This window comes from Papaver somniferum, chromosome 11 (assembly GCF_003573695.1).
Source record: "Papaver somniferum cultivar HN1 chromosome 11, ASM357369v1, whole genome shotgun sequence".
In the NCBI taxonomy this organism is placed as follows: domain Eukaryota; kingdom Viridiplantae; phylum Streptophyta; class Magnoliopsida; order Ranunculales; family Papaveraceae; genus Papaver; species Papaver somniferum.
In genome coordinates this window covers 43,627,596-43,771,774 of record NC_039368.1, presented here as the reverse complement: position 1 = coordinate 43,771,774, position 144,179 = coordinate 43,627,596, and the positions used below count along the sequence as shown (strand labels likewise).

Sequence of the window (144,179 nt, the reverse complement as noted above, 5' to 3'; positions counted from 1 at the left end):
CATGTGGCATGGTTGGCATGACTTGGCGCGGAGATGTGGCTGGCACGACATTCCATTGGCACATGTGGCATGGTTATCATGCTTTAGCGCGGATATGTGGCACGGCATTCCATTGGCACATGCGGCATGGTTGGCATGCCTTGGCGCGGAGATGTGGCACGACATGCCATTGCCACATGCAGCATGGTTGGCACGCCTTGGCGCGGAGATATGGCTGGCACGGCATGCCATTGGCACATGTGGCATGGTTGGCATGCCTTGGCGCGGAGATGTGGTACGGCATGCCATTGGCACATGCGGCATGGTTGGCATGCCTTGGCGCGGAGATGTGGCTGGCACGGCATGCCATTGGCACATGCGGCATGGTTGGCATGCCTTGGCGTGGAAAGGTTGCATGGCATGCCATTGGCACATCTGGTGCGGCTGGCATGGTTGGCATGCCTTGGGTGCGAACTTGGACGGTTGAGATCTGCATCTCAGATGAAAGGGTAGTCGTTTATTGTTGCAACCCTCCGTTTTGGCACCCAGCGGCATGTGGTAGGGACGGCATGGCTTTGGCATAGTTTAGGCGCGGCCAAAATTAGGGTTTGGTACAAACCGTGATGTTTGACCTTGGGACGGAAGTTGCCATGCGTTAGGTGGAAAGCTTGGACGGCTGAGATCTGCATCTCAGATGGAAGGGTACCCGTTGATTGTTGCAACCCTTCGTTTGGCAGACAGCGTCATGCATGGCTTTGGCATGTGTTAGGCGCGTCCAAAATTAGGGTTTGCATAAACCATGATGTTTGGCTTTGGGCCGAAAGTTGCCATGCGTTAGGAGGCGAACTTGTGTGGTTGAGATTTGCATCTCAGAAGGAAGGTCAGCCGTCGATTGTTGCAACCCTTCGTTTGGCAGCCAACGGTATGGTTTAGGGCCGGCATGGTTTTGACATAGTTTAGGCGCGCCAAAATTAGGGTTTGGTACAAACCGTGATGTTTTGCCTTGGGTCGGAAGTTTCCATGCGTTAGGTGGCGAACTTGGACGGCAGAGATCTGCATCCCAGATGGAAGGGTAGCTGTTGATTGTTGCAACCCTTCGTTTGGCAGCCAGCGTCGTGCACGGCTTTGGCATGTGTTAGGCGCGGCCAAAATTTGGGTTTGCATAAACCGTGGTGTTTGGCTTTGGACCGCAAGTTTCCTTGTGTTAGGAGGCGAACTTGTGTGGTTGAGATTTGCATCTCAGAAGGAAGGGCAGCCATTGATTGTTACAACCCTTCGTTTGGCAGCCAACGACATGGTTTAGGGCCGGCATGCCTTGGCGCGGAGGCGTGGATGACATGGTGGTGCGGCTGGCATGGTTGGCATGCCTTGGCGCGGAGACGTGGCTGGCCTGGTTTGCCATTGGCACGGTGGTGCAGCTGGCATGGTTGGCATGCCTTGGCGCGGAGACGTGGCTTGCATGGTTTTCCATTGGCACGATGGTGACGCTGGCATGGTTGGCATGCCTTGGCGCGGAGACGTGGATGGCATGGTTTTCCATTGGCATGGTGGCGCGAGAATTAGGGTTTGGTATGTACGAAGATGATGTCAGTCAATACTAAGGGTTCTGCCGCGGAACATGACACATGTATATATATATATATATATAAAAAGGTACCATGGTAATTCTTACGTAGGCATGTTGAATGATTCAATAAATGTGCTAGTGATCGTCGTAGTGACGTCATGTCAGATGTAAGGTTTTACGATTTTAACCCTAAGCTAAAAATCACCATCAACATTAAGTCCACTGCTTAGCTCGGAACAGGAGCATTGTTGCGAGGTAAGCATAAGATGGTGGGGGGAAAGGACAAAACCTAAATGGCAAGTCATGAAAAGATGATCGGGAAGATCCGGCTAACCTTTTTCGGAGGCAAGGAAAATATGCGATCCCTATGTTAGCGTCCTTGCATGAATCTGGCTTGGTGGGGAGTCTCTTGCATTGCTTGGTGCGAAGTGAGCTGCTGGCGTTGCTTGGATTGGAATAGGAGCCATAGGTATTGTGTGGCTTGGAATGGAGCCGCAGGCGTTGTATTGGATCGGAATGGAGCCGCAGGCATTGTATTGGCTTGGAATGGAGCCGCTTGCGTTGCGCGGCTTGAAGTGAAGCTATCTTGAGATCCTCGGAAGGATGACGACTGGCTTCATTTCCGTGGAAGGATGACGACCGGCTTCAGTTCCGTGGAAGGATGACGACCGGCTTCAGTTCCGTGGAATGATGGCAACTTTGTCTAAATTAGGGTTTGGCATGCCGAAACCCTAATTAGCGCCCTTTACTAGAATCGTTGTAGAATTCTCGTACGGACTCGGATTTTGACGGTCCGCCCCTCCATTATAAACGGAAAAGAATTTTCTATCTCTCGTATAGGTAATATTTAGGTTTTGAGCTCGTTCAGGAGGTGAAAACAGCTCGGCAGTAAAATTCAGGAGGAATATTGCGGGCCCGAGGTGGCATAGTCGTGCCCAGTCACCTATTACCGTTCATGGAGCAAGAAAGAATCTTCATTATGTTCAAACTCTAGAAACTCCATCCGCATGAAAAGAGGTATCGACCCTCTTCTGTTGCTCGTCTGGATCTGTGCTTTCGTCTGCAGTGTCTCTCCAGTGGATACCAAAATTTACCCAAAATTCACTGCATTCTTGGGATGGATGGATGGATGAAATATATGCTCGGCAACGATCATGTCAGGGCTAATTTTGGAGATTGTTGTTGCGTTGTCGGTCCATCCTTGACTTTAGGTTGTTCAGTGTCTAGACCTTCTGATTGCGATGATTGATATGTTGTGGATTATTGTATGGTAGAAATATTCCAAAGACGCTGGATGAAATAGATGAGTTGGGAGACATTTTGTTGCCGATGTGCTTCTATCAAGTCTTCAAGTACTTTGTTCCAAGAGACATCCTTCGAACCAGCTTCTGAATCTTGGACTATCGTGTGGAATGGGATGCGGTGAGCAGTCCCCAGTTATATTTTTGTTAGATCCGATGGCATGGACGAATATATGAATGTATCTTTGTGGCGTGCTTTTGGATTTTTCAATGCACATGTATGGCTTCATGTTAACAAATTCTCGCGGCTCGTAAAACTTCGGCAGTGATGATGTTGAAATCAGAAATAACCAGGTTGAGGGGAGTGAAAGCGTCTCATGCTGGTAGTCCCATGTGTAGCCTACTTTCATCGCATCGCCTTGAATCCATGTCCACGGGATTTGATACAAGCTTATTGTACTCTTCTGGATGTGACGTTGGGATGCACATGGACGAAATATTTTGGATAGCGAAGAGGCAGGAATAAGAGAGTTATGTTTTTTATCGTGGCTCCCACTGTTTCTTCAAGAAAATATTTTGGCCGCGTCTAGGAGTTATCTCATGATTCTTTGATGGTCGTCGGGATGGACTGCGATGAGCAGTCCCCAATCGCATTTTTCTTTAGTTTCTGAAGTTGTTTTCCTATGAGCAGGCTTGGGATCCTCCACGACCTCGTAAAGTGTTGGAAGCGTCTTCTAGACAGAGAGGTGATGATATTCTTGCGCTACACCCTTGAAGAGTAGATGACCTTGTTGTGGTTATGTCCTTTTGGTTGACTGCGTCTTATGAGATTTGACAGTGAAAGGATTCCGTGTAGATCCTCTGTCCCCAAGTATGGTTTACATGTTTCCATTTTTTATAGTCAGTGGGTTGACCATGATAAAGACATCACCATCGTGCATTCGTACTGGTGATTTTGTTACTTCTTCCACATGAAACTAAAATACGGAGGAGTACGGGTTACCTTTGTAGTGATTTCTGCTGCGGTGAAGCTCTGACTGGTATCAAAAAAATAAGCGACAACAGTTCTTGGTGGCAGATGTAATCAAAAGAGACTACATTGTCGTGGGAACAAAGTAGGTTGGCTAGAATTTTATGGGCATCCATGGAAGTAAAAGGATTGGTTGGTTGCGTAAGCGAGCAAACTGTCCATGGTCACGAGTTTTGGCGTGATGGATCAAAAGGTGGCCATGACTATGAAGATTGGATGGATGTGATCATGATCCTTGACATGGGGAGTGTGGTGACACGACCCTTTGCAGGAAGGAGTGGTTTTGAAGCGGCTTCGGCTCTTGGAGAGGACGTTGAAACTTAAGGAGCCAAATGTTGTTTCGGATCCTGGAGCATCTTATGGAGATATCACTGAAGCGGAGCGGCTGCTGGAGCAAACGTTGAAGTGGAGCGGCTGCTGAAGCGAACATTGAAGCGGAGCCGCTGTTGGAGAACGTTGAAGCGGAGCCACTTTTGGAGAGAACGTCGAAACGGCGCCTTGAAACTCTCAGAGCCTTGTAGTTACAATGTTGAATCCGGAGACTGTGTCACTTAGCGTTCTGTCAAACTAGACATCCCTCAAGTGAACAATGGTTAGGAGTCCTCAGTTCCATCTATCGATCGTGCTTTCCAGGAGAGGTTGAGGTTTGGGAACGGCTTCTCTGGCTGGAAACAGCTGCTCTCTGGATGCAGTGCGTTTGAGGAATGCAAATATGTCTTGACGCTACGCCTTGAAGAAATATAGAATCTCACATAACTTTTTGATCATAGACTGCACGATTTTGTGGGCGAGGTCCCCAGAAACCATGCATCTCCTGACGGAAAGAGGGTCTCTGTGAATTCAGGAGGGTTGCTGATTTCCTTTGCTTCGATTTTGTAGAAGTCGTTCCTGATCTTTACGTGTGATGAAATTGGATTGCTGATTCCATTCTACTCAGGGTTCAAGAGCAACGCGAGCCCCTTCATCTATAAACGCACGTCCTTCTGAAGTGCCTGCGACGAATGTTAAAAGTATTCCTTGTCAGCTCCCTCTTATGGTGGCCGCTCCGTCAGTGTCTTGAGGGAATAGGTTTCTCTTTCAGGGTTATAAACACGTTTGTCTGAGCCTTACGAGAACCTTTTGTCTTTCCATCAAATCAACAGTGGTAAAAGGATGTCGTCTTCTTCTGTCCCTTCCAGTATCTTGCCCTCATGGTGGAGTAGAAGCATCTCTGGTGACGATTGGAGCTGTCATACTTGAAGAAACGTTGGGATGGCGGAAGCGGCTCTGGTTCTGGTGATCGTAGGTGTATCGTGCAGAGATGGAGTGCTTTTGATCACGTAGTGTTGGAGCCATGGCGCTGTTTCGAAGGGTGAGGATGATGCTGCTTTAGCTAGTTGTGGAGCGAAGAAGATGGTGCTGGAAGGGTGCAAGTTCTTAGCATTGGAAAGGATGCAAGCTGCTGGCGCTGGAAAGATGCAAGCTGTTAGCGCTGGAAGGATGCAAGTTGTTAGCGCTGGAAGGATGCAAGCTGCTGGTGCTGGAAGGATGCAAGTTGTTAGGCGCTGGCTTGGCGTGGGCACTGGCTTGGATTTGGTATGGCGTGGACTGTTGGCTGGGCATGGTGCGGACGGTTGGCTTGGCACGACGCTGGCTTGGCGTGGCGTGGATTGTTGGCTTGGCACGGCGCTGGCTTGGCACGACGTAGACTGTTGGGCACTGTGAGGCTTGTTCTTGCGGCCCCAGTTGTCTCTTTTCATACGTAGCTCAAATAGGAAATCCTTTCCTTATTCAAATTCCAAAAGTGTTATGCCTATAAAAGGGGTTGGCTCTCCTTTTTTTTTTTTTTGAAAGGCAAACAAAGTGTTTGGTTTATGATTTTATTTGAATTGATAGATAACTGTTATCTACGAGGATTTTGGATTATTCTTTTGGAATGAATTTTTTTAGAATAATGTTGTTTTGGTTATGACTGTAAGTAGCATAAGTACCCCGGGAAATCTATGGAATTGTGAATGTTGTGCGACAGTATAAAGCATGAAATGAAACATGGGAACAATATAGCTATCGGTTTTTATCATCTCTGTGAAGATTTGAAGTAGTAGACCATGTATTTTACCTAACAAAACTTACTCGGTTTTTTGGATCTCTTCACGGAACTGGATCTCCCGGGTGCAAGTCCGAGTTTTGTGGGAAGCGCCGCCGTGATCGCGAGAAGTCCCCAGTCACTCCTTGTCGCGTGATAGCTGATAATTGAGCCATTGATTCCCGAACGGATTTTTTTTGCTTCTACCATCTTGAGATCGGCGTTTGAAAGATGAAATCAGGAATTGAAAGTTGATACTGTAACCGAGAGATTAATCTTCCACCGTGGTCGCCAATTATTTGAGGGTGAAAACAATCTCTGCTGGTTCCGGTAATTTTGTGTATTGTGGGTGAGAAATGAGTCTTAACCCTAAACAATGTACTGCAAGGGAGTACTTTAGATTCGATAGATCAATCTGTACATGTTTGAGGGTGAAAACGTTTTCTGCTGATTTCGGTAATTTCGGGCGTGTGGGTGAGAAAAGAGTCTAAACCCTAAACAATGTACTACAAGGGATTACTTTAGATTCGAGAGATCAATCTGTACATATCCGGCCTAAACCAAGAAATGGTCGTTCCAGACTTTCTTCGGTCACAAAGAGGAGGAGAAGGGTTGGTTTTGGGGAGGGAAGCGAAGAGAGTGTTGAGACCAGAATAGTTGTTTCGTGACTTGTATCAGAAAGTGGGAAGCTAACAGATGGGAAAGCTAGCAAAAGTTTTCTAAGTGTTGTATGCTCCTGACCAGAACTTGTTGTTCGGTGGAAATGGGTAATGCCTAATTATACAAGTCGAAGTGAAACGTACTCTGGTCTCATTAAGAAATGGAAAACGGTTGAGTAAATGAGAGGAGGTGGTAACCGCTAAAAGAAAGCGTTTCACCATTACTCCCTGTATTTACTAACCGCCTCATCCTTATGACACTTTTTTATAACGAGCATAGTGTACGCCGCACGCTGTAAACCGCCAAACCAACACCCAATGAGCATCCCCCAGTTTGTGACATGTGTTGATGTCTCGAGTGTTTTCGTGGAAAACATGTAGCATGTTGTTGTTGTCTGTCAAGTTGAGCTTGGGATACTTGCCGACTCGGTGGTGACCTTCAACAGTCGAGATTTTACATCTTAAGAGGAAGGTAGCCGTTGATTATTGCAATCTTTTGTTTGGTAGCCAGTGGCATGAAAGTATGATCAGTATGGCTTTAATGTGTCCCAGTTTAGGCGCGGACAAAAGTTAGGGTTTTGGCTTTGTTTAGGCGCGACCAACCTAGGGCCAAAGATTGCCATGCATTAGCTGGTAACCTTGGACAGCTAAGATCTGCATCTTAAATGAAAAAGTGGCGGTTGATTGTTGCAGGCCTTCGTTTTGGTAGCCGCATAGGGAAGGTCGGCATGGTATGGCGCAGCAAGGTGATTGGCATGCCATTTGGCACATGTGGCATGGCATGCCTTGGCGCGGTTTGGCGTGGCCAAAACTAGGGTTTTGGGCCAAAGGTTACCATGCGTTGTTTGGCGACCCTGGACGACTAGGTTTTGCATCTAGGATGGAAGAGTGGCCGTTGATCGTCGCACGCCTTCGTTTTGCTATCCGCATGGGGAAGGCCGGCATGGTGGTTGGCATGCCATTGGCACTTGTGGCATGGCATGCCTTGGCGCGGTTTGGCGTGGCCAAAACTAGGGTTTTGGGCCAAAGGTTACCATGCGTTGTTTGGCGACCTTGGACGGCCAGGATTTGCATCCAGGATGGAAGGGTGGCCGTTGATGTTCTCACGCCTTCGTTTTGGTAGCCGCATAGGGAAGGCCGGCATGGTATGGTGCGGCAAGGTGGTTGGCATGACATTGTCACATGTGGCATGGCATGTCTTGGCGCGGTTTGGCGTGGCCAAAACTAGGGTTTTGGGCCAAAGATTACCATGCGTTGTTTGGCGACCTTGGACGGCTAGGATTTGCATCTAGGATGGAAGGGTGGTCGTTGATCGTCGCACGCCTTCGTTTTGGTAGCCGCATAGGGAAGGCCGGCATGTTGTGGCGCAACAAGGTGGTTGGCATGCCATTGGCGCGGTTTGGCATGGCCAAAACTAGGGTTTTGGGCCAAAGGTTACCATGCATTGTTTGGCGACCTTGGACGACTAGGATTTGTATCCAGGATGGAAGGGTAGCCGTTGATTGCCGCACGCCTTCGTTTTGGTAGCCGCATGGGGAAGGCCGGTTGGATTGGCATGGTGGGGCCAAGGGTTTGGCGTGCCATTGGCGCATGGTGCGGCTAGCATGGTTGGGGCCAAGGTAAGGCGCGATTGGATTTGAATGGTGGGGCCAAGGGTTTGGCATGCCATTGGCGCATGGTGCGGCTAGCATGGTTGGGGCCAAGGCAAGGTGTGGTTGGCTTGGCATGGTGGGGCCAAGGGTTTTGCATGGTGCGGCTAGCATGGTTGGAATGCCTTGGCGCGGAGATGTGGCTAGCATGGTTTTCTATTGGCTCAGTGGTGCGGCTGGCATGGTTGGCATGCCTTGGCGTGGAGATTGGATGGCATGGTTTGTCATTGGCACAGTGGTGCGGCTGGCATGGTTGGCATGCCTTGGCGTGGAGATGTGGTTGGCATGGTTGGCATGCCTTGGTGCAGAGATGTGGCTGGCATGGTTGGCATGCCTTGGCGCGGAGATGTGGCTGGCATGGTTTTCCATTGGCACAGTGGTACGGATGGCATGGTTGGCATGCCTTGGCGCAGATATGTGGCTGGCATAGTTTGCCATTGGCATAGTGGTGCGGCTGGCATACCTTGGCGCGGTAGCATGAGAATTAGGGTTTGGCATAGATGATGTCGGTCAATGTTAAGGGTTCTGCTGTGGAACATGACACATAAAAAAAGAAAGTACCCTGGTAATTCTTACGTAGGCATGCTGATCGATTCAATAAATGTGCTAATGGTCATAATGATGTCATGTCAGTTGTACGGTTTTATGATTTTAACCCTAAGCTAAAAACCACCATCAACAGTACAAATCCGGCCTAAACCAAGAAATGGCCGTTCCAGACTTGCTTCGGTCACAAAGTGAAGGAGAAGGGTTGGTTTTGGGGAGGGAAGCGAAGAGAGTGTTGAGACCAGAGTAGTTGATTCTAGAAGAGTAGTTGTTTGACTTGTATCAGAAAATGAAAGCTAACAGATGGGAAAGCTAAGAAGTGATTTATGAGTGTTGTATGCTCCTGACCAAAACTTGTTGTTTGGTGGAAATAGGTGAGACCTATTTATACATGTCGCAACGAAACGTACCCTGCCTCGTAAAAATTGGAAACCGTTTGAGTAAATGGAAGGAAACGGTAATGGGTAACGCCTGGAATTGATATTCCATAATGAAGGAAACGTTTCAGCATTACTCCTTGTATTTACTAACTGCCCCATTCTTATGACACAATCTTGTAACGGGCATAATGTACGCCGCACGCTGTAAACCGCTAAACCAATACCCTAACGAGCATCCCCTAGTTTGTGACATGTGTTGATGTCTCGAGTGTTTTCGTGGAAAACATGTAGCATGTTGCTGCTATTTGGCAAGTTGAGATTGGGAGACTTGCCGGCTCGGTGGTGACCCTCGACGGTCGAGATTTTGCATCTTGAGAGGAAGGGTACCCGTTATTATTGCAACCCTTCCTTTGGTAGCCAGCGACATGAAATCATGGCATGGCTTTGACATGGTTAGGCGTGGCTAAGCTAGGATTTTGGCCTAGTTTGGGCGCGGCCAAAATTAGAGCTTGGCATTGGGCCAAAGGTTGCCACGCGTTAGCTGGTGACCTTGGACGGCTAAGATCTGCATATTATATGGAAGGGTGTCCATTGATTGTTGCAACCCTTCGTTTTGGCAGCCAACGATATGAAGGAAAGGCTGGCATGGTATTGACACAGCGGTGCGGCTGGCATGGTTGGCATGCCTTGGCGCGGAGATGTGGCTGGCATGGCATGCCATTGGCACATGTGGCATGGTTGGCATACCTTGGCGCGGAGATGTGGCTGGCACGACATGCCATTGGCACATGTGGCATGGTTAGCATGCCTTGGCGCGGAGATGTGGCACGGCACGCCATTGGCATATGCGGCATGGTTGGCATGCCTTGGCACGGAGATTTGGCACGGCATATCATTGGCACATGCAGCATGGTTGGCATGCCTTGGCACGGAGATATGGCTGGCACGGCATGCCATTGGCACATGCGGCATGGTTGGCATGCCTTGGTGCGAATATGTGGCACAATATGCCATTGGCACAGGTGGAATGGTTGGCATGCCTTGGCGCGGAGATGTGGCTGGCACGGCATGCCATTGGAACATGCGACATGGTTGGGATGCCTTGGCGTGGAAAGGTTGCACGGCAAGCAATTGGCACATGTGGTGCGGCTGGCATGGTTGGCATGCCTTGGGTGGCGAACTTGGACGATTGAGATCTGCATCTCAGATGAAAGGGTAGTTGTTGATTGTTGCAACCCTCCGTTTTGGCAGCCAGCGGCATGTGGTAGGGACGGCATGGCTTTGGCATAGTTTAGGCGCGGCCAAAATTAGGGTTTGGTACAAACCGTGATGTTTGGCCTTGGTCCGGAATTTTCCATGCGTTAGGTGGAAAGCTTGGACGGCTGAGATCTGCATCTCAGATGGAAGGGTACCCGTTGATTGTTGCAACCCTTCGTTTGGCAGACAGCGTCGTGCATGGCTTTGGCATGTGTTAGGCGCGGCCAAAATTAGGGTTTGCATAAACCATGATGTTTGGCTTTGGGAAGAAAGTTTCCATGCGTTAGGAGGCGAACTTGTGTGGTTGAGATTTGCATCTCAGAAGGAAGGTCAGCCATTGATTGTTGCAACCCTTCGTTTGGCAGCCAGTGACATGGGTTAAAGCCGACACGGCTCTGACATAGTTTAGGCGCGGCCAAAATTAGGGTTTGGTACAAACCGTGATGTTTTTCCTTGGGCCGGAAGTTTCCATGCGTTAGGTGGCAAACTTGGACGGCTGAGATCTGCATCCCAGATGGAAGGCAAGTCGTTGATTGTTGCAACCCTTCGTTTGGCAGCCAACATCGTGCATGGCTTTGGCATGTGTTAGGGTGGCAAAAATTAGGGTTTGCATAAACCGCGATGTTTGGCTTTGGGCCGCAAGTTGCCATACGTTAGGAGGCAAACTTGTGTAGTTGAGATTTGCATCTCAGAAGGAAGGGCAGCCGTTGATTGTTGCAACCCTTCGTTTGGCAGCCAGCGGCATGGTTTAGGGTCGGCATGCCTTGGCGCGGAGGCGTGGATGGCATGGTGGTGTGACTGGCATGGTTGGCATGCCTTGGCGCGGAGACGTGGCTGGCATGGTTTTCCATTGGCATGGTGGTGCGGCTGGCATAGTTGGCATGCCTTGGAGCGGAGACGTGGCTGGCATGGTTTGCCATTGGCACGGTGGTGCGGCTGGCATGGTTGGCATGCCTTGGCTCGGAGACATGGCTGGCATGGTTTTCCATTGGCAGGTTGTGCGGCTGGGATGGTTGGAATGCCTTGGCGCGGAGACGTGGCTTTCATGGTTTTCCATTGTCACGATGGTGCGGCTGGCATGGTTGGCATGCCTTGGCGCGGAGACGTGACTGGCATGGTTTGCCATTGGCACGGTGGTGCGGATGGCATGGTTGGCATGCCTTGGCGCGGAGACGTGGCTGGCATGGTTTTCCATTGGAAGGTGGTGCGGCTGGCATGGTTGGCATGCCTTGGAGCGGAGACGTGGCTGGCATGGTTTTTCATTGGCACGGTGGTGCGGATGGCATGGTTGGCATGCCTTGGCGCGGAGACGTGGCTGGCATGGTTGGCATGCCTTGGCGCAGAGACGTGGCTGGCATGGTTTTCCATTGGCACGGTGGTGTGGCTGGCATGGTTGGAATGCCTTGGCGCGGAGACGTGGCTGGCATGGTTTGCCATTGGCAGGTGGTGCGGCTGGCATGGTTGGCATGCCTTGGCGCAGAGACGTGGCTGACATGGTTTTCCATTGGCACGGTGGTGCGGATGGCATGGTTGGAATGCCTTGGCGCGGAGACGTGGCTGGCATGGTTTTCCATTGGCACGGTGGTGCGGCTGGCATGGTTGGCATGCCTTGGCGCAGAGACGTGGATGGCATGGTTTTCATTGGCACGGTGGTGCGGCTGGAATGATTGGCATGCCTTGGCGTGGAGACTTGGCTAGCATGGTTTTCCATTGGCACGGTGGTGCGGCTGGCATGGTTGGCATGCCTTGGCGCGGAGACGTGTTTGACATGGCTTGCCATTGGAACGGTGGTGCGGCTGGCATGGTTTGAATGCCTTGGCGCGGAGACGTGACTGGCATGGTTTGCCATTGGCACGGTGGCGCGAAAATTAGGGTTTGGTATGTATGAAGATGACGTCGGTCAACACTAAGGGTTCTGCCGCGGAACATGACACATGTATACATATATATATATAAAAAAGGTACCATGGTAATTCTTATGTAGGCATGTTGAATGATTCAATAAATGTCCTAGTGGTCGTCGTAGTGACGTCATGTCAGATGTAAGGTTTTACGATTTTAACCCTAAGCTAAAAACCACCATCAACATTAAGTCCCCTGCTTAGCTCGGAACATGAGCATTGTTGCGAGGTAAGCATAAGATGGTGACGGGCAAGGACAAAACCGAAATGGCAAGTCATGAAAAGATAGTCGGGAAGATCCGGCTAACCTTTTTCGGTGGCAAGGAAAATATACAATCCCTATGTTGGAGGCCTTGCGTGAATCTAGCTTGGTGGGGAGTCGCTTGCATTGCTTGGTGCGAAGTGAGCTGCTGGCGTTGCTTGGCTTGGAATGAGAGCCATAGGTATTGTGCGGCTTGGAATGGAGCCGCATGCGTTGTATTAGCTCGGAATGGAGCCATAGTTATTGTGCATCTTAGAATGGAGCCGCAGGCGTTGTATTTGATCGGAATGGAGCCGTAGGCATTGGATTGGCTCGGAATGGAGCCGCAGGCAATGTATTGGCTTGGAATGGAGCCGCTTGCGTTGCGCGGCTTGGAGTGGAGCTATCTTGAGTTCCTCGGAAGGATGATGACTGGATTTAGTTCCGTGGAAGGATGACGACCGGCTTCAGTTCCGTGGAATGATGGCAACTTTGTCTAAATTAGGGTTTGGCATGTCGAAACCCTAATTAGCGCCCTTTACTAGAATCGTTGTAGAATTCTCGTAAGGACTCGGATTTTGACGGTACGCTCCTCCATTCTGAACGGAAAAGAATTTCCTACCTCTCTAATAGGTAATATTTAGGTTTTGAGCTCGTTCAGGAGGTGAAAACAGCTCGGCAGTAAAATTCAGGAGGAATATTGCGGGCCCGAGGTGGCATAGTCGTGCCCAGTCACCTATTACCGTTCATGGAGCAAGAAAGAATCTTCATTATTTTCAAACTCTAGAAACTCCATCCGCATGAAAAGAGGTATCGACCCTCTTCTGTTGCTCGTCTGGATCTGTGCTTTCGTCTGCAGTGTCTCTCCAGTGGATTTCAAAATTTACCCAAAATTCACTACATTCTTGGGATGGATGGATGAAATATATGCTCGGCAACGATCATGTCATGGCTAATCTTGGAGATTGTTGTTGCGTTGCCGGTCCATCCTTGACTTTAGGTTGTTTAGTGTCTGGACCTTCTGATTGCAATGATTGATATGTTGTGGATGATTATATGGTAGAAATCTTCCTAAGACACATGATGAAATAGATGAGTTGGAAGACATTTTGTTGCCGATGTGCTGCTATCAAGTCTTCAAGGACTTTGTTCCAAGAGACATCCTTCGAACCAGCTTCTGAATCTTGGACTATCGTATGGAATGGGATGCGGTGAGCAGTCCCCAGTTATATTTCTGGTAGATCCGATGGCATGGCCGAATATATGAATGTATCTTTGTGGCGTGCTTTTGGAGTTTTCGATGCACATGTACGGCTTCATGTTGAGAAATTCTCGCGGCTCGTAAAACTTCGGCAGTGATGATGTTGAAATCAGAAATAACCAGGTTGAGGGGAGTGAAAGCGTCTCATGCTGGTAGTCCCCATGTGTAGCTTACTTTCATCGTATCGCCTTGAATCCATGTCCACGGGATTTGATACAAGCTTATTGTACTCTTCTGGATGTGACGTTGGGATGCACATGGAGGAAATATTCTGAATAGCGAAGAGGCAGGAATGAGAGAGTTATGTTGTTTATCTTGGCTCCCTTTGTTTCTTCAAAAAAAATTTCAGCCGCGTTTCTGGAGTTATCTCATGAGTCTTTGATGGTCGTCGGGATGGACTGCGATGAGCAGTCCCCAGTCGCATTTTTCTTTAGTTTGTGAAGTTGTTTTCCTCTGAGCAGGCTTGGGATCCACCGCGGCCTCGTAAATTGTTGGAAGCGTCTTCTAGACAGAGAGGTGATGATATTCTTGCGCTACACCCTTGAAGAGTAGATGACCTTGTTGTGGTTATAACCTTTTGGTTGACTGCGTCTTATGAGCTTTGACAGTGAAAGGTTTCCGTGTGGATCCTTAGTCCTCAAGTATGGTTTACATGTTTCCATCTTGTATGGTCAGTGGGTTGACCATGATAAAGACATCACCATCGTGCGTTCGTACTGGTGATTTTGTTACTTCTTCCACATGAAACTAAAATATGGAGGAGTATAGGTTACCTCTGTAGTGATTGATACTGCGGTGAAGCTCTGGCTGGTATCAAAAAATAAGCGGCAACAGTTCTTGGTAGCAGATGTAATCTGAAGAGACTACATTATCGTGGGAACAAAGTAGGTTGGATAGAATTGTATAGGCATCCATGGAAGTAAAAGGATTGGCTGGGTGCGTAAGAGAGCAAACTGTCCATGGTCACGATTTTTGGCGGGATGAATCAAAAGGTGGCCATGACTACGAATATTGGTTGGATGCGATCATGATCCTTGACATGGGGAGTGTGGTGACACGACCCTTTGCAGGAAGGAGTGGTGTTGAAGCGGTTTCATCTCTTGGAGAGGACGTTGAAAATTAAGGAGACAAATGATGTTTCGGATCCTGGAGCAGCTTATGGAGATATCGCTGAAGCGGAGCGGCTGCTGGAGCGAACGTTGAAGTGGAGCGGCTGCTGAAGCGAACGTTGAAGCGGAGCTTCTGCTGGAGAAGGTTGAAGCAGAGCCACTTATGGAGAGAACATCGAAACGGCGCCTTGAAACTCTCAGAGCCTTGACGGTTACAATGTTGAAGCCGGAGACTGCGTCACTCAGCGTTCTGTCAAACTAGACATCCCTCAAGTGAACAGTGGTTAGGAGTCCCAGTTCCATCTATCGATCGTGCTTTCCAGGAGAGGTTGGGGTTTTGGAACGGCTTCTCTGGATGGAAACAGCTGCTTTCCTGATGCAGTGTGGTTGAGGGATGCAAATATGTCTTGACGCTACGCCTTGGAGAAATATAGAATCTCACATAACTGTTTCATCATAGACTGCACGATTTTATAGGCGAGGTCCCCAGAAACCATGCATCTCCTGATGGGAAGAGGGTTTTTGTGAATTCAGGATGGTTGCTGATTTCCTTTGCCTCGATTTTATAGAAGTCGTTCCTGATATTTACGTGTGATGAAATTGGATTACTGATTCCCTTATACTGAGCATTAAAGAGCAACGCGATCCCCTTCATCTATAAACGCACGTCCTGTTGAAGTGCATGCGCCGAATGTTAAAATTAATCCTTATCAGCTCCCTCTTGGGTTGACGTGACTCTTATGGTGGCCGATCAGTCAGTGTCTTGAGGAAATATGTATCTCTTTCCGAGTTATAAACACGTCTGTCTGAGCCTTACGAGAACCTTTTGTCTTTCCATGAAATCAACAGCGGTAAAAGGAGGTCGGCTTCTTCCGTCTCTTCCAGTATCTTGCCATATGGTGGAGTAACAGCGTATCTAGTGACGGTTGGAGCTGTCATACTTGAAGAAACGTTGGGGTGGCGAAAGCGACTCTGGTTCTGGTGATCGTAGGTGTATCGTGCAGAGATGGCGCGGTTTTGATCATGGAGTGTTGGAGCCATGGAGCTCTTTAGAAGGGTGAGGATGGCACTGCTTTGGCTGGTTGTGGAGCGGAGAAGATGGCGCTGGAAGGGTGCAAGTTGTTAGTGCTGGAAAGAATGCAAGCTGCTGGCGCTGGAAAGATGCAAGCTGTTAGCGCTGGAAGAATGCAAGTTGTTAGCGCTGGAAGGATGAAAGATGTTAGCGCTGGAAGGATGCAAGTTGTTAGCATTGGATCGTCTTGGAATGGGCGCTGGCTTGGCATGGGCGCATGCTTGGATTTGGTATGGCACGGACTGTTGGGCACCGTGATGCTTGTTCTTGCGGGTCCAGTTATCTCTTTACATGCGTAGCTCAAATAGGAAATCCTTTCCTTATTCAAATTCCAAAAGTGTTATGCCTATAAAAGGGGTTGTCTCTCCTCTCTTTTTTTTTGAAAGGCAAACAAAGTGCCTGGTTTATGGTTTTATTTGAATTAATAGATAAATGTTATCTACGAGGGTTTTGGATTATTCTTTTGGAATGAATTGTTTTAGAATAATGTTGTTTTGGTTACGACTGTAAGTAGCATAGTACCCCGGAAAAGCTATGGAATTGTGAATGTTGTGCGATAGTAAAAAGAATGAAATGAAACATGGGAACAATATGGCTATCGTTTTTTATCATCTCTGTGAATATTTGAAGTAGTAGACCATGTATTTTTCCTAACAAGACTTACTCGGTTTTTTGGATCTCCTGACAGAACTGGATCTCCCGGGTGCAAGTCCGAGTTTTGTGGGAAGCGCCGCCGTGATCGCGAGAAGTCCCCAGTCACTCCTTGTCTTGTGATAGCTGATAATTGAGCCATTGATTCCCGAGCGGATTTTTTTTGCTTCTACGATCTTGGGATCGGCGTTTGAAATATGAAATCAGGAATTGAAAGTTGATATTGTAACCGAGAGATTAATCTCCCACTGTGGTCGCCAATTATTTGAGGGTGAAAACAGTTTCTGCTGGTTTCTGTAATTTCGTGTGTTGTGGGTGAGAAACGAGTCTTAACCCTAAACAATGTACTGCAAGGGAGTACTTTAGATTCGAGAGATCAATCTGTACAAATCCGGCCTAAACCAAGAAATGGCCGTTCCAGATTTTCTTCAGAAACAAAGTGAAGGAGAAGGGTTGGTTTTGGGGAGGGAAGCGAAGAGAGTGCTGAGACCAGAGTAGTTGATTCTGGAAGAGTAGTTCTTTGACTTGTATCAGAAAGTGAAAGCTAACAGATGGAAAAGCTAACAAGTGATTTCTGAATGTTGTATGCTCCTGACCAAAACTTGTTGTTTGGTGGAAATAGGTGAGACCTATTTATACAAGTCGCAACGATACGTACCTTAGTCTCGTAAGAATTGGACAGTTTGAGTAAATGGAAGGAAACGGTAATGGGTAACGCCTGAAATTGATATTCCATAACGAAGGAAACGTTTCACCATTACTCCTTGTATTTACTAACCGCCTCATTCTTATGACACTTTCTTGTAACGGGCGTAATGTACGCCGCACGCTGTAAACCGCCAAACCAATACCCTGATGAGCATCCCCCAGTTTGTGACATGTGTTGATGTCTCGAGTGTTTTCGTGGAAAACATGTAGCATGTTTTTGCTGTTTGGAAAGTTGAGCTTGGGAGACTTGTTGGCTCGGTGGTGACCCTCGATGGTCGAGATTTTGCATCTTGAGAGAAAGGGTAGCCGTTGATTATTGCAACCCTTCCTTTGGTAGCCAGCGACATGAAAGCATGGCATGGATTTGACATGGTTAGGCGTGGCCAAGCTAAGATTTTGGCACAGTTTAGGCGCGGCCAAGAACTAGGGTTTTGGCATAGTTTGGGCGCGACCAAAATTAGAGCTTGGTGTTGGGACAAAGGTTGCCACGCGTTAGCTGGTGACCTTGGACGGCTAAGATCTGCATCTTAGATGGAAGGATGGTCGTTGATTGTTGCAACCCTTCGTTTTGGCAGCCAACGACTTTAAGGAAAGGCTGGCATGGTTTTGGCACAACGGTGCGGCTGGCATGGTTGGCATGCCTTGGCGCGGAGATGTGGCTTGCACGGCATGCCATTGGCACATGTGGCATGGTTGGAATGCCTTGGCGCGGATATGTGGATGGCATGGAATGCCATTGGCACGTGTGGCATGGTTAGCATGCCTTGGCGCGGAGATGTGGCACGGCATGTTATTGGCACATGCGGCATGGTTGGCATGCCTTGGCGCGGAGATGTGGCACGACATTCCATTGGCACATGCGGCATGGTTGGCATGCCTTGGCGCGGAGATGTGGCACGACATGCCATTGGCACATGCGGCATGGTTGGCATGCCTTGGCGTGGAAAGGTTGCACGGCATGCCATTGGCACATATGGTGCGGCTGGCATGGTTGGCATGCCTTGGGTGGCGAACTTGGACGGTTGAGATCTGCATCTCAGATGAAAAGGTAGTTGTTGATTGTTGCAACCCTCTGTTTTGGAAGCCAGCGGCATGTGGTAGGGCCGGCATGGCTTTAACATAGTTTAGGCGCGGCCAAAATTAGGGTTTGGTACAAACCGTGATGTTTGGACTTGGTTCGTAAGTTGTCATGCGTTAGGTGACGAGCTTGGACGGCTGAGATCTGCATCTCAGATGGAAGGGTAGTCGTTTCAACCCTTCGTTTGGCATCCAGCGTCGTGCATGGCTTTGGCATGTGTTAGGCGCGGTCAAAATTAGGGTTTGCATAAACCATGATGTTTAGCTTTGGGCCGCAAGTTGCCATGCGTTAGGTTGATAACTTGTGTGGTTGAGATTTACATCTCAGAAGGAAGGGCAGTCGTTGATTGTTGCAACCTTTCGTTTGGCAGCCAGCGACATGGGTTAGGGCCGACATGGCTCTGACATAGTTTAGGCGCGACCAAAATTAGGGTTTGGTACAAACCGTGATGTTTGGACTTGGTCCGGAAGTTGCCATTCGTTAGGTGGCGAACTTGAACGGCTGAGATCTGCATCCCGGATGGAAGGGTACCCGTTGATTGTTGCAACCCTTCGTTTGGCACGTGCATGGATTTGGCATGTGTTAGGCGTGGCCAAATTTAGGGTTTGCATACTCCATGATGTTTGGCTTTGGGCCGCAAGTTGCCATGCATTAGGAGGCGAACTTGTGTGGTTGAGATTTTCATCTCAGAAGGAAGGGCATCCGTTGATTGTTGCAACCCTTCGTTTGGCAGCCAGTGGCATGGTTTAGGGCTAGCATGCCTTGGTGCGGAGGCGTGGCTGACATGGTTTGCCATTGGCACGGTGGTGCGGCTAGCATGGTTGGCATGCCTTGGCGCGGAGACGTGGCTGGCCTGGTTTGCCATTGGCACGGTGGTGCGGCTGGCATGGTTGGCATGCCTTGGCGTGGAGACGTGGCTGGCATGGTGGTGCGGCTGCCATGGTTGGCATGCCTTGGCGCGGAGACGTGGCTGGCATGGTTTGCCATTGGCGCGAGAATTAGGGTTTGGTATGTACGAAGATGATGTCGGTCAATACTAAGGGTTCTGCCGCGAACATGACACATGTATATATATTAAAAAAAAGGGTACACTGGTAATTCTTATGTAGGCATGTTGAATGATTCAATAAATGCGCTAGCGGTCGTCGTAGTGACGTCATGTCAGATGTAAGGTTTTACGATTTTAACCCTAAGCTAAAAACCACCATTAACAACAATCTAATCTATACTGTAACCTGATGAAGGTAGAGTCAATTCATTTGTGGCATGAACGGTTTGGTCACATCAAATACCGAATGCTGGGTAAGCTCATAAATCGTGAACTTCTCAGAGGCGTTGAAAAATAAATACTAAAGTAGAAGGTGTATGTGGAGCTTGTCAAAAGAGTAAGCATGGAAAAATTCCTCACAAAATTTTTCGAGATATATCCACCCGTGCTCCTCTCGATCTTATTCATATGGATCTTTTTAGTCCTATCCAACAAGCAACTATTGGTGAAAAGAAATATGCTTTAGTAATCGTAGATGATTATACCCGGTTAAACTTCTAAATTTTACTTTATTTACTTTGTTTATTATTGTTGAACGTACAATATTGATAGTCGTTAATAATCTCTAATAATTTTGCAGTTGGTTTTGGTCATATTTCTGATGTCAATTTCCCAATTTAAAAGAGGAGCCTCTGCCAGATCATGGCTGGCGGGTAAGTTATATGATGAAAGTCAATGAGAGAAAGGAAAAGTTAAACAAAATGATATCAATTCTCATTCACTAGTAAATGTGCATTTCCAAATAGAAAATTTCTCGTTCAATCAAGTAGTATGGAGTGCATGGGAAAACTAAGGCCGAGGTAATACGTGCAAAACAAATTTCATAAACACGTAGTGTCTTTTATGATCCAATTAGAAACAACGGCTTGTACCTGGGGGAACGATGTCTCAAACAAGTTTCTGGAATTACAGTTATACCAGTCAATCCACCTGATTTAACAGTAGACGTCACCACCAACTACTTGTACAACAACACCTACCATAATTCTTTGCATTTCTGGGAAGTACAAGATTCTGAGTATAAGGAGTGGTGGAGTCTTTAATCAGTTGGGAAGTACTCAAGTATAATTAAACATGAAGGAAATATATATGTGTATGGTTCGCAAGATCCCGAAGCTTATGTGCGTCATTCAGCACCGCCTAGGCAATCTACATATACACCTGAGTTGGTGTCGATCGAACGTCATCGCTTCCTAGATTCATCAAAAATTACTTCTGCTCGATATGTGGTGCAAATGGTAGGGTGAAGATGAGATCTATTGGAAGCGAGTGTTTGGATCAGGTAGAAAAACCCAATTATAATATTAATTAGGGTACACCTGTGAGTATTACTTGTCTTATTAATACTTTTAATTTATATTTCCGTGTGATTTCTTTTGGTGTTGTCAAAATTAAAAATTAGTTTTATTTCGGTGTTTACAGGAGATGTGGTGTCAAGCACTTGAGAAAGAGTGATGAGAAAGTAAGGCTAAAGAATGAAGTCAGGATTATTTTCAAGTAATTTTATGAAACTGACCCAAAGTCTCCTGCTTCAAGAATGAAGTCAGGATTTTTTTGGTAATAAGGACAAATATGTAAAGTAAAAGGTAAAATCATTGTGAAAATTAGCGTTCGAATGACGAATTAGTGACATGTTTATTAAATAGTTGTATAAAATCCACAATAACATTGTCCTTGTGAAATACCAAAAGCAAAATTTTAAAAATTAAACCTCGAGATGCTTATATCTACTGTCAATAATTCCTACAAACAATTGAAATGTGTCGTCATCCATAGATCCTTGGACTTGCTTATGAATAGGTTTAGGTTCTTGTAAGGCTTAGTCCTATGGGTGCTATTCTAACATCTAGATTAGCAGTCCACGTCCGCCAGGACTACTTCTAAGTCCTATGGGAGTGCTAATCTAGCAGCTAGATTAGCATCCTACGTTAGCTGGGACCACTTCCCAGCGCTGTTTGGTTCAGCGCAACCAATTTCAGCCGTCAGATCAATTTTTGTGATTTTGTGATCCGTGTGATTTTTGTGAGCGCTGAACCGTTCAGTGTAAATGTGATTTTTCGTTGCTACTTCACCTGCGATCACATGCTAGGAGAGAGAACTAGTGTAACCTTTTAGGCCACACTTTTTTTTTGAATTACAACACTTACTGCTAATCTAGCAGCTCAATCTAGCCTATAGGACTTAGTCTAAACCTAATCTAGATAATTTTTCAATGATGAAATTCCGCCCTCTCTGCATATGCATAAAAATCACAGACTTCCCTCCATTAAATTACTCTTTATCCTTTGTCAAATCAATTAGTTTTTCTGTTACATTGTGACATATATATTATGTGTCCAACCTTAGTCTTGTTAGTAGTATATTGTATCTCTAAAAAACTATTTGTAACCCTTAAGTTGTTTTAGCTCTTATTAATGATAATCTATATATGGTATGAAAAATTGGAAAATTCCCCCATATAGTTAATGTTAATATCACTTGAAGTACCTTCGATATGTATTTATTATATCATGGTTCTCAATTGAGGATACTTCTGATAAAAGTTATAGTTAAGAGTGTCAATATTCAGTTCAAAGTTGTTTACTCTTATCCTTGGAAACTCTAATTTCATCAAAACTATCGAATACCTCGTGAAAGCAAAATTGATGTGCTAAAATTTGTAACAATATTTTTCTAGAAATGAATAAATTAAAATAAAATAAAATAAAGTAGACTAGTCAATTAATTACATAATATACTATAAAAGCTTACTTGCACTTGTTACTACGTGAGAGCTTGCTCGATGAGAATTTGAATGGAAATTCTGAAATTATAAGAATATGATAAATAAAAAAGACATTTATTTGCAGAGAAAAAAATTACATCGTGCGGCGTTGTGTTTATGATTCATGAGATACAATTTCTTATTTAGGTTAATATTAACGCACATAGTATAGTTACATCAAGATATAATACATTTTCGAGCTCTATATATCATGATTTTTGCTTAAATTGTTTTATATATTAACACTAGTATAATACTTGTCTTGCTAACCATAAACATAAAACTTAGTTGCAGGGAAAAATAAAAAAGAAACCAATTTTGAAAAATTCAAGAAATTCTAAAACCTTGTAAGTCCAAAACTTAAAAGCACTATCCTTTAATTATAATCTCAGTAGCATACAATGCCCTAATTTAGATGATAATAGCATGAAAAGAAAAAACAGTTTTGGGATGAAGTTAGAAGAATAACTCGAACTACTAACTTATCATCGGTGTTTGGACTGATTATTTTAACAAATTACGGAAAATCACATGGAATTATGGAGTTACTATCACTCCTCAAGGAAGATCACATGCTTCTCAAATTTCCTTTTCATTCAATTTTATCACTTTATTCATCAATCAACTTCCTGTCACTTTGAGAATCACATGGGTTCTCAAATATCAAGTTTATGAGAGTTATGTTTGTGAGTGGAGCCAAAGAAAATTCTTGGACACTTTTTTTAAAATCTTAAAGTTTATGTATCTTTATAGAAAGAAATAGAAATTAACTCGTGTCGTTACATAATTTTTATTTTAATATACATTTTATGATGTTTGGATATTAGATTCAATAGTTATTATTTATCAAAAGTGAAGAAAAATCGATTTATATTTCCGGTCTTCAGTCTACAAATCCTTTCTCATGTACCCACATTTTATTTATTTCTAATATGTTTGATACTTTCACATCTTTCCAAGTCTGTTGAAGTTGTATCATCAAGCTGCGAATGTATCATACTTAATTTTCACACTCTCTTTCCAAAAAAAAAAAACATTATGTGTTTTATAGTTTACAAAGGTATCTCATGGATAATTTAAAATGATAACGCCCTTCTAAATTTCTCTTGTTTAAGTGACGTGCAAAACCAAAACATTGAACTATTTTAGTTATTAAAAAATTACGTTTTCTAAGTTCATTCATCCGGGATAGTTGGGTATGCATTAATAATGTCCATATCCTTGTTGACTTTTTTCCATTTAAGAATAGTCCAAAAAGATTAAAACCCGGTATGGACTAAATAATAAATATCACATTATATGATCTTACAAATTCAAACAATAAATGCTAATTTAAGGTTTCTAATTTACTTAGTTAAGCCGTTATATTATATAATGTTAAACCATTTCAGATGGCAATCTATAATATTCACATAAGATGTATTTCCAGTACTTCAAAACTCATAGACATTCTACGTTCTTGACCTTGCAAATGTGAGGTTATTCGCTGCATAAAAATGATGAAACCATGGTTAGCTAGTCCGTCAAATGGTTAACAACTTAAACTGATAATAGTAGAATCTGTTATCCATCATTGAATAAAAATGACGCTAAAACATTTAGTAAGGAATATTTTTGTGTGAAATGCCTTATAGAATCTCTTAGATGCAATAATTCTTACAATCAAACTTTGGTAGCTTTTAATTCCTGTTGATTATAATATTATGACTCATCAACTGACATAATTTTTGCGCCTGTTACCGGAAATTTTAAAATCATATAAGCGTATCCAATAAAACCTCTTAGTAAGGTAGGAAAAGAGTCTTTACGACAAAATTATAGCGGTAAAAATGTGCTCATTATCAATATCTTCTTTGCTCTGTCTTATAGCAGTAAACATGTGCGCAAAAGAAACATCTTTTCTGACATTTATAATAGTGCTATTTGAAAACCACGGTATCGTTGTCACTGTTTCACAAAAGACTAAAATTCTAAAAATCCACAACAACAAAGTTGAGATAAAATATTTAGCAATGCGATCAAAGTTTGAGAATATAACGAATAAAGCGTAACTCATTCAAAGATAACAATTGGTAAGAGGACAAAGACTAAGAATAAGAAGGTTAGCTTGTGATTTTTGTGGTGAAATGAAATTAAACAGAAAGATAAACTATGAGCCATAGATTATATCAGGGTGGTTGTTTGACAAAGCCATGTAACTTAGCAGGTGAGTATAAAATTGAACTATTTAAGCATATAAAATATACAGAGCCGAATGAAGAAAGGGATGTTTCTAAGCACAAGAATATGGTGTCTGTTTAAGTCAATGCTTTGACTTGACCGAAACGGGTACTCAATATCCATTTCTAGAGTATAAATATCCAGGAGACGCACGTATATCCAACTTCTCCTTTTTCACTCTATTTATTTCTCTTGAAACCCTCTCAAACTCTTTCTTTCCCTTTCGATTTTCATGGTGATTTTTTGTGATTTCCGGGTTGAAATTAAAAGGGTTTGATCCATACTCAAACGTGATTCCATTGTATTTATCGATTTCGAATTACATCCACAAATTCATCAAAGACAAGTCATTCCAAATTTAGGGTTTCAAGTTAACTTTTTTTTTTTTTTGATTTTCATGAAATTGTAGATATTTTAGGTTACTTGGGTATGTTGCATGACATGGATGTACCTAAGAAACCTTGAAACATTGTTTTGTGATGGATTTTTTTGATTTAAATTGATTATTGATTGAACCAATATGTTGTATGAGATTGATGAAGATAAAAAACGTTGAAACATTTTGTGTGGTGGATTTTGTGATTAAAATTGATTGTTGCTTTGAACCAATATGTTTTATTTTTATTGTTGGTTGAACCAATGTTTTGGAATGTAATCTTATGTATATGAGTGTTGTAAGATTATATATATTCCGAAAACTTTGAACATGTTATGTGACAAGCAAATCCGGTTTCTTTGAAGGATAATCCTGAGCATAAGGTGAAATACCCCAAGGGAAACAGTAGGAATAAACCAATGAGACATTGAGGTAGTATAAGTTGTGTTTATGAGTTGTATGGCTTTATTTGAAAATTTCCACATGCTAGAGAAATTGTGGACAATTGTGGGTTTGGATCAATCTTTAGAACACAATATCCAGAATTACAATACGTGTGTCTCACTAGTGGTATATTCAAGAGGAGGAGGCATACCACCTATACATTTCACTTTCCTAGTCTTGAAATCGGGTTTACCCCATTAAACTTCCCATAGATAACGGGAATTCACATTGGCCAAGGAGACCCCATGTGTTCACCAGATACATTGAATGATGTCGAATTGCACGAACTTGGGCCCGCAACCATTGATTATATTCTCCCAAATGTTGGTGCGGTTGTAATAGGTAGAAAAAATAAGGAAGGAGGGGGATCACGGGTAAAAGGAGCAATAAAGATAGATCGAAGACAAACTAGAGTTGAGAAAAGAACTTGTGAAACTACCAAGGGATCACGATTAGTGTGATCAAATTGTTTCTTGATCATATAGCCGACCAAGAAAAAAATATTGTGTTTTAGAAATAAATGGCAAGGTGGAACGATGTTGTTGAGGGATCTGAGTGTACTCCGTCATTATGATTTGGGTTCCGCCGATTATGGTCGTATAGTACGAGGCTTAGGTAAGGGAGTAACGAGCGACATGGCTGAGCTGCAGTACTTTGCGTATCTATTAATGGTAAAGTTTTCATACCAACTTGTAAATTTTACTTTCTTTACTTTGTTTTTTACTGTCGAACGTGTACAATACCGATAGTCGTTAATAATGTCTAATGATTTTGCAGCCTTGGTTTTGGTCATATTTCTGATGTCAATTTCCCAATTTAAAAGAGGAGCCTCTGTCAGATCCTGGCCGGCGGGTAAGTTATATGATGAAATCCAAAGAGAGAAAGGAAAAATTAAACAACATGATACCAGTTATCATTCACTTGTAAATGTGCATTGTAAAATGAACAATTTTTAGTTCAATCAAGTAGTATGGATTCCATGGAAAGGTAGTCAATGGAAAACTAAGGCCGAGGTAATATGTGCAAAACAAATTTCAGAAACACATAGTACCTTTTATGATCCATTTGGTAACAATTGCTTGTACCTGGGGGAACAATGTCTCAAACAAGTTTCTGGAATTACAGTTATACCATTCAATCCACCTGATTCAACGGTAGACATCACCACCAACTACTTGTACAACGACACTTGTCGTAATTTTTCTTGCATTTTTGGGAAGTACAATATTCTGAGTATAAGGAGTGGTGGAATATTTGGTAAGTTGGTAAGTACTCAAGTATAATTAAACATGAAGGAAATAGAGATGTGTATGGTTCACAAGATCCCGAAGCTTATGAGCGTCGGTAAGTACCGCCTAGGAAATCTACATATACACTGGAGTTAGTGCCAATCGAACGTCATGGCTTCCCAGATTCACCAACAATTCCTTATATTAGAGCACTGCTCGGTCGAACTCGCAAGCATTGCTATCTCAAGATTGTTTGTCAAGTTTAGTTGCCAAAACTATAAGTCTTGATTTATAGCCTACTTATAACTAAGTCTCGGACTAGGATAGTAAGTGTAGTTGAGCATTAGACTTCACGACGTTCATCGATTGAAGACGAATAACTACTAAGGGGAGCTTGTGGAACTTCATCAACAAAAGGTATGCGGAGACTTGAACTCATCTATCACTCAAAAGTCTATCTACTCTATCTCCTATTTAAGACAAAAGTCGTATAGCTATATAGACTTCGACTATACACATTTGATATTTCGAGCTGAGTTTAACTCGCTTATATATTTTTCGAAATATGTGTTGGTAAGCTTTCGCCTTAACCAAGTTCATCTTATATTCTTGACGAAAGTCAAAAGATGATCATGTGAAAATCGCCTGGTAACATCTTACATGATTTGTATGAGAGAGTCATTTGATGTAGACTTGGAATGTTTCGTATTGATCATTTGATCACTTGAAAATTTCTTTGAAGCTAATAGTTTGTGTGAGAAAACTATTGTCGTGTTCAATGTTTAAATGATTGAAATAGGAGTTTAGAACAATTAACCATGATTGGATATAGCACAATATGCGTACTTGTATGATAAACTGTCGCATGTTATTCCAAGTCTGGGAACCATAGTATGCATACCCGTATGCGTACTGATTGGTTAATAAAAGTCCAGGAACTTAGTACGCATACCCATATGTGTACTGGTGTAAGTTCAGTTCCGGGAAATTCAACTGAGTTTGGAGGTATGCGTACCCATTCGCATACTGGCGAACCCAAACTTAGTCCGTCCACTTAGGTATGCGCACCCATTTACATACTTGAGTAGGTTATGTTCTAAAATCGTTTTTTCATGAACTAATACATTTATATATTAAAGAATGTAATCTTTTGTAAACCATGGATATAATTTCCATGAATTGATTCAAGTGAATCAAAATCAATTTTGCTTCAATTGTGTCTTGTATACTTCTATGAGAATATAAACAATTGAACAACTCTAGAACTAGTTTCATTTGCGTCATTTGAACTAGTTATGGTTAATATGAATAAGGTTGATATGAAAGTGTTCATATGGCTAAATTTGGTTAACTATTGTTGAGCTAACAAGGTGCACACATTTAGGTACGTTACTCATATCTAAATGAAGACACTTTTCGTTTGTGTGTAACACTAAGTTCAATCTAACGGCTGAAAGATATTAGATTAAGTCTAATCAGGTTTTCATCTAACGAGGAATATTGAATGCTTTGTTACCAAGGTAGCATTGATTGCAAACCCTGATTTGAAGACTATATAAGGGAGAAATCTAGAAACTGGGAAACCTAATCCCCACACCTCCTGTGTGATACTAGTTGCGAATAGAGTCGATTCTCCTTTAACCTTAGGTTTTTCCAAAACCCTGTAGGTTAACAACTTGAAGACTTCGTTGGGATTGTGATGTAGTTGCGTGTTATGAGCTTGCTGTTTTCTATCGTATTGAGTACTATGTTCTCTGAGATTTGCTCGAGATTTAATCTCCGATAGGCAAGATAATAAGTAGTCACAAACATCTTCGTCTCATCATTTGTGATTCCACAATATCTTGTTTAGCTACCATACGATTAATATTATTGTGAGGTGATTCATATTACTAGGTTGTTCTTCGGGAATATAAGACCGGTGTATCAATTAGTTCCTATTCACCTTGATTTGTCAAAAGACGGAACAAAACTCATAGGTATTTCTGTGGGAGACAGATTTATCTATTTAATAGACTTTTCTGTGTGAGACAGATTGGTTTATCAAGTTTTCAACTTTGGGTCGTAGCAACTCTTAGTTGTGGGTGAAATAAGCTAAGAGAATCAAGTTCGCAGAGTCCTGTTGGGATTCAGAGGCATAAGGAACGTGACTGTACCTTTATCAGTGTGAGATTGGTTAGGGCTCAACTACATTCCAATCCGAAGTTAACTTGGAGTAGGCTAGTGTCTGTAGTGGCTTAATACAGTGTGGTGTTCGAATCTGGACTAGGTCCTGGGGTTTTTTATGCATTTACGGTTTCCTCGTTAACAAAATTTCTGGTGTCTGTGTTATTTCTTTTCCGCGTTATATTTGTTTATATAATTGAAATATCACGGGTCGTGCGTAATTTCAATCAATTGTGAATCCAACCTTTGGTTGTTGATTGAATCGATTGAAACTTGGATATTGGTTTTTGGTACTGTCTTAGTTGTTTCTTATATTAATCAAGCTCATGGATTTATATTTTTTTGATTTGCTGATTGCATTAAGAAACAAAGATATAGCTCATGGATATATTTCTTGATTGAGCTCGCTTTATTAGTTGGTGCTCTCAGAATTATATTGGAGTTTTTCCATACAGATTGCCTAAACGAAATATTGGGTGAGGTTGTTAGACCCCCCGCTTTTCACCTTCTGCTCGATATGCGGCGCAGATAGTAGGGTGAAAATGAGATATATTGGAAGCGAGTATTTGGATCAAGTAGAAAAACCCGTTATAATGTTAATTAGGGTACACATGTGAGTATTACTTGTCTTATTAATACTTTTAATTTATATATCCGTGAGATTTGTTTTGGTGTTGTCAAAATTAAAAACTAATTTTATTTTGGTGTTTACAGGAGATGCGGTTCCAAGCACTTGAGAAAGAGCGATGGGAAAATAAGGCTAAAGAAAAATTCTATTACGACTATAGAAAGGATTTTCTATACAAAACTCTGTTGCGGTGGTGATTATGCATATAGCCATTTCAAGGAGTATCGACCAGTATATACATGTGAGTTATCTGCATCAGGATACTCTCGCGATTCAGGTCCATCGTCGGACTCTTTTGTACCAAACTGTCAAGATGACATTGGCTATCATCCTCATAATGCATCTTGTTGAAGGGTGATTTCGGATTTAGGTTCTACCCGTTCTAGCTACACCAAGTGACCTCACTATACCAAGAATAGTAAGAGAGAGAGTTGTCCTTCCATTGTACCTTGTCCTTCTTTATATAGATTTTCCAAAAGCCCCTTCCTTTTATGACATCGTGCCATGTGTCCTAACCTTCTTTAATTACTCCTAATGCCACTCCTTCCTTAATATAACCTCTTTCTTATTTACTAATTCCTTTCTTATCCTTCCTTTAAATTGGTACTTTCTTGTTGGACTTGGGATTAGTCCCCAAGTCCCTACATTTCCTTCTTGACATAGCCATTCCTCCGGGGGTACCCCAAACCAGTTAAGGGGTATTATTTTTTCATGTATCAACATTAGTCCCCTGACTATTGGGTCAATTGTTAAATGAACCGATAGTCAAATCATTCTGCATTCCCGATCACCATGCATCGCAAGAGACGGGGCGGTTACTACATCATTTATGGTGACACTTCCTCTATATAAAGGTATAATTCCTCCTATCCGATCATTCGTTTCAAGCACCTTGTTTTCCATTTTTTTCTCTTTCCATCGGATATTCTACTTAGATGGCTCATTCCCTTCATGGGTACGTTTTGACCTTAGCACCTACCCCTGCACTGGTCTCAATGTTCAAGGATGCGGAACTGGAGCGCCTGTTGTTAGTGAAAGCCGAAGTTGAGACGCTTCGTGAACACAGGCTAGCAAACAGGGACTCCATGCGTTCCCAGTTCACGGAACGTCATGAAGTGCATCAAGCGGCTCAGAGGGCAGGACACATGACATCTGCCATTCATCACGCTTTAGATGTCGCTGTCACAGCTTGGTACGCTGCTAATTCTCTTCTCATGGAGTCCTCATTAATGACAACAACTATAGATCATGCCATTGCTAATTTTCGTTCGTATGCCCCTAATCAAGTGACTCCGCGGCTTCCTGGATACACTTTGTCCCTAGCGGCTGTCTTAGCGCTCGTGAACTTGCTCTATCCCAGAGATGAACTTGCGCGTTTACTAGCGTTAAGAGCAGAGGTGGAGGTGCTATGGACTCTCAGAAGGACTCGCTTAGACAAAGCACGTAGGGAGTGTGATGAACATGAAGGCACTCTTGCGCTCCCTCGTAGTGCAAGAGGTAAGGGTAAAGTCATGCGAGATACCCGTAGGTTGATAAGCGAGGCTAACTGGGAATTGTCTCAAGCCTCCGTTCAGTGTGATGAGGGGCGTCTGATGGCGGAAGCCGTGGATATGGACATTTCCCGTTGTCGCGAGTTGATATTCGGCTAATGTTGCGTGTCGTTTTGGGACGGCTTATCTTGCTGGTTACTTGTAGTTTATCATTGTTGTTACGCTTGCTGGTTTTTCTCTTTTGTGCACTTGTTTTGGGACTCTGCCTTTTGTGGATTTTCTTTTGATGTCAGTATTAATTGTTGCTTGTTGCTATGCTTTTCTTCCCTGTTGCTACTTTCCCTACCCCTTTTTGCCTTCCCTCTGGGAGGTGCCCCAGAGCTGCCTGTGGAGCATTGTCTCTCGTACTTCATTGTTAACGTGAATTGAAGCGTGTCACACCGTGTAAAGGAGGTGTAAATGGTGGCTGCATCGTGAATTACACCCTCTCTCTTTATATATAATTATTCTTCTTAGTTTGACCATTAATTTCTCTCTTTTTAACTTATTTTTCCCTTTCTCTTGGTCAACATATCGCCTTCATGACTAGTTCTCTTCATGGATATGTGTTATCCCTGGCACCCGTTCCTATGTTGGTCTCGTCGATGTTCAAACGATGTGAACTGAAGCGACTTCTGCTCGTGAAGGCTGAAATTGAGGAGCTTCGAAAGCAGAGAAAGGTGGATAGAGATGCCAAGCGTGTGAGATTTAGGTCACGGCACGAGGCATACCAGACTGTTCAACGATCTGAATCATCAGTCGAGTGCCATTAGAGATCCAGCACGCGTTGGACGAGGCTGTTACCGCTCGCGATGCGGCCAATCAATTGTTCGCAGATTCTTTGATGATGATGGCAACTATAGATCGCGCCGTTTTTGATTGCCATCTTTGGATTTTCAATCAGGAAGCTTCACCGCTTCTTGGGCATGTTCTGACTTTCGCGGTTGCGTCTACGCTCGTACCTCATGGCACGCTTATTGGTTCTAAAGTAAGAAGTGGGTTTGTTATAGACGCTTAGGCTAATTCGTCAAGATAAAGCACGTAAAGAGTACGATGAACATGAGGATACTCTCTTGCTTGATCGTGAAGATGGAGCTGAGGGTGAGGTTATTCAAGACATCTATCAGTTAGTTCATGAAGTTGATCAGGATCTTCGTTTGGCTACTTCCCAGTGTGATGACGGGCGTTTGATGGTGGAAGCTTTGGATGCGGATATTGCTCGTTATCGGGCATTAATGTCTGATTAGGTTGCGTATCCCTATGTGGAGGTTGTCTTTGTCTTGATGTATGGTTCTTCTGTTGCTCTTTTTGTGTATTTTTTATGAATCAGTGTGAATAAAGTTTTTTCTTAAATTGGAGTATTGTTCTCTTCCCCGTATTTTTCTTCTTTTTTTTTTGAACGTGCCTACTCCCTTTTTTTTTTTATTAGAGAGTGTTGGATGGGGTGGGCGGTGATAGAACGAACCTACTCCCTCCTCTTTTTTATTGAAAGGGTGTTGGGTGGGGTGGGCGTTAGTGAAACGCGCCTACTCCCCCCTTTTTTTTATATTGAACGGGTGTTGGATGGAATGGCCATTGATATAACGCGCCTACTCCCCTCTCTTTTTATCGAAGGGTGTTGGGTGGGGTGGGAGTCGATAGAATGAGCCTACTCCCCTCTCTTTTTATCAAAGGGTGTTGGGTGGTGGGCGTTGATAGAAAGTTCATATTCCCCTCTTCTTCTTTTTTTATCAAAGGGTGTTGGGTGGGGTGGGCGTTGATAGAACGCGCCTACTCCCCTCTCTTTTTTATCAAAGTGTGTTGGGTGAGGTATGCATTTATAGAACGCGCCTACTCCCTCTCCTTTTTTTTTGAAGGTGTTGCGTGGGGTGGGCGTTGATAGAACGCACCTACTCCCCTCTATTTTTATCAAAGGGTGTTGGGTCGGTGATCATTAGTGAAACGCGCCTTCCGCGACATCCTTTTCTTGGGTTTGTCCGCTATGCAAGTGCCTTTTGGCTTTCTTATGACCTTTTGTAGATTTGTCAGTCAATCAGGCGTCTTTATCTTTCTTGAGACCTTTTGTAGATGTAAGTCAATTGGGCACCTTTGGCTTTCCCAAGACCTTTTGTAGATGTCAGTTAATTAGGCGCCTTTGGCTTTCCTGAGACCTTTTGTAAATTTTTCAGTCGATCAGGCGCGTTTGGCTTTCTTGAGACCTTTTGTAGATTTGTCAGTCAATCAGGCGCCTTTAGCTTTCCTAAGACCTTTTGTAAATTTGTCAGTCAATCATGTGCCTTTGGCTTTCCTGAGACCTTTTGTAGATTTTTCAGTCGATCAGGTGCCTTTGGATTTCCTGAGACTTTTTGTAGATTTGTCAGTCGATCAGGCGCCTTTGACTTTCCTGAGACCTTTTGTAAATTTGTCAGTCGATCAGGCGCCTTTAGATTTCCTGATACCTTTTGTAGATTTGTCAGTCAATCAGGAAAGCCAAAGACGCCTTTGGCTTTCCTGAGACCGTTTGTAGATTTGTCAGTCGATCAGGCGCCTTTGGATTTCCTGAGACCTTTTTTAGATTTGTCAGTCAATCAGGCGTCTTTGGATTTCCTGAGACCTTTTGTAGATTTGTCAGTCGATCAGGCACCTTTGGCTTTCCTGAGACCTTTGGTAGATTTGTCAGTCGATCAGTCTCCTTTGGCTTTCCTGAGACCTTTTGTAGATTTGTCAGCCGATCAGGCACCTTTGGCTTTCCTGAGACCTTTTGTAGATTTGTCAGTCAATCCGGTGCCTTTGGTTTTCCTGAGACCTTTTGTATATTTGTCAGTCAATCGGGCATCTTTGGCTTCTCTGAGACCTTTTGTAGATACGTCAGTCAATCAGGCGCCTTTGGCTTTCCTGAGACCTTTTGTAGATTTTTCAGTCAATCAGGCGCCTTTGGATTTCCTGAGACTTTTTGTAGATTCACACCATTTTTGATAACTTACTTTTATTACTTAAGGCAGATATTTATATATTCAGTGACTTAGGCGTGAAGCTTTTTCAGCCATTTGTCGTTGATGGGCGATTTGACCTTGGTTCCATTCGTTCGCCTGAGCTTGTAGTATCCGCTGTCTGCTACCTTCCTTATCTTGAATGGGCCCTCCCAATTTGCTGCAAACTTACCGACACTTGCATTCCTATGCACATGAGGGGAAATTTTTATGACCAAGTCGTCCACTTTAAAGGTTCTCTCCTTCACGCTTTGGTTGTAGTAATTGGCAGTGCGCTTCCTGTAGGCTTCTGCAAATCGTTATACTCGTACTCTTCTTTTTTCTATTATGGATGGCCGTCGCCACTCTTACAGATGGGACTGCTATTTCTTCTGGTAGTATCGCATCTTCTCCATAGACTAGGGAGTATGGTGATGCTCCTGTAGAACTGCGCTTCGAGATTCTATATGCCCATAATGCCAATGGTAACTGCTCATGCCATTCTCTGTGATGATGCATGGTTCTGCTGATGATTCAGATGACTGTTTTGTTCGTTGTTTCAGCCTGACCGTTCCCCTGAGGGTAGTAGATAGTCAATGTGTGCAATCTTATGTTGTATTGGCCGAGCAGATCGATCACATCTTTGTTTACGAACGACCTAGAATTATCTTCTCTAATTATCATTGAAAAGACGAGGGTGCCCAAATATACCTCAATCTAAAACTTTTCATACCTATAAGTCCCTTCTCCGAAAGTGATTGTCTATAGACTGAGTCGATACTATGCAACTAATCGGTTCACACTTCGTGTGGTCGTCTATGGATACGAGATCGAGACAGTATAATAACGAAGTATGTTTACTTGATAAAAGAATTAACCAAGCACAATAGGATTCACTTATCAAGTAAATAGGAATTAACGTTTGTGTAATTTACTTTAATTATAATAAAACAATTATAATGCGGAAATATAAAGTAAATGACACAGCAAGATTTTGTTAACGAGGAAACCGCAAAAGCAGAAAAACCCCTGGACCTTGTCCAGAATTGAATACTCTCAGGATTAAGCCGCTACAAAAAATTAAACCTAACTTCATATAGTTAATAAAAACTATTGTTATCTTGCTTTATTGTGTGGTATCAATCGTTTAGGCTTACAAAATTTCGGTACAATTGATGTGTGTGTGATTCAATTGGTTCCGGTTAAGAAAAACTATTGTTATCTTGCTTTTGTATGGTATCAATTGTTTAGGCTTACAAAATTACGGTGCAATTGTGGTGCTTTTAATGTCAATGTTGTTTCAATTGCCTCTGGTTGAGGTGAATAATCATGCAAGTTGATTTATTTTGGTTTATATGAATTATTTGTGGCTTAACGAAATAATTTGTGTACGGGATGAGTTGTTTAATCCAATTCGATTCCGGATAAGAAACTAAGTTAATTCTGATCTTAGTTTGTCTTATCAAAGTGAGGTTTCAGTTATTCAAGTCTAATCGAATGCCTAAACAAGGAAATGCTAGTTAACTAACCTAGTGTTTGGCTTGTTTAAAATTGAAAGGTCTAAGTTTATGGATAATTAGAACCTGATGAGAAAAATGGAGTTTATCTTTATTTTGGTCTTATCGAATTAAGCGGTTGTTTTTGAACAATCGGTTTAGCAAAGGAACTAATGTGATTAGTTATTTTTGGTTTGCTAAACTAAATGGGAAAAATTGTTTCGAGCAATTGTTTCCTTGGTAACATATAAAAATAAGACTACTTGTAGTTTCGGTTTTGATAGTGGTTATCAGAACATGATGTGTGGAACCCTCGTGCCTAACTCTACAGGTTTGCAAGTCTATTCTGAGATTTGTAAGATTCTTTTCGTGTTGTCCTTTATTTTTTCGTTTCTTTGTCATTTTTGTGACAAAAAGGGGGAGAAATATATGGAGTAAACAGGTGGTGTTGGTATTGACTTTATATTGATTGGCATCGCTAGGGAAAAGAACATTGATACTTGAATGTTTTATCTAACGAAAGAGTGAAAGCACAGACTAAGGGGGAGTAACATGTCATATAGATTGGTATAACAAAGACGTGCGGATTTAATATCTACCTATATTCCTTAGGGGGAGTATTTGCTTTGTTATTATAATGTCAACAACGGCATTTTCAAGGATTGAATTAAGCAGTTTTACTGTGCTGTTGAATCGGGAATCAAGCGGAGTGTAATGAATTCTTGTAATTTGTTTATCCATATGATGTAAGAGTTTTATCACTAAAATTGACAAAGGGGGAGATTGTTAGAGCATTGCTCGGTTGAACCCACCAAGCGTTGGTATGTCAAGTTTGGTTGTCATATTTTAGTGAATCAAAACTCATGTTAAGAGTTGCTTGATTATGTACTAGAGTTAAACTTCGTATAGATTAGCTTGAAAGTATTAGGATGTGAGACATTACAAGTACTGCGAAGTCTTGAAGATGTGAAGAAGCAAGGATCTACAACGACAACAATCATCCTTCCACTTGAGGTTAGTGATATTTGACTTGAACTGTTTCATTCCCTAACGTATCTTTCAAGTCGTGCGTATTGAAAACATAATTGCGAAGCATATATGAAATCTAGATAGACATAGTATTAAGGAATACAATACGAGGTTTGTTGCTTAACCATTAAACTTTGTAGATAAGACATCGTCATAATCATTTGAATGTTATTGTGATTATGTATAGGTATGAGGTGAGGATTTCATCCTAGGGAACAATGTTTACATGTGTTCTAAGGAAGTAAGTTCATAAACTTGTTTGTGAACCGAAAAGGAAATTGCCATGAGTTATTGGTTTTTTTATTCATTGCATATCTTATGAACAACCAATATGTGCGATTGAGAATAACCGCCCACAACTTGTTGTGTTCTTGGTAGAACTATTCACAAAGTCCTGACTTATGTATTGGTATAACTTTTATTAGTAAAACCAATCTTAAGTAATCACCTGTGGTATTGATCATATTATGTCTTACCTTGGGGAAAGGGAACCGATCCTAGTAAGGGAAAGGGAACCGATCCTTGTAAAGGAAAGGGAATCGATCATAGTAAGGGAAAGGGAACCGATCCTTGAAAGGGGTGCAGTACATCAAGGGGAACCGATCCTTGTATGGGGTGCATCAAGGTTTATAGCAGAAAGAGGAACCGATCCTATGGACATGTGCAACACATATAAGTTAGATACCATATATATGTGGGGAACCATCTTAGTACCTAGTCAACCGAATCTTTGGGAAGTTAGTGTGACTATGCGTAGTACTTACATGAGGTAGAACCGAAACTTGTTTTGGTAGAACCGTTAAACCCATGATTGTGATTGAATGTTGGTTCGATCAATCACGTAGTTCTTAAGATGAACCAATTCTAAACTTGTTTGTAAGTGTGGAAAATCGGTTTCAAGGTTGTAAGTGTGAAAGAGAACTTACAAAGTAAAGGTGTCAACAAACTTTGAACATGTGATGTGAATGTTTATTTCTATAATTGTTCAAAGATATTCCTTAACGGATAAGGGAAGAGAATCTCAGGATCGAAACATAAGTAAGTTAAGAATCTTTTAATTAAGGTTATTAATTTTATTTTGTAGGAAAATTACAGAATTAGTAATGTGCATTTACTAATTAGATTTTCCGAGAGATTTCGATTGTTATTTTTGGACAGAGCATTTCCAGGAATTATGGAAACCGAATTTGTGCTTTAATGAATATTTTTGAGAATATTTTCGGTTTTGGAAATTCCTTGGTACCCAAAATTCCTTGTCTATGAATACTTGAAGTTTGCATTTCTAGCAAACTGATCCTTCGTGACAGTAAACTTCATCGGTTGAGTTGTTACTGGTGTAACCGCCTATTCGGAGAGGAGAGTAACCTAATTAGGAGAAATCTCTGACGGCCGCTCAGTTTAAAGTCTTCTTTGGGATTGAGAAGCTCTACGAGTACTGATAGACGCATTTATGTGTCTATTTTGTTCTCAATATTTTGTATTGTTAGACTCGATTAAGTACTTATTGTGTTATTTTGTGATTTTGTAGATGTTTTTAGAGAAATAATCCCTTGCGGAGAAATGGGCTCAAAAAGTGGTGTTTTACACCACGGAGAAATGTACGGAAATACCCCGGAGGAACCCCGAAAAAAATGCGGAAAAAGTCCCAGAAAAATTACTAAAGGCACCCAAGTTTTGGATGTTTCCACCCCAATAATTTTATTTCAGCCCCAATTGCTATTGGCACCCCATCAGAGGATAGGGGGCAACCATCTTCAAAATTCAAATCATGCAAATTGGCGGGAAAAATTGCACACAGCGAACAGATTTTTGACTTGAATTCTTGGGCTGTTTTAACGAGATTCAATAGCTGGAAACCATTGGGTTAGTCTTGAATGGAGTTAACAGGCCGGGTACGTCTGTTTTGATCGATGAACTTGGGCTAGAATAGCCGGACTGAGCTAAACAGAGAGACGGGAATATGGGTTCTGTTTTGGCAGTTACGTAGGATAAAAGGAAAGATATGGGAGAAGATAACACTAGGTTTTGGTAGATATTCTCTCAGGATACTATACGACCATGTTGGGATAGTGTCGACATCTACAGACGCGTGCAAGGGAAGAAAATCGAAATAAAATACTCGAGAATATTTTCTTTCACTGCCGAGTGATGACAGGATTTTTGGAGTTATTGCGCATGATTTATTCGCCCTGTTGAGTATAAATAGGTTTCCCTGGTTGCTAAGAAGGGGGGTCGAGAGTTGGGAGGAGAAGAGAGGAAGCTGCAGAGGAAGAATCACGAATTCTCTCTACTGCTGCTGCTGTTCGTGATGAAGATGAAGAACATGAAGAACGGACCAGCAGTAGCAGTCGTTTATAAACAGTGAAACGACTCGCGAACGTGGGTCGTAGGTGTGGGTCTTAGAGATACAACAACAATAACACTTCTTCTGTGTCGTTCATTTTGGACGCTTTCTGTGGGTCGCACATCCACTGTTTTATTATTTCATCTCCATTTTCATCCTTGTAAAAACCCTTTGAGCAATAAATAAATACTTTGAGCGTGTTTTTATCATGATGAGCTAAACCCAACACTGGGACGACGGAGGAGGTCGATTTTCATCCATGTGGTAATTTCATTAATTCTTTTATTTACTTTTTGCACTAATTTTAATTGAATTAAGATTTTAAATTAATTACTTGTGATTTCATTTGATGGAGTATGCTTAGTCCTAGGGATTTTTGATATGCCATGCTTAAGAAATACAAGTAATATTTTATAAAATCTATCTTGGCAATAAACTAGAGTTAATATTTGTTTTGTTTTGAACTATAATCGCCTAGAATTAAATTCTGAACCACTTGAAAATGAAAAATGGTCGAATCTTTAGTCCCAGTACTCTTGCCCATATTGTTAATATTTTTTGTATATATTTTTATTTTTAAATCCTTACAAGTCCGAGCAACGAACTTTTACTACCACTTTCAAAACTATAACAAAATGGCGCCGCCGACGCGGACTTGTATATAGATTTATTTTTATTTTTTTTAGGTTTATTTTTTATTTTTTATTATTTGTTCCTTTTTACTTTGTCTTTTTTTCTTTGATTTACAGGTTCGAAGTGGAGCACTAAGGACTTGGAGAGGAAAAAGCTTAAAGCGAAAAGAGAAGAAAAAAGGACAATTTTAGGATTTAATTTTTAATTTTTTTAGAGTGTGTGAGGAAAACTGTAATTTTAATTTTTTTTTATTTATTTTGGACTTTGGACTTTAAACAATTGGACTTTATTTTTTTTAACCCTACGGAAGAGTATTATTAAAAAAAAAATTTTTATATAAACTGTGTGCAGGGAAGGACGACGATTACTATATCGTCTCGCCCCTCGGGTTCGTACATGACATAGGAGTCGTGGCCCGAGTCGACTTCATCGGTTCATCCCCCGTCTGGTACGGGTGGTAAGTCCATCGAAACACTCGCGAATCTCCTGTAAGCGAGTTACTGTATTCCTTAAGGTGGTTCATTGATTGAGGACGAATTTGGACTGTTTTTAAATTCCTAGTAAAGGGCAAGGCCTGGCCAATACAAGATAAGGGTTCGGATTTCATCACCGCTCCCTTCTTGCCCGCTTTAGGAAAACGAAACCTAACGCGAACCCAAGCTTAAAATTTGGAATAGAACGAGACCGATAGGGTAACGAGCTTAATAGGAAACTCGTTCGAAAAATATTGGTTGCTCTTTAAGCACACTTCAAAGTTCATGATGGTTTCTGTGAGTTGAATGCGTGACTGCGCCGCCTTGTGATAGCGGTGAGGCCTTGGGTATCAAAGCTCCACTGAGCTTCCCTCGCCTCAGTTCAACTTACTTTGACTCGGATTGATTCCAGAGGGGTTTTCTCAAATTGCAACGAATTCCTTTTCGAAAGATAGAAGCTGGTCTAGAAACAATCTAAGTGGAGCCATCATGCTTTTTGTTTGCTAGAAATCTTTAGGTTTGTTTTGGTGGAGTCGAGTCGGCCTTGTTTGTGGTTGTGTAGAATTCCCTTGCAATTAAGAATGTCGAACTGGTATGATAGAAGCCAATACAATGAGTATCGACCTGAATTTGAATATGGACATCATCCTTTTTATGACCATGTTGGGAATAGTGGTTGGGAACGCCATCCTTTGGAAGGATATGGGTCATACCCTGGTGAGCTCAATTACTATCCACACATGCATCAGTCTTACGAGCAAGAAGATTATAGTACTAGTTCTTCGTCTCTAGAGGATACAATCAAACTATTGAAAACTAGTCCCTATTATGATCCTTCTGAACCTGTTCTTCCTCTAGAAGAGTCTCTCAAACAATTAACTGAGAATACAAATAGGTTTTGTTAGAAATGAATAAACAAAATGCACCCATGAGTGAACCTTCTATACACGATACCATAAGGAATTCATGTGAGTCGGCCCAAAATTTTTTAGAGACCCAAATAGAACTTCTCTAAAAGATCTAAATTTCCAAAATAGTGTTTCCAATTTTACCCTTGATGTAAATAGTGAATATTTGCCTAATTTAGAGGACGAGGTTAGAATAAAAGACACTACTTATTTAGATAAGGTTCAATCATCTTCGTACTATGATGAAGGATAGCAGTAATGAAGAATCTGAAATATGTAGGCATAGTGATCAGGAGTCTAGTAATCCAATTGAGCTGTATAGTGATTATATTATTTCTAGTTCAAATCCAAATAATTTTTATGATTATTCACCTATTCAAAAGGACGAGGATTTGATTAGGGATACCACCGTTTTAGACGATGTAGATTTTCCTTTTGATTACGAAGCCGATAGTGGTTTAGAGGAACGGGTTCATTTCGAAAATACTGTTTTAGAGTCTAACGACTTAGAAACAATAGTCTTGGAAGAAGAAGATAGACCCGTAGAGATGAGTAAAGATGCACTACCTGATAATAACTTAGAAGAATCTCTTGAATATTTTAAGGACTCTGAAGATACGAAATTCAAGAAATAATTAGAGGTCTATCTAGAGACATGAAAACGAAACTCTAAGTTTGGGGGTGATTATCACTTCCCTAGTGCCTTACCTTTAACTCTCAGAAAGTCCCTACACTTAGGACTTGATATCTGTGCCTCGACCATTTTACAAGATTACCTTCATACTCGTTTTCCCGAGCCTAATGATGTCCATGAAGGAGTTCAGTCGTTAGAAACCCATCCTCTGGTTGATGTGGTTTGCCCAGGCTATGATCCCCAGATTGACTTTGTTTTCCCACCAAATAGTTTTCTTCCAACTGTGGGAACGTTTATATTCCAAATGTGTCGAATATTAAGTTGTGAGACTAGACCTAAATGCCTTAGGAAATTAGAATCGACACATTTGCTTAAGAATGACCACTACTCTCACTGTGGTCAATTATGTAAGTCAAACCTGATTGACTTAGAGGATCCTCAGTTATTTAGGTTATTATTATTTTGTGATTCTAAGTTCTTATTTGAGTTTTTCCAGACTCTAGGACCTAATAATTTGGATCCAACCTATGAGGAAATGCATCCGAGGAAAATATTTTATTTAGACCCTTTCATAGAACCTGAACCTGAACCACAATTAGATATAAATATCTTAATCAGGAAACTAGATAAGGGCATGCTATCTTGTTCACTTTCTTGGGTTATTGTAGTTTCCTTTGGTCAGCTCTATTTCGTTTTGAAGACCCACAGTTATTTCGACTGTTACTTTATGGTTCGAGTTGACTAATCCTTTCCTAAGTCTGGCTGAAGACTTTAAACTTAGCACTTCTTGGGAGGTAACCCAATCTCATGCAACATGGTAATATCTTTCCTTAACTCTTTTTCTTCAAGTGGTAACAGTTTCTCATTGTTCATGCTTTTAATTTTATCTTTAGAACATCGAGGACAATGTTAGATTTAAGTTTGGGGGTGGGGAAAACTTTTTAGTTGCACTTTTGAAACTTCTAGCGTCACATGGCATCCGGTTAGCTAAGTTTACATACTGTTTCTCACCGAAAAGATAGAAATTGGAATGCTAGAGATAACAACCTATTGAGACATTAGAGAAAAAACATTGAGATCCTTGAAATTCAGGAGAGAACTTGTTCCTTTTAGAGGGTAACCGTGATGGACCTAACCATCCATGATGGAAAGGCAAGTAGGTCAGAAGGAAATGCCAGAAAGACAGAGCAACCTCACAATGTAGTCTTAGTTACTGGATTACGACTCTCTCTCAGTAGAAACTTATCATCATCAACAAGCGGAGTGACATCAAAATTTATGAAAAATTGAAGACGTTTAAGGTTTAGAAGCAACAATAGAAAAGAATAATTCAAAAATCAAAGTTGAAGACTTAGTTACAAGAAGTTACAAGAGCAAATGATATAAGTTGTTGAAGTTCATGATACCAAGACATCACAAGTTGTGAAGATCCAAGTTCTAAAGTCCTTCTCTCATGGCCATGTAAATTTTTGTCTTGTAAAAAAAAAAAAAAAATGAAAAATGAAAAAAAAAAAAAAACATCATTACGTTCTTTTTGTTCAATAAGGCCATAGGGAAGAAGAAATTTATTAGTCAAGCAAGAAATCGAAGAGAAGAGTTAATTGTCAAGGTTCTATGAGGTTCAAGAGTTTATCATCAACAGTTGAAGACCGAAGAAGACGTTATTTCTACTGAGCACTGTGAGAGAGTCGAAGAAAGATGCATTTTGGTTGCTTTGTTAGTCTGCTTTCAATATGGCACAAGATCTTTCTAGCACTGGTTTAACTCATCACACGTAATTAGTCCAGCTGTGTAGCAGATGTCCCTCTCATCTTTATCTCTCTCCTAATCTTATCCAGCTCTAAAGCAGCGGACGCATCTTACAATGTTTATCTAGCTGTGTAGCGGATATCTCTTTATCTAGCAGTCGTGCGGATGTGTCTCCCCTTTTCTTCAGTCAGCTTTAGAGGTGACACCTTTAATTTCTCTGGCATTCTAGTTACTTGGAGATAGGTTGAGAATATGTATGTCCTCATAGCTCTTTGGATACTTGTGACCAATTAGAAGTCATGGTTTTTGTGGGTACACCTCTGTTAAACCCACCCGAGATTAACTCGGTTTTATTTTTTAGTTTTGCTCGAGGACTAGCAAATAATAAGTTTGGGGGTATTTGATAGACGCATTTATGTGTCTATTTTGTTCTCAATATTCTGTATTGTTAGACTCGATTAAGTACTTATTGTGTTATTTTGTGATTTTGTAGATGTTTTTAGAGAAATAAGCCCTTGCGGAGAAATGGGCTCAAAAAGTGGTGTTTTACACCCCGGATAAATGTACGGAAATACCCCGAAGGAACCCCGAAAAAATGCGAAAAAAGTCCCAGAAAAATTACTAAAGGCACCCAAGTTTTGGATGTTTCCACCCCAATAATTTTATTTCAGCCCCAATTGCTATTGGCACCCCATCAGAGGATAGGGGGCAACCATCTTCAAAATTCAAATCATGCAAATTGGCGGGAAAAAATGCACACAGCGAACAGATTTTTGACTTGAATTCTTGGGCTGTTTTGACGAGATTCAATAGCTGGAAACCATTGGGTTAGTCTTGAATGGAGTTAACAGGCCTGGTACGTCTGTTTTGATCGATGAACTTGGGCTAGAATAGCCGGACTGAGCTAAACAGAGAGACGAGAATATGGGTTCTGTTTTGGCAGTTACGTATGATAAAAGGAAAGATATGGGAGAAGATAACACTAGGTTTTGGTAGATATTCTCTCAGGATACTATACGACCATGTTGGGATAGTGTCGACATCTACAGACGCGTGCAAGGGAAGAAAATCGAAATAAAATACTCGAGAATATTTTCTTTCACTGCCGAGTGATGACAGGATTTTTGGAGTTATTGCGCATGATTTATTCGCCCTGTTGAGTATAAATAGGTTTCCCTGGTTGCTAAGAAGGGGGGTCGAGAGTTGGGAGGAGAAGAGAGGAAGCTGCAGAGGAAGAATCACGAATTCTCTCTGCTGCTGCTGTTCGTGATGAAGATGAAGAACATGAAGAACGGACCAGCAGTAGCAGTCGTTTATAAACAGTGAAACGACTCGCGAACGTGGGTCGTAGGTGTGGGTCTTAGAGATACAGCAACAATAGCACTTCTTCTGTGTCGTTCATTTTGGACGCTTTCTGTGGGTCGCACATCCACTATTTTATTATTTCATCTCCATTTTCATCCTTGTAAAAACCCTTTGAGCAATAAATAAATACTTTGAGCGTGTTTTTATCATGATGAGCTAAACTCAACACTGGGACGACGGAGGAGGTCGAGTTTCATCCATGTGGTAATTTCATTAATTCTTTTATTTACATTTTGCACTAATTTTAATTGAATTAATATTTTAAATTAATTACTTGTGATTTCATTTGATGGAGTATGCTTAGTCCTATGTATTTTTGATATGCCATGCTTAAGAAATACAAGTAATATTTTATAAAATCTATCTTGGCAATAAACTAGAGTTAATATTTGTTTTGTTTTGAACTATAATCGCCTAGAATTAAATTCTGAACCACTTGAAAATGAAAAATGGCCGAATCTTTAGTCCCAGTACTCTTGCCCATATTGTTAATATTTTTTATATATATTTTTAAATCCTTACAAGTCCGAGCAACGAAATTTTACTACCACTTTCAAAACTATAACAAGTATCGTTGGTGGGAAACTAGATAATTGCGGTTTATCTTGTGTTTTCGATTATTTTGATTGACTAACGATGGTTGAACTTTGATTGCACCTAGTTTGTTTATGATTGAGAATCTTCTCTTATGCTATAAGATTCACTCAAACTAGATCGAAGTTTCGACAGGGATCTTTAGACTGTTGCTAGTTCTAAAGACGATCTTGTGATAATCCATTGTTAACAGACTCCGTTCTGTGCGTGGTTGATCACAAGATCTTCAAGAGATTGTGTGTAGGTTTTTATTAAAGATTTAATAAGATTTGAAGACAAAGAAGATATTGAATATCTGACTTGGGTTTTACAATCCTTGATGTGCACAATACTTGTTTCGGTAAAAGAGGATCCAATTAATAATATGTTTATCCTTGTGGTAGATTGGATTGATTAATTGAGTAGATCAACATCAACAGGGTTCTTCGGATTAAATGTGTTGTTTGCTTAATCTTAATCGTTTACCTCTGGGTGATTGAACATAAGATAGATCTAGACCCGACGAAGGAGTTTATGTTGAGATAAACAGAAGAGCCTTTGTCCGACTCATATCACTTGGTTGAATAGAGTTGATACCAAACAGATTTCTTGTTCCTTTACTGTTTGGAATACGAACCAAAGAGATTGATCCAAGTACGTGACTTATTTATAAGTTGGAGGCGTGGGAATACAGACGGAACTAGGTGAACTATAGGTTTAGTTACTTGGTCTCAACTATATGAAGTTAGTGTAATTTTGTGTAGCGGCTTAATCCTGAGAGTATTCATTATGGACTAGGTCTCGGGGTTTTTCTAAATTTGCAGTTTTCCTCATCAACAAAATCTTGCTGTGTCATTTACTTTTATTTTCCGCATTATAATTGTTTTATTATAATTAAAGTAAATTACACAAACGTTATTTCCTATTTACTTGATAAGAAATCATATTGTGTTTGGTTAAGTCTGAACCTTTGTATCAAGTAAACATACTTCGTTGTTGTATTGTCTCGATCTCGTATCCATAGATGATCACACGAAGTGTGAACCGATTAGATGTATTATCTCGACTTAGTCCATAGACAATCACTTTCGGAGAAAGGACTTATAGGTAGGAAAAGTTTTAGCTTGAGGTACATTTGGGTACCCTCGCCTTTCTTCATATCGTGACCGTGCCTTCTTCTTCACCATTTAACTGCACCTTGCTTTCCAGGGTTTCTAGAGCGTCTGCGTGTCGGTTACCTCCTCTACCTGTATGGTCTAATATTGACCCCGTTTGGTTCATTAGCCTTTGGGCTTCTGCTCGATAGGGCGCCAAGTGCGATTCTTTGACGTGGAAGTCGTCGTTTACTTGGTATGTCACCAGTTTTGAGTCGCCCTTAACTTATACGCCTCCTAAATTGAGTTCCTTCGCCATCCTGAGTCCTAGAATTAGCGCTTCATATTCGGAAACATTGTTACTGCACGAGAAGTCTAACATGAACGAGTACGAGAGCAGATCGCCTCGTGGGGGTTCGAACACTACCCCTGCTCCTGAACTGTGCCGTATGATGATCCGTTAAAGAATATAGCCCAAGGATTGTCAACATCCACGGATGCTACTTCGCCAAGTATGTACTCATGCACTTCATCGTCTCCTTCTCCTGGGAACATGGATATTAGGTCGGCGATTGCTTGTCCTCTTACAGCGTTCGGTCGTTGATATTTGAGCTCGAATTCTGAAAAATACAACAGCCATCGAGCAGTTCTTCCTGTTAGCACAGGCTTGGAAGCCAGGTAGGCTATAGGGTTCACCGCGGCTACCACGATGGTCTCGTGCGTCAAGAGATAGGGGCGCAATTTCTGTGTTGTGTAGATGAAGGTTAAAAATGCTTGTTTTATGCGTGGATACCTTAATTTTGCATCTCGCAAGACTCGACTAACATGATAAATAGGTGATAATTCGTTCCCTCCCATATATTGCGCGAGGACTGCTCCTATCGCCGAGCTAGTGAACGCTGTATAGAGATAAATGGGGATTCCTTTTACCGGAGGTCTAAGGATCTTAGGGATGACCAGACACTGCTTTAATCTTTCGAATGCGCCGCACTGCTCCTCTCCCCACACAAAATCTACACCCTTCTTTATCAAAGGAAGGAACGCGGTCATTAATTGCGCTAGGCCAGGTACGAAGCGTCATATATATGATATCCTCCCTATGAAAGCTTAAATTCCTTCGCGTTTGCTGGGGGATCCATGGTTGTGATCTCCTCAACCTTGGTTGGGTCTACCTGAATTCCCTCATTAGTCACCATGAAGCCGAGGAATTTTTCTGACGTCACCCCGAAAACGAATTTGAGGGGATTCATTCTAAGCTTAAACTTCCTGCATCTTTCGAAGGTTGTCTTTAGATGAGAGATGTAATCTACGGCCGCTTGTGTTTTGACCACAATGTCGTCGACATAAACCTCCACCGTCTGGTGCAATAAATCATGAAATATGGACGTCATGGCGCGCTGGTATGTGGCGTCGGCGTTTTTCAGACCGAAGGGCATTACCACGTAGTATAAATTCCCGTATGGAGTTTGAAAAGCAGTCTTCTTTGCGTCAGCCTGAGCCCTTCTTATCTGGTTGTACCCACTTAAGCCATCCATGAAGGAGTAGCGTTGCTTGCCTCCTGTCGCGTCCATCATCATGTCGATATTAGGTAGGGGGAATTCGTCTTTTGGGCAAGCTCGGTTTAGGTCCCTATAATCCACGCAGCACCTGATCTTTACATTTTTCTTCACTACGGGTACAATGTTAGCTAGCCAATTCGGATGTTGGATAGGTTTGATGAACTTGTCCTTGAGCAACCGTTCTACCCCTTCTTTTATCGCAGGAGTCGTGGCTCTAGGGAACTCCATACTTCTTTGCTTTACAGGTTTGAACTCGGGTGACACTTCGAGGTTGTGGGACACAAGCTCGCTGTCTAGTCCTGGAATTGCGTCGTAATCAAATGCGAAGACATCTTTATAGTCTTTGAGTAGTGCGATCAACGCTTCCCTTTATTTTTCGTCTAGGCTTTTGCTTATCATGATGGGGTGCTTGTCCTCCTGTGTACCTATATTGATTTCCTATATACCATCTGCAGTGAGATCTCCAGGTACTCGCTCTCCCGTGGTCTTAGGGGTCTCTTCTGCGAGCTGATCTCGCAGTTCCTCATCATCAATTGTGTTATAAGGAAGCTCAGCTAATCCTTGCTCATTGTATTCAGAGGGAGTCTCCGTCTCTCTTATCGACACATCGGCGCAATCTTGCGCATCTGCGGATACTCCCTCGGTTAATTGCTACAAGCGATATACGTGTACTCCATCCGGTTTAGAGAAGTGCTGAAACCTGGGTTGCTTTTACTGCTTCCTTTTTCTGTCAGCGGGGAACACCATCCTTGATGGTATAAATACATACTTGGTCGGCTCTGGTTTTTCTTCCTCCCCCCATTTTTGGAGTGGAGTGAGTCGTACTTCGGGTAATTCAACCACCTCCTTTGGTTCATCGTAGAAGATGGCGTCTGCCATGTACGCTTCCCATGGATCGAAAGGGTTGCTTGTGGCTGGTATCCGGTACTGCTTTCCTCCCATATTGGTCTTAACACACTGGTGGTATGTCGACGCTACTACCTTGTGGTTGAGTAACCATCCTCGTCCTAGCAATACATGGAATGTGGTATCATCTTCCAGTACGTAGAATGGTGTGAGGTCTCGGATCGGTCCGATCTTCATGATTAAGTTGACGATCCCGATGGTCGTCTGGGTATGACCATCGAATCCCCTTATTGTAGTAGTTCGCATCCTGATCGCGGACCGATGTACCCCTAAGACGTCTAGCATTTGCATCGAGATCAGATTTAGGGACGCTCCCCCATCTACAAAGGCTCTCTTCAACGACTGCTTGTTGATGTATGCGGTTAAGTACAAAGGCCTAAGGTGTTCCCTTGGGTAGCATATGTCTTCATCGGTAAACACGATTGCTTCTTTGGGGAGAGAATCGTAAGGTTTTCCCGCCGTGATAGCTGATATAACCTTTGACGCCTCTTTGATCTGATAATTGATGAAACCGAGGGAATCAAAGAATTGCTGGGCCAATACTGTTTTTTCAAAATTGTTTGCTACTCCAACGGTGTTTGTGAATGCAGGGTTTTTCATCTCGACCTCGCAAGTATCTTCCTCATTGTCATCCCAGGGTTTTCAAACGTCGTCGCTTGGGTCATGAGTGAGCATCATGACTTGATGTTGGACCACCTTACCATTCTCGAGATTACCCATCTCAATCTCGCCTATCTCCAACTTCTTCTGGAACATTCTTCGGAGGTTGTAGCAATCAATAGTGGGATGTTGTATCCTTCGGTGGAAATGGCAGTATCTTGCATCGTTTTGGTCGATGGCGCTGAGGTACGTCTTTGTTGGAGGCAACTGGGTCTCTTTGTTCGCCACTCATTGTTCCAACAGACCCACAATCTGCTATTTACTGCAAGGCAAGGGCGGAGGGAGCACTTGTGTGCTCCAACCTTCTATGTTATTGTTCGGACGGATGTTCCTAGGCGCAGTTGATACTATATTAACTGCATTTCTCCAAATGTTGTCCGATTTATGCTCCTCAACACAGTCGGCGATCCTTGCTGCCGCTTCTTCCAGCTCGACAAACGTTGGAAAGAGCAAGTTAACCAAGCTTTTCTTGAACGACAAGGTCATTCCTCGTACACAGATCTCCACTAGCGCTTATTCCTTAACGTCTTCATGACAATCCAGAGTGAGCAGGCGAAACCTGGAAATATATTTTCCTATCTCCTCACCTGGGCGCTGATTGCACTTGCTCAGGTCTATAGTAGTAACCTTTCTTTTTGCTGAATAGATCTTTCTTAGGAAGAGAGTGGACATGGTCGCTCACGAGCTGATGTTTCCCGACTTTAGCTTGTCATACCAAGTAAATGTTGTATCAGTTAGCGACTTTGGGAATCCCTCAGACATAGCTTCCCATTAGCTGCGTGATCGTTCATAGTAGATAGGAATCGACTGAGGTGTTCTCGCGCATTTCCTTGGCCATTGTAGACCTTGAATTTTTGTGAAGTATAATCCTCCGGGTAATGGTATTTTGTGATTTCGGAGGAGTACGGGCTAGCTATGAAATCGTAGTTATCTTGCTTCACGACTCTGTAGTTCATTTCTATGTACTTGGCCATCGCTTCTTGCGTCATGGCTATGGGTTCTTCTTCCTTTTCTCCCGTATCCTCTGTTGCTCCTCCAGTATTCTGCTCGGCGTTGTCCGCTTTCAGGAGTTTTCTCAGTTCTTGCTCCCTACGGACGTGGTCCTATATCTCCTTTAGCATCTCTTTTAGAGAAGGCTGTGAAGGTGACGTGTTCTCGACTTTCTGCTGCTTATCCTTCTCACGTGGGGCATCTGGTTTCCTCGCCTGTGTGATTGGGTCTGATACTATCTCTACTCTCTCGCCTTTTGGGTTAACTGGCGGGATGTTAGGTTGGTTCTCACTCGCGCTCGGAATAGCGCCTCCTGAGTGTGTCATGATGAGCTAGGCACGAGCCTCCGAGTGTGGTCGCCAAATTTTGAAGGGTGATTTCGGATTTAGGTTCTACCCGTACTAGCTACACCAAGTGACCTTACTATACCAAGAATAGTAAGAGAGAGAGTTGTTATTCCCTTGTACCTTGTCCTTCTTTATATAGATTTTCCAAAAGCCCCTTCCTTTTATGACATTGTGTCATGTGTCCTAATAAACTTCTTTAATTACTCCTAATGCCACTCATTCCTTAATATAAACTCTTTCTTATTTACTAATTCCTTTCTTATCCTTCCTTTAAATGGGTACTTTCTTGTTGGACTTGGGCTTAGTCCCTAATTCCCTACATTTCCTTCTTGACATAGCCATCCCTCCCGGGGCACCCCAAACCCGTTAAGGGGTATTATTTTTCATGTATCAACACATATGAACAACCTAATCAGAGTAGGACAACATATGAAGATACTGGTCATGATAAATCGAGAAAAGATGCATGGTTGGACCATGAAACCGTACAATCGAGACGTTTTAACATATTGTTTTTCCTATTTCGTAACGACTTGTTTTATTCATAACGACTAATTTTTTTGTTTTATATATGACGGTTATTTTCGTTGTATGACGACTAGTTTTTTTGTTTTATATATGATGACTATTTTCATTGTATATCGGCTAGTTTATCGAATGTAAGATGCTCTTTTCGTTTCTCTTTATATTAGGAATCATTTTCCAAACCAGAATCACATCCATTCATTCAAAAAAATATGATGAGATTCATCAAAGAAGAAGATGTTGCACTTTTTCAAGCATGGATCTTAGTTTTTAACATCTAGTCACGCTGCCCATCAAGGTCTTAATTAGGTTAAGCGATAATTAAAAACTGCCGCAAATCATCTCAACCATCCAACTTGGATAGTTGATTTGACTGGCTTAGACTTAATTTGGGTCAACCAATGAGATTCCATGATGGATACTGGTCATCCCTCTCCTATAAGGACCGATCACCTCATTCCCCAAACTTTCCAGTACGGCCCCAACAATTGCTCAAAGAAAACTAGTCATGCTCCTTTCAAGACCGTGAAATCCGCGACTAACTCGAGCGGGATCTATACAACGATGCTTTACGTGCATCGATAATTTTTAAGCTGCTTGCTTAAAATCGATGCTTTACATACATCGATTACAAAGGATATTTTACGAATATCGATTTCATAAATAATTTAATTATTTATTTAACCTAAAAGCACCATATGTTATTTTTTTTAGCGCTGACTCACGGCAAGTCTCATTCATACGACTCGACTTGTCACTTATGACCACCTGTTGCCTAGGTTGCACATGATTGGTCGAAATAATTAGGTCTTGCAAACAAGACCCACTCAGCAACTACCATACATGATTTGTTCCATTCTTCATGATACTTGCTCCATATTTTCTACAAAAATACTCGAGACGTCAAACATGTCACAAAACTGGGGGATGTTCATCAATGTATTGGACTGGCGGTTTACAGCGTGTGGCGTGAAACACGCCCATTATGAGAAAGTGTCAGGAAACACGGACAATTGACAAAAGTAGATGAGTAGTAGATGTAAAACCGACCAGTCTGATCTTCACAATAAGGACATGGTTCTCACCATTTTTACACGATCTCCACCTCTCCACCACTCAACTACTTCCACTTCCTACGATATCAGGGTGTTCGATTATGACTTGATATAAATAGATTTTCAATCTATTCAATGAAACAATCAACGCAAGTATCCGGAGAACACAGAGAATTTAAGCTTACCATCTTTTGCAGCAAGTTTCATTTTCTAAGATAAGTCATAAACAACCACACCTTACAGAGTCTATCTCTATGATCTCAACACTTTCTCTGCTACCCTGCCTAAGATCAACCCTTCTCATTCGTTTTGTGACCGAAGCAAGACTGGAACGACCATTTATTGGTTTAGGCTAGAATTGTACAGATTGATCTCTCGAATCTAAAAGTACTCCTATGTAGTACATTTTTTTTAGGGTCTAGACTCGTTTCTCATCAACCTACCCACTTTTACTCTTTTCTCCATAATCAGTTTTTACCCTGATACATAAATATAACCTCGCATGTTATGTTTTCAATCTTAAATGACTTGAAAGAAATGATATGAATGGAAACAAGTCAAGTCAGTATCATTATCCCTCAAGTGGAAGGATGGTATCTTCATTGTAGCCGATACGTCTTCACGATCTTCGGGTCTTCAGAGTACTACTTGTATGTCTCAAAATTCCTAGACTTTCTAGTCTAATCTAAACGAAGTTGACTCTAGTACATTTAACCAATCTACTCTAATTGAGTTTTGATGCTAATATGACAACCAAACATGACATACCAACACTTGGTGGGTTCAACCGAGCAATGCTCTAACACTATTGATGTCCATAAACCCAAAATATATTTATACTTTGAAGACCATATACAACACAAAAGAAAAACTGAGAAGTGAAACATGAGAAGAAATTGACCAAATACAACAATTAATGTATTCAGGGAGAAACATAATTACATGGCTTTCAATTTCAAAAGGTGTCTTACCCGTAGATCGATTCACAGAGGCTTTGAAAGCAAACTCCATAGGAGTAAGAAAAATGTCCCAATTTTTTTCCTTATTACCAGCAATATTTTCTCTAATCAAATTACCCAAGGAACGGGTGATAATATATGTTTTTCCATCGGTTTGTGGGTGTGTATTAATACGATACCGTAACTTAGTGCCTAACCTCATCTAAAAGGATTTTCCATAAATAGCTTTAAAATTTGGTGTTCCTATCACAAGTTATAGATTTATGAACACCATGTAGACGAACCACTTTTTAGAAAAAAAAATAATCTACATTGGAAGCATATGTTGTCTTCTTACAAGTAACAAAATGGGTCATCTTGAAATAGTGATCAATGACTACCATCACAAAATCATCGCCTTTAGCAGTACGAGGTAATCCTAAAATGAATTCCATACTAACATTAACCCAATGAGCTTCAGGAACCGGTAGTAGAGCGTAGAGACCAGTATTTTTAATTGTACCTTTGGAACATTGGCAAACCATGTATTTTTGAATATTTTCTTTATACATCACGTTTCAATGAAGGAAAAAAATTGTTCTTCTACTAAAGCAATAGTTTTATCACTGTCAAAATGTCCACCAAGACTAATATCATGTAATTTTTCAATTAAATAAAGACGTAATGAACCTTAAGGAATATAAAGACGATTACCTTTAAAAAGAAATCCATCTTGAATAAGAAAATCATTTACTCCATTAGCTTTAGATCCACAATGTTCCGATTCATTTAAAATTATCATCATTAACATAAACGTATTTAATATAGTCAAAACCTACACTTTTATTGCTAAGAGTAACAGGAATGTGAGCACGCCTATTTAAAGCATTTACAACTTGGTTCAGCTTACCACTTTTTTGTTTTAGATTATATTGATTAGTTGTAGATAACTAACGATCATGCATTATATTCACCTTAATTAAAGTTTTTAAAAATTTCAAAGCTTGCTTATCAGTGTTAACCACGAATTCAATTTGAACAATATGTGGATGCCACTCTTTCAAAGCTTTACCTAGAGCTATCAATTCCAGTTCATATTGAGGCCATTTTCTTCTAGCATCAGAGTTATTTGCACTATGGTAAGCAACTGGATGACCATTTTGAGAGAAACAACACCAATTACCCACAACAAAAACATCACATTTCAAAAGGCTTGTCAAAATCCTTCATAGCAAAAACTGGTGTACTACACAATTTTTCCTTGAGAATGTTGAAACTCTTATCTGCATCTTCAGTCCAATTTTTTTTTTGTTCTTGAACAATTTGTGAGACCTGCATCTATAGTACTAAAATTCTTTAAAAAACGTCCATAGAAAGATGCCAATCCATGAAAGCTTCTTACATTCCTAATACATGTAAGTGTACGCCGTTATTTATTTTCTTTTACCTTTGAATTATCAACTGTAATACCAGAGTCAAATACTATGTATCCTAAGAAAGTGACTTTGTTTGAAATAAAATTACACCTTTTCAAATTCACATATAGCAAATTATCAGCAAGCACTTCGAACACTTGAGAAAGATGTACAAGATGTTCTTCTTTAGTGCGACTATAAATTAGAATGTCATCAAAATAAACAATAATAACCAAGGAAAGGTTTTAAAACACGATTCATGAGTCGCATGAAAGTGCTAGGTGCATTAGATAAACCAAACGACATTAAAATCCATTCATATAAATATTCACGTGCTTTAAAAGTTATTTTCCATTCATCTCATTATCTAATACGAATCTTATGATAACCACTGTACATACCAAGTTTAGTAAATACCTTTGAACCAACAAGCATATTAATCATATAACCAAATCTTGGAATTGGGAACCTGTATGAAATTATGATTCTACTTAAGGCTCGACAGTGAACACACATTCTTCACCCCCTATATTTCTTATCAACTAAAAAGGCTGGGCTTGCACAAGGGCTTTTGCTTACCCGAATCAGACATTTTGCTAATAAATCATCTATTTGACCTTGAATTTTTTTATGTTATATTGTACTCAAACAATAGTGAGCATGATTTCGAAAAGAAGCTCTTTGAATAAATTTAATTTAATATTGAAGATCATGTAAAGGAGGTAATGAATCAGGTAACTCATTAGGAAATAAAACATCATATTGGTCAAATAGAGGTTGTACCTGTTTAGGAATGTTTACCAAAGTTTTAAACACTTCATGATTATTTGATGTATGAGAATGCAATAATCTGACTATGGTAGCTATCAATACACCAGTCTTCCCTTTACTGTGCAATTTGAAAATGGCGGTAGACTTAGAAGGGCACAAAATTTCTTTTTACTATTCTTGCAGAAGGTGTATGTGTTCTCAAAAAAATTGTGAAAAACATGCATATCATATTGCCACGTTCTACCAAGAAGAAGATGTGTAGCAGTCATGTTTATCACATCATACATAACTGAGTCCTCTTATCTAGGAAAAGAAAACTTGACTAGACATTGATGAGTAATTTCTTGAGAAGAAAAACTATTAACTCATCTAGCTGAATAAGGATAAGGATGTGGTGTAACTTGTATGCCTAATTTTTGAACTACATTAGCAACGATATAATTATCCATGTTACCACTATTCATGATCATATCACATACTTTCCCTCCAGTTAAACACTTCGTCTTGAAAATACTACTTCTCTGAGAATAAGAAGGTTGAGAAAGTACTAGAGGACGAATCATTCACCGTAAACCTCATGTATTTCTTGATATTCTTCATTATTCCCATCTTACTTTGATTTCTTCAAGTCATGTGAAATCTTATCAACCAAATCATTGGATTTATTGTTAGAAGTTGTCGATGTTTTAGGAAGGTTCCAGAATTTTCTAGAACCATCTAGGTGTTTCCTTATTTTGGTATAGCTAGAGGTTTCCTGTTTTAGTTAAACTCAAGGATTCCATTCTTAGCTATGTTTAGATTTCCTAGTATAACTCATATACTTGGAAGACAAGTTTGTAACCTATATAAATAGGTGTACAAGTCCTAAGGAAATATACACAACACAATTTAGAGAAGAATTCTCATAACTAGAGAATTTTAGGGTTTAGAGCGTTTTGTTCTAGGGAATTATTTTGGTGTTTGTGAACAACAATCTGCTAGTCATAGTTGGGGTTTAATTCTCTGTAATTCGTTATAATAATAAGAGTTGATCGTAGTCGTTTGTGGACGTAGGAACATTGTCGAACCACGTTAAATCTTGTGTCTTTATTGTTTCGTTTAGTGCATCTTATTCTGTTTTTTCTTTAGTTCTACGTGATCCAAAGAACTAGTGTTTTGTGAGGTTAATTCTAAGGTTTTAATCCTAACATTCATGTGTATCATGTTGACCTTCACAAACTGAAATTTCGACATTCAGAAGAAGTATGTCCAGGTTGTTGGCATTTGTTGCATTTATCACCTTTAAATTTAACATAACGGTTATGAGATTTGGGTTAGGGAGGAAAACATGATTGTTTTTACTGGAAAAACGAGAATTAAAATTGTAGGTTGGTTGAGAATAAAAGGTTTGTGGTTGTAGCATAGTTTGAGCCTCAACATGACTAGGAAGAATATGAGAGTTATTCTTTGGAATGATGACCGTGATTTAGTAAAAGTGGGTGTTTGATGTTGTTTGCGAAAAGAATTATAAAAATTCATCTCCATGATAAGAACTGTTGTTATAATTAGTGACTGAAGCACAAGGTTTGTAATTACCTTTAAAACGACTACCTTGTCTAGTTTGTAAGCTCTTGGAGAACGAATAACACAATGTTCTAGTTTGAGAGCTTGTTGAACAACCTTCACTATAGTGTAAACAGATTGAGTCATGCTAGAAGCTGATTCCAATTCCTCCCAGTATCATATAGACAATTGTTCTTTTCATTCTAGATTGTTCACCAAATGGTAAAAGGAAGCAGCCCCCAAAGCTTATGCTTCATCTTCTTACCCGTCTTGTTTTGTCGTTCCCATAAAGTTGCCTTAAGAATCTTCCAAAGTCACTTCAAAACTATTGATTTTTTTGGAGAGCTTTTAACTATCAGCTGCATGATTATATTAAAAGCAATAAAAATTCTAAATAGATACACACAAACAAAACAAAATAACGAAATAACTGCGTTAAAAACCCGCTTTCACATCATTGCAAAAGCGATAATTTGGTGCTTCAGTGGAGTCAATGTAGGATTGTTTCGAAAGCAATCATTCGGTTACTACGAGCATCTCCAATGCTAGAGGTGCAGGTGATCCTATGTGGAGGTCTAAATATCACATTTTCTATGAAGATCATTCACATATGGACAAAGCAAATAAAGTTAATACCTTTCAACCAAAAAAATCATCTCCAATCCTCAAGGTTTTATCTAACAATTTTCAAATTAATATAGAGACAAATTGATGATGTGGACTTTGACCCAAGGTCATGGAGAAGGTCTTATTTAGACTTTCTCTTCCACCCCATATAATTATGTCACAATTTCCAAGGACCTTAACCCTTGTATTGGAGATGGAATTTTGGTAGATAAAAATCTTAAATCTTAGGTGACATGGTTTTTCATGACCTCCACCCCTTGCATTGGATATGCTCTACACAAGAGTTCAAAATGTACGAACACGAACGCAATTGTAAGTTGGAATCTTATTGAATTTGGCTTTGAGGACAACTCGGTCACATAATTCAAATATAATTCATTCCTTTCAAACCATTGAAATTTCCATTTTTTTTCTTCTAATGGTGGGTTTGTTTACAGAATTCAAGATTTCTAAGATTTATAATCCCATGGGATTATAAATTATGGGATTTCATGTAAATCCTTCGTGTGTTTGGTAACACATTTAAAATTATGAGTATTCATAGAATTATTATTTTTTTAAAGTCCATATATTTTTTGCTATTACCCTCGGAATGTTAAAATTGTATATATGCGAGATTTAAAGTTAAAAAAAGTGGGTCCATAAATTCTTTGATAAGTTTCCCAGCAAATCTTAGGGGAAGGGGTCGGACTTCATATGGAGGATTTGGTGGAAAACAAATTCCCATGAGAAACATGATTCCAGGAATTTAGGCAACCAAACATACCGAAGGAAATTTAATTCCACCAAATTCCATGGACCCACAAATCCCACCTTTAAAATTCTACGTCCAAACCCACCATAAGTTTTCCTCTTAGATATATCCGATAAAAACGGAACTTTCTGGAACCCTGTATTCTCGCAATTAATTCGATGTCAACCGTTGGATTGGAATCCTCTGCTTGGACTTCCACGTGGCGGATTTTCACTGAGAAGTAGTGCACATTCGGATATTACAGCTGTTATAGTGGAAAGCTAACCGTTTTGGGTAATGGAGCGCAGAGCATTACTAATTCTGTTACACTACCACTCACCTTTATAAACTCTTCTCTCAACTCTCACTCTTTCTTAACCCTACTCTCTGAACCGACATTGCATCTCACCATCTCCGTCTCTCTCTCTTTCTTTCTCTCCCTCTCCCAACTCTCGAGGTGAAACCCTAGATTGTAAGTTTCTTTAGTTGAAGAAGTTTCTCGTGTACGACTGGTTTCTTGAAGAACTTCAAGTCTGGTTCAATTAGAAAACTCAGGTACGAATTTACAAGAAATCTTTTATGTAATTTTTGGGTGTTTTTGATTCGTTTTTATCTTTCTTGGTTGCATTTTCTCTGGATTCTCAGTTACTGCTTTAAAGATTCTTAGTTACCACTTCAATTTTGTGTGTAATTCTAGGTCTCCGTTTGATTCTTCAAGTATTTGTAATTAACGGATTGCATTCTTGTTTTCTTGTTTGTTCTTGCAGTTTCTTGAATTACTGCCTCTGTAATTCTGAATGTTGAAGATGGCTAAACGTTATCTGTGGGTTTTACTTGCTACAATTCTCTTCTCGACAATTCTGATACTTCAAGCTTCTGCATTAACTGATCCATCTCACGGTAATTGATACTTTCATCTCCTATTTTCGTTTTATACTCTTCAATCTTTCATGCCTTTTTCAGATGTTTCTTTGTGATGAATTTTTTTGGAGGGGAAGATTCCTTTTCTTGTATGATGGTCAAAAAACAAGGTTCATGTAGCAATTTTTGGTTCATTAGTTTTCTTGGTGAAATTTGTGAGGAACATACAGTTTATATGCTTATAGTTGCTTAGAATTCATAGTGGAAGATTGGTTTGGGGTCTAACATAGCTTTAGCCAAAAACTGGCCCTATAATTTTGTTGAAGAAACTCACTGTTTTTAACTGCTTTTACAATTTTCAGTCACCATTCTCCAAGATCTGTATAAATCACTGAACCAACCACCACAGTTGAATGGATGGAAACTGAATGGAGGGGATCCCTGTGAGGAGTCATGGAAAGGGATCTCATGCTCTGGATCCTCCGTTATGTTCATGTAATGCTAACAACTCTTTCATTTTAATTGTATGCCCTTTCATAGCTTTTGGTATCTTTTTTTTTGTTTGAAACTAACATTTTCCTGGCTCTTTCATTTTAATTGTATGCCCCTGTAGCTTTTGGTATCTTTTTGGTTGAAAATAACATTTTCCTGGCTACTTTCAAGCAGTAAAATAAATGGACTAGAGCTAAATGGGAGTCTAGGAGGGAATCTCTTCAGCCTCTTTAATTTGAAGCAGTTGTGAGTAGTTTTCATAGAATATAAAATGATAGCTGTCTTTGAGTTATATTAACCTCCATGTAAGCTTACATATTTCTTTTATCTGGGTTTTTTCCTACAGGGATGTTAGCTTCAATCACATAGAGGGAGAAATTCCTTCATCTTTACCTCCAAATGCCACACATATGTAAGACTTTTTACCTCTCATTTCTTGCATATCCATCTTTTCTTCATAGTTGACTCATCTGTTTACTAAAATCGCAGAGACTTGTCGTTCAACAATTTCAATCAGAATATTCCTTTCTCCCTGACGTCAATGAAATATCTGCGGCATTTGTAAGTTGTTGACCTATCATTGCTTCAACATTTAAGTTTACCCATATGACAGTCCTAAATGCTGTTTCTGTGTGCAGGAATCTATCTCACAATTCCTTATCGGGGCCAGTAGGCAATGTGTTTATGGGTCTTCCGAATCTAAAACAAATGTACAGTCTCTTAACCTTGTCATTTTGGTGCTTATATGAAACTGAACAAAAGACCTGTGTGTGTGGTCCTAAATTTGTAGTGTTCTTTCTACAACAACATATTTGAGCTTAAGCTTAGTGATATACCCTTGACCCAAATTTTCACTGTGCTGTAATTACAGGGATCTATCATATAACAACTTCACTGGAGATCTCCCAAGCTCCTATGGAAGTTTGACGAATCTTACTGGATTGTAAGTAGCAAATAATCAAACTTAATTTAATTCACTTTTTTTTCAGATTGTCTTCGTTTTCCACTCTTATAAGAGAGTTCTTGTATGCTTGCAGATTCCTACAGAATAACCAATTCACAGGATCAGTAGTCTTTCTAGCTTATCTCCCACTCACTGATCTGTACGTGACAAGTTGCTATTACTTAATCTTTTACCTCTTCTTAAGCATTTTCTTTTCTTATAGCAATTTTAATTTAAAATTTTCATCTGTTGAATTTCAGCGACATTCGAAATAATCACTTCAGTGGTGTTATTCCTAAGCAATTTGAAAATATACCGAATTTATGGTAAGATTTATGAATTTTAAATTCTATTTCTTTTTGTGTGTCTTTTAGTACTCTAGAAAACAACATAGCATAGCTATATACAAACTTAGTATGTACTCAGTGCCCTTTATTTTTACCAGGATTAGCGAAAATGCATTCCAAATAGGAGCTGACTACCCTCCATGGAGCTTCCCAACTGACACTATCCCAACTGATCAGAATGTCGAGAACTTCCCAAAAGCTCAGTCAAATGCCATTGAGAACTATCCTGCTCCCAGAGAAGGTAAACAGAAGCAAAAAAAATTGACTCCTGGAGCAATAGCGTTTACAGTCGGTGGAGTAGCTCTAGTGGCAACCTGCGCAGCAGCCCTCCTTGCAATCCAAATCAAAAGGTCTCAGCTTCGCAAGCTTGAAAACTTGGAGAACAACCATAACGGATATCATACCCCAGTCAGTACAGCCACGGTAATAGGTGGGGTCTTACTTTCAGCTTTTATTCTTATGCATTTTTAATATTTTATACTTTCCTTGTCTACAACCCATGCATAATATAAATGAGTACAACTAGAAGTATATATAGATACACGAATAGAATGACGTGCACTATTCCTTAGAAAATCTTCAGTGTGTTTGACCTTGTCTCTGGATTTTCTAAGTTCATTATTCTTGTCTTGCTTGTCGTTAATCGTTTTTAGCTAGTCTTGTGATGGCTTGTACTATGCAACAAATAAAAAATATTAAATTTAGTGGTAATAGGATGGCCAATCTCTCTTTGATATCCAATAACTGTTGCTAGGCATAGTTGAGGATTTTGGAAACTCACCCTCACCCTGACCAGCAGGGAAGTTGGTTCACTTCACTGAGTTACCTTCTGCATTCCACTTCATCTATACTCGCTTAGTCTCTTCTTTATGCACTTCTATCCAGAATCTTCGTTTGCTGAATCAGAAGAGCACCTAAGCTTGATGATGGTTGCATCTCCTCCTGTTCCCCGTCTAAGGCGTGCGGCATCTGTTCATTTTAACCAGACAGAAGATTTTAACAGAAGAAGACAAAGCAGAAATCAACTAGTTGCGAAAACGTACACTTTGTCAGAGCTACAGTTGGCTGCAAACAGCTTCTGCAAAGATAATCTTCTTGGAGAGGGCTCCGTTGGTTCTGTCTACAAGGCCCAGTTCACTGATGGCCAGGTAAATTTTACAGATTTATAATATTTAGGATAAGGTGATACTCACAGGTTCTTATGGATTTACACAAATGATGAGACATCATTGCTGGTTTTCCACAGATTTTTGCTGCAAGGGTTGTTGATACAGTAGCATTATCTCTTCACGAGGAGGAACATTTCTTCAATATTATTCAGAATGTTGCCCGTCTTAGACACCCAAATATTGTAACACTCACTGGCTATTGTATTGAAAACGGGAAACATATTCTTGTTTATGAGTACGTCAAAAATTGGTCACTTGAGAATGAGCTTCACTACAATGACCAACATCGGCTTCCATGGCATGTTCGCTTGAATATTGCACTTGGTATTGCCCGTGCCCTGGAGTAAGTATTCCCTTCAGCTTGCTTGTTTCGATAAAGTAGTCTTTCCTCAAGTATTATGTTGTAGGTTTTGATGGTTTTTCCTTTGATGTGCTGGAACCAGTTACTTACACTCTACAAGTTCCCCTCCTGTTGCTCACAACAACTTGAAGGCTGCAAATGTCTTGCTTGATGATGAATTCATGCCTCGTCTATGTGACTCTGGTCTGGCTGTTTTAAAGCCCTTTACTGGCGATAATACTAAGCTTAAGGCAAGTACCTAATTTTTAGAAAATCCAAGTTTTCATACTTATTATTATGATAGATATGGCATTGATCAAGAATGTGTTTGCATCAAATATAGGCCTCTGAACTGGCAATTAGTTACTTGGGCTATAGTACTCCAGACAACGGTCCAGGGAGGGTGGATAACCCGAAGGGTGACATCTTTGCCTTTGGGGTGATTCTTTTGGAACTTCTGACCGGAAGGAAACCTTTTGACAGGTGAGGCCCAAGAACTTACTCCTTTCTTTTCTTCCTCTTTACATTTCCTTCTCGCCTTCTGTGGCATGACTGTGGGGTGTTTTGCTGTGTTTGTTATGATGTAGTACAAGAACAAAAAGGGAACAATATCTGGTGAGATGGGCATCGTATCGTATGCACAAGTATGAAGATTTGGTAGAGATGGTTGATTCCAGAATTGTCTGTGACTTGTCTTCTAAGGTTCTCTCTCAGTTTGCTGATATAGTCACTCTCTGTATTCAGGTACAGTTTATCAATTCCCGCAGATTTTTATACATAAACGTTAACATGAACATGATCTATAAGAGGAACTTCTTTGTGCTTTTTGTACATTCTAGAAGATATAAAACATCGTGCGAGAGCTTCCTTCTGTTTTTACTCTGATAAGAATTCGATTTGCTGAGAAAAATGACCCTGACCCTCCCAATTTATGATTCCATTGAGCTCCTCATGTCAATAATCTACGAGTCTTAGATGTCAGCTATGGTTTCTTTTCTGTTAATATATTCCTTTCTTGCTTGTATTTGGATGTCTTCTGTATGCGTGGTAATGACTGTGGCAACTTAAACATCACAGCCAGAAGCAGGGTTCAGGGCCACAATGTCAGAGATTGTAGAGAGTTTAGTTTGTTTGGTTGTAAGGAACTCGGATGATGCAGAGAGTGTTATTGCAGGAGGTGGTATTGGTAGCGTTAGTGGTAGTGTCGCTGGTGGTTATGATGGCGGTGGAGTGGATGACTATGCACTACCAGAGATATCCTACCACACCACTTACACGGGCTTCCTTTCTTCCCCTGTACCTAGCTATGTTTCCGCAGTTTGAGCTTTGGAAGTATCTAAATTGGGTGGAGGTTTAAAGTTTGTTTACTGTTGTGTCACATGCTACACCATTTTCTGTAGTTTAATTCATTCATCCATTACTTACTTTTTACGGTGCCTGTAAAACTTATATAATTCAACAATTTTGTTGAGTTATTTCATATGCAATCACTCTCTGATGATGCAACTGTATGAACCAACAAGTATCCAGTTTGTATATCTGTTGTTGATAATATGATCAAAAGATACAGGGTTATGTCTGTCCATCTATTTCTCCTTCTCTTAAAGTTTAGTTGGCACCATGTTCTCTGGCTTTTTCTATATGAAGTAATTCTCTTTTGATTTTCAACCTGACACGAAAAATGATCAGATAAGTGGAAATCCCAGAACTGGGATAATGAACCTCAGTTTGTAGTGGGTAAAATAAATGCGCAACTTAATGATAATTGTTTGGGGAAAGCCACTTTCTATAGGGAAAGTTGGTCTTGACTTACTTGACTGCGGAAAAACTGAACTTTCCCCTGTTGTATATTAAACTCACAAGTCGATGAGAATCATCAACCAATTTTTTCCACATGATTTTGTTATAGAATGTTGCCCTAATTCGAGATATTGATATTGATATCTTTAAGAAACTTAATATAGGAGCTCCACATTCCAATAGAAGGGATTCACGTAGATTCCTTTGATGCAATAGAAAATATCTTAGTTGCACTCCATCTAAAATAAAAATCTAAAAACTAAAATTAAAATCTAATTCTAATTGAAAAATCAGCTTTTCTTCTTCTTTTTCTTCTATACTTCCTCTCCTTCATCAACCGTGAATTCTTTCATTTCATCATCTTGGATTAATCCGTGATTCAAAAATTTTATAACCGTCAATTGGAATCTCTATAACCACAACCAACTAACAAGACATTATGATATTGGAATATTATGATTAGATTAGTTGAAATAGGAAAAAAAAAATTAGGGTTACAGATTCATTTACGGTTAGGTATTCTTAATTTCCTAACCGTAAATTTGTGATATGCAGTTATTACGGTTAGAAAACCGTAAATTTTAAAGAAAAAAAGTTGTACGTTTTTACGGTTGGGTTCGACTCCTGATCATAAGAAGTCTTGAATTAAAAGAAATTCAGAAATTATTATATTTTTTTAATTAATTTTCTGAAATATTTTATATATCAATTTTTTTTAATAGCAGGCAAGCGAGCAACAAGCTGCGCCGCAAGCCCTTTTTGAATTGTAAAGCTTATCCTTTTAAAAACAAACTCTCTCGAACCGGGGGTCATGACATTACTGTGCATGAATTTCTGGACTCTTTTGAGGAGTCCAACCGCATTAGGAGCCAAGAAACCAAAAGTATCAAAAGCAAAGGGGATAAAAGCGTGTCCATTATCGATACATGCTTTCTCATGCTTTGCTATCTTACCTAAGGCAACCCTCAGCGCTGCTTGGCCAACTGTAAAGGTACCATGTCCAATGCCTGCTAACGGAGAAACCCCCGCGAGGTCAACACATGCGTGTTTGCCATTAGCCCATCCAAAAATAAGTACGTCTGTTGGCCTGAGTGTGGATCTTCCCTCCAGTGGGTTTGTCAAAAAGTTGACAGCCGCTTCTTTCTTTGCTGAAATACCGGCTCGCCATAACACATCATATAAGGTATCTCTCACATGATCATGTCTATACTTAAAACCAAGATCTACCTTACAATGGACTGCATGTTCCCCATATGTGTCTAAGCATCCCGTGAACCAAGCAGGGTAGCGTGAATCAGAAGGGTATAAAGGGATCATTAACCTGTACTTAAGGATGGATCGGTACTCCACGGGTGACATCTTCTGTCCAAGGCCCTCAATTAGAATAGCTAGAAGGAAGTCTTGGGCATGCGCTGCTCGTAAGCAACTAAAGACAGCTTTCTGCCTGTCTGATAACTCGTAATCTCGATCCATGTCTTTAACCACTTTACCAAAAAGAGCACTCGCCAGGTTACTTTGTGCTTTAAGGGGGGCGGTGTCCTTACTAGTGAAGCTGCTAAAGTCATACTCAGGAAGAGTTGCCTGTAATTCCTCTAAAGCCTTATGAAAATTGTCATCCATGCCTTCCACTCCACCATCCCTCAATATGTGATCTTGTAAACCCCCAGGACTGCATACGCGATGCAAGAAAGGCATAATATGACGCCTCTTTAGCAGTGTATAAGCCAAGGCCTCCATATCTAATAGGTAGGGTGGATAACCTCCATTCATTTAAATTTTTTTTTAACTAACCGTAAATATTTTATTTACCTAACTAAACACGTTTTACTTAAGGAAAGGTGCAAAATATTTTGGTTACCTTATTTCTTAGCATTGGGTCATAAGTTCATATTAAAAATAAAAGTCTTCCTGATTTAGGGGAATATACAACTAATGAAATTAATGTTTGTAATTACGATTGTTTATTTTTACCAAACATGGTCGTAAATAAACCGATGGTTAGTTTTTTTTATTACCCAACCGTAACTGGGTTTTCTCCAATTTGGGATTTTTTTAGAATTTTTCCCAATTACGGCTAGGATTTTATCCCCATTTAGCCGTAACTTTGTGTTTATGGGTAAAAGCGACTCACAGGTTTTCTGGTAAAAAAATGGTGGAGGAGGCAAGTGCTCGTTGAAGCAGGTGCTCGAAGTGATGAATCGTTTGAACCTTTAAACAAATGTATTGTACGGAGTACTTTGAGTTCGAGAGACTAATCTGTAATACCCTGGCCTAACCCGAGACAATGGTCGTTCCAGGTTCAATACGATCACAAGAGGAGGAGAAGGGTCGGTCTGTAGGGAGGAAAGCTGAGATTGTGTGGAAATCAATGGAGATTGATGTAGGTGATGTGATGTGTTGAACTGTTATGAAGAGAATTCTCTGTGTAGACGAAAGAAATCCTCTGAAGGTGTTTGATAACTTGACTGTTCATAGGCTCAGAAACCTATTTCCAGTAGCACATCAATCTACTATAAATGGTGACAGTTGAAGGTAGTGGAAGAATGGGGAAGTGAGAGATCTTGCAAGAACCATTTTCACTTTACACGCAAGGATGGGTTGATCGACCATCCATTATTCCATTTACTACTTAACTGTCATCACGACTTACTACAACTCTCATCGTGGATGTACCTCACATCGCACGTGTTGTAGGCCGCCAGACCAAAACCCTAGTGACATCCCCCATGTGACGTGAATTGATGTCTCCTGTGTGAGTTGTCAATCTTTGACCTAAGATTATGAGTCTTATGAACTGAACCGACGAAGTTCAATATTATGATGGATGGGGCATGGAATGTTGAAACAACAACATGCTCTGCAGACCATGCATGTTGAATTAGGTCATTGATGACTATGTCATATCATTATGCTAGTTGAAATAGTAATGTTATTCAAATGACTTAGTGATGGTTTTATGAGACTGCTGGATCGATCATAAACCATTATGTTGGTGCACTGAGCACTTGTGAAAATAATCATCACTGAATGATCATTGAAGGTCTTTCTCGATCCATCTATCATTAGTCAGTCGAATGACGATGAGAGATTATAATATTAAAATAATGGTTGGCAAGCGAACCAAATATTGGTTAATGAACCAATAAACTACTGATAGCTGGATAAATATTAAATTCTCAAATATTGATAGCTGAATCAATATGAGAAATACTGCAACTCGAATATTGATGCTTGAATCAATATGAGGAACATTTATGCAATTAAATATTGATAGTTGAATCAATATTGGCTGTGACCTATTGCTAGATGGATCAATTAGGGTATTTCCAGATGGAGCATTGATAATTAGAGCAAGTATTGCTAGTCAGAGCAAATACAGCTGGATCCATGAATATGAATAATTGGTCGTAAGACCAAATAAAATATTCATTAATTAATATTGACAGAATTATATTTAATTAATTAATAAATATATTGCTGAATCAATGTTAAAATATTGTGTTTGAACATGTTCAAAATTATGCTAGACAGAGCATTCAGTTCAAAACCCTAATTATGATCAATTGATCATCGTATGAGAGTCAATCAATGGATGATCAGAGAGGGACCCGTATCTACTAGTTGGACCGACCATGTAGTACTTTGGATGCTAGACTGAGCATTTACCAAACTCCTTTGCAGGGCAGTTGGTGAAAAGATGATTAATTGTTGTTTAATCATTCTTAAATTGTGCTTGACTGGGCAATAGGTAGTAGAACCTAGTCATGGATAGATGATGGACCGACCAAGATGTGTAAAATCGTCCTTTGATGTTCGTGGGACCATATGATGGTGAGTGGATCATCATTCCCAGTTGCAGGAAGGAGTTTGAACCAAATATATACTCTGGATGTCAAAAATCATCAAGAGAGGTGGGCCGGCTTCTGCAAGCCAAAGGGATGGCCATGACCGGTCATGGTGGTGTGCCCATGTCGCCAAGCTCTTTGCGGACCAATCATGAGAATTTTGGTATTTTCTGATGGTCCATAAAGCATTATTTCATCCTTGTATGAAGAATTTGAGTTTGTATGAAACTCTTAATAATGGTGGAAGGACCATTATTAAAAATATTAAAATAAAATTATTTTTAATATTTCATGATGGTAGAAAGACAAGTCATGGTGGTTGCGAGACCACTTGCTTTGCTAACCATATGATCCATGGAGAAAGATTTGAAAAGATATGGAAATAGGAAGTTTTAATAGAAAGAGGAAGTCTTTGAAAGAGGAAATCCTAATAATAATAAAATAATAAAAAAATAAAATGGAGGGGACCGGCCATGACGGGCGGCCATGATGACGGGTCATGGTGGCCGGTCCCGCCAAAATCCTTTTTTTAATATTATTTTATCAATTTTCTCTCTCCTCATTTTATTCTTTGATCAAACTTTCATTTCCTTGTTCTTCTATGTTTTTGGATGCTCCTTTGAGCATTATTATTAAAGGAATCTGTGCCTTTTGCTCGGGGCTTACTCGGTGTGCCCCAAATGCCCGAAAGGTAAATATCTATTACTTTCCATGAAATTCAACCGAGAAAAGCTTATTTACTCAAGCTCAAAATGATCCAAAGTGGAGATTTGTTCTTGTTAATGAACATACAACACTTGTTGAAGCTGGAACATGGACTATTGTTGTTCCATCCCCTGGTCAGAATCTGGTAGGTTGCAAATGGGTTTTTAAAGTTAAGTACAACCCAAATGTACTATAGAGAGACGTAAATACAGACTAATGTCTAAGAGTTATCATTAGCAAGAAGGTCTTGACTATATAGAGACGTTTAGTCATATTTCCAAACTAACAACAATCAGGTTGGTGTTATCTCTTCCAGTTCATTATGACTGGATTGTGAAGCAACTAGATATGAGCAATGCCTTTTTACATGGGGATTTGCAAGAATCTGTTTTCATGCAACAATCACTTGGTTTTGTTGATAAGTATAAACCAAATGATGTTTGTAAGCTTCATAAGTCCATTTATGGACTCAAGCAGGTTCCTAAAGTATGGTATGAGAAACTCATGGATGCTCTTCTTGCTATTGGTTTCACTCAATCACTTGCTAATACTACTCTCTTTAATCACACACAAAAATCTCATACAACCATTTCTCTAGTGTATGTTGATGATATCTTACTTACAGGTTCATCTCAAGATTCTTGTGACTATGTTATTGCTCAACTCTGTCTCTCTTTTCCACTTAAGGATCTTGGTCCCTTACATTACTTCTTGGGTATTCAAGTGAAGAAAAATTACTCTGCAATGCACTTGTCTCAGTCCAGGTATATTTTTGATCTTCTGAAAATATCTATTTAAGATATCTGAAGTGTACTTTGGGTTATGGTATTGTTCATGAAAAATGGTTAACCACTTTATCTTCCTTTTCTGACTCTGATTGGGCTAGAAATCCTGATGATAAACACGCTACAAGTGGGTTTTGCATCTTCTTTGGGACAAATCCAATCTCTTTGACCTCTAAGAAACAACTAAATTTTGATAGAAGTTCAACATAAACAGAATATATATAGATCCTTTTCTCATACAATAATGGAAGCTATTTGTGTTTGTTCTCTGCTCAAATACCTTGGAATATTTCTATCATCTTCTTCTTCCATTGGCGGTGATAACAAGGGTTTTTGGCATTGGCTTCTAATCCTGTTCTTCGCTCAAGAATAAAGCATGTGGTGACAAATTTTCACTTTATAAGAGAACTTATTTAGTCTAAAGTGTTGAAAGTCTATTATATCTCCACTGATCAACAAGTTGCTGATGTTTTCACTAAGGGTTTGAACACTTCAAGATTTGATCTTTTGCGCAACAAATTGAGGGGGGATGATAATTGTCAATCACATATTGTTGTGGCTTCTCTCAACCTAACATGATGTGCCTTCATAATTCTTTATAATAACAGTTTTATATAATAGTTAATCATTTCCGTTATTCGTTTTCCGTTCTCAGTACCAGTCGGCTTTACCGCCTGACTTTGTCGGTCTGCCATTTCATATTTTATAAGGGTTGTACTCTCTTTTGTGATTCAATTAATATTTCTGTTTCTTTCACTCACTAAAATTACAAAAACAATGATTAACATTCTGTTTTTTGTTATATCAAATACTCCCTCCGTCCTAAATTATTAGTCCGCTTTCACTTAGTCAAGATATTAAGGAGACCGGAGGAGTGTATAGAACTACCCCTATTAAATGCTATGTTATTACCAAAATTAAAAAGAGTTCATGGATTATAGAATATGTAAGAAAAATACATATTTGATAATTTTATTATTTATAGAAATGTTTAAATTGAAGATAAAAATAAAAATCTTTACGGATTGATTTGTTTCCTATTGAGATAGATATCATTTAAGAATTTAGATTGGTTATATTTAAAAATAATTTTTTAATTATAAAAAATTGTAGGGTATATGACAGATGAGAATAGAATAGCAGACAAAAATTTTAGTACAAAGGGAGTAATTGGTTATCGGTACATTAACAAAATTGAAAGGTAACTAGAAAATTTAATTCGTTTAGTCGCTAGGAAATTAACTTCCGTGGAAAGAAAAGGTCAAACCTAGGTCAGTCCAATAACAATGGTAAAGAATCTACCAAAATAAAAGTTATACTTAGAATACGTTCCGTCGTTGTGACAGTAAAAAATGAAATCCAAATTAAAATTTTCATTATATATAAAACTAAATTAATAGGAAAAATCTAAATCAAACCAAACGAAACAAATACCTCAGTTTCAAGTTAATCACTTTTTCACTTTAGACCTGACATGTTCTTGATCAAAATCGTTTCGACCTGACTTTTTCACCTTTTCATGTTCTCTTCAATGTCTATGCTTTATAAATTGAAATCGTTCGTAAACGTTTTCTTTTTTTCTTTTTAGTGAGAGTGAAAAAAATGAAATTTTATAATGATTTTTCTTATGCATCTTTTTACATATGAAGAGGTAATTTTGTCATTATGAAAATGTTTGAAGCCTTTATTATAGAAAGCTATTATTGGGGCGTCACATTCTAATAGAGGGGCTTCACTTGGATATTTAGTGACCAAAAATCTGGTTATGGGGTACTTTCGGTTCAACACCACTTGTATAAATTAACCTTCAATAAAAATTAAAACTTAAAAACAGAAAACCTAATATATTCTTCACACTTTCAACCCTTTTGACTCCTGCTCTTCTTCTTCTCCTCTTTCTCTTCCTCTTCTTCACATTAACTTTTAATTTGAACTCATTTCATCGTTTCGATTAATCGGCGATTCAAAAAACTGAACATCATTGGATTGAAATATCTATGAAAGATGAGGAAGAAGCAAATTTATTGCAGTGATGGTAATCAACATCTCAATCAACCACCTGACCAACAACTTCGTCCTCAACAACCGATTCAAGCAACTGAAGAGTCAAAATTTCAAACTCCTCAACAACAACCCATGGTGTATGTTAGTTATTAATCGACAAACCCATCTTTTTTTTCTCGTTTTGTGATTAAAATAGGTTAGATCGAATGAAATCAGAGTAAAATTAGGGTTTCAGTTGTATTTCTAAAAGTGTTACGGCTAGATTTGCTACTGGATTTTCGAACCGTAAGTATAGTTTATGAAGATATTACGGTTAGGTTTGGATGAATTCAAACCGTAAAATTTGATTTACATGTTGTATTACGACTAGTTTAATTGACTGAATTTGCAAACCGTAATTAGTTACTGTTTGGTTATCTATAGAATAATCTAACCGTAATTTTTCCTGTATCTTTTTAGAAAATTTCATATCTGATTACGGCTAGGAAAATGCATTATAGTTTTCCAACCGTACCTTGTTACTGCTGGGTTAAATTTTTTAGCGAATCGTAATTTTTTTACGGTCTGTTTCTTTATAGGCTAACCTAGACGTAAATGTTCCTGAACACTATTTTTTTTCTATTTGATTGACTTATGAATCCATCGCCGGTTCTATAAGTTCTATTTCTTGTAATTTGCAGGAATCCTGATATAGTAAAGGCTAAAAAGAAGAGAGGAAATGATTTAACGCCAAAAGATACTCCTACACCTCGCCATGAAATTCATTGTGTGGTAGATTATAGAGGTCTCCACAAGGATGCTAATAAGAAGAAGGATATGATTGAAGGAAGTATCTCAAGATGTCCTGAAGCACCTCAAGAGGAAGATAATGTTTTCCAATACATGGAAAATGATCTACAAATTCAAAGGGAACAATTTGAACTACCGGTGATATCGGAAGGTACACTTGTGATTAGGGATGCACCATATGAGGAAGAATCTGATGATGAAGAAGAGATTGAAGAAGAAGAAGAATTTGTTGTTCAAAGCAAAGGGAAAGAAGTTGTTGTTGCTTCGCTTGAAGCTACACCTCAATCTCAAGTAAAGGAAAAGAAGCCGAGGAAAAAACCTTCACCAAAAGGAAAGTATATTCCTAAAGGAATAGACATGTTTTTTCCTAAGAATAAGAATGGTAGACTTTGGGGTGAGGCGCCCGATCAATCTGCGGTCTTACATGGGCTGCTAAGGTTTGCAAAAGCAAGGTAATAATCTCAAAATTTCACTTATTTTGCATGATTTTGTTCAACTTGATATATTAATTATTTGGTATAATTTAATTTAACAAATTTGTTGTTTATATATTCTTTGTAGGATCGTGAACTTGCGATAAAGAAAATGAAACATCAAAAAGCTAAGCATTGGCCGTTAGGTGAAGAATGTAAAGCGGTTCGTGATCTTGTATTTGGATACAGGGTTAGGTAAGGGAATTCTTCACCATCAGCAACCAGACTTATGGTTGGATTTTGGAAAGTTCAAACCCAACATTAAATGTTCTTGTATACTCATTTTTTCCATGTCTAATGCATTCATATCATTTAATTTATGTTTGAGTGAATGGAGAAATTTGGCTCAATATTAGGTAGAATGAATGAAGAAGTCTTAAAAATTGAATTTATGTTTCTAATTTTCAAGTAAAACACAAAGTCATGATAGCTACTCAGGAAAATTTATGGTTGGTTAAGATGCATAAGCAACCAACCGTAACTCTGAAAAATAATCTCATCAGACCTGCGGTTTGGTCCCTGAGCACGTTAACCCAACTGTAAGTATGATGATACTCAATTTGCTCGATTTTCCATACTTACGGTTTGGTCGCTGAGCACACTAACCCATTCATAAGTCTCATGCTGCACAATTTTCTTGATTTCCCAGACTTACGGTTAGGTTTTTGATTTCTCGTATCTATCCGTAAGTACATTCTTTAGTAAGTTTTGTTGTTTTTTTTGTCCCTATTTGGTTTGAAAATAGAGCCGTTGGGACTTAGTACGACTTGATTTTCAAAAATAGAGCCATTACACATCTTGTTTTTATATATAAGTTGAACATATATGCCCACCCATCTTATTTAGACATTACATCTTCAACGTCAACCATCTCCACCTAAACTCTTACTATAATATGTAAAGAAATATACTAGATTAAGGCTCAACCTGGTTTTACTTTGGATCAAGATTTATGTCTTTGCCGCAACTATGTACTATGCTATCCAAAAAGAGGAGAAGAACGACGTCAAGGTGGTTATGTGAGTACAAGTTATTGGATAACAATTTATAAAAACTTTTGTTCTGAAACCGGTAACCCTTATAACCGTGATGGAATTAAGTTTTATTTTCGGTACGGAGATATAAGGAATCAAGTTAAAGAATTTATGTCATTAGTTCATATTATTGGTCAAATACGATTTAGAGGTGAAAGTGATTCTGAAGTTTTAGAGTGTACTATTCAGGAATGGAGAAGGTGGAAAATGTCAAATTTTCAATACTTACCTCATTTCAACATCCTGAAGGACTTCTATCTCACTCGTAAACCCGATTATTAGTCCTTTTTTAATGAAATTTATGTGTAATGTCATGTGGTTTAATGAGTTATAATATCTATGTACTGATTTGAATATTTTAATGGATTGTAATATGGGCTTAGTAGTGAAACAAGCTTTTAAGATCAACATTGTGATCCCATCTTTAATTACGGATGGGTTAGTACATGAAAAAACCCAACCGTAATGTGGTTTATCCCCAAAATATTGTTGAATTAAAAGTTGCGGCTAGGTTATTAGGGACACGAACCTAGCTGTAAGTGGTCTTCTGTTCCAAAATTTTATCAAGAAAAACCAATTCAACAAAATACTTCATTCATATTGCGATTTCTTCAAAATACATATTATATTGTCACATCTAGACATAATACCAAAATACATATGACCCTATTATCACTTCTAGACAAAAAAATTTATTCCCAGTGAGTCATTCAAAATATTTTCACCATCCTTCACGAACGTTTAGTCACCCTCATCATCGCTCATAAATACCAATGAGGCATTATTCCTCGACATTAGTAGTGCCTTCCATAATTCAAAACTTTCCTCGAATGTATTACACCAAGACTTGGACATTTCGTTACAATCAAATAATGGAGGTAATGGTTATCCTTCACTCAATTGGAGGCCTAATAAATGGTTTACATACACGTAATCAATCACCACTCTTCTTATTTTATCCAATTCTTCGTCAAATGGTATTCTTGTTGTTGCAAATGTGAAACTCAATGAATTTGAGATATAATGAACAACGCAATTGAATGCGTTAGCAATTAGTTGGACGTTTATTGGCATGGACATCCAATACTCACTTTTCAAATATCTATTGTCGTGTAACCGTCGTTCCCATGCGACAAACCTTTCGTTTAACACCGTCTCGGACTCGTCTCTTACAAATCTCATCATTGGTATGTAATAATCTCGGAAACCACGTAGTTCCAATAAACATTTTTGCCTTACATGTTCAATTTGGTCACAACCCCAATCTTTCGCGTCTTCAAATGGTCCAAGTTGATCCACAAAGATGTGGTAACGACAATTCCCATCTCCATGTACCTCTTTAATGGCCTTAACATACTCACGATTAAAGTCGGGGAAAAAAATAAGGTAATTTTCATAGATGATATATAAATTCCGGACATATCGACCTTCCTCATCTCTAGAGGGTGGTTTTTACGTTGCGTTTTGAATACGAACCGTCCCCTTCTTTTCACTTGACCGAAATATTCCAACCATCGGACTTCTTCCCAAATTTCTTGCTAATTGTGTAACACCGACTCCACCGCCAAGTCTTTTTCTTGTGATTCCTTGGGAGGGAACTTCGCAACCTTTACCTTTAACTCCCACATATTTTGTTCTGCATGCTTTGGAACCTTTTCCTTTAACTCCCCATCTTTTGTTCCACATTCTAACCTTTTACTTTAACTCCCACATCTTTTGTTCTGCATTCTTTGGAACCTTTTACTTTAACTACCCCATCTTTTGTTCCGCATTCTTTGAAACCATTTCCTTTAACAAATTTGTTTTTTTTCTAATTGTTTGGAACGAAATACCTTACCCTTTCCTTTAAAATCAACTTTGCCTGTTGAACTTTCTTGAGAGGGAGTCTCAAGATATTTTCCTTGTACGTTTCGATGACTTGGTTCTCCATTTTCTTGTACATTTCAGTGACTTGGTTCTCCTTTTTCCATTTGACCTCTTCTTCGTTTGTTTCTACCTTGAACATCCTCTTCCATCTCATCCTCCGCTTCATAGGATTTTTCAACAACTCAAAACCCGAAGGATCTATTTTCTTTGATTCTTCCAACAATTCCCTTGTTTTTTTTTTTCTTACACTCCTCTTTTATTTCATAGAAGGCCTCCCCTTTCTCTTCCTCTTGGGTGATCCCTTCATATCGTACCTAATTTGTGGGTTTACTAAGTTACTCAACCATATTTTCCCTTGCCCCCGTGTTAATGTATCATATTTCGCGGCTAGCGCTTTTCCAATGTCGGTATCGACAAATGTTCCTCCAAAATCTTGATATTGTTTCATGTAATGATATTTGTTGCCAAAAGGATCAACATATTGAATTGCAATAACTTTGTTATTGTAATTGGTTGTGACATGCGGACACGGGAGGCCCAAACTTGTCATGTTAGGAGAATTACATTCTCTTCCGTCAAAGTTACCCAACTCAAATTGTTGCACTTCTTTCATGATCATATCAATTGCACGATGCGACACTTTAAAAGTAATTCCCGTAAGCCAAGGTTTGTCTTTCCATTTAATGTGTTTACTAGATCGGCTTTTTTCAAAATGATCCTTAACTCTATCGATATCACGGAGGAAATAGTTGTGCATGGCTTGGAATACCGTAACAAATCCAGCATCACCACTATGAAGCTTCTTCTTCAACCGATTGGGAGACGATTCCACCGTACTTGTAGCTTGGTTTTCGAAGTGTTTATATTGGTTCGTGAATGCAGCTACGAACTTCTCTTTGTGCAGATCCAACCAATTGTCCACCAAATATTTCACCATACTTGGATAACTTCTCCAACTATCCAATAACGTACGAGATCGTTCTTCATAATCTTCCACGGTGAGAGAATATGACATGGCATCCCAATCCTCATGGAAACTAGCCCATCTTAGTTCCTCCAACTTGTCATCCTTCTTGAATTTTTTTTTTTTGGATTCTTCTTGTTGATCTACCGGTAGTTTCTTTATTCTTTTCATTTCACTTTTTTTGTTGGATGAATGATGGTCTTTTATGTGTTTATATTAGGTGAATCATCCAAAAAGGAGCTACAAAGTTCTAAAAAGAGCTAAGAAGAGACGTATAAGTATCCAAGTGCCCAAGTCCAACAGAAGTGGAAGAAGTGCGACGAAAAGGAGCAAAATGCTCAAAATCAAGAGACGGGACAAAGACCAAGATTAATTCATTCAAATTCAGGATTTCTTATCACCATATTGAAGATAATTGAAATAGGAAAATAATGCAAGAAGAATGAGGTCATTCCGAGTTCGGACGAAGAAGTTATGGCTAAAACAAGTTTATTATCGAATACCGAAGACAGGAAAAGTATGCAAACGGGTATGCATATTGTATTTCCCTGGATTCAACTGAAATTTAAGTATGCGAACGATTATGCATACTCTTGAAGGCCAGAAGTCCCGAACTATGTTCACGGTCTTTCTTTACTACTTTTCGGGTCGGCTTCCTTAACCGACTAGGATACTTGGAGACCAATCATTGTAGACCTATATAAATAGGTATTACACCTTCCAAAGAAAAATATCATCTCATATCACAAGCTAGGGTTTATTCTATATCAAAAACCTAGGGTTTACCCCTTTAGGGGGAAACCACCATTATTCATCTTTTTTGTAATATGAATAGCTAAATCCTTTGTTGATTAAGGATGAATTTAATGTTCTAAGCGTGAAGCTTTATTATTAATACAAATCTATTGAGAGTTTTAATCATCATCGTTTGTTTTCACTATATTTAGGGTTTATGATTGATTTCTAGATTTTTCAAGTGTACAATTGGATTAATCTTTTGATCATTCTATTGCTAGTACATGGTTGGGATATCCGTGTAATTGTTGAATAACCCTTACACAAGTAGAGAACGTGAGACCCCACAGAGGTATTATATGGAGGGATCGTGTGTGAAGATAACACTAGTAAGTGGACCTTGCGCTAAGAGTCTAACCGCTAGGATTAATCTAAGTTCACATAACTTAAAGCTTCTGATTGGGTTACACCTTGAGTGCGCTACTAATTGGTGGTTCGGTTGGATGGAACTTGATATGCGAGCGCTTCGGTATCCTGTTATATAAGGAACTTTGGGAATAACACTGCTCTAGCTGCTATTGTACGGTTGGTGATGAATGGTTATAACTTAAGATAGATAAGTATTCTAATCCTGTTAACGCTTGGTAACAACGAAGGATTCCTTAATCATCCCTTTCTTCTTATTGTCTTTATATTTATCTTACAACCAAAACCCCCTTTGTTATTTACTTTATTTTGATGATTCAAATAACATATCAATTACACAACTCTCTGTGGGAACGATCTCTTACTACCGCTATATTACTAGTTAATTAGTGGGAAATATATTTATTTGTTGCATTAACGACACGCAACATTCTAGTGCCCACACATAACTCTCTTCAAGCTCATCTTCTAAGAAGAAAAACACGACACTAAACGGAGAGTTGGTGGAAGTTGTCCAACAATGTTCAACACCGGTATCTCATACTTGTTGGTCTTGTACGTGCAATCCATTAAAAGTACTTGATTGGAGCACCGCGTCAATTTTATAAACTCGGGATGAGCCAATGTGAGATGCTTTACTTGTTTATCCTCATCTTCATCATGGAAAACCGAGTAATTATACTTCTCTCCCAAATGCCTTAATTGTTGCATTTGATTCCTATTTTCCCATTGTTGATTTTTCAATTTCGTTTTGGCGTTGTAGATGGTTGGAAAAGTAGAAACATTCAATGGGTTTATGCGCTTTATATGACCGAGTATATCAATGGGTTTCATACGGTTTCGGTCATGGAACTTACAGTATTTTTTTCTTCATCATTAAGTCGCGCAACATAAGGATGGGTTAGCAAAGTCTCTGGTATTAGGTGGTTATGACAACCGCATACAACTTTCTCCAAAAACCACACATCACTTTCCTTGTTGAATTTAAATTGAAGCTTGAACGGGCATTTAGTCTTCTTAGTGAAAGTAGTATTCTTCCTCTTCGTCTTTCCTTTATATTCGATACCCTTTTTCACATGACTTTTACTTTCTCCACTACACTCGCAGACCATTTGAAAGTGGCGGTCATTTGTTGGTACATTACAAACTATAACACGCATAATTAACTCGTCACGTTCTCTATCCCATTGCTTTGCCTCATCTTTCGTTTTCCATGTCTATATGGTCCAAAAACTCAAAGTTAGTCAAAAAAACATATTGATATGTTACAAATGATTGAGTAACATATCTTTCCATTAGTTTCAAAAAAAAAAAAAACCTACCAACTCATTCAAATATTGATTGGAAGAATCTTCGGTTAGAATTTCGTTTGCATCAGGTTGAGCAGGCATTGGTCTAGGTGGAAGCACGATCTATCAACCAAAATGTCACAACATTATTCCAAATGAAGAAGGAAAACTACACTTACGTCTAGGTTTTAAGAGCCACGAACTCAACCACAGGTAGGATTCCCAGCCGTAAAAATTGTATTTCCAAATCACATGATTATTTACGGTTGAAATATAAAAAACCGAACAGAACCGTAAGCCAAATTACGGCTTGGATTTATGTCAAACCCAATCGTAGAAGTGCAATAAATACCCATGCACATAATGTGTTACGGTTGGTTTCGGAATGCCATTTACCAACCGTAATACTTCTACAACTGGGTTTTGTCCTATTGAATACTAGTTACGGTTTGGAGTTCATCCAAACCTAACCGTAAATTGTGGTTACGGTTGGTAAAGAAGCTTAAACCCAACTGTAATCTGGTCCGTAAGGCGAAAAATATGATTTTTTTACATACTTTAGCTAATTTTGAGCGAAATTGAACTCATGAGAGATAGTTTAGAGGTATACTTGTTGATTTTCAACCATTGGTTCTTCACTTTATCGATTTATTTCTTCAATTGGTTGAGATTCACCATCACTTTGTGTTAAACCCTCTCTACCATCTAACAAAATCAGCCATCTCTTGGTCTCCAACATGAGGTATGTAAAACTTGTTTTCTCTATCATATAAAGATTCACCCACCTCGAATTGGTAACTGGTTTCATTCATTTTGGTTGAGTAAATCAAAATCTAGGTTTTGAAAGAAATTTCAAAAAAAGATAAAAATTCCTCTCTAGTTTTTCTTCCCACACAAACTTATTCCCAAAATTCACAAGTATATAACAAATTCATCATTAATTTAATCATTAGCTAATTAAATAAATTTAACATCAACTAAATAAGGGTTATTTAGTCATTATAAAATTATTTTAGATACGGGATTTTTGAAATTATTTATGAGTGACTTATTTTTGTCCTATTAGGTAAAACCTCTATTGGATTGTGACGCCCGAATAACAGCTTTTCATATAATAAAAGTTTTTCTAAGTATGAAATAATTAATAAAAGATACATTTTGTGGAGTTTTATAGACTTAAACCCATAATATATGGGGGTTTTCACTACAACTACATATACTAGTATGATACAAAGTATTGTTGCCCCAGAAATGTAATTTTCCAGCATCTGCTATCATTCCCAAAACCAGCAGGCTGAGACCATCTACCTTTATGTACGTCCACTGCCTCCCTTTAAAGAACCGTACAGAGGCTGTGACCTCCTGAAGCTGAAAATATCCTTGATTAACACAGATTGAGATTGGGAGGATATTTCTTTAGTAGACGCTTCATGTTTGGTTGAGTGCAATCCCCCATATACTTGTACCGATAGTGTCTTTTTTGCGGGTGCACCCACTTTAATGTATTCATTGAAGAAATCTATTAGATCTTGCTGCCGTAGGTTCTTCAAAGCTGCAATATGATTGATTAAAATTAGAAAACTTTTAGCATGCTAGCATATGAGTGGAACCTACATGTCAAAGGGAAGACCATTCTGTGTCCAAAATGCATTTTTGGAACTTGGAAAGGCGTGCAACATAATAGTGGTTTACCATAGAAAATATAAATTCAAGCTTGGTTTTAGTCACCAAGATACCATCATGCAAATGCAGTAGCAGAGAAATGAAGTCATCCAAACCATATGTTTGAGTAAACTACATTGAAGTTTGAGACTTAATATTCTATTATCAGATGTGGAAAGTGCCTTAATTTTATGTGGATCATAGCAGGATATTGATCTAGTTTGTAGACTGGATACCGTTTAGAAGGTAACAGTTTGGAAATTAAAAATTACATGCAACCATTGATCAAGCATAAAGGTAACCTAATTTTCACAGTTGCATCATGCAAGTTTTCACAAAATACAAAGCTCAGGTTACTAGTGAGAAAACTTTCTCGCATTGCGGGTTTCAGGAACCAAAACATTCACTTCATAAAGAGAAGAATGAAATTTGTTTCAGCTAAACATCCGAGTGAAATCTACATTAACCGAACATCGGAGATATTTATCGAAGTTGGATATTTCCATGAAAAAGAAAAAGGGAAAATTGGTGATATGTCCTAAAATCGACTGTCATCTTGGGGATATGCCCCAAATTTCCAGTTTTCGGAAATATGCCCTAGCCGTTCAAAATTCCATCCAAAACTGTTTAAGTAGTCAATATTCGCGAACACTTGGGATTACATGTGCGAAATCCCAATATTCGGAAATATAGTAACACATTTACAAGGTTCAGGAACGTATTTAGACAGAAAAAACTTACAAAAAATTAGAAAGAAAGTTCAAACATTTATGATAAATTGACTATTTAACGGTTCCTTGACGGAAACGTTACTTTGTGGCATATTCCCAAAAACTGGAATCCTGAGACATATCCCCAAGATAACAGTCGATTTTGGAGCATATCCCCAATTTTCCCAAAGAAAAACCCTCAACCTCTATAAGGCTGGTGTCCCTGTTGTTTTAAATGAAATTATAAACGATCTAAACAACGTGATCAGTATTATCCAGAACACCGTGATTGATATTTTCCAGAAACTACCATGAAACACAAGTGCAGCAGCATATATAATTTCGGAAATAGACGGAACAGGTTTTAGGTTGTTTCTAGGATTGTAAAGCAATTAGTACCAGTAACGTTGTATTTTTTTTTACTCGGTCAATAAAATAGAATAAAAAAAAAAGCGAAAATGTACAAGGATCAGGCTAATTTAGTGCTAAGCCAAGAAGGCCGCACACTAAAAAGCCTAAAAACGATAGTAAACCTCTCCAGGCCATTCAACAGAATGAATAAAACCTGGCCTACCCTCGTAAAACTCATAATGATCCTCAGCCAACAAACATGCTTGTTTGGCCGAGACATCCGCTGAAAAATTAGCCTCTCTGTAGCTATGAATATAGCTAATATTGTTATAAAAACTCTTCGCTAGTCTCCACCTCGGTATAAGCTGCCATGGCAAATCGCCTTTTTGAAGAGCATATAAACAACTCATCGAATCAGATCTGACACATAGGTTCTTCACATTCCATCTTTGAGCAACGACAGCACCATAGATCACCGCACAAACTTCAGCATAGAAGTTAGTCTGCCAGCCCAGGCCAACGCACAGAACTCCCAAGACTACCGAGCTAGAATCACGGAAGACAACACCAGAACCAGCTTGCCCCGGATTACCAAGAGATGCACCATCACAACAGATCATAATCTCACCAGGATTTGGTGGGCTCCAAGTAACTTCAACTGGGTTAGAGTGATCGCAAGATCTATGCGTCACTCTAAAGAAATTAACAATACGCAAATCATCCAAAGTATTATGCATATGGCCCTTCAATCTAATAGAGTTATCACGAATTACCTGATGAACTCTACCTTTAAACTCCAGCCAACGAATTTGCTTGTTCTCAAAATAATCTTTGTTACGCATCTTCCACAGCTCTGTGACTATTGCAAGATTTGCAACCAGCCATAGATCTTTAATCATTCGACTCCGGCCCTTTGCAGCCTTGTAGGAGACCACCAGGTCTTCACTCGGCGTCAAAACGAAAATTTCAGCTGCCCACTTCCAGATTCTTTTGGCAATTTTGCAATGCCAAGTAATATGGCTAACATCCTCACAGGCTTCTCTACATAAACGACACATAGAAGGCATCTCCCTACCAGTCTTCTTCATAACATTATCATCAGAGGCACAACACTGTTTATAAAATAGCTTCCAATACTGCACACCCAAAGTAGGATGTATAACACTTCTAGAAAAGAGTGCCGCAGCTGGCAAAATTTCAGTTGGCCCATGAATAGCAACCTTGGCTGACTTGACAGTGAAAACACCTTTACTGTCCAAGTCCCAAATTTTATAATCATCTCCACCACCAATAAGAGGCAAATTATCAACATCAATATTGCATCGTAACATCAATTCTTTAGTCTTTGGAGGAATAGCCCAAGAGCCATCAACAATAATATCACTCACCTTGGCCTTAAAATCATTAGGGCCTCTTGTGTGTGCCAAGACGTGAGCAATTGAAAAATCAGCACACCAATTATCAAAAAATAAGGAAGTATTAGCACCGTTACCTATAATTGAGCGCGTGTGTTTTTGAACAAAGTTATGCACCAATCTAATGCCAGGAAAAACCGAGGAACCCAGCTTATAATCAACCAAGTTGCCATTAACTTGAAATATTTTGCCTTCAAAAATCTAGCCCAAGTCTTATCAGAGTCGCGAATCGAAATCCACAACTTCATAAGCATGGCCCTATTAACATCATTTAACTTCTTGAGGCCAAGCCCACCTTCACGTCTAGAAAGGCATAAACATCATAAAGAACCGTGAAGTGTTTGCGCCTCTCAGCATCTCCAGACCACAAAAAGTTGCGAATGGCCCTCTCAACAGATTTGATGGCCGTGCATGGCCATTTGTAAACAGCCATTGAATGAAGCAAATAGCTAGAAATAACTGATTTGATCAAAACTAACCTGGCCTGAAAAGACAATAGCTTACCCTTCCAACCTGCCAGCTTGTCCATAATCTTCTCCATTACCTGACGACATGAATATGACGCACAATACCAGGTTTCAATTGGATTCCCAAATACTTATCCGGGAAATGCGCCCTCTCCATGCCCATAAAGTTTGCAATAGCAATAGCACGAGATTGCCTATCTCCACCATAATAAAATTTGCTTTTGGCGTAACTAACATACTGACCGGAAGCACGTTGATACATGCCAAGCATCTCCTTCAAGTTCCGCAAGCTATGAAGATTACCCTTACAGAAAATAAGAATATCATCCGCAAAGAGTAAATGGGTTGGAGCCACACCTTTCTTACTCACCATGTGATGCATACTTCTAGCAGCAAACAACTTAGAGAGATTGCGGCTCAAAACATCTTCAATAAGAACAAAAATCAAAGGTGAAAGAGGATCACCTTGACGAAGGCCTCTTGTGATACTGAAAAAACCTTCAGGGCTACCATTAATCATAATAGATATACGGGCAGAGTTAAGAATACTCAGCAACCACGAACACCATGCATCAGAAAAGCCATATTGACGAAAAACTTCAACCAACAAACTCCCAACTCACCGTGTCAAAAGCCTGGGCTATATCCAATTTAAGGCCAACGTTACCATGCTTCCGTTCAACGCTAATCTCATTGATCAGTTCCGAGGCCAAGGCTATATTCTCATGAATGTTTCTTCCTTTCATAAACGCCACTTGCTCTTCAGAAATCAATTTGTTCAACACCGTGCCAAGTCTGGTCGCCATAATTTTGGTAATGATTTTGAAGAAGAAGTTGCTTAAACCAATTGGTCTATAGTCTTTAATAGCATCAGACTTATTAGCTTTTGGAATGAGCACAATAAAACTAGAGTTAATGCCATTAGGAATCTTCCTCATCGCCCAACAGTTTGCAATAGCATTAAAAAGATCTCTAGAAATAATGTTCCAACAGACTCGAAAGAAAGAACCTGTAAATCCATCGGGCCAGGAGCAGAATCCGCTCCAAGATCAAAAACAGCCTCCTTAACTTCATCCAAGGTAGGAATAGCATCCATACAAGCACTCTCAGCAGCTGAAATGCTTTCATGCTCATAATCAAATAGTCTCGGATCAATATGAAGCTCCACCGTGAACTTTGCACGATAATGATCAACAATGTAATCTTTTATTTCATCCTGCAAAAACAAAGTAGAGTTAGTAGAAATCTTCAGCTCGGAAATTGTGTTTTGGCTCCTCCTCATTCTTATTGAATTGTGAAAAAAACGAGTGTTCTGATCACCATCCTCCAACCAGCTAGTTCTCGATTTTTGCTTAAGCATAGTGGCCAATTCATACCGCACATCATCAGCAGCCTTCTTAGCATCAGCAACCTTCAAAAATTGGACTTCACAACTAACATTATGGTCCAAAATATCATTCTCCTTATCAAGATTCAATTCCGCTTGCTTTAAACGAAACTGAACATCTCCAAACACCAATCTATTCCAAATCTTCAAAGCCTCCCTCAACCGCTTCAACTTTGAAGAAAAAACAAAAGGAGGAGCACCATCCAGCCTAACACTCCAATTGTCTTTGACGAAGTCCAAAAATGGATGAGAAAGCCACATCTTCTGAATTCTAAAAGGAGCCCTCGGCCTAGGACTGTCAAAAGCAAAACCAAAAAGAGGAGAATGGTCCGAGCAGATTCTCGGCAAAGCTTTGCACCTCCAATTAGCAAACTTATCAAGCCACGCACCATTAATCACGGCCCTATCGTGTTTAGAAACAATTCTATGCATACCACTCCGACAATTGGACCAAGTATACTTCTTCCCAATAGCATCGGCCTCAACCAAACCATTGTCAGATATCCAACTTCGAAACTCATTTATATAAATTTCTTTGATCGGCCTACCACCCTTCTTCTCATCAAGACGCAGAACACAATTGAAATCCCCCAACACCAACCATGGAACGGAAATATATCCCAGACCCAATTGCGCCAAAGAGATCTCCTTTCAACCGCATCAAAAGAAGCATGCACAGCCGTGACAAACCCAGAAAAATCCAAAGTGATAGCCTGCTTAGACGAAGATAAGACATCGGCCTTGCAGAGTATTCCTCCAAAAGACCCAAATATTACCTTTCTGACCATGCACTCATTAGTAATAACATCTTCACAAAAATCAAGCAAATTAAGCTTCCTAACAAAACGTGTAGTGCAACGAACCTGAGGCTCCGCAATACAAATAACGTCAGGTTTGTGCAAGTAGTAAAGCTCATTCAACTTGGCCCTTGCACCATCCTTGGCCAAGCCTTGAGCATTCCAATAGAAGACACGCATTAATTAACTCTATTCTTTGAAGGGCTTGCCGAACCCTGTCTAGAAGATTTTCCACTTCGAGTTTGAACTTGACTCACCGTAGCCACAGCAGCAGCTGTCTTCTTCTTAGGAGCTTTAGATTTTTTCTTCTTTCCCCTCAACTCCTTCTTCTCATGATCAGCTAACTCTTTATTAGCAAGAATCTCCAAAGTTCTTTCATCCTCCTCAGCTATGCTTGAAGTGTTAGTTGCAACTACATCTTCAATCACATCATCAGCTTCAACAATCACCTTATCAATCTCCTCGGTCCCAGTTTCAAATCTATTAGAAAGTGTTAAGTTTTCTAAAGATCTAGCTGGTGAAGATCTTCTTGAAGTCCTAGTGGCCTCACTAAAACTAGCTTCCTCGGTAACAGTCACAATTGGAAATTTAGCCGGAGATTGATGCAAGTCCAAAACCTGCTTCCTCAAGTTCTCTAGCTTAGCTCTAGCAATATCTTGTTGAATTTTGGCAGCTTCAGCATCAGCCTCCCGTTGCCTAGTTTCCTCCTTCATGGCCTCATAATTTCTATAAGCTTCCATCTCTTGTATCTCCAAATCAACATCATCTTCCTTAGATAAATTATCATGCACCAGCTCCTCAAGTGCTGCACCAACACTTCGCAAAACCAACTCCGCATCCTCATTGCGGACATACTCCGCATCTTCTGTACGCAAACCAGGTAAAGCTTCTTCACCAGCATTAGCAACATCTCCTCGGTGCTTAGATAAGCCACCATCCTCCATTAGCTGCACGGACTGGATATCACTACAAGCTTCAGCAGTTGCAGCAATATGCGGCACGGACAAGGCATCACCTTCTGTGTGATCCGATATAGAATCATCATCTTCTAATGTAGCACCAGCACTCTCACTGTGCTCAGAAAAGATAGTACGTGTTCCAGCTGCCATCTCAAGGATAGATTTCTTCTTCTTCAACGTTATGGCCTCCTCACCATGTTTAGATTGTTCGGTTTCTATTGGAACATCCGATGGCATATGCTTCCTACCTTTAGGGATTCGTTCCTTTTGCCAAAAATTCTTAAGATCATCCATATCCGCCTCAATTGCTTTTTTAATTTCAGGATCAGTTTCAACTTCAGCCCTATCCTTCAAATCATCAAACTTTTTTGTTCTACAATCAGATTTTTTATGGCCAATAGATTTACAATAATCGCAAAAGCTAGGCCTGTTTAAAATTTCATATTCCTGAACAAAAATTTCATCATTATCTTCACCATCAATCAAAATTCGTCTCAAAGGTTGAGAGAAATCTATATCAACTAGGGCTGCAGCAAAGTAACCATATTCATGGCGTAAAGTACGCGGATCAACCGAAACCGGCCTACCAAGCCCTCTTGCCAGCCTAAAAATCGTCTCTTCATCCCAAAACTCCATTGGCAAAGCTGTGAAACGAACCCAAACTGCAGCTCTAGTAATCTTATCTTTCCCAGGATCAAACATAGGTGTCCATGGATGAATTTTAAGCTGTTGAATCCCGTTTGGAGAATGAACCTTCCATGGACCGTCATAGCTTACACGTTTACGATCATCCTCATTGTCTAGTTTAATAACAAAATATCCCTTCTTCCATGGAATAAATTGAACCGAACCAGATAGCTTCCATTGATTCAATAATTCTCTTTTAACATCATCAAATTTTAGGGTTTTAAAGAAAACCAAACGACCAACCAAGCTGAATCTCCACACAGCCTTAATCCTTGTATGAGTGTCTCGTGGTATCTTTATCAAAACATCATTATTTGTTGAAGAAAAAATTGGAGGATGAGAAAGTGTCTCGGCATCAATTTTGGACAAAACATGGGTTCTTCTCTTTAATATAGATGCATAGGAACCTTCAACACCATCATCACCCGGTTTCCTAAAAGAATTAGGATTTCTATCTTCCTTCCTAGACGCGCCAGGCACGTCCGTCTCCATCACCTTCCTAATTGCTGTAGGTGCAGCGTTAGGGTTTGTATCATGATTCCTAAACGCTCTAGGAATTGCAGCGGTAGGGTTTGTATCATCTTCATCAAACTGTCTTCCAAACACGGAAGCCTTAGGGTTACCAACAGAATTCTTAGGGATATAGATAGTTTTTGATTTTGATTGATTCCATATCCTTGTTGATTGATTATCGTGGTTATGAACAAAAACTGGAGGATTCTTGTCTTGATTTTGCGCCATTAGAGCGCAAAATCAAAAGAAAATTGTGCACGCCAAGAAAAGATTGAGGGAGAAAAAACCGGAGCCAAAAACGTGAAACCCTAGCTTTTTCGCTTTTTTTTTTTTTTTTTTTACCAGTAACGTTGTAACCAAACATATATGGACAATGTAATTCTTACTTAGAATGGTTCCTGGCCGATTTTTTAGTTCTTTATATGTTAAGAAAAGGGACTCACCTCAATCTCGCTCCTGTCAAATTTTAGGGTGCCATAAAAAAATTCTCCCCAATAGAATGAAGTTTCTTCGCTCAAATTTTTGGGCTTTTCAAGCTTCATTTCAATCAGCGCATTTACATTACTCTGCAATAAAATCAAATTCAGTACATTTAACAAACACAAGTTTAACCCCAAAAGGTTTCAGTTTTCATCATTAGAAAAATGGCACAAGTACTCTTACGTCTTACCATGAATTCATCAGCAGGCATCTCATAAAGCTTATTCTCAAACTCCTTGTGTACACATATATCTCACTATCAGACACATGTATATAAAAAGATACGTGGAAAGCATGCAGACCAAAACATCAAAACATGATGCGTCACGAAACACCAAATAAACCCCGAGGAGTTACTTTATCTCATCCCCAAAAGAGAAGCTAAGATCAACGATGGAGAGAAAGTTAGCTGACACGGACTGACAGGGGCAGAAGACACTTGTCTGACACGAGCAGACCCCTTAACTACCCGCATTAAACACTCTGAGCAGTGTACGTGTCGACCAACCTGTGGAACGAGCGAGGATGCTTCTGCGGGATCAAGGGGCAAACGCAGACCTCCGCGTGATGGACGCAAGGACACAAGAAGATAAGGTTCCAACGGTCTTCAGAGATGGGTCCCACGTTCTAACCTTATAAATACCCAATCTCCACCAAGAGGAAGGGGGATCGGAAAAATCAGGGGGAGAAGGAGAGAGAGAGAGAGATTGCAAGGGTAAGTTAATCACTTAGAAGAGAGAAAGATGTAAACCCAAAAGTCATTCGACTATTCATGTAACCGTGAAGAACATAGTAAAACAACAAATCCCGTGGATGTAGGCTTTAGTGCTGAACCACGTAAATTTTGGTCTTATTTATATTTCAGCACTTTACATTTATTTAGCTCCATGGATGTTTACTTATATGTTTTGTTTTCCTTAATACTTATATCCCATGCGCAAACGCCTCGCATGGAGTTGTTAGATGAGGCCATGATAAACCCGAAGGTTTTGAGCCAATGAATCAACACCAGGATATCATCATCACAATCTCTTTAGATGATAATGATTGACTGTGAGCGTTCGGACCCCTTCGCAGGTTCGTGTGCTCACACTCCTTAAGAAAGGATTGGACTCTCAAATCAATCTCTCCTGGATCCTGCCAAGCTCAACAGATTAAATTTCTTTTTCAGAGACAGAAGAACTTAAAACATATTCCAGGAAGAAGCATCTTATGGTGGGTTTTAAGTTACCTTCGCCGTTGATTGGACAATAAATTGCAAGCCTTGGATGCCAGAATCATAACTACATACATGTTAAGATTTTTTAAGATATTTTAGAACCTAAGTCATTCATGTACGGAAGAAACTTAGATGACAGAAAAAATCCCTCCACAAACCTCTGCGTAAGCATTGTTATGTATCCAAGTTGCTCAACTGAGCGGAGCTGGTGGAATACTGGTTGCTTTGCAATAAGAGCAAAAAGCTGAAGTTTCACATTCAACATCGTACTATCCTGATGAACCTGCAATCAGCGACAAATTAAATCAGGTCTGTTAGGGTATGTTCTCCTACAAAAAGGCACGTTATACATATTGACAATTATACAAGTGCAAGTAACCTGAATATAGTGGACCAAAGCAGAATTTTCATCACTTAGGTTTAAAACTTCTGCTGAGAAGAAGTGACTAATTCCACTTTCAAGCTCAACGATTCGTTTAGTCAAATGCTCGGAAGGGAAAAGAGGTCTGGCTATGGGTTGGAGACCCTTGAAAAAAATTCTTCAATATGGATGACCATTTCCTCTGCTTCCTTTGGTTCAATGTTTCCTGACGTCAAATGGTAATTGAATACAAAATATTAAGTCAAGATTTCAAATTTGTAATATCTGATCAATCATGATGAATAAGATAAATATGTGAACCTGCTGATAACACTCTACAAAGGCTTTCGAGAGAAGCACTTTTGAAAATTTTGCAAGATCAGCAGCATCCAGAAGAGGAAGAACTTCTAGCTGTTCGGTCCAAGGCCACGATGCATCCGTCAAAATTAATGAGCAGTAATACATAGCTTGTTCATATGGCTGCTGAAACTTGAAATTTTAGTACTCCTTCAAAGCGGTTTCCTGATCAACAAAAATAGAGGATTGAGAATCTAGTCAGACTTCAAGTCAGGAGAGTTAGTCTGGGTTACTAACACAGTCTAGATCACACACTTAAGAAGAAAAAAATAAATAAATTAGTCCTCATCAATTAATCGGTAAACCATCATTTACGATATTCACATTATGCAATATTTACTTCTCTAGGGATCGGTCTGGGTTATTAAATCCATCCTCAACATTGCATTTGGAGAAATGAAATTTTGGTCATTAATTAATAAGATCGTATGACCAAATTAATGTAAAGCACATGCTCTTAATTTATGTGAATTTTATTGATCCAAAAATAAATGGATGCTTCACCCATATGCATTTTTTTTCCAGAACTTCATAAAGTTAGTCATGATTTTTTTTTTTTTTTTTGTGTTAAGCGTGCACATGGACACGTTATTTATAGCAAAAATTGCCTCAATATTCGTTACAGGTCACTTCATGGACCAATGATATGAATTATCTAGCACTTTGTTATGGGTCACTTCTGGGACGATCGGATAGTTGAGCGTGCGACTTGTTCCCATATTATGTCACACCATATTCCAGCTTCTGGTGGAATAGTTTCAAAAAAAAATTTTTTTGGAGATTATTACATCCTAGAAAACCTAAATCTGTTCTCCGAGATGCAACAATATCTCGTGCTAGTAAGATTGGTTAGAACTGTGAGTACCATAAAAATAACAATAAATAAAATTATCAAATTTTTCTGAATCAAAATCCTTAACATTGTGATAAATTTATACTTACCAAAATTTATGAGCACTTTCTTTTAAAAAATGGTACGTATATTGTTTTTTACATTTTACACAAGTAATCACCCACTTGTGTGAAACTAATACCATGTTCATAAGAAGAAGATATAAATAATTAGTATTAGTTTAATTTAATACAAAAAATAAAATTTCTCAGAAACGAAGTATGAGGAATCGAAAAAGAAAAGTAATAATCTTTTATGATTGTCGACGTCATTATATCTCCATTGCTAATTTTCTTCTTAGAAATTTTGAAGCTCGGTGTAGAGCGTGCTGATAACGTGTTATAAACTAAAGAATTAGGAAATGCTAAACATAAACAAGTAGAGAGAAAACATATGAGAGAGCATTTCATTCATGGAATTAGTGTATCCAATACAATTGTGTAAGGACCTGTATTTATAGGTCATACATAGAGTGAGTGGTTAATGGCATTAAGTATTAGAGGTAATGACACGCAACCATTACTAGCCATTAACATGCACTTAAGATGGAGGTTACGGAAAGAAACTAGACTCACGCTAAACTTAAGTCTTTAAAATAGAGAGCTCTACTCCGTCATTATGACGTCAAACAGAAAAAGAAAAAAAATCATAGATGCAGTTCGGTGTTCATCCTACCAAAATCAACAAGTACAGTTCCTTATTCTTGAAATTACTAATCCAAGTCGTTGCTTTCCTTATCAATATGTGTAACTATCTTACTAGTTTTAGTACCAGAAACATTGATAGAAGAGAAAACAAATATAGTTGCATTCAAATCAACAACGATAATATTAAACATCCTACCATCTTGTCTACCATAATTACAAACCAAGAAGAACAAACCCACCAACAACATAAACACCAAGAAATCCAACCTAGAAAAACTACCGAATCCCTAAAACAAGAGTTGTTTGTCATCACCAACACCATTTTAACATCAATAAAAAATTCTAGAAACAACATCAAAACAACTAACCAAAGAGAGAGTCACCACAAAATCAGACTCACCATCACCCATAAGAAGTTTAAGAGGATTGGAAGTAAGCATCGAGAAAGCCATTTTGTTAAAACGTTGTTGATCATATTCGGATTTTTTTCAAATTCTGAAAAATTGGCTGCTTTTGACGCTCCAAAAGAGGAATCTAATAGTCCCCTTCATCGTAACTCCAATCCTCGTCCTCTTCATATCGTTCACTGCAGCTGCTACCTGAGAAAGCAGGGGAAGTATCACTATCTCCAGATGATGAACTCTCTTCATCAGTGCTGTCTTCATCATTAGAAATATCAGACAGATCTTCATCAGAGGCACTGGTTTCTTCTACAGGAGCAACTCTAGGATATATCCTCACAAGGGGCTTCTTCTCAACTTTGGGTTCTCCCTCCTGCATGGTTCTGGCAAATATTTTGGGGTTTTTTCTCTCAAACTCAAACCACCTGCGCAGTTTCCAATCAAGATGCCTTTTCATCTTCCTTTTCACTTCAGAAGCATCTGAACCTTCCTCACTGGTGTTCACCTCTTCAACTGGATACTCAAAACCTGCATCAGAACCTGCTTCAGAATCACTCTCTGTGGCACTGCCATATTTTGGACCTTTCTGACGCCTCTCAGTCTTCTCTTCATCCTTCCGATCAGATCATGCATAATTCTTTGGTACCCATGCAGCAAAAAGTGAATCAATTTTCTCTTCTTCCCTCCTCTTTCTCTCCTCCTCTTCCCTTAATCGATGAGCCTCTTCACCTGCACGCCTGTTTATCTCACCCAGAACTACATCTCTCAATCTTATTAATTCATCCATTGAGAGAGAAAAAGCTTGAGTTTTGGCGAAATTATATTGATCGGAATTGGCAGCAATGGACGGAATGGGGTTACTGGAACTTGCCATATCTAGAGATTTTATATCTAAATTTTCCCTTTTCTGGAATTGTTGCTAATGGTTATGCTAATTTCCTCCAAAACCTCCCTTTTAAAGGCACAAATTTGCTTATTAATTGCCGTTTATGGCTATTGGTAATCAGTCTCGTCGCTTGGTTACTCACGCCTCTTCAAAGCCATGCGTACTCCATTCAACTTCTTCATCATAATTACCCTATAAAACCCTATTTTCAACACCCAACCTCTTCATTAGCCATATCTCCCCATGGAACTGCCTTCAAGTGGTTTATTGGTAGGTCATCTAACTCATACAAAGCATTTTGGGGTCTAATTAAAATTTTGTGTTTTATGCAGATTAGAAGAATGCAGCATCAGTTGAGAGGCACCATTGCGGTCTGGGGCATGTCTGCCAGATGGGTTACTAGCTATACCACCAAACCTATGCCTTCCATCTAAATAGAACAACCCTTTCAAAACCATCAATTACAACATAATCTTTCCCTCCACCCCCATCTTTACTTCCCATTCTACACTTTTACTACCATTATTACATTTGGCAGTTTTTACCATCATACCTACGTCAGTCTTAAAAAAGACAAACTCATTAATAATCCACCAACCCCAAACTACGTAAAGTTTACATACCATCCTCTTATATCCCAGGAAAACCTACAATATATTATTGGTTTTGTCCTTACTTGGCTCTTTTATCATCAAACTCATGTGAATACATATATCTCTAATCTGAAGGTGTCCCATAAAGCTTGGATACGAAAGTGACATCTCATATGATAAACCCCTACCCTAACACAATCATTGCAGTATCATAACAACTACTTTACACCAATTTTCTCCTGAAAACTTTTCAAATTTTATTCAACAACCTTCTCATTCCTTTTTAAGGTTCAAACATATAAACAAACAAAAACCTCTTGACTTTTCTCCATCCACATTGTCTGTGATCAATACCAGTACAGTACCAAAAAGAGATTCCTTTCTCTATAACTGCATTTTATATTAGTTATCTGTAACAATGATCTCAATCAAACTCTATTCATATATATCCAATTCTCTTACCTGATGGAATTTTCAAATTCCACAGAAAACACTCAAAAATTAGACCAAGATATTCAAACCTTGTCTGCTCAAATAGCATAGAAATTAACTTTACCATCCACTCTTGTTGAACCAGTGTTCATCGACAAAAAAGTTATTCTAGCCGAGTTTGATAGTAATTGGAAATGGTGTATGGTGGGATATTTATTCTGTGAAACATTGGTTCCTACCTCCTCAATTCGTTTCCACATATGCAATAATTGGCCTTTAGCTCAACCTCCTACCGTCACCACATTTAGTGGATTGCGTAACAAAGTTCTTATTCGTTTCTTAGCTGAAGACGACTTCAACAAGATCAATTCTCAGAGACCTTGGTTTGTTTGTGGTTATCTAATGGTGTTAAAAGTGGTTCCAACAGAAGGATGGCCAGCAAATCACCAACTCTACTTTAATGAATAAATAATGTGGTTTATATTGTGCAACATCCCAAATGAATGTACAGAATTTGAAGATCTTTAGAAACTTACTTTCAAGATGGGTGAACTCATTGAAGCTCTAGATCCTTTAATAAACATCCTCTAAAGAAGAATGTCAAGGTGTGTCTCACAATTCCAGTGCAGAAAGCATTACCAGCAGGTGTAGATACCGTCGAAATTGGTTAAGATCTCTAAATATCTAAAATGGGAATCACGTGGAAATTAATATTAAGGGAAGCCGCCACCCAACTTAGGGAGTTGGGATCCAAATGAAACACTAGTCCAATACAAAAAAAAAAAGGTCCGAAAATCAAGATACGGGGTAGGAAAGTGTGAGGCACCTAGCCCATCCAATCCGTAAATTAGCCTCTACTTTATAATCAGGATTTTAGGCTTCTAACTTGCAACACATATAATTAAAATAAGAACATATTCACCAATGCTCACTAAATCCTGTGAAAAGGAAACAAACACCAATCAGTGCCCAAAAATATCATTATTATTATTATCAAAATATTACTACGAAATTATTATTATTATTATTGTAAAATCACCTATTATTAAGACGGAACCGAGTACCAAAATATCAGTCAAGCCAATATTATTATTATTATTATCAAACCAAAATCAATCTCAAACACCACTATTATTATTATCATGAATTATTATTATTATTATTATGCAAAATATGGATCAGAGCACGGGTACTCAATATCAATCACCGACCACTAATCAACCCAGCATCATTATTATTATTTTTAACTGTTTAACCACACGTCATCTCATAGCAGCATGTAACACACCGAGACATAATGCTTTCATCACTTATTGCATACGACTAATATTCATGAAGTACACCACGAGAATAGAAGACAATCACTTTTCAGTAAGCAGATTCAAGTTTTTATACCGGTGTACCTGGCTGGCTTAGCTAAGGCTTACTGCACACACGTATCATTGCAAACTATGAAGATGAAGACAAAACAGCCACAATCATGCACATATCAACGTCGTATGATCATGAAAATATTCCAAAATGGATCTAACCTAATGAAAGTTTGTAGATACCAGAGTAATCAAATCAACGGCATGTGATGGGATCAATGGATTAATAAGAAAGAAATTAATTAATGATCTTGTATAGGAAAAGAACTAACACTCTCAGCATGCGTATGAACAGACGACCAAAGTATTTCGTTTTATTCCATCATTATAGCAGTATACAGCAAGCACTAAAACCAAATCATATAATAGTTCAAGGGATGCTGTTTACCTGTTTCGCCGATGATAAAAAAATGTAACTTGGATCTATAAGAACCAACCGACGATGCTTCCGCGAACCGAATCTAACAACCGAAGTGCCACCGTTCCAAGCTTTTTTATGAAAAATAAATTATTATTTTTCTCAATATTCCTAGTCCTAGCTCTATGAATATTTCTGCCTAATTCTTTAGAAATTTTTCCTCTCCCAAAACTCAAGAAATAGCTCTCTATTTATAGTTTTCTCCAATCATCTAGGACCCCGGGATCGAATGTCTACGATCAAACGGTGGAACTCTAAAACCTAAATATTATTACTATTTTGAAAATATTATTCCCATTTCTATAAATTCATCGAATATTAATACAAAAAATGCAGAAGATTTCGTTTAAGCCTAGAATCTTAGTTGGAAGGATTGATTTGGAAAACAAGGAACTCATAAATGTCGACATACGGGAGGACGGCTAGCTAAATGCTTATACTCGTGGGAACGGACAGGTCCTGATGGACCTTTAATATTTGCCGCTCTACAAGAAAAAAAACGAACGTCCATCTAAGGACTCAGTGGACACAAAACATGGTCACTATATGGACGTACAGCTAAGGACCTTAGTGGATTTCAAAAGTGGACGAACTCTAAGAGTTCATTTTGGTCCAGTTTTACTCGGTTCATTTTACTCTTAACGGTATAATGGGCTCACTGCGCGTTCGTTGTTAGATTCGGTTCGTGGCAATATTTTTAAATTTAGACCCAATGTTTGTGCGAAGTTAAGGTGTCTACAGCAGGCATTCCCATTCTTACTAGTGGGAAAACCCAACCATTTCTGATTGAATGTAGGTACATCAAAGTTCAAAGGTACTTCTGCACTTTATGCCGTGTTCTTGATCATAAAGATCAAAATTGTCCAGCCTGGAAATTAAAGCCGAAAGCTATTACAGAAGTTGCAGCTTCTAACAGCAAGTATGTTCTCCCCGCTGTCTCAAGGTTAATGATGCCATCTCCAACGGTAAACAAGCAAGTAGTCCCTTCATCTACTGCTATGACAGATACCATCATGCAACAAACTGAGATTGTGCCAGAAACTCAAATTGATTCACTTGTTGTCACAATGTGCAACAAAGGAAAAGCAAAGGATATTGATCAAAGAATGGATAATACCACTCAAAAAGGTTTATCAAATACTTTTCAGATGGGTCCCTTTTGTAAACAGATCCACTGCTCTGACGATTTTTGATGTTGGTCATGTTCAAAAACAATCGACTCAGCTGGATAATGGCTTACCAATCATTTTTAAACAAGTTACTACTCAAAATGTTACTGTTGAAGCTTCTATTTCTGGTTCCGAGCCAAATCCTAGTGGACCGATTCGTACTACTAACTCTTCAAGAAGATTCAAGACTGTTGTTGTTCAAATACCAATCCCATTATCACTAGAGGATATCTTAATTCAACTAAGCATGATGCTTCAGCAAATATCAAAAGGAAGATTAACCCCAGGGCTGATTTGAGGAAACGTACTAGAGCTAATTCTAGTTTGGCAAGTATAGTGGTTATTCCTGAAGAACATGATATCACCGAACCTGATTATGCTCAATTGTGTCCTCCAATTACCAATTTGGGAGATTTACCTGCTATCAATCTTTCTACATGTTCTCTCAATACCCAACCAGTGATTAATTCTTATGGGAGATACAATGTACTTGCTGACAATTCTCCAAACAACAATGGTGTCCGCAATAATTCTCATCTCAATGCTGCTACTTCTAATCTCGATTCCTCCCAAAATGCTTCTCAAAGTGGTGATGATACCAGTGATTCTCTTGGTGGTGAGTCTGACTTTACCACTCAGGTAAATCAACCTCACTCAACCCCTTTAATTGATATTTCCAATAATACTATAAACCAATTCCCTGTCAATAACATCAATCTGACTGCTTGGAACATTAGAGGATTTGGAAAAAAAAATCTGCTAATAAGGAACTTAGTTTACTATGTAGGAATGTCAATCCTGATATCATTTTTCTCTATGAATCAAAAATGAATAAAGATATGGTTGCTAGAAAGTTAAAAAATATGGGATTCCCTTGTACCTTTAATGTCTCTAGTGTTGGTAGATGTGGTGGCCTTGTCCTTGCTTGGAAGAAGGAAATTCATCTCAACATTGTTTCATCCAGTATGAGGGGTATCTATGTTACATCTACGGACATCATTCATTCTAAAACTTGTCATATTCATTTTATGTATGATGAACCTAATAGTAGTTTGAGACAAGCTTTCAGGGAACAACAATGCAAACAATCTAATGCTCCCTTAGATGAACCTGTTTTCTTTATAGGAGACTTTAATGCCCTCTTAGGACACTACGGGAAAAATCATCATTGACGACACAAGATAAGAGTTGCAGTACCCCTACGACAACTCCATTTCATGCATTGTGGAACGGGGGTATTGTAGAAAGTCCAAGTTTTTCTACAATGGATGACAAGTGTTGTAAAGAGTGATGTGATTCATGGTTCAACAATAGTTTGCAAATGTTGTGATTCTCTTCCAATTTTTTTGATAACCTAACACAACTCTTGCTTGTATTGTAGAACAATTGTGGACAACATAAGTTGCATATCGTAGAAACATATGCAACAACAATTACCAGTATTATGAATAATATTTGCACAGCACCTGTATGAATTGTAGAACTATCTTGGACAACAAAGACCTTATGTTGTAAAGTAACTGTTTCACTATATCTAGTTTATGTAGTTGAAAACCTTTTCACGATGTCTATTAGTATTGTGAATACTCTTCTCACTACACTTCCTTGAGTTGTATAACTATTCTGAACAACACCTGCTGATGTTGCAAGATTTCATTTTACAATGATTATGGTATGAAGTAGAAATTGTTAACACAACACTTACTAGTATTGTGAATATTACAGTCAGTACACTTGTTAGCATTGTAGAACATTTGTTTTACAATTATTGTCATGGGTAGCAGAAATTGTTAACACAACACTTATTAGTATTGTGAATATTACAGTTAGTACACTTGTTAGCATTGTAGAAGTACCTTGATACAACTATACTATGTGTAGTAGGACTATCTTTTACAATACTTGTGAATAAGATCAAACCCATATTTCAGAATATATATTTCACTTTTGTCACTACTATTTGTGAAATGTAAAGAAACAACTAGATTAAACTGAAATGTAAATAAACAATTGGATTAAACTGAAAGATTCATTCAAATTAAACCAAACCCAGAGTTAAAGCATTCACATACCAATGTGATATACACAAAACATACAAAAAAGTGGCAGTGATATGTTTGTTACCAAAAGTTAAGTCTCCAAAAAGATCACAGAAGATTAAGAAGTCTATTGGTAGATTATTCTATCTTTGGGCCATGTGATAAAATTTGAAACAGCATCATGAACAGTTATGACTTCTGAAGTAGCTTGGTAAACAAGAGCATCATCAACATAAGAAACCTTCACACATACAGTGTAGGCTCCAAGACCGATCGGTTTTCCATGTATCTGCTTACTTGGATCTGTTTCAGCAATTTCAGCCTCTGCAACCACCTCGTCCTCCTTGTACCAGCTTAACAACTTGCAAACTTGGAATCTCTTTGGCACTTGAACCTCATCTTGTTTCCTGACATGACTTGGAGTGGTATCAGTTGAGACTCTTTCATTACAGATAACATTTCTGCTAGTGCTAGCCTCATGATTGTTGCTGGGACTTAACATGTGAGAGGGTAAGACTCCATTGCAGACACATTTTGATTTCGTTCCCTATATTAAGACCAAACAGCAGTATGAGGGGCATTATCGAGTTTGAGTTTATCAAGAAAAGGAGACCTAATAAAATACAAGTTAAATTCTCACCTCTAGCTGCACCACTCGATCACTCAATGCTTTATAGGATTCTCGACACTCTTTAATCATCATCTTATAGTGGGACTGCGCAACAACCTTTTTACGTGTCGCTCCAAAACCAATTCCTTTAAGTCTCCCTTTAGTTTTCTTGTCCTCACCAAAGGCCTTTGCAAGAATATCATCTGTCACGGATGATCCACAATCAACATGATACTTTTCTCGAGCTTTTTCAAGTTTTTCCTGTGTAAGCGTGTAAAACATCAGATATTTTTGACTTTTTCAAGCACACACAAATAAAACAAAGTAACATGAGAAGATTTCTTACCAAAGCTTCTACAACACCAGGATGTGGTTTCTTTCCTTTGCGCTGTTTATGACCAACTTTCCAGATTATAGCTCTATCAATCTCTTTGGTTGTGTTTTGCTCTTTTTGCTGCCAAATAAATGTATCAATACATGAGTCATCAAGAATAGCATAACAACATGGTATTATCTCAGAATATTTCTAAGATAAAACTTTGTAGAGAACTTCAAACAATTATATTTTTAACGATGCAATAGCTTTCACATGGTGAATATCAAGACTGTAGAACATACCAATTTCACCTCCAATCGGGCGTAACCTTCTCGACTTATGGTATGTGGGGTGGTGTGTTTTGAACGATTTTCTTGCATTTTTATTCTTCTGACCTGAATAGAAAAGTAAAAAAATCATTTGACAGACTTTAAAGTTTTTAATACAAATATATAGGCATTCTATATAATAGAAATTACTTACTCTGAATTCAATAGAGTCTACATGTTTCACAAACTCTTCCCACTCCCTAACTGTCATGGTCCTGGGCATTAACTTTCCAGCCGTTTCTTTTGTTCTTCCCCTTGTAGCCGATCCAAAGCGTCGAGTACCAAACCAGCTTTCCTTGACCTTGCTTCTCTAAGATAAGTTCCCATCTTGCTGAAATAATAGTCTTTGTAATACTCAGGCACAATGAATCGGTTCTACAAATAAATTTAAATAATTGAATTAGAATACGCTATGAATTAAATAATTGTTGACTATGACTTAAATAATTATTGACGAATGAAAAGAGTTAAAGAGTTATCAATTGCGAACCGAGACTATCTTCCATATGTTTTCTTTGGCTTCATAAGGGACAAGTCTCCAATCCTTGTACGTTAATGGAAGTTTCCGAACAAGCACCCCTACACACTGGCAAGTTGCACAGATGGATCACCAATCGGTTGTTCATTAGAGTTGAAGGAAATTGTTCTTTTCGGATCAGCAGAATCTAACTTCAGTGCATACATCTGGGTTGGACCACGTGGAACATATTTTCTTTTCTTAGCTTCTTTTCCTTCTTCACCTTCCTCATTATCATCATTACCATTATCATTTTCTTCTTCCAATTCAGGCTCATCACCATTACCATTATCATTCTCTTCTTCCACATCAGGCTCCACATGATCAGAGTTATCCTCTTCCACAGCTTCCTCCTCCTTCCTCTTCTTCTTCATCTTGAAAATCTGCGAGAGTGTCGTGTGGATCCCTAAGTTGAACATTCAGACATGGGCCTGTGCTGCTTGTGTCAAGTTTTCGCTTTACATTCTTTCGCCCCACTCCAGATTTTTCAGTATCTCCTTCAGAGCTTTTTGATTGGGACTTTGTAGTTGTGGTCTGTGAATGTTGAGCACTTTCAGATTGCACATTCTTCTTCCTAGTAGCCTGTCTCTTTGTAGTTGGTGATGACATTTCAGCACTTTCAGGTTGTAGACGACGCTTTGGAGTTGTTGCACATTTAGTTAGAGAAGAAACAGCAGCACTTGGTTCTAACTTCTTGTTCCTTTGTGATGATCGCCTACTTCCAGGTGAAAGAGATGGAGTCGGGGACTTGGTTTGAGTTGGGGGTTGCAGCTTTGAAGTGAGTGAAGCACTTTCAGTTGGAAGGGATGGTTCTGCAGATGGAGAACCTTTATCAGTTTTGGACTGTTTGTTTTTCATCTGCAAAAAGTGTAGCTTAGTTAAAATGAGAAGGTAAGTAGTTTTTTGTGAAATTGAGATGAAAAGTCTTTACCTTTATCGCAAACTTCTTGTTCCTTGGTGATGATCGCCTACTTTCAGGTGGAAGGGATGGTTCTGCAGATGGAGAACCTTTATCAGTTTTGGACTGTTTGTTTTTCATCTGCAAAAAGTGTAGCTTAGTTAAAATGAGAAGGTAAGTAGTTTTTTGTGAAATTGAGATGAAAAGTCTTTACCTTTATCGCAAACTTCTTGTTCCTTGGTGATGATCGCCTACTTTCAGGTGGAAGGGATGGTTCTGCAGATGGAGAACCTTTATCAGTTTTGGACTGTTTGTTTTTCATCTGCACAATAATGCATATAGGTTAGTTAAAATGATATGGTGAATAAATTTATTTACACTGAAATTGAGATGAGAAGCCTTTACCTTTATGGCCAACTCCCTGACCAGATTTTTCTTTATTGTTTCCTTGTTAGTCTTCATTATTGCAGTTATGCCTTGCAAAAATATAATCACAGTGGCTAAACTTCATGCTTTGGCACAAATATAATCAAATCATACACCTAAAGAGAATAAGGCTACACCTATCAAATCACAAATTCTTACGAATTCTAAATTATACTTCATGCATCACAGTGGCTAAACTTCTGCACTAGTACTCCACATATCTTTGGTACTACAATTATTACACTAAAGATGTAGTCATGAGCCCATGAAGAGCACCTCCCCATTAACATGATTTTTTATTCTCTGTTGCTAATGGGAATCATGGCCATCTAGGGTTCTCTGTATTTGCTAATTGAAAGATGGAGAGAGGGATTGGAAATAGGAAGGAAGAAAAGGGGGGATTTTTTGTTATAACACAAACAAAGACCTAAAAAAACTAGAACATGAGCTGCAGAGACAATCATCGAAATGAAAATCATAAAAAGACCTAAAATCGAAAATTCCCAAAATTAAATAGGACCCAATACCAATTTCATCATGGAAACAACAAATCCTAAATTGCATGTGAAGATCTGAACATTTATGTGAAGAAAAAAAAAACTCAAAATTACTAAAATAGAAAACTGGAACAAAGAGATTTATTTTCTTAAGATTTGAGAGTATGAGAGATTACCCCTTCGTGAAATCCTTTTCTTGAAAATTTGTTAGGGTTTTCTTCAAAGTTGAAGAACTCTGAGATTAATAGATAGTTATGGTTTTCTGAAGAGTTTGAGTGATTGAGAGATTGTTAGGGTTTCCTGATGAGAGATTGTTAGGGTTTTCTGATGAGAGATTGTTAGGGTTTCCTGATGAGAGATTGTTAGGGTTTTCTGATGAGAGATTGTTAGGGTTTTACGATAAGAGATTGTTAGGGTTAGAGCTTCACAGTTGCAGACATGGCGATAGGTGAGAGATTTTTTCCTTTTTTTTTGGTGAGAGAGTTTTCTTATTTTTGTGAAGAGTGAAGAGACTAATGATTTTGGGCGCGTTGTGAAAATATTGGGGGGAAACATGGGATAGGACACGTTGCAGTTGTCAAAAATTAAATATTCTCTGAAAAATTCTTGGGCAGACACGTGACCAAATTTGGGGGGATTTTGGGCGGGAAAGTGGAATATTCTGATTGGTCTAAGCAAAAGCATACGGATTGGCAAAGAAACACAATTTTTGACAAACAAACACAAAATTCCCACCGTTAGATTTAGTAGCAGTTGCTTCCCCTAACTTTGGTACGTTGGATTAGACAAAATTACAACAAAAAAATTTGGTGGTAACACTCTAAGTAACATAGATATAACCTGGCTCCGAGCACGAAACCTGGCGGTAACTGGTAAGTGGACTATTCTAAGTCAGAGACTTCGTAAAAACGATGAATCCGTCTATCTATAAATAATATCGGTGCCATTAGAATATTCCTCCAACCCTTAAACCTGTCCGGTTTTGGCAACTTCGAGATATAACATGGCTCCGAGATCGAAACATGGCGGTGAGTGGACTACTCTAAGTCGGGGACTTCGTAAGAACGATGAATCTGTCGATTCATAGGTAAGATGCTTTCATAATATTCCTCCAACCCTTAAACCTGACCGGTTTTGGCAACTTCGAGACATAACATGGCTCCGGATCGAAACCTGGCGATGAGTGGACTACTCTAAGTCGGGGACTAATCGTAAGAACGCTGAATGTGATTCATAAGTAAGATGCTTTCATAATATTCCTCCACCTTAAACCTGACCGGTTTTGGCAACTTCGAGACATAACATGGCTCCGAGATCGAAACCTGGCGATGAGTGGACTACTCTAAGTCGGGGACTTCGTAAGAACGATGAATCTGTCGATTCATAGGTAAGATGCTTTCATAATATTCCTCCAACCCTTAACCTGACCGGTTTTGGCAACTTCGAGACATAACATGGCTCCGAGATCGAAACCTGGCGATGAGTGGACTACTCTAAGTCGGGGACTTCGTAAGACGATGAATCTGTCGATTCATAGTAAGATGCTTTCATAATATTCCTCCAACCCTTAAACCTGACCGGTTTTGGCAACTTCGAGACATAACATGGCTCCGAGATCGAAACCTGGCGATGAGTGGACTACTCTAAGTCGGGGACTTCGTAAGAACGATGAATCTGTCGATTCATAGGTAATGATCTTTCATAATATTCCTCCAACCCTTAAACCTGACCGGTTTTGGCAACTTCGAGACATAACATGGCTCCGAGATCGAAACCTGGCGATGAGTGGACTACTCTAAGTCGGGGACTTCGTAAGAACGATGAATCCAACCATATACTGGGAATATTCCTTTGGAATATTCTATGTATATCATCACATCATATAACCACCCATTCATTTAATTTTGTAATCTATTTTATCTACAACTACACCGTTAAGTTTTTTTTTTTTTTTTTTTGTTTAACATCATTCTCATTTCTATTTCCTTCCTTATCCTTTTCTTTTTTTTCCCTCAACTGCATCTCCCCAGTGTGTTCGACGGAGAAACTTCACCTCAAACACCATTATTCAAACCAACATCACTCACACACACCCACTTCGGTACAGCAGCACCTCCATAACTCAACCACTGGCAACTTCACTCATCGATCTCAGGAGATTACTTCACCAACTTCATCATCACCACACAATGTTGAAGATCGATCTGTAACCCATATCTCGACTAACCACTTCCACCAATTTCCCGAAGTTGAAGATCGATCTGTAACCAAAGCTCAATTTAGGGTATATTGTTTTTTGATTTTTGAATTAGGTTTTTTTCAGTGACTTTTTTGCATTAAAATTTGAATTAGGTTTTTTTGATAATCAACACAGAACAATATGGGTTTGGTTTAAATTTCATTAAAACAACAATATGGGTAGTTTGTTCCTTTCTTATGATATTGATTTCATCAAAATCAACAATATGGGTAGTTTCTCCTTCAGTCTCTTTTTATTTTTTCTGCAGTCATGTTGATTTTTTTCTTTTAATGTCGAAGGTGCATCATAGACGTTGCAGTCTTCTTATCTTGCTTTGTTGAAAATGTTTTGTTTGCTTGTCTAATTTTCAGTAAATCATAATCATGATTCAGAAATTGGCTCATTAAGTTTGTTGGGTATGTTTCGATTTGGCAGGTGAGGGCTTGAATATGTGAATCTGTGACTCATAATCGTGGTCCTTCGAAAGACTGAAGATTTGCATACTAGAAGAGAAAAAGATCAGTCCTAACTGAATTGTGTTAGTTGAACAAGTGATGGGTAGCAGTGAAGGAGAAGAAATGAGGAGAGGGCAATGGTGATTGCGGAGAAAATTAGTGCTGCGATGAGAGAAGATGAAGGTGGTCATCTCAAAGGGTCTACTATTAGATCAATTGATGATTTCCTTGCAACTGTAACTTCTAAATAAGTATCTGTATAATAAGTTGCATTGGTTGAATAGAGTTCTTGACGACATACCAAGAATATTGTAAACAGACTTCCATACATTATACATAATTGTCTTGCGTAACGCTTCAGGAGATGCTTGGTCGACAGAAAAAAATTCTCTAATTAGTTACACAAGTCTTCATCGACATCACAGTCAGAGAGCCCCACCGGCCACTTAATTTGTCTTGTATGCTATGTTCCTTACACCAACCTTGAGCAAATTTATGATGCAAATGGAAAAACAGAATCAAAATAGTTGAAGAACTGAACAGATTTGCAGATTCAAGTCATTCAAATTATGAATAAAGATTGGGTTCATTGGCCAAGGTTAATATGTTGTTCACTGTAGAATATTACATTTTTACATTGGTTTTCCCTCTTTTATTGTGTTATTCCGTGATTAATTATTTTGTCGTTCTTTCATGTAGGGGTGATCTTCCATATCAGGAGGCCTTGAAGAATTTCATAGATACCGTTTGTCAGAGACTTGGAAATCCTTCTGAATTCAGTTGTCCTTGTGTTGATTGTAAGAATCTCACTTTCCCACTTCCTCCGAAAGAAGTGCATCTTCACTTGCTGAAACGAGGTTGGGATCCTACATACACTGAGTGGGTTTTTCACGGGGAGACTATGCACACTTCTACTGATGTACACCAAGAGGGAGCAACAAGGGGATCATATCATATAGATGCTGCTGTTGAAGCTGATGCACATATCGAGGGACATGAACCTGTGCAAGATGAGGGTTTGGAAAACCATGTGGAAGAGGCGGACCCACCGTTATATCCTAATTGTAAAACACACACAAAGTTATCCATCACTGTTGAATTGTATAGGCACAAGACAGTAAATGGTTTATCTAGGAAATCTTTTGACGAACTTCTCAAGACAATCGGTTCCTTGTTGCCGCCAGATCATTGTCTTCCTTGCTCAACATATGAAGTGAAAAAGCTCCTGAAATCTTATCAATTGACTTACCAGAAAATACATGCTTGTATTAATGATTGTTGTTTGTTTAGAAAAGATTTGAAAGATGCAGACGAGTGTCCTAAATGTCATATTCTAGGTGGAAGGCAGACACATCTAACATGGACGATGCTGAAATGATAGACAAGCCGCAAAAAAGATACGGTGAAGGTGCTAGGTACTTCCCCATTGTGCCGAGATTGAGAAGATTGTTTCAATCAGCAGCACTGGCTGAGCAGTTGATATGGCACGCGACGAACAAGAGTAAGGATGGGAAGATGCGTCATCCAACAGATTCTTTGGCTTGGAAGCACATAGACACAAAGTATCCCGAGTTTGCTTCAGATCCCCGTAATTACGTCTTGGGCTTGCTGCTGATGGATTTAATCCATTTGGTGATCTTTCCGCAGCCCACAGTTGTTGGCCAGTGATGCTCGTGGTTTATAATTTGCCCCCTCAATTGTGTATGCAAGGTGACAACATAATTCTGAGCATGCTGATTCCAGGAAAAAAACAACCGTAATGACATTGATGTATACTTGCAGCCCTTGATTGATGATCTTTTGAGTTGTGGGAGAAAGGGGTGCAGTATATGATTCGTTTACTAAAACAGATTTTAACTTGAAGGCGTTATTAATGTGGACAATAAACGATTTCCCTGCATATGGTAATTTATCTGGATGTACGTATAAAGGGAAGGCAGCCTGTCCTCTTTGCGGTGAAAATACACTTTCAAACTGGTTGGCATTTAGTCGTAAAACTGTTTACTTGAATCATAGGAGATTTCTTCGTCATATCATCATCCTCTTCGGCAGAAAAAGACTGGTTTAATGGAGAGATTGAGAGGAAGGAAAAGCCACCTGTTATGTCTGGTGCTGCGGTACTTGAATGTCAGAATAGTATTACAAATGATTTTGGGAAAGCGGAGAAGAAGAGGAGGAGATAAGGAAAAAGAGAAGAGCAAAAGAAGAAGAATAAGGGCAAGAGTAGTGCGGCAGCAAGTGCAAATGTGGGTAATTCTAAATGTGGGAAGCGGAAAAAGGGATGTTGTTGCTGATGCGGCTATTTCTGGTGCAAATGATGATGAAACTGAACTTCGGGTGTTTAACAAACGGTCAATATTCTTCGACTTGCCTTACTGAAGGTTAGTTCCATAACTTCAAACTTACTTGTTAATATTTGGCTATGGGTTCTTCTGCTTTGCACCATGTAGCCTCTAAACTTCACATTATCAACAAATGCAATCTAAATGACACACTCGTTCTTTGATATAGTGTTTGGGAAGTATAATGCATCTGAGTACTTTCCCAATGTGATAAAGCATCGGCATCATCAGTTTGATTGCACCATAATTGACACATAATAGTATATTTTCAGTATAATGAGCATTTTGTTTCTGTTTTTTTCCAGCATGACATTATAATAGAATTAATTACTTACCTAAGATTCGACAGCATGACATTATAACTTTCACATAGATTAAATGTCTGATCTTTTTATTTATTTATAGAATTAATTACTAATTTGGGTTTTTCCATCTTCCTAGGATTTATTACTACGGCACAATATGATGTTATGCATACAGAAAAAAATGTTTGCGAGAGTATTATTGGTGCCATATTGAATATAAAGTCCAAAACAAAAGACGGTCTAAAGTCCCGCAATGATCTGAAGAGTATGGGAATAAGACCAGAATTACATCCAGTAGAGATAAATGGAAAAACGATCCTTCCACCACCCATACTGTTTAAATGACAAGGAAAGGCTATATTGTATAATGGATAAGAAATTTAAAGGTTCCATATGTTTTAGTTCTGATCTTAGAAAGCATTTCTCAAAAGATGGTTGTCTTAGGTTTCTTAAGGCTCATGATTACCATGTTTTCTTATGCAACAAATATTACCGTTTTCTTTGCAAGGACTTTTACCTGTAGGGCCAAGGGAGGGCAATTTTCAGTTTGTTTCTTTATTTTCACGAAATATGCCAAAGGGCAGTTGATCTCCATAGATTAATAGAACTTGAAGTAGAAGTTGCTGAGACTTTGTGTATGTTTGAGAGGTACTTCCCTCCGTCACTTTTTGATGTCATGATGCACTGACAATGATGCACTTGACAATTCACCTAGCTCGAGAAGTGCGATTATGTGGACCTGTACAATATCGTTGGATGTATCCATTTGAAAGGTATGCCAATTTAATTTATATTACTTCTGTTTTTTTGGTTTTGTGTAGAAAGTTATGCCCTTTGTATCTTAGAGATACTAATATTTAATTAATAGTAACTGTTGCATACTCGACTTTCCTAGGTATATGAAGACATTCAAAGAATATGTAAAGAATTATGCACAACCTGAAGCTTGTATAGCCGAGTGTTATCTTGGAATGGAGAGTGTTAGGTATTTGATATTGTAAGGCCCAAGCAGCTGAAACAGGAGTAGAGCAAAGGCGTAACGAAAACACTCAAAATGGTTCCACACCGGCAGCACGTCCTCTTTCTAAAGGTGTCCAAGTGCGTATGGATGGTGAGAAGTTAAAGATAGCTCACAGATATGTGCTTTTTAACACACCCGAAATTGACCCATATATGATGTAAGTATGATTTCACGTTTATTAAAATGGTCTGTCATTATACTTCATTTTCTAATTTTAATTTTGTCTTAGAATGCATATGGACGAGTTAAAATCTCCTGCTGGGAGGGAAATTACTGGTGAAGACCAACTCAATTCCATACAGTCTGACACATTTGCAGATTGGTTTCAACAAAAGGTATGTTTCATTCTATCACATAGAACAATCCATGTTCGGCACACCATCATATAAATCTAACTTCTTATGCTTAGATAACAAATTTAGTTATATTCTATGTTCTGAGATTATACATTTGTAGGTTAAGATGCAAATTGAACAAGGCATGCCAATATCACACACGGTAGAATGGTTGTCATATGGGCCGTTGGAAAACTGCATATCATATAAAGGCTTGCTTATCAATAACACTAGGTTTATTACGAAGGATGTTAAGAGAGTCACACAAAACAGTGGAGTTTCAATTGAATCAACAACCTTAGTTGCAGGATTGTCAGAAACTAGTGGGTTCTATGGTGTTTTAGAAGAAATTCTATTGTTGGACTACAATCATATGTTTCAAATTCCATATTCAAATGTGATTGGGCTCACACCAATTTTGGTGTGAAGGTAGAAGATGGCTTTACATTAGTCAATTTAAAGCAGCATAAGAACCAATACTGTAACGATCCATTCATTTAGCAAAGCAAGCGCGACAAGTTTTCTATTCTCGAGAGTCAAATATATCTAACTGGTATGTGATGGTGAAACCACCTCCCAGGGGTTTCCATGAATTAGAGGAATACAATGAAAAGCATGACACAATTTCCAACCAGTGGATATTTCAACTCTTGGTTTCCAAATGGATGACGAGAACGAGAGTTACTAAGAAGAGGGGAATATACCATAGTGGTTCCGACAAAGAAGAAGAACAAAAAGGAAGAAAAAGAAGTTCACAAGTTAGATCAGTAGTTTATTGTTTTTACGGTATTGTATTCTTACTTTAGCAATATTTGGTGTTATTTGCCTTCTCAGTAATCTACTTCAACTGCTATTCTCAAGTTTCTTGCTACAGCTGAGTGTGTAGTTCTGTATGAGTTTCCTGCTATTCTCAAGTTTCTTGCTACAGCTGAGTGTTAGTTCTGTATTGGCTTGTGTATTTATCACTTATCAAACTCTATGTTTATTGTTGGTAATTCAGGGCTGCTTTTGTTATCATCATTTGTGTGTGAATATCGGTTTGAAGATGGTAATGTTTTTCAGAATATTTGTTTGTTTGATGGTATACTTTGCCATAATTCCCCAGTTGCATGCTTTGCTTAAAGCGGGTGGTCTTATAGAATGTATGTGATTTTACAGAGAAGAATGTATATGGTTACAGAGAATGCTTCGCGCTCTTTGTGGCTCAGTCGGCTTTGCGCATTATATTTTGTTTTACAACGCTTATGAAGGGTTGTCATAATAGTATATTAAAGAACCACCAACTTTACAGAACTTGTGATAGTGTAGGTATGGTTAGTGGTGTAGACTTCCATATAGGAGGCTCAGGGTCGAATCCCCCAAACCTAATTTTTTCCCACATTCTATATTTTAACTTCAACAACACTTATAAGTGTCGTTATACGTTTCTATTAAAAAAAAAAAAAAAACCCAAACTTGTGAACTGTAAGGATGGTTGATGAGCTATACATCCATGCATTAGGTTCATGTTCGAATCTCCCCTCTAACGTATTTTTCATTATCATATTTTTGTATTCTTCAACAACACTTGTGAGAATTGTGATAGGCTAAGTCACTACACTTATGAAACAAAGTTGTTATACCTAAATGTCGTCACAACAGTTTTGCTAAAGGAGTTGTCGTTTGTTTTCTTAGCGTAACCCCTTGTTCCTAAGGGTTGGTAGTGATGATATACGACAACTCTTTCTTTGAAACCAGTTGTAAAACATAGGACTTTCTACGATGTATAGCGAAGTGTTGTAAATCTCCAGTTGTAGATGTATATTTTTCCCGTAGTGGGAACTGAAGATAAAAATAGTGGCCTAGAAGTCGATGATCCTGATTTTGAAAACCTTAGAAACTTCTATTCTGTGTTTAACTTGCATGATCCTGGTTTTTCTGGACCTAGGTTCACTTGGTCCAATATGTAACAAGGTCCTGATTTAATTCTTGAAAGATTATATAGATGTCTTATAAATCAAACTGCTGAAGATCTTTGTCCAAAACTTTGTGTTAACAATCTCCACAGGGACTCCTCTGATCATTTCCCAATGCATATAGGTTTTAATTATGAGAATATTTGTATGCCTAGACCTTTTCATTTTATGGATATGTGTATTGAGTATCCTACTTGCAGAGACATTATTGCTAACTCTTGTTCTGTCAATGTGGTAGGATCCCCTGCTTACAAGCTTAAAGCTAAACTGTTAAGTACTAAGAAAGGTCTAAGGGATTGGAATAAGTCTTCTTTTGGTAATATTCAAACTAATATATCTACCATTAGGAAAGATTTAGCTGAGATCTAACTATCTAATCCTACTGATACCAGTAATACTTATAGACTCAAAGCTAGACGTGAGTACTTTTATAATTTAGAAGAGTTATACTGGAAATATAAATCCAGGGAGGTTGGGATTATGGAAGGTGACAGAAATTCACGTTATTTCCATAGAGTAACTCTCTTTAGGAGGAAAATAAATGCCATTAGCTGGATTAATAATTCCTTAAATACTATTCTAACTGATAGAGATAGTATTTGGAACTTCTTTCATAGACTATTTCCAAAACCTTTATTCTTCCCAATCTCAGCTTTTCCGGGATGAAATTCTTGTTGATCTCCCCATTAAGTTCTCTGCTGAGGATAACACGGTCTTGAATATGCCTATTTCTCTAGAGGAAGTTAAGAGTGTTGTTTTCCTAATGGGGAAAAAAAAAGCTCCTGGACCTGATGGTCTCACAGGTCTCTTTTATCAAAAACACTGGGATATTGTGGGAGATGTTGTCATTGATATGACACAAACCTGCTTCAAAACTGAGCATATTGCTAAGGTTTTTAACCATACTAATATTGCTCTTATTCCAAAAGTTCCTCTTGTTGAACTTGTTTCTCAATACAGACCAATAGGGGTCTGTAACTTTATTTACAAAATTCTTTCTAAAACCCTTGCTAATAGACTTAAAACTTTTATGAACAATAAAATTTCCCAAAATCAAAGTGCCTTTATTCCTAAGAGGAGTAAATCTGATAATATTTTGCTAGCTAATGAGGCCATATATGTTGTCAATCACAAAGACAAAGTTGAAGGCATAGCTTCTATCAAACTTGATATGTCCAAGGCTTATGACAAGCTAAAATGGGATTTTTTAGAAAAGGTTTTAACCAAAATGGGTCTCTCTAACCATTGGGTTAAACTCATAAACCAGTGTGTTTCTACTGTCTCCTACTCTGTCCTTCTTAATGGTAGCCCAACTGGGTTCTTCCAACCTGAAAGAGGTCTGAGACAGGGAGACCCCCTCTCTCCTTATCTTTACATCATTTGCTCTGAAGCTTTATCTTCTTATATTGATAGTCTTCAAAAGAAGGGTATTTTAGAAGGTATAAAAGTTTGTAAAGATGCTCCTGAAATGACACATCTTTTGTTTGCTGATGATTCTCTCCTGTTTTCAAAAGCTACTTTTCAAAATTTTCAAGTCATTCAAGATTGTCTTCAAAAGTACTGCCTGGCTTCAGGGCAAGAAATAAATTTTGAAAAATCTGGTATTTTATTTAGTAGGAAGATTCCTTAGCATAGAAAAGCTCTCTTGGCTAATATTTTAGAGATCTAGAGTAGGGACTTATGAGAAAAATATCTTGGCCCTCCTACTGTGTTCCAATCCTCAAAAATCCAGACATATATGGGTATTCTCCAAGCTATTGATGCCAGAATCTCCATCTGGCTTCATAAGCTCTTGTCCCATGCTGCTAGAACTACTCTAATTAAACATATTGGCCAAGCTATTCCCCTATTTCAAATTGGAGCTTTTCTTATTCCTAAGCATCTTTCTAAACAAATGGACTCTATCTCTGTAAGTTTTGGTGGGGTGAAACCTTAGACCAAAAAGATAGGAAGTTACACCTGCTTGGTTGGGATATTTTATGCTCCCCCAAAGCTGAAGGTGGTTTTGGCTTTAGAGAGGCTGAATTAAATAATCTGGCCATGCTAGCTAGGAATGCCTGGAGAATTCTGGAAAATCCTAATTGCCTGTTGGTCGTTGTTCTTAAGGCTAAATACTTTCCTAGAACTGATTTCTTGAATGCCAAGTGCACTGGAAAATGCTCCTGGACTTGGAAGTGTCTACATGCCATTAAATAACTAATTAAGCCTTTCATTTCTTGGATAGTTGGGCATGGTCAATTTATTGACCCATGCTGTGACAAACGGATACCTAGTTTGGGTTCTGCTACACCCAACCCACTAGCCCCCCCTGATCCTACTATTAAAGTGTTTTATTTTATTGATTCACAAGCCAGGAGTTGGGATGTGTCTAGACTTAACACAAACTTTGATAATGCTTCTGTTCAGAAGATTATCACTATTCCCTTAAGCCAACTTTGCACTCCTGATAGGAGGGCTTGGGATCTTTCAAAGAATGGAAAGTTTTCTTCTAAATCTTCCTACATGGGGCTCAGAGGTCTTAGGCCCTCCCCTTATAAAAAATCTTTGGAAGCGTATCTGGAAAGTCAGAGTTCCTTACAGAATTCAAGTTTTTGTCTGGAGAGCAGCTAGAAATGCCTTGCCTTCCGAAACCATTCTTCATACTAGAATGCCTACGCATAGTGTGGATTGTCCTATGTGTACTGATCCTTATGAATCTATTATGCATGCTTTGGTCCTTTGTCTATTTGCTAGCAGAGTCTGGTTCATCTCTGATTTCAACATAAACACTCATTTTTTTCAAAACAAGCCTTTCATTGATTGGCTTCTTTTTTGGTTAACTGATCCTCAGTCTAAACTCTCTGATGAAGCTTAAAGCCGTTTTGTTGCTATCTTATGGCCTCTTTGGACTAGTAGAAACAATTTCATCTTCCAAAACCTTTCTGAAAATCATACCACTGTCCTAGCTAGAGCCAGAGCTATGCATTTCACTAGGAAAACTAGTTTGACTGTTTCTTCTACTACTTCTGTCAGTATTTGTGATAAATGGATGCCCCCCTCTTTTGGTTGGATTAAATGCAATATTGATGGTGCATTTGATGATACCTCTGGAGCAAATGGTGCAGGGTATGTGATGTGAGACTTCTCAAGAAAAGCAACCTTTTGTGCCTCCTTAGTCTTTGAAGTACATCCTGCTGAAGAAGCTGAAGCAAGAGCCATCTGGGCTGTACTGAAGAAAGCTTTGGAGCAACAGTTAACTCACATCATCGTTGAAAGTGATGCGAAATCTCTCATCGACCAATTTCCAGCTGGGAAATTCGAAGGGGTACGCGTACGGATGTTATTTTTAAGGATATTCAACTTTTCTCTTCTAAGTTAGTCGCTTGTGTTTTTAGATTTCAACCTCGTTATTGTAACTCTGTAGCTCATGAACTTGCTTTGTGGGCAAAGAAAAACAATTCTACTATGTACTGGTCCGTCCCTCCTGTTTGGCTTCTACCAACAGTTGAGGAGGACCATTAGCCTTTTTGAAGGCCTTTGTCTATTAAGAAAAAAAAATGGAGGTTACAAGAGAAATAAGAATGTGTAAGGGTGATGAAGGAGATGTAAAGTGGGGGTGTAAGTGTGGTGTAAATCCACCAAATAATTACTTACAACATAACATTCTATTTATTGTTATATCAAAATAATTGTTTACAATACATTAACAAAATTGTATGTAACTAACAAATTTAATTTCGTTTAATCGCTACGAAATTGACTTCCATCAAAAGAAATGGTCAAACCTACGGTCTGATAATAACGATAAAGAATCAACCAAAATAAAAAATTATACTTAAAATATGTTCCATCGATGGGACCGTAAAAAGCAAAATCCATATTAAATTTCCATTATATATAAGAAAAGAAAAATCAAAACGTAAATTAATAAGTAAAATCTAAATCGAACCAAACAACAAAGCATAAGTTAAACCAAACAAATACCTCGGTTCCAAGTTAATCAAACGAAACAAAACCTCTTTTCATTTATTTATTTTTCTTTTGATCCGCTCCTCTTTTCGTTTCTATGCTTTATAAATTGAAATTGAAATCGTTTGTAAACCTTTTTTTTTTCTTTTTAGTGAGTGAGAAAAAGGAAAGTTTATAATGATTTTTCTTTTGCAAATTTTTACATATAAAGAGGTAATTTTGTCATTACGAAAACGTTTGAAACCTATATTTTAAAGTTATTCTAAATTATGGAATAATTCATAAAAGATCCATATTTGTGGAGTTTTATAGTATTAAACCCATGATATATGGGGGTTTTGACTACAACTACATGTATACTAGTACTAGTATAGTACAAAGTATTGTTGCCCCAGAAATGTAACTTTCCAGCTTGTGCTATCATTCCCAAAACCAGCAGGCTGAGACCATCTACCTTTATGTACGTCCACTGCCTCCCTTTAAAGAACCGTACAGAGGCTGTGCCCTCCTGAAGCTGAAAATATCCTCGATTAAGACAGATTGAGATTGGGAGGATATATCTTTAGCAGACGCTTCATATTTGGCTGAGTGCAATCCCCCATATACTTGTACCGATAGTGTCTTTTTTGAGGGTGCGCCCACTTTAATGTATTCATTGAAGAAATCTATTAGTTCTTGCTGCCGGAGGTTCTTTAAAGCTGCAATCTGATTCATTAAAATTAGAAAACTTTTAGCATGCTAGCATATGAATGGACTAAAAGTGCATGCATCATTCTTACTTAAGAGTGGTTCCTGACCGATTTTCTAGTTATTTGTATGTTACCCTAGCAATAGATAAAAATTGTCAGCTCGCCAATAAGAAAGGGGAAAGAGGAAAGTCTCACCTCAATCTCTCTCCTGTCAAATTTTAGGGTGCCATAAAAAATCTCTCCCCAATAGAATGAAGTTTCTTCGCGCAAATTTTTGTGCTTTTCAAGCTTCATTTCAATCAGCGCATTTACATTACTCTGCAATAAAATCAATCAGTACATTTAAAAACACAAGTTTAACCCCAACAGGTTTCAGTCACAAGTACTCTTACGTCTTACCATGAATTCATCAGCAGGCATCTCATAAAGTTTATTCTCAAACTCCTTAAGGAATGATTGGACTCTCAAATGGATCTCTCCTGGATCCTGTCAAGCTCAACAAATTAAATTTCTTTTTGCAGACACAGAAGAACCTGAAGCATATTCCAAGACCAAGCACCTTATGGTGGGTTTTAACTTTTGAGTTACCTTTGCTGTTGATTGGACAATAAATTGTAAGCCTCGGATGCCACAATCATTCCTACATGCATGTTAAGATTTTTAAAATATTTTAGAACTTAAGTCATACATGTAGGGGAAAAAACTAGAGAGAAAAAAGCCCTCGACAAACCTCTGTGTAAGCATTGTTACGTATCCAAGTTGCTCAACTGAGCGAAGCTGGTGGAGAACTGGTTGCTTTGCAATAAGAGCAAAAAGCTGAAGTTTCACATTCAATGTCGTACTATCCTGATGAACCTGCAACCAGCCACAAATTAAATTAGGTCTGTCAGGGTATGTTCTCCTACAAAAAGGCACGTTATACATATATTGACATATAATACAAATGCAAGTTAACCTGAATATAGTGGACCAAAGCAGAATTCTCATCACTTGGGTTTAAAACTTCCGCAGGGTAGAAGTGACTAATTCCACTTTCAAGCTTAACAATTCGATTTGTCAAATGCTCGGAAGGGAAAAGAGGTCTGGCTATGGGTTGGAGACCCTTGAAAAAAATGTCTTCGATATGGATGACCATTTCCTCTGCTTCCTTTGGTTCAATGTTTCCTAATGTCAAATGGTAAATTGAACATAAAATATTACGTCAAGATTTCAGATTTGTAATATCTGATCAGTCATGATGAATAAGATATATATGTGCACCTGCTGCATAACACTCTACAAAGGCTTTCGAGAGAAGCACTTTTGAAAATTTTGCAAGATCAGGAGCTTCTAGATGAGGAAGAACTTCTAGCTGTTCGGTCCAAGGCCATAATGCATCCGTCAAAATTAATGAGCAGTAATACGTAGCTTGTTCATATGGCTGCTCAAACTTGAAATTTTGGTACGCCTTTAAAGCGGTTTCCTGATCAACAAAAATAGCGAATTGAGAATCTAGTCAGGACTTCAAGCCAGGGGATTAGTCAGGGTTACTAACCCAGTCTAGATCATGCACTTAAGAAAAAATAATTTTGTGATCTTTACTGCCATTGTGGTTAAGAAGTTGGTCAGTCAATTAATCGGCAAACCATCATTTACGATATTCACATTATGCAATATTTACTTCTCACGGGATTGGTCTGGGACTATGCCATTTAAGATCATACTTACTAAATTGATTAAAAAAAAATAGGGGACCTTACTTTCTAAAATTACAACACATAAAAAAATAGGGGACCTTACAATTTTTTTTTTTTTTTTTTTTTTTTTTGGAAACAAAAAATAACAAGACAACAATTTACATGGCCATTAGAGAAGGACTTTAAAACTTGGATCTTCACAACTTGTAATGTCTTGGTATCATGAACTTCAACAACGTATATCGTTTGATTTTCTTTGCTCTTATAACTCAATCTTCAACTTTGATTTTTTTTGAATTATTTTTTTCTATTGTTGCTTCTAAACCTTAAACGTCTTCAACTTTCTTCATAGATTTTTATGTCGCTCCGCTTGTTGATGATGATAAGTTTCTACTGAGAGAGAGTCGTAATCCAGTAACTAAGACTACATTGTGAGGTTGCTTTGTCTTTCTGGCATTTCCTTCTGACCTACTTGCCTTTCCATCATGGATGGTTAGGTCCATCACGGTTACCCTCTAAAAGGAACAAGTTCTCTCCTGAATGTCAAAGATCTCAATGTCTTTTTCTCTAATGTCTCAGAAGAATGTTATCCCTAGCAATTCCAATTTCCATCTTTTCGGTGAGAAACCATGTAAACTTAGCTAACCGGATACTATGTGACGCTAGAAGTTTCAAAAATGCAACTAAAAAGTTCTTCCCCACCCCCAAACTTAAATCTAACATTGTCCTCAATGTTTCTAATGAAAGAGCAGTACCAAAAGTAAAATAACACGAGGAGAAGTTGGAAAGATAGTACCTGGGTGAAGAGAGAAATCAAAAACTAATATACAACATACAATCGCCTCGATGGTCAATCAAGGGTAAACAGGTCCTCCAGAGGGACCTCCTCAACATCACCTGTAGGAAAGGGCTCTAAAAAGGGTTTCAATCTCTGACCGTTAACCTTCGAAGAACTACTACTCCGGTGTCTCAATCTCAACAGCTCCATGAGGAAAGACAGTGCGAACAATAAAAGGACCCGTCCACCGAGAACGTAACTTCCCAGGGAAAATGCAAGCGGGTATCATACAGAAGAACTTTTTGACCTGGAGAAAATGACTTTCTTAAAATATTCTTATCATGCACAAGTTTCATTTTGTTCTTATACTCCTTAGCACTATCGTATGCATCTCTACGAATCTCTTCCAACTCATCATTGAGCTGGAGTTTCCTATGGGCTCCTGCCTTGTCTAGTGAAAAATTTAGCTGCTTAACAGCCCAATATGCTCTATGTTCTAACTCAACAGGTAAGTGACATGCCTTTCCATACACAAGTCGATAAGGTGACATTCCAATGGGGGTCTTAAACGCAGTACGGTAAGCCCATAAGGCATCAGTAAGCCTAGACGACCAGTCTTTCCGATTAGGATTGTTTTCTCTAATATACGTTTATCTCCCTATTGGAAACCTCTACTTGACCACTATGTGGATGATATGGGTAGCTACCTTATGTGTAATACCATATTTCTTCATCAAAAGCCTAAAAGGTCCATTACAAAAGTGCGACCCTCCATCACTAATTATAGCTCGCGTGTACCAAAACGTGTAAGTATATTATCTTTCAAGAACTCAATCACAACCCTATGGTCATTAGTCTTACACGCAACCGCCTCAATCCACAGAGAGACATAGTCTACAACGAAAGGATGTATAAGTTACCAAAAGAATTAGGAAACAGACCCATAAAGTCAATACCCCACACATCAAAGACCTCAACAACTAAAATAGGGTTCAAGGGCATCATGTTCCTACGGGAAATGGTTCCTAATTTCTGGCAACGTTCACAAGTAACACAGTAACTGTGGGAGTCTTTAAACAACGAAGGCCAATAGAATCCACACTGCAATATCTTAGCAGCAGTCTTCTTAGCACTAAAGTGACCCCCACAAGCATGATCATGACAAAAGGAAATAATACTGGACTGGTCACTCTCAGGTATACATCTCCTAATAATCTGGTATGGACAATACTTAAAAAATAAGGATCATAAAAGAAGTGCTTAACCTCGGCTAAAAACCTAGAACGATTGTTTACCCAATGATGGGGCATTCGACCAGTAACAAGATAATTCACTATATTCGCATACCAAGGTAATTGGGTAACAAAGAACAGTTGTTCATCAGGAAAGCTATCCCTTATAGGAAGGGATCATCAGGGGAATCAACAACTAGCCTAGACAAGTGGTCGTGCTACTACATTTTCGGCACCCTTTTTGTCTCTAATGTCTGGAGAAAACTCTTGCAACAAAAGGATCCACCTAATCAATCTAGGTTTCGTATCCTTCTTAGACAAAGATATTTCAAAGCAGTATGATCAGTATATATTATGATCTTAGAACCTAAGAGATAGGGTCTAAACTTGTCTAAGGCAAACACAATGGCTAATAGTTCCTTCTCCGTAGTGGTAAGTTCAACTCGGCATCATTCAGAGTTTTGCTAGCATGGTAAATCACATGAAGTAACTTATTTTCTCGCTGACCTAGCACAACACCAATAGCATAATCTGAAGCATCACACATGATCTCAAAGGGTAGGTGCCTGGACTATGGGGGCGGTAGTGAGTAAAGTATTAAGCTTCTCAAAAGCCTCTAAACAAGCATCATCAAGGAAAAACTTAACGTCTTTTGCAAGCAAATTGAAAAGAGGTCTGGAAATCAAGCTAAAATCCTTAATGAATCGACGATAAAAACCTGCATGCCCTAAGAATGACCTAATATCTCTTACGATTTTTGGGACCTGTAAAGTTTTAATAAGATCAACTTTGGCTCTATCTACCTCTATACCTTTCGAAGATACGATATGCCCTAGAACAATTCCTGAACGAACCATGAAATGACATTTCTCCCAATTAAGCACTAAATTCTTTTCCTTACACCTAGTCAAAACTAATGACAAATGATACAAGCACTCATCGAAAGACGAACCAAACACTGAAAAATCATCCATAAAGACCTCTAAGAACCGTTCTACCATGTCAGAAAATATGCTTAACATACAACGCTGAAAGAGTCGCAGGAGCATTACAAAGCCCGAAAGGCATGCGTCTATACGCAAAGGTACCAAAGGGACAGGTAAAAGTGGTTTTCTCTTGGTCTTCTGGGGCAATAACAACCTGATTATAACCGAAGTATCCATCTAAAAAGCAATAATGGCTACGTCCAGCTAATCTCTCTAGCATTTGGTCGATGAAGGGAAGGGGAAAGTGGTCCTTCCTAGTGAGCTTGTTCAATTTTATATAGTCAATACAGACACGCCAACCCGTGGTCACCCGGGTCGGGATTAACTCATTATTCTCATTCTGGGCTACAGTGATACCGGATTTCTTGGGAACAACCTGAACGGGGCTGACCCACTTACTGTCTGAAATGGGGTAGATAATGCCTGCATCTAACAGCTTAAGAACCTCGGTTCGAACTACTTATTTCATATTAGGGTTCAGTCGACATTGCATCTCCCTAGAAGGTTTGGTGTCACTCTCTAAATGGATATGATGCACACAATCAGTAGTACTGATACCCTTAATGTCTGCTATGGTCCACCCTAACGCTTCCTTGTTGTTTTGAAGGACGGTTACTAGCCTCCTTTCCTTATCACTATCCAAGTCGGATGCTACAATCACAGTTTAAGTCTCAGACGGGCCTAAAAACACATATTTCAGGGTATCTGGTAATGGTTTTAGTTCCAACTTAGGAGGCTCTTCTAACGAAAGAACTAGGGTAGACTTAGAAACTGGTAGTGGTTCGAACTTAGGTTTCCATCCATTATTAGTGTCTAACAAAGGGGTTGAGTCTAACAAAGCATTCACCTCATTAATCACATTATCATCATCAAAATCAATCCCAAAGTGATCTAGGAATTTCTCTAATGGATCTTCTAACAAAATGTTTGGTAATGACTCTTCGACTAATGTTCCTATCATGTTCACCTCTGCTATGTTCGAGTCATCTAGTTCAGAGGGTAGCTTACTAATATTAAAAATGTTCATCTCAATAGTCATATTACCAAAAGACAAATTCATAATACCGTTTCGACAGTTGATGATCGCATTGGATGTAGCTAAAAACGGGCGACCTAAAATCACTGGTATCTGGTTCTCTGGGTCAGGGACAGGTTGGGTATCTAGGATAACAAAATCCACAGGATATATAAACTTGTCGACCTCTATAAGAACATCCTCGATCACACCACGAGGAATTTTAACGGACCTATCAGCTAACTGAAGTGTCATCTGGGTAGGTTTCATCTCACCAAGTCATAGCTTAAGGTACACATGGTATGGAAGTAAATTCACACTGGCTCCTAAGTCAAGCAAATCTTTCTCGACACGGTACTTACCTATTGTGCAAGAAATGATAGGGGACCTGGGTCTTTATACTTAGGAGTAGTGGTATTCTGAATAGTAGAACTCACATGACTGGCTAGGAAGACTTTCTTCTGGACACTAAGTTTTCGCTTTCGCATATCCTTAAGAAACTTGTCATAAGCGGGAATATGCTTAATCGCATCTAATAATGGAAGGCTGATAGTTACCTGCGTAAAAACCTCCAATATATCATTAAAGTTGGACTCGCTCTTAGTTGGAACTAGCAGCTATGGGAATGGGGCTCTAGGAACAAAGTCGGGCTCAATATGACCCTCATTGGTCTCTTTAGAGACTCTATCAGTCTCCTCAGTTTCTGGTTCAGAAGGGTGAACTACAGCGTGTTCACTATCAGGCATGGAAACCTTGTTGTCTATCACTCTACCACTCTTAAGGGCTTTAATAACATTTACATGTTCGGATGGTCTTTCACCTATTTCATTAATTCCTCTAGGGTTGGGTTGAGTTTGACTAGGAAACTTACCTCTTTCTCTTAAAGACTCATTTATCTGACTAACCTGGGTTTTCAACTCGGAAATAGCCTGAGAGTTAACCTGACCTATTCTCTTATTTTCTTCTAAACCTTGAGCGACAGATTGCTGAGACTGCACAGTGTTATGAGTTAACAAAGCAAGAGACTATTCTAAACTCATAATCTTCTTATCCGTAGGGTTTTGAAACTGTGCCAGAGCCGAAGGATTCTTAGTATAGCCAAAACCTGGGGGAACCTGAGAGTTACTAGACTGACCTTGATTCTGGCCCTTAGACCAAGAAAGGATGAGATGGTTTCTCCAGCCAGGGTTATAGATTTCTGAATATGGGTCAAACTTCTGACGTTTATCGAATCTAGTGTTGTTATAAAGAGCATTGGCTTGCTCCTCAACAGTATCGCCTTCCCAAGAAGGCTGTATTCTACCATTATTACCACTAGAATGACATAATTCTAAGGCTTCTAACCTTTTGGCTATGGCTGCTATTTTAGCATCTGACTCATAAGATCCTTCTACCCTATTGACGTTCGCTCTACTTAGAAGAATTGTTTTCTGGGGTTCCCTATTATTTTCCCATTGTTGGGTCTTATCGGCGATTTCATTCAAAAATGTCATCGCCTCATCAACAGTTTTATTCTCAAACCCACCTATGCATAAGGACTCAACCATGGTTGTTGTTAAATAATCTAAACTCTCGTAGAGGATCTGAACTAACTAACCATCTCTAAACCATGATGAGGACATTGAGATATTAAGTCATTGAACCTTTCTAAATACCTATATAAAGATTCTCCCTCTTGTTGAGCAAAAGTACAGATTTGTGTCCTAATAGACGATGTTTTGTGCCTTGGGAAAAACTTTTGTATAAAGGCAGATGTAAGTTGGTCATAGGTTTCAATTGACTCAGAAGCCAAACTATACAACCAAGATTTGGCTTTATCTTTTAAGTAAAAGGGGAATAACCTAAGTTTCAACGCATCATCACTAAGGTTTTTAATATTCAGAGTACTACAAACTTCCTCAAATTCGCTAACATGAAAATAGGGGTTCTCATTCTCTTTTCCTAAAAACATTGGGAGCATCTGTAAAGTCCCAGGTTTGAGTTCATAATTTGCCTCGGTTTCAGCTAACTTGATACAAGACGGAAGAAAGGTCCTAGTTAGATTTAATAAAGCTTTCAAAGTTGCCATTTCTGTCACTACCAAAGGACTAGGAGTACTTTGTTCACTAATTGTCAAGTTTTCAAAGATGAAATTTCCAAAGACAGGGCTCTCAAAAGAAGACTCTTCAATCTCCCTGCCTTCACAAGAAGAACTACTAGGTTTATCACTAATCAAATGACCTAGAGTGTTCCTTTCCCAAGCCCGCTATTTAATAACCTTGGGTATACATTAGAAAAACAAAAGAAAAAGAAAGAAATCCTAAAAGGAAGGGAAGTTCTATGCAAACACAAACAAGGCTGACTCCACCACAACAAACCTACTGATTTCTAGCAAACAAAAAGCATGATGGATCCACTTAGATTGTTTCTAGACCAGCTTTTAATCCTTCGAAAGGGAATTCGTTAAAATTTAAGCAAACCCCTCTGGAATCAATCCGAGTTTAAGTAAGTTGAATCGAGACGAGGGAAGCTCAGTGGAGCTTTGATACCCAAGGCCTCACCGGTGTTACAAGGCGGCGTATTCAACTCACAGAAACCATCATGAACTTTGAAGTATGCTTAAAAGAGTAACCAATATTTTTCGAATGACTTTCCTATTAAGCTCGTTACCTATAGGTCTCGTTCTAGTCAAATTTTAGGCTTATGTTCGCGTTTGGTTTCGTTTTCCTAAGGCGGGCAAGAAGAGAACGGTGATGCAATCCGAATCCTTATCTTGTATGTCCAGTCCTTGCCCTTTACTAGGAAATTAAAGCAATCTTTTTCAAACCCTCAGCATATAGGCAAACGAAGGAATACAGTAACTCGCTGACAGGGGATCCGCGAGTGTTTCGACAAACTTACCTCCCATACCAGACGGGGGATGAACCGCTGAAGTCGACTCGGGCCACGACTCCTATGTCATGTACGAACCTGAGAGGCCGAGGCGATATCGTAATCGCCGTCCTTCTCTGCAAACAGTTTATATTTAAACTACCCTTCCGTAGGGTTTAAAAAAAGTGCAAAAGAAAAAGATAATCTAAAAAAATTATAATAAAAAAAATTATCTCTCTATCTCTCTTTTTTTTTTAAAATTAATTTTTTATTCTTCTTTTCTTTCGCTCCCTTCGCTTTGCTTTTACTCCAAATCTTTAAGTATTCACCAAAAACTTTGGAAAATTTTTCTTTCGCTCTAAACTCCAAAATCTGTAAGGAAAACACAAAAACCCAAAAACGTAAAGAAGAACAAATAAAATAAAAATGAAAAACAAATAAAAACCTAAAAAAAAAAAAAAGCTAAAAACTCTAGCCTAAAAACAAGTCTGCGTCGGCGGCGCCAAAAATTGATGTGGTTTTCAATTGAGTTGTAGTAAAAAGTTCGTTGAGACTTGTGAAAGCAAAAGATTTAAGATTTAATGAAATTTAAAAACAAACAAAACTTAATTTAAGATTATTAGGAATAACCAAGACACTGATTCCACTATCGCACATGAATAAATTATGGCAAATAATCCAAAACTCTAATTATCTTTTAAGTCCCTTATTTCTTAATTCACAAATAATCAGGCAAATTCTCAAATATCAATTGTATTCCCTAAGCATAGATTATCAATAGACTAAACAAAGTATAACCTATCAGATCGAATCACAACTAATTAAGAAAATTATGCAAACAATTTAAAACTCCGCAAAAGCAGTGACTGAGTGAATTATAAATCATAAATTAGAGAAAATAAAATAGTTACCAATTATTCATGCGTAAATAGCTTCCTCACTGCCTTCGTTGTGGGAGATTTAGCTCATTATCATGTTGGAAACACGCTCAAAAGTTGATTTCATTGCTCAAATGGTGTTTACAAATGATGAAAAGGAGAAAAACTATAAAAAACCGGGTTTGCAACAGTTATAAGTGGTACAAACTGAAAAGAACGATAGAACAGTACTATCGCTGGTTCTCAACCCTCGCCTGTGTGTCGTTTCCACTGTTGAAAAACGACTGTCTTGGATGGTCTGTTCTTCGCGTTCTTTAGATGAGCAGCAGCAGAAAAGTATTTCTGGTGCTTGATTTTCTCGACTCTGTGATGCTCTATAATCTCCCCAAACTCTCTGTTCTCGTTCTATGACCACCGAACACTCTTTATATACTATATAGGGCCTAAAAATCGTTGTAATAACTCCATATAATCTTCATTAACTCCGTTTATTCTCTTCTTCCTGTCACGGGAATAATTTCCTTTTGAAGCTCCTACACGCGTCTTCATGTACTCTGTACACTCCCAACAGCATCATACACGCTCCATAAGAGTTTTAGCACGCTGAAAATACACACAGACCTTCTCAAAATATCGCAGAAGTTTCCCGAGAATGTGCTTTCCCTGTTTAGTCGATATTACATGAAATCTTCCCCTCTGATCGAATTCAAAGCACTAACCAATCCTGTTGTGATGTAACAGGCTGGTATATATCCAAACTAAGAGAAAAATTCAATGGAATCTCGTCTGAATCAGTGCCATAAGAAATTGCAGGTGACTTGGTTAACTCTCCCTGTTTCACTTCGAACGGAATATCCAGCCAAATCTGATCCAACTAAACACCCATAACACGCCTGTCTTTCCCAAAGGATTAAACTCATTTGATTAAAGCCCTTTAATCTCACTGAAACAAGGTCAAATCAAAAACCCTAATATTGTTCTTTCGCTGCCAAATTTCCCGCCAAATTCTGTTGTTTAAATGTGGAAGAAGAAGGTTCCCCCCTATCCGTATGTGGAGTGCGAATAGCAGGTGGCGCTCTGGGGGTGCAAATAGCAGATAGTGTGCCCCTTAGTAATTGGGTCCTGGGGATGAATTTGGGTTATGCATAACCCTGGGTGCCCCTTAGCCAAATCTGGGGTCCGTATAGCAAATGTCCTCTGGGGGTCCAAATAGCACTTTTTGAGCAACTTTTTCCACACAAGTGTATTTCTCCAAAAACACCTACACAAACATAAAAACACCATAATAAGTACAAAATCAAGCACTAGCAATAGAGACACCGAGGACAATTCAGACACATAAATGTGTCTATCAACCACTTTTACATTCACCAAATACTATTTTTTAGGTGCTTGCTTCAATTTTAATCATGGTCGTTGCCATTTACTTCTGAAAAACCGGCAATGATTGCAGAGTTTTCGTTATGGCCCATAGGACAACTGCAATGACTACGCAATATTCTCTCAGCCAGCTCGCTATGGCATATTGCACAACTCTAGGCCAACATACTGCATAATCCGTTAAGGTAGCGCTACAACGCTCAAGGCCATTTACCCAACTGGCCTAATGCATCATTTGATGCTAGATTGGCCTTTGGCCAATATAACTAGTGTCATACCTTTAAATGCCCCAGACAAATTTCTGCGAAAGTTTAACCCGACAGAACAGTGGTTCTGTGAATCAAGCTTCACCCACTTACACTTCAGCCTTATAAGTTTGCACCAATGCAAATAACCAACTCCACTGAGTTATGTAACGGAAGTCTTTATCCTTCTTTCACTTCTATAAACTTCTCAAATACACCCCATAATGCATTCAAATCTTTCCATACTTTGTCATCAACAATCATCCAACCAAGAAAACTTAGAACATGACACAATCACTTCATTTTATTGCATCAAAGGGAAGAAATACAAAACTTGCCCACTCAGGGACTTACACAGACTTGTTCCTCTTGAACCAAGCCTTAGCCTTACAAAAACCCTCTTATTTTGATTTTCACATTCTCCTATGTAAGCACGCTGAATTTCCCATGCCTTAGGACTATTTATACAACACCTTTACTTGGACAAAACTGTGCACAAACGCTGCACGCACACGGGACAAACATCTGTCCCCTAGAGCAGTTCCACAACCTCCTCTGAACTGAAGCCATCGCCCAACACCTGTTCTCTAGCAGTTAGGAACCTTTTTCCACGCTTATAAACTCTCTTCATAACCGTTCTACTTTGTCTCGCGTCATTGGCATGCTTGTGAAGCCCGTAACCAACTCCTAATCGTCACTTAAGCCATATTGCACATATGTTGCGCTTTACTGGACTTGGCCTCTGTATTGCACCACTGTTGCGCTTTACTGAACTCTTCTATATTGCACAATTTTTGCGCTACAATCATCTCGCCACTTCCTTAGCTCAATCTGGTTATCTGGCGCCATATGCTTCACTTAACCAACTTACTTGACAATAGCAATGCCACTCTTGCATTACTAGCTTGCTTGCACTGTCCAAGCTTTGGCCATCCTTGAATTAATTCCATAGACCAACTCTTGGCCTATTCTACCTTCTTGCATCATCCTTGAGTTTGGGCCAAATCAATTCCACAGATATGCCTTAATGCCAATATCGCATGTTGCATCTGACAACTTTGCCCATGTCTTGTCAATCCCTCGATGAAGCCTCATTGTGTCGTCCAATAAGATTCATTACTTAGCAAAATGTTTTTACAGTATAGTGCTACCTTTGCACGTCACAGGCCCTGCATGGTGCCATTATCTTAGTGCTTCAGGGTCTATACATTGTAGCGTCATTATGGCTTTGCATTGCGCTATTATGGCTTTGCATTGCGCCGTTATGGCTGCACACTAACTTGGCCTGCAACACTGTAACACACAATCATTGTGCGCCACTTTCCTGTCACGTCATAGCTAGCAACACGATATTGGCCCTTGTCCAATATGCCAAACATAATACGCCACGTTTGCGCGATATTGGCCTTGAGCCAATATGACTCTTTTCACGTAACGAAAACTTTGGATGAAGCTTCATCTCAGGCCATGTCGCATCTTTGAGAATGATCCATGCCAAAAACATGGGGTATTACAGTGATATGTCAGATCTTATGATTCAAAACCCTAGAAGATGGAATAATAGTCTTGTTCAAGCTCTCTTCCCAAAACATATTGCAGATATGATCCTTAGAATGTATTTAGTTCAACATGAGGAAGATAAAATGATATGGGAACCCAATAGAACTGGAGAATTCACAGTTAAATCATCTTGAAAAGACGAGGGTACCCAAATGTACCTCAATCTAAAACTTTTCCTACCTATAAGTCCTTTCTCCGAAAGTGATCGTGTATGGACTGAGTCGAGACAATACAACTAATCGGTTCACACTTCGTGTGATCTTCTATGGATACGAGAGTGAGACAATACAACAACGAAGTATGTTTACTTGATAAAAAGGTTCGGACTTAACCAAACACAATAGGATTCACTTATCAAGTAAATAGGAATTAACATTTGTGTGATTTAATTTAATTATAATAAAACAATTATAATGTGCAATAAAAGTAAATGACACAGCAAGATTTTGTTAACGAGGAAACCGCAAATGCAGAAAAACCCCGGGACCTATTCCAGAATTGAATACTCTCAGGATTAAGCCGCTACACAAAATTACACCAACTTCGTATAGTTGAGACCAAACAACTAAACCTATAGTTCACCTAGTTCCATCTGTATTCCCACGCCTCCAACTTATAAATAAGTCACGTACTTGGATCAATTACTTTGGTTCGTATTCCAAACAGTAAAGGAACAACAAATCTGTTTGGTATCAACTCTCTTCAGGCTCTTCTGTTTATCTTAACATAAACTCCTTCGTCGGGTCCTTAGATCTATCTTATGTTCAATTACCAAAGTAATCGTTAAGATTTTGCGATCAACACTCTTAATCCAAAGAATTGTGTTGATGCCGATCTACTCAATTAATCAATCCAATTCTATCACAAGGATAAAACCGATTACTAATTGGACCTTATTTTTACCGAAACAAGTATTGCGCACACCAAAGATTGTGAACTCACAAATCATAAATCTTCAATAAACACCTGCACACAATCACTTGAATCTCTTGTGATCAATCACGCACAGAACGGAGTCTGTCAACAATGGATTATCACAAGATCGTCTTTAGAACTAACAACAGTCTAAAGATCCATGTCGAAACTCTGAACTAGTTTGAGTGAATCTTATATCATAAGAGAATATTCTCAAGCATAAACAAACTAGGTGCAATCAAAGTTCAACCGCCGTTAGTCAATCAAATCAATGAAAACAAAAGATAAACCGCAATTATCTAGTTTCCCACCAACGGTACTGATAAGAGATTCTTAATCCCAAAGAAGACTTTAAACTGAGCGGCCGTAAGAGATTTCACCTAATTAAGTTACTCTCCTCTCCGAATACGCGACTTCACTAGTAGCAGCACAACAAGAGGTAGTTTGCTATTACGAAGGATTAGTTTGCTAGAAATGCAAACTTCAGTATTTATAGACTAGGAAGTTTGGACACCAAGGAATTTCCAAAACCGAAAATATTTTCAAGATATTCATTAAAGCACAAATTCGGTTTTCATAATTCCAGGAAATGCTCTATCCAAAAATAATGATCGAAATCTCTCAGAAAATCTTTAATTAGTAAATGCACATTACTAATTCTTAATTTCCTAAAAATGAAATTAATACTTAATTAAAAGATTCTTAACTTATTTATGTTTCGATCGTGGGATTCTCTTCCCTTAGCTATTATGGAATAACTTTGAACAATTAAATAATAGACATTCACAGTACGTGTTCAAAGTATGTCGACATCCTAACTTTGTAAGTTCTCTTTCATACTTACAACCTTGAAAACTATTTGCCACACTTCCAAACAAGTTTAGAATTGGTTCATCTGACTTTCAAGAACTATACGATTGATCAAATAACATTCAATCACAAATCATGGGTGTAGCGGTTCTACCAAAACAAGTTTCGGTTCTACCTCCATGTGAGTACTGTGCATAGTCATACTAGCTTTCCAAAATTCGGTTGACTAGGTACTAGGATCGGTTCCCCACATACATATGGTATTTAACTTGAATGTGTTGCACATGTCCATAGGATCGGTTCCCCTTTGCCTAAAAACGTGTTGCACATGTCCATAGGATATGTTCCCCTTTCTGCTATAAACTTGTTGCACCTCATACAAGGATCGGTTCCCCTTTGTGATGTATTGCACCTATTACTAGGATCGGTTCCCTTTTTCCCAGTTTTGGTCAGACATAAAATCACAAACCCGATCATACCATCTCAGGTGATTACTTAAGATCAGTTTCACTAATAAGAGTCATACCAATACATAAGTCAGGCTTTTGTGAATAGTTTTACCAAGAACACAAACAAGTCATGAACGCTTCTACTAAATCACACATATTGGATGTTCACAAGATATGCAATGAATAACAATCCCAATAACGCCTGACGATTTCCTTTTCGATTCACAAACAAGTTTATGAACTTACTTCCTTAGAACACATGTAAACATTGTTCCCTAGGATGAAATCCTCACCTCATACCCATACACAATCACAATAGCATTCAAATGATTATGGCGATGTCTTATCTACAAAGTTTAATGGTTAAGCAATAATAAACCTCGTGTTGTATTCCTTAATACCATGTCTATCTAGAGTTCAAATATGCTTCGCAGTTTTGTTTTCAATATGCACGACTTGAAAGATACGTTAGGGAATGAAACAGTTCAAGTCAAATATCACTAACCTCAAGTGGAAGGATGATTGTTGTCGTTGTAGCTCCTTGCTTCTTCACATCTTCAAATCTTCGTAATACTTGTAATGTCTCATATCCTAATAATTTCAAGCTAACCTATACGAAGTTGAGTCTAGTACATAATCAAGCGACTCTTAACATGAGTTTTGATTCACTAAAATATGGCAACCAAACTTGACATACCAACGCTTGGTGGGTTCAACCGAGTTATGCTCTAACACATCCTACACAGTTCTGACATACAATGCTCATGTTAGAAATCAACAATCCCAACAGATCCCAAAAATAGTTTAGAAGAAACTCTGTAAATCTAAAGTCCCTCATAAAGTGAAGCTTTTTATCTGGAAATGTTTTAGAGAAATTGTTCTTACTCGGAAGAAAGTTAGGTTTTACAAGAATGACATAGATAAGCAATGTCCTCACTGTCACGGAGAGGAAAAAACATTAAAACACCTCCTAATGGACTGTGACTATGCTAGATCCATTTGGTTGTCTATGAATGTGAATGTGTCTAACATCCAATTGCAACATACTGAGGTGATCTATTCGATTACTAGTTGGTTGACTAATTGTCAAGGTTCAGAAGCTAAAAACATCTGAATTCCCATACTAATGTGCACAATTTGGCACATTAGGAAAAACAGATGTATAAAAGTTTTTGAAAACAAGCACATAAACTGTTGATACACCACTAATGCTATTAGAAGTATGGTACATCAATGTTTGTGAGACCCTCGGGTTCAGGCGAATGCCAACATTGTAGTTATCACAAAAGCTTGGTCTCCTCCATCTAATAATCAACTGAAAATGAATATAGCTGCCTTTTTTGATCAGTTTACTAAGAACATATGTATTGGTCTAATTATCAGAGACTCTGCAGGTACAACCAGAGGTATCAGGGGCAGACACATCGATTGAGGATTAGATGCAGAGCAGGCAGAATGCTTAGTCATGAAGGAAGCTATATCATGGGCCAAAAAAATGCAGTTGCAAACTTAATCTTTGAATCGGATTGTCAGAATGTAGTTAGTTCTATCAACAAGGCCAATCCTTTTGTACATTGGATGAACTAAGGGATTGTCGATGAAATAAGGCATCTTGTTGTTTCCTTTCAATATCTTGGTGTCAGTCATGCCGAAAGAACTTCTAATAACATAGCCCATGTAATAGCTAACAAAGCTGGAGCTATCAAATCCTCGTTTGATTTTTAGTGTAACATCCTCGAGGAATATGCTAAGATTATTAGGGACGACATGATTGTTAGCAAGAAAGCTTAAATGAAGTAGTTCTTGTGCATCAAAAAAAGAAGTTTAAGTGTAGATTTCTACCAATTCAGGTCGCAAGACAAATTTATACAGAAGGCCAGATTTAGACGGCCGGTAAAAGATCTTAAAGGACCCACAAGGTAAATTCCGGGTTACAAATTTACAATGCATAATTGATATTTCATATTTGCAGATTTTGGATCACAATAGCATATTTGATTTGGGATAATTCCATTTTATCCCACTTGCCTGGGTACTACACAGTTAACCTCCTTACAAAACTTTTCACGGTCTTGTTACCAAGTTAACCTCCTTACAAAAACTCTTCACAGTCTTGTTACCAAGTAGCAGTACAAAAACCCTAATAGATATTAGACACGATGTTGCCTTTTTCGGAAGATTTTAGCACGGGTGTAAAGATTCAGTACAAAATCAAGTACACTGAACTGTCAATTAAACAAACACTCAATAAATTAAAGAGTGGATAACAAATCTAATGCAATAAAAGAACAAGCAACCAGATGAGAGCGAATGGTAATGATAGTTATCAGCTACTCTAGTGGTCAGTTCCATCTTAGAAGGTCTATTCATTTGCTTGAGCCCTTGTGGAATTACAAACAAGGTGAAGCTTGTAAAATAGGTTTCCAGCTCATCTCATAGTTGCACGGGAACGTCCAAGCCAAAGAAAAACAGGGTACATGCAGCTTATGAGTCTTGAGTTTCTGAAGCTGATAGTGGTTTGCGTGCCAAGAAGAAGTACATCGGTGTGAAAATCTCTTTCCTGTAGACATATAGGTCAGTGATTGTAGAAAACCTTTAATAACGAAAGCTGTAATGGTCTAATTTCTAAACAAATATATCATCTAGGATTCTAGTGGTAGTATTTGGAAATATGAGTGGAGAATGCATCAATTTTTGGCGTGGATATAAGGGTCTATATATAGAAAGGGAAATGTGGGTATAGTCCCAAAGGGACTTTTCTTACTTTCCACCAGCTACAAGGCCTTCAGCAGCTTCCTCGAGGAACATTTGAACTCTTTGACTTCCTGCAGGAGCAAGACCCACATACTCCAAGGCTTTCACCTGCACAATGCAAAGGATTTTACCTACTACTTAACTACCCCCATGACAAAAACAATCATAGGAAACAAATTCGTCAAATTTGAAATTTCCATTAAATGTTAAGAAAGCTAACCATATTTCTTGTGACAAAACGTCCCATAGCTGTAAGACGGAAGCTAGTCAAAGAGAAGTGACTTTTGTCCAAAGGCAAATACCAAGGCACAGGCGAATCCTCAGCAAGATCTTTATCCCATATAACCTATTCACATATACCCCAAGGCTTCATCAGATGAAGTTATCAAGCAATTGGAAACAGAGATAGTGAGTCCACATGAAAAAATTCAAGACGGTACAACATGAAGGATGCTTACTTCAAACCCTGCAAGCTTCAGAGCTTCGAGACATTGTTTTGTGTGCCTTATGTCCGGGAGGCCATCCCCGAGCTCAATTGCTGCCTGGTCAGAGGAAATAGATTTATCATCTCATAACACGAAAATATTTTAAGGTGAAATATCTCCGATCCCGTTCAATGCATGTTATACTACCTTGATTTTCTGGTGCTCTTGGTTACTGGGGTCAAAAGAATCAGTCATGCACCACTCGTATGCAGCAAAATGTTGTCCAGGCTTTAACACCCTGTAGATCTCTTTGTAACAACCTAGCTGTTTGAGCCATAAAACAATGAAATGCCGATGTCAGTAGAGAAATACCAGAAACTGTGACAAACAGAAGGCCACAAGCACTAAGAATTTCAAATCTTAATTGAGTATATTGTTGAAGCACATACAGCATCTGGGGCGTGGCAGGTCGCTTCTACTGCATACACTGCATCATAGGTGTTATCAGCAAAAGGCATTTTCATGAAGTCGGCCTGCAATAGTAGATAAACATAATTAAGTAATCTGTTGCTGAGATCATAACAAGACAAAGTAACAAAGAACCAACAGTCAAACAGAAAGATAACCATAGAAAGGGATTACAGAACAAAAAAATACAAATACTGAAAACTACCTTCACGAAATTGCAGGTACCATCAACTCCAGCAGCTCGATTAAGTGTCTGCCAATCAGAAAATGTGAGTGTAGGTAAGTAACCATATTTGAAGAAAGAAACCTTTTTAATTCATGAGAATGGAAATGGAGTTTAGTCTTTATACTAGGAAATTATGTGTCGGCTAAAAACAATACATTATCATTAAGCAAAGAAATATATACAAACCTTGCCTCTTGTTATCTGGTATTCATTGTTGTTTAACCCTGTAACAGAAGTGCCACTGCAAAGGATCACCAGAGAAGCTCATCATTTAATGGTTTGAAGTACATTAATTTCAGTCTATGGGTCATCTTAGCTAAGAAAACAAATTCCCGACCAGTTTCCACACTGAACATTGTACAGTAAACGTAATTGGTCCTGCCTGATCCAGAATGGGTCAAAGATGTTTCAAACTGTACTAATATGGCTTTTTCTTGCACTTGGGGCATGAACACTGACATTTGAAAGTGTGGGGGATGATATATAACGATATCGTGACCCAAATAATGCAAGTTTCGTTTTGGATAAGAGAGTGCGAGAAATAGCCACAAGTAAACTCCAATTGTTACTGTTTCAACACACACCAAGATTTATTTCATAAAATTATTTTCATTTGGGCTGTTTCAATATAGTTTTTTTATCATGACCCAAATAATGCTAGTTTCATTTTTGAAAAGGAGAGTGGGATAAATAGCCTTAAGTAAATTAACTTTGTTTCTGTTTCAGCATACTCTAAATAGCCTTAATATCATTGGTTGTTTGAAACTGCGTTATGGTCAATAAGCAAAAACAAACAAAAACAAACGGCCTCCTTTATAAAAAGAGAGGAAAAACAATGACATTTTCTCTCTGAATTACTTTTTAAATATTTTTTTTGGAACTACAGGTTTCTCTCATAACACCAGCTTTAAAATACTAACACAAACCACACAGTACCAATATGGTAGAAGAAACATGTGGAAAGCATGCTAGGCATTGGGACAATCCAATCATCTGATAACTAACTAATTTTAAGAAGTATTAACATCTCAAGCACGTGGAACCGTAAAAGAAACGATTCTGGTAAAATTTATCATGAGTCATTGAAACGATACCTAAATCTAGCAACTTCTCTGAGCGGTCCTCCAATACCACATCCAACGTCCAACACCTATGTTGAAAATCGAATGAAGAGTTTAATGATTTGCACCCAAGAAACATAAGAGGTGAAAATTAAACCCCAGGTAAGAAAAGATCAACGTATAATTCCAGTGATACAAAGCATGCAATCAACTAATTTGTACCTTCTGTCCACGTTTCAAGCCAAGATTCAAAGCTAAAAAGTGCTCATGACGCTTAATGCTCTCCCTAAGCGACTCTCCATTCCATCTGATGATGAAAGTCATGCCCAAGCTTAGACCATACTCATCAACAAAGATTGCAAACAATCCATATAAACAGACTAAATGGGCTTATCGAAAACAGACTGTATTGTGATTGGCATGTAAAAGCCACAAAGAAGAAATACAACTATAACTTCTCAAAGTACAAAATAAACATAGTGCTAACAGCTGACCTGTGTGCAAAATGGAAAGATTCTCCCCAGCCATATTCATAGAAGCTGGTCACTAGATCATAGTATTTGTTTACCTGAATTCCACACAAATACACACAGTTCATATTGATTATTTCTAATCTTAAGAATAACATGGAAGAATCTTATCCATGAACATAGAATTAAGAGAGACAAGACAAAGAAAAACACAAAATTGTAATATAGGAAATGTTTGAGTAGTTTACACTCAGAAAACCAAGCAATATGAAGTATATGCATAGTGATTAACCACATTAAGAACGCTTCTATAAGTTCACAAAAACAGCAAAAGGAAACCTTTATTTACCTACATATTGGTTTTGTTTTTATAGATCTACTCAGAATTCAGAAACATTGCTGCCATTTCAGCCGCGTTTCAAGTCAATAAGAGAGATACCTTGACCTATACCTACTCATTGTGTACTCTTCAGATAAATTACAACCTTAGTCACTCAATAACAATATCGCATTTCAAGCTCGAATAGTTTTAGAAGAGAACTTCATGAATTCTTTATCATATTTTTTTAATCTTGAAGTAGCTTCTCCAACAGAGTTAGAAAAGAGCTAGGTCATAATTCTTGCATGCCTTGGATATTGTCGTGTGACTCTGTCATGTAAAAGTTAATCCCACTTAAAAGTATCGACATACATGTTCAGAGGATCCAACATCAAATAAATGTTGATTTGCCCAAAAATATCTAGCTAAAAGGTGAGTTTTCCACACGTAAGGTTAGAGTACAGTTGGTAAATCTCCCAGATAGAATAGAAGAAAACCTCACCATGTCAGTGTAGTTTTCTTTTCTGTCTGCCTCTTCTCCTCCATAACTGACATGATACTTCTCGTACCTATAAGATAATATCAGGCACCAAATGATTACAAAGGAGAAAAAAAAAACTCAAAAAACTGAACTATTATCAGAATCCGATTGGCACAAATACAGTCAGCTCAAGTGCTAATGAACTAGTACAATATTAATCAAGATCTAAAAATTGCTAAGGAATTTAAGAAAACACGATTGTCAGAATCACAAAACCAGATCCACTGAAAATGACCATTAAGAATTCAATTTCTATGAACTATTCAGTTTGGAAGAACCAAAATAGTAGATCAGAAACTAATCGGATGAATAGAAGAGATAAACTAATACAAAAAAGGTTAATCATAGTCATTAAATAAAATTCGTAACACACATGCAGAATGTTGATTAAAGAGAATATATACTTATCAACAGCTGAAAGCACTTCCTTTTTCTCGATCTTTCCGCCAACACCAGATGCGAGATCAAATGTTCCTGATTTCGACATTATCGATTTTCTTTCTCTTTCGTTCCTTTCAAAACCTCACAAGGATCTGTACCACAGATTCAAATTGTACAAATGTTTAACTCCAACATACAAAAAAGAATAATCAATTGCAAATAAAGTGGAAATCAGTCTTTCTACAGTAAAACAGGCGGCATTACACAAAATCTAGAGAAATCGTGGAGAAGAAAAGTACTTACGTGTGTGTTGAAAGGAGAATCTGAAAATCTTTGGGAGAAAAATCTTGAGGGGGAGAAAGACAATATATATAAAGAGCCGTGAAATGGAATATGAATCCACTACTGCAGCCTGTTTAGCTTTGCCAGCGCAAAATAACAAACATGGCTTTTGCTGTAGCATTAATACAGCATAATGAGATATTTTACGAATAATATCCTTTCATTTAAAATGTCCACGAGTGAGTTGGAGGGAGTTTAATGTATTTTGAATTTTGGGGATTTTGAGGGAGTGTAATAGAGTATTGGGAGCTTGAGAAAATTTGGTGTGTTGAGTGTAGGGAGTTTGAGAGACTCTCCCAAAATCTCTACTTTTTTGAGAGATTTCGAGTGAGGCAAAAATACATTATAAACTTCCTAGAACATCCCATAACTCCAAAAAAAAAACAAACTCCTTATCATTCTAATTTTTACCACTAACATGGAGTTTAAGAGTTTCTTTCAAACTCCCCCACGACTAACACGGTTTTCTAGGGAGTTGGGGAGACTCTTCTAAACTCTCCCACGACTAACGGGGATTTTAAGAGACTCCCTCGAATTCCCTCACGACTAACGGGAAAAAACACAACTACACCCAACTCCCCTAATTTCCTTGAGGACTAACACCCTGGACATTAATTAGAATCGTCCAAGAAAGTTGATGCGAATATTTTAGATTACTGAGTGGGGTATTTTGGTAAAAGTAACTTGTTACGGTTCTTGCCTATAGATACGGAAAACGACCAATCCAGCCGTATATGATTATCCATCCAACTAGACTGGTGAGTTCCACATCATATGGTTAACTTCTGTGTTTGAATAAGTCAAAAATATAACAACTCATACTCAGAAGGACAAATGGTGGACGATGAAATTGATGTGTCCTGAATCTTAAGAGGCATCTTCCGTAAATGATAAGAGGCATCTTCCCTAAATGAGATGGTTTTATGTGGCCACAGGTAACAGTGCAGACTGCCTAGTGCAGACTCTAATAAGTGGAGTGCTTGGCAATAATATTTGGAACACGTTCGTATTGTAATTTAATGCATTCACAAATACATGATGTGTAGGAATAGAATATCGCAATTGTATTATATGCGAGTAAGGAATAATTAGATGTGTGCAAAGAGCGTCGCATACACTCAGATGTGATAAGGAATTGAATAATGTCAACCTAATCACGAATAAAATGTGAAGAACTGTGCGAAATTTATAAGGTCTGCGAAAATAACCAATGTACATGTGCGATAATATCGTACAAGGATTCCGAAAATAAAGGATCTCTTAGTTGTCATCCATTATGTAATATCCTATATAAAAAGTAATTGGTCTATAGAGGGGGAGAGTTCTTTAGAGGGACTTTGGTCAAGAAATTAGGAGAGAAAGATTGTAAACCTGAATTTCCCATTACCTTGTAATTGTTCTTGTGATTTTAATAAATAGAAAGATGATTCACTTTGAGGCTGGTTAATTACTAGTAGATTCTTATATTTGTGTGGTTGTGAGATTTCTTGCAACTACATTTGGCGCTAGAAAACAACTCGGAGTGATAAATCCTGGTGGTGAATTTGTTTAGAAGTTCAATCTCAGAAAAACAAGAGTGATGGCGAGAATTAGATCCGTTATTCAACCAATGGCGGCGAGAATGAGTACAAGAATTGCTGAGAGAAGAAGAGATGAAATTCCAAATCAACTAGGGATGGGAGAAGAGAATATTCAAGGAAACGAAGATCCAATTGGAACTCAACGTACACAAGAACAGAACAATCCTATTGATTATGATAGAGGAAGCCTACATACTTCACAAACTGATTCAACTGAAGAAGAAGAGCAAAGAACTGTAGCAATGGGAATGATAGAAGGAGATGACAATAATATGACAATCGCAGAATTGAGACAAAGATTGATCGCATAAAGACGTAGAGAAGATGAAATACGTGCGGACCTTATACGACAAAATGATGATTTGAGAGAAGAGAATCTTAGGTTACAAGATCGGAGATCGATAAGTACAACCAGTACATGATCGAGATCAATAAACAATAGAATTTTATCAAGACAAAGTCGATCTAACCAAGGACATACTCGAAGAGAACGAAATCTATGAGTTATTGACGAAAACCTGCAGTTAGATGACAATCAACAAGAACATGATCGATATGAGCAACCACGAGAACATCATCATAAGAGAGAAAATCAAAGAATTGACAGGTATCAAAATGCTGGAGAACGTCATCACATCCTTCACGAGCGAGGTAATAATGAGGAGCATGATCCAGAACAAGGGAGAGTCTTATTACATAGTAGAGAAATGTTACGAGATCAGTATGCATGTGAAGACGAACAGAAAATAAATAATGAACTTCGTGAACGTGAAAGAGCTGAAAGAAAAAGACGTAGACGAAGAAGAGAAGAAACTGAAGAAAGAGAGATACAGGAAGCCATGCGGCAAAGTAATCATGAGAATAGGTTAAGAAAAGCAAGATTAAAAAGACCTATGCAATACGATTTAGATCAATCTATGAGTGAAGAAATTCTTAAAGAAATGGCAGAATTACGAGAAATGATAGTTGTGCGAAAAAATGGTGGAAGAAGACAGTTAGAAGAAGCCGTAGAAGAAGCTGGAAAAACACCTTTCGCAAGGCACATACAAACTGCAATAATACCTTCTAAGTGTACTTTACCTACATTTACTCATATTTTTGATGGAATTACGTGTGCAATACAACACGTAAAAGCTTATAGCCGATCTTTACTGCAATGGGAAGGGAATGATACAATATTGTGTAAATATTTCCCAGCTAGCTTAACTGGAGAAGCATTGCAATGGTTTGAGGGGTTGCCTGTGGGAACTATAAGATCTTTTCATCATCTAAAAAACATATTTTTGGGGCAATATATCAGCAATAGCATGTCAAGACCAGGAATTGAAACAACATTTGGGCTCCGCAGAAGGATTAAGTCTGCAACATTTAACAACACGTTGGAGAACTATGTGTAGTGAAATGGGAAGACGAGTAGATGAACGAAATCTTATCAATGCTCTTTTCCGTACAGACTTATTGTACACACAAATCTTAAGGATAAAAGATACCATAACTATGTGAGAATTGCGTGAATTTCAAGAAGAATATATAGCTTTAGAAGAAAAGCAAAGAGATATGGAATCTTATCCAGTTGCGATGAACCATGCGAGTGGGAATGCGAGTTTACTTCCAAGAATAACAAATGCAGTTGCGAGTACATCTCAAGGAAGTCAGGGAAAGAAAAATGTGAAGAAAGAACAAAAGTTAGTAGCCATGGGAAGCGTATATCAAGAAGAGTTTGAAAGAGAATACAAAGAAAAACAACTTCAAAATAGGGGAGGCAATAATAAAATTCAAAGAATGGATAACCAACAAGAAAATTATGGAGGTCAACAATAGCAGCAACCATATTATAATAAGAAACAAGAAAACCAAAAGATAGTTTGGAGCAAATAAAACTTCCGCCATTGAATACAACAATAGAGAAAGTATGAGAAGTTGTTATTTTAATGGAAGATATTCCAAATCCCTTTAATTTGGGAAATGAGCCACCATCAGGTAGACGAAGTAAGGATTTCTGTGCTTATCATCACTTTCATGGGCACACAACGCATAATTGTAGAAATGTGAGAAAGATTATACTACAAATGATAGAACAAGGAAAATTAAATCACTTCTTAGCACAACATCAACAGAATTTACCACCACCACCACTTGGAGGCAACATATACAGGCAAAGAAAGGGAAAAACACATATGTGATTGAAGTGGATGCGAAAGCCAAGAATTTATATTGCAATTCAATTATTCACTCTTTCAAAAACATCGAATACTTTCATGATAATATCTTAAGTTGAGTGCACGTGAGAGATAATGATGGACGAGAGATACTTAACCTTGCGAAGATATCGCCATTAAAACATTGGCAAAAACAAGTCATTTCGTTCAGCGCTGAAGAGACACCAAAAGGAGGAGAATCACATGAGAGTCCATTAGTGGTAAAACTTGGCATTAATCCCAAAGAAAAATTAAAAGACGATGATAAGGAGGAAGAAGATGATGCAAACGTATGAGAAATTGACAAAATACTTATAGATCCAAGAAGTTCGGTTGACATCCTCTTTTATCACACATATAAGACCATGGGAGGAAAAGATAACGAACTAATTCCGTCCACTTATAAGATTTATGGATTCAACGGTTCTGCTAATATGCCTAAAGGAGAGGTGACAATGCGAATTCCCTTGAAGAATCTATCTACAAAAATCACATTCTGCGTTGTTGATATAGAGTCCCCTTACAATGCTTTGATTGGAAGACCATGGATGCACGGTATTTTGGGGGTAGCTTCGACCTTTCATCAACGCATAAAATTTTACAATACCTCAAGAAATTGGAATGATAAGAGGTGATCCAAATGTGGGAAAAAATTGCCAAGAAATTGATGTGGACAAATGCGAATAAAGAGAGAATAAGCGAAGAAACTGGAAGAAACATGTTAAAGACAATCAAAGAAGTGAAAGGCTAAATGGTGGACGTGGTGTCTAGAGTTGAAACAACTGAAAAGAATGATACTGAGGCAGAATCTTCCGAGAACGCACGCACCAAGAAACATAGGAAGACTATATCTTAAAGGAGAAAATGAAGATAAAAATATGTCTAATTGTGTGGTTGTTCGCACACTATGGAGAAACTATGCGAATTAATTCCCTATGAAGAAGCTGTAAACTCAAGAATATCACATAAGCTACGGAGATGATGAAGCAGTTGAAGAATAAATAATTGTTTCTTTTACGAGTAATAAAAATTCTATGTACTGAGAGTTGCATAACTCAAAAGTAACGATAGAAAGAGAAAACTTTACAACTTCATGATGGTATAATTCCATGAAAGAGATTATAATAAGATTGAAGATTCTCTTCTTCTTAAGAGATTCTCTTATATACTAAGAGACAGAAATAAGACCTTGAAAAAAGGCATCAGAGATAAAGTCTCCAATTGGGGAGCCTAGCTATGCGATTGTGGCGTGCACCCTAGTTCGCATATATGCAAGAGGCAAAATGTAAGACCTAAAGCACGTGATAATTCACAAGCTACTTAAGCATGATTCAAGGGAAAGCTATACCAACCCTGGAACTTGAGTCATGGAGATTTGGGGTGAGAGAAAACGAAAAAGCCCATCCGGGAGAGATTCCTAAGTCGAAAGATTGAGGATCTCTCCCAAGAAGTGCATAACTTGACCAAGGCGCCGAGGTACACGGTTGAGTCAAGAGTGTGAGGGGCGTTGGAGCCTACTTTACCACTCTTGACAAGTCTTGGCTATGATGCACTCGGTCCGAAGATACCCCACTTAGGGTGCAGTCTCGTAACCATAAACCTTATCGGTGGAGGGAAAAGAGGCTGCGAAATGAACTGGTTGTTGTATTACCGGATGGGAGGATCCAACCTTAACCCGGTATAGGTAAGCCTCCTTGAAGGGGCAACTAGGGGGAAGATAAGGACGACACCCTCCATTAGGGAGCTGAATTGTGTCAAAGACGTAAATTTCATGAGGCTTTCTACTCACGGGAGTATTAAGGCTTATCGCATTTACGCACGAGAAAACCTGAAGAGGTAATAATACAAGAATAAGTTAAGATGAGATCAATGGGTCGATAGAGTAAAATGTAGAGACGTCCTGCGATTTCGTCGCACAACAAAATGTAACAGGCAAAATAAGACCTTTACTTAGGAAGGCACAATAAGACCTCAAGAGACAAAGACAATATATTTCTCTGATTACATGTTTATTTTGCAGAATAAAGTAATTTCGCACATCTGATCTCATATTTCCAGAAGAGTGTTGCGAAGAAGGTAAACTGTGATCTTAATTGCATATGTAAAGTAAATGACTGAGGCACGCGAAATTCATTTAATCATGAGTATATCATTTGGTGACAAGTTAACAGAGGCAAGAATGGGAATGCAAACATTAAAAAATGTTACTTGCCCCGTATGATAAACTCATATAAGAAAGATTGGTATTCTAATAAGTACAAATCTAAAAATGAAGTGAAGAAAGTGATTAATATATTTAAGAAGTATAACATATATTCAAGAAGAACACTAAAAGGAAACTATTCAATAAGACATAAATATTTGCAAGAAGAAGAATCTACAATAGATAAAAGTAATCAATCATTGTTGGATTATCTTCGTTATTCTGATTATCATTAGAACCATCATTGTTGCTTCGCTCAACATCATAGTTATGGATTTCATCTTCTTATTCTTCGTACTCTTCATACTCTGCTTCACCGTCAGTAATATCAGGAATTTCCTCGTTGGGAGAAACATCAGCGAAT

The 144,179-nt window shown here is 38.8% G+C and overlaps 4 protein-coding genes across 4 annotated transcripts; 1 reads left to right on the top strand and 3 right to left on the bottom strand.

Annotated features, from left to right (window-relative positions):
* The first annotated feature begins 58,479 nt into the window (after positions 1–58,479).
* On the top strand, positions 58,480–63,847 carry LOC113323127 (protein STRUBBELIG-RECEPTOR FAMILY 2-like). Its single transcript, XM_026571395.1, has 17 exons — positions 58,480–58,667; positions 58,880–59,012; positions 59,336–59,468; positions 59,640–59,711; positions 59,812–59,877; positions 59,955–60,026; positions 60,104–60,175; positions 60,337–60,408; positions 60,503–60,568; positions 60,669–60,734; positions 60,854–61,185; positions 61,641–61,903; positions 62,002–62,267; positions 62,368–62,515; positions 62,608–62,747; positions 62,852–63,008; positions 63,342–63,847. Exons 2-17 carry the CDS (start codon positions 58,910–58,912, stop codon positions 63,585–63,587), a joined length of 2,274 nt encoding a protein of 757 aa, XP_026427180.1. The 5' UTR covers positions 58,480–58,667; positions 58,880–58,909; the 3' UTR covers positions 63,588–63,847.
* A 16,438-nt stretch (positions 63,848–80,285) lies between these two features.
* Positions 80,286–116,910, bottom strand: LOC113324349 (insulin-degrading enzyme-like 1, peroxisomal; the record flags this gene model as incomplete). The annotated part of the gene is made up of 6 exons (XM_026572665.1): positions 80,286–80,338; positions 115,832–116,089; positions 116,269–116,391; positions 116,473–116,559; positions 116,662–116,713; positions 116,804–116,910. Coding segments are annotated over 5 exons (618 nt in total), but the record flags the coding sequence as incomplete, so codon positions are not given.
* Positions 88,353–92,335, bottom strand: LOC113324350 (insulin-degrading enzyme-like 1, peroxisomal). Its single transcript, XM_026572666.1, has 4 exons — positions 92,252–92,335; positions 89,785–89,909; positions 89,639–89,690; positions 88,353–88,493 (listed from the first exon to the last, which is right to left on the bottom strand). The coding sequence occupies exons 1-4, from the start codon at positions 92,333–92,335 to the stop codon at positions 88,353–88,355; spliced, it is 402 nt and encodes a 133-aa protein (XP_026428451.1).
* A 16,099-nt stretch (positions 116,911–133,009) lies between the features above and the next one.
* Positions 133,010–137,941, bottom strand: LOC113322869 (cycloartenol-C-24-methyltransferase-like). The gene is made up of 14 exons (XM_026571045.1): positions 137,796–137,941; positions 137,516–137,644; positions 137,073–137,139; positions 136,276–136,349; positions 136,004–136,088; positions 135,815–135,870; positions 134,907–134,961; positions 134,700–134,747; positions 134,476–134,559; positions 134,234–134,350; positions 134,060–134,143; positions 133,822–133,947; positions 133,612–133,709; positions 133,010–133,407 (listed from the first exon to the last, which is right to left on the bottom strand). Exons 2-14 carry the CDS (start codon positions 137,596–137,598, stop codon positions 133,332–133,334), a joined length of 1,053 nt encoding a protein of 350 aa, XP_026426830.1. The 5' UTR covers positions 137,599–137,644; positions 137,796–137,941; the 3' UTR covers positions 133,010–133,331.
* Positions 137,942–144,179: the final 6,238 nt, after the last annotated feature.

Excerpts from the sequence above, each read along its gene's own strand:
- LOC113323127 (XM_026571395.1), top strand. The coding sequence starts at position 58,910 with ATGTTGAAGATGGCTAAACGTTATCTGTGGGTTTTACTTGCTACAATT. Across the intron at positions 59,013-59,335 it reads ATTAACTGATCCATCTCACG|TCACCATTCTCCAAGATCTG; the intron begins GTAATTGATACT and ends TACAATTTTCAG. Across the intron at positions 59,878-59,954 it reads CCTCCAAATGCCACACATAT|AGACTTGTCGTTCAACAATT; the intron begins GTAAGACTTTTT and ends CTAAAATCGCAG.
- LOC113324350 (XM_026572666.1), bottom strand. The coding sequence starts at position 92,335 with ATGGCTTTCTCGATGCTTACTTCCAATCCTCTTAAACTTCTTATGGGT. Across the intron at positions 89,910-92,251 it reads TTGTGGTGACTCTCTCTTTG|GTTCATCAGGATAGTACGAT; the intron begins GTTAGTTGTTTT and ends CGCTGATTGCAG. Across the intron at positions 88,494-89,638 it reads TTGTCCAATCAACGGCGAAG|AGTAATGTAAATGCGCTGAT; the intron begins GTAACTTAAAAC and ends ATTTTATTGCAG.
- LOC113322869 (XM_026571045.1), bottom strand. The coding sequence starts at position 137,598 with ATGTCGAAATCAGGAACATTTGATCTCGCATCTGGTGTTGGCGGAAAG. Across the intron at positions 134,144-134,233 it reads AAGAGCACCAGAAAATCAAG|GCAGCAATTGAGCTCGGGGA; the intron begins GTAGTATAACAT and ends TCCTCTGACCAG. Across the intron at positions 133,408-133,611 it reads GGCCTTGTAGCTGGTGGAAA|GAAAGAGATTTTCACACCGA; the intron begins GTAAGAAAAGTC and ends ATATGTCTACAG.